The 121896-nt window shown below is 42.7% G+C and overlaps 13 protein-coding genes and 1 long non-coding RNA gene across 33 annotated transcripts in view; 7 read left to right on the top strand and 7 right to left on the bottom strand.

The window, feature by feature from the left end:
* The first annotated feature begins 2372 nt into the window (after positions 1-2372).
* Positions 2373-5505, top strand: pycard (PYD and CARD domain containing). The gene is made up of 4 exons (XM_035638433.2): positions 2373-2723; positions 3706-3729; positions 4103-4153; positions 4732-5505. Exons 1-4 carry the CDS (start codon positions 2471-2473, stop codon positions 4989-4991), a joined length of 588 nt encoding a protein of 195 aa, XP_035494326.2. The 5' UTR covers positions 2373-2470; the 3' UTR covers positions 4992-5505.
* Positions 5506-6831: 1326 nt separating this feature from the next.
* dnajc28 (DnaJ (Hsp40) homolog, subfamily C, member 28) lies at positions 6832-17054 on the top strand. Of its 3 annotated transcripts, none has more exons than XR_007031454.1 (3): positions 6832-6968; positions 9037-10993; positions 15518-17054. XR_007031454.1 is itself a non-coding variant. In XM_035623086.2 (2 exons), the coding sequence occupies exon 2, from the start codon at positions 9050-9052 to the stop codon at positions 10199-10201; it is 1152 nt and encodes a 383-aa protein (XP_035478979.1). In that variant the 5' UTR covers positions 6832-6968; positions 9037-9049; the 3' UTR covers positions 10202-11004. The 3 variants fall into 3 exon arrangements, 1 of the variants encoding a protein (XP_035478979.1); XR_004789851.2 differs by lacking the exon at positions 15518-17054 and adding an exon at positions 14028-14255; XM_035623086.2 differs by lacking the exon at positions 15518-17054 and having other exon boundaries at positions 9037-11004.
* Positions 8022-8963, bottom strand: LOC124850500. The gene is made up of 2 exons (XM_047334264.1): positions 8957-8963; positions 8022-8823 (listed from the first exon to the last, which is right to left on the bottom strand). The coding sequence occupies exons 1-2, from the start codon at positions 8961-8963 to the stop codon at positions 8168-8170; spliced, it is 663 nt and encodes a 220-aa protein (XP_047190220.1). The 3' UTR covers positions 8022-8167.
* On the bottom strand, positions 10177-10938 carry LOC118299408. The gene has a single exon (XM_047334463.1). It carries the CDS (start codon positions 10936-10938, stop codon positions 10492-10494), a length of 447 nt encoding a protein of 148 aa, XP_047190419.1. The 3' UTR covers positions 10177-10491.
* si:ch211-225p5.8 (uncharacterized protein LOC555567 homolog) lies at positions 12557-18137 on the bottom strand. The gene is made up of 6 exons (XM_047334456.1): positions 17769-18137; positions 16878-17044; positions 15479-15713; positions 13662-13821; positions 13374-13428; positions 12557-13287 (listed from the first exon to the last, which is right to left on the bottom strand). Exons 1-5 carry the CDS (start codon positions 17809-17811, stop codon positions 13383-13385), a joined length of 651 nt encoding a protein of 216 aa, XP_047190412.1. The 5' UTR covers positions 17812-18137; the 3' UTR covers positions 12557-13287; positions 13374-13382.
* Positions 18138-23046: 4909 nt separating this feature from the next.
* gramd1a (GRAM domain containing 1A) lies at positions 23047-56133 on the top strand. 6 transcript variants are annotated; one of them, XM_035623037.2, is made up of 22 exons: positions 23047-23184; positions 23974-24105; positions 26632-27696; positions 35433-35652; positions 36628-36648; positions 37031-37115; positions 37269-37372; positions 37591-37686; positions 38034-38114; positions 38692-38810; positions 39368-39677; positions 42342-42495; positions 43444-43590; positions 44584-44705; positions 45858-46000; positions 47317-47420; positions 48839-49069; positions 49563-49647; positions 50253-50264; positions 51990-52097; positions 52699-52819; positions 54017-56133. In XM_035623037.2, the coding sequence occupies exons 3-22, from the start codon at positions 27230-27232 to the stop codon at positions 54116-54118; spliced, it is 2832 nt and encodes a 943-aa protein (XP_035478930.2). In that variant the 5' UTR covers positions 23047-23184; positions 23974-24105; positions 26632-27229; the 3' UTR covers positions 54119-56133. The 6 variants fall into 6 exon arrangements, with proteins under 6 accessions (XP_035478930.2, XP_047188959.1, XP_035478959.2 ...); XM_047333003.1 differs by lacking the exon at positions 50253-50264; XM_035623027.2 differs by lacking the exons at positions 23047-23184; positions 23974-24105 and adding an exon at positions 25262-25396.
* Positions 56134-57986: 1853 nt separating this feature from the next.
* scn1ba (sodium channel, voltage-gated, type I, beta a) lies at positions 57987-70500 on the bottom strand. Its single transcript, XM_035643225.2, has 7 exons — positions 69941-70500; positions 69698-69784; positions 63060-63226; positions 61754-61991; positions 59558-59699; positions 59241-59312; positions 57987-58894 (listed from the first exon to the last, which is right to left on the bottom strand). The coding sequence occupies exons 2-7, from the start codon at positions 69750-69752 to the stop codon at positions 58864-58866; spliced, it is 705 nt and encodes a 234-aa protein (XP_035499118.1). The 5' UTR covers positions 69753-69784; positions 69941-70500; the 3' UTR covers positions 57987-58863.
* Positions 70501-73784: 3284 nt separating this feature from the next.
* On the bottom strand, positions 73785-77540 carry LOC118313266. Of its 3 annotated transcripts, none has more exons than XM_035638646.2 (5): positions 77361-77540; positions 76251-76610; positions 75267-75536; positions 74566-74625; positions 73785-74291 (listed from the first exon to the last, which is right to left on the bottom strand). In XM_035638646.2, exons 1-5 carry the CDS (start codon positions 77452-77454, stop codon positions 74182-74184), a joined length of 894 nt encoding a protein of 297 aa, XP_035494539.2. In that variant the 5' UTR covers positions 77455-77540; the 3' UTR covers positions 73785-74181. The 3 variants fall into 3 exon arrangements, with proteins under 3 accessions (XP_035494539.2, XP_035494530.2, XP_035494545.2); XM_035638637.2 differs by having other exon boundaries at positions 74566-74628; positions 77361-77539; XM_035638652.2 differs by lacking the exon at positions 74566-74625 and having other exon boundaries at positions 77361-77538.
* Positions 77541-79393: 1853 nt separating this feature from the next.
* Positions 79394-85790, top strand: psmc4 (proteasome 26S subunit, ATPase 4). Of its 2 annotated transcripts, none has more exons than XM_035643365.2 (11): positions 79394-79458; positions 80086-80184; positions 81094-81280; positions 82082-82228; positions 82538-82647; positions 82841-82934; positions 83112-83279; positions 83399-83475; positions 83935-84103; positions 85096-85151; positions 85330-85790. In XM_035643365.2, exons 1-11 carry the CDS (start codon positions 79426-79428, stop codon positions 85441-85443), a joined length of 1254 nt encoding a protein of 417 aa, XP_035499258.1. In that variant the 5' UTR covers positions 79394-79425; the 3' UTR covers positions 85444-85790. The 2 variants fall into 2 exon arrangements, with proteins under 2 accessions (XP_035499258.1, XP_035499269.1); XM_035643376.2 differs by having other exon boundaries at positions 79406-79540.
* A 1914-nt stretch (positions 85791-87704) lies between these two features.
* Positions 87705-106724, top strand: si:dkey-199f5.8 (beta-1,4-galactosyltransferase 3). Its single transcript, XM_035643388.2, has 7 exons — positions 87705-87856; positions 95616-96925; positions 100204-100439; positions 102692-102879; positions 103002-103124; positions 103365-103469; positions 103590-106724. The coding sequence occupies exons 2-7, from the start codon at positions 96655-96657 to the stop codon at positions 103843-103845; spliced, it is 1179 nt and encodes a 392-aa protein (XP_035499281.2). The 5' UTR covers positions 87705-87856; positions 95616-96654; the 3' UTR covers positions 103846-106724.
* A 1853-nt stretch (positions 106725-108577) lies between these two features.
* Positions 108578-114976, bottom strand: zmp:0000000881 (serine/threonine-protein kinase Nek8). 9 transcript variants are annotated; one of them, XM_047335419.1, is made up of 10 exons: positions 114725-114867; positions 114506-114630; positions 114020-114129; positions 113209-113324; positions 113041-113131; positions 112675-112755; positions 111791-111957; positions 110908-111046; positions 110600-110707; positions 108578-109816 (listed from the first exon to the last, which is right to left on the bottom strand). In XM_047335419.1, the coding sequence occupies exons 7-10, from the start codon at positions 111934-111936 to the stop codon at positions 108974-108976; spliced, it is 1236 nt and encodes a 411-aa protein (XP_047191375.1). In that variant the 5' UTR covers positions 111937-111957; positions 112675-112755; positions 113041-113131; positions 113209-113324; positions 114020-114129; positions 114506-114630; positions 114725-114867; the 3' UTR covers positions 108578-108973. The 9 variants fall into 9 exon arrangements, with proteins under 9 accessions (XP_047191375.1, XP_035499196.2, XP_035499186.2 ...); XM_035643303.2 differs by lacking the exon at positions 112675-112755; XM_035643293.2 differs by lacking the exons at positions 112675-112755; positions 113041-113131 and having other exon boundaries at positions 114725-114874.
* Positions 114974-119865, top strand: LOC118315806. Its single transcript, XM_035643397.2, has 10 exons — positions 114974-115115; positions 115730-115760; positions 115866-116368; positions 117011-117061; positions 117259-117285; positions 117398-117652; positions 118681-118731; positions 118852-118893; positions 119097-119110; positions 119363-119865. Exons 1-9 carry the CDS (start codon positions 115073-115075, stop codon positions 119102-119104), a joined length of 1011 nt encoding a protein of 336 aa, XP_035499290.1. The 5' UTR covers positions 114974-115072; the 3' UTR covers positions 119105-119110; positions 119363-119865.
* On the bottom strand, positions 116196-117696 carry LOC118315816. The gene is made up of 3 exons (XR_004794949.1): positions 117527-117696; positions 117328-117410; positions 116196-116333 (listed from the first exon to the last, which is right to left on the bottom strand). It is a non-coding gene; the product is annotated as an uncharacterized LOC118315816 (long non-coding RNA).
* Positions 119866-119999: 134 nt separating the features above from the next.
* The window catches only part of lsr (lipolysis stimulated lipoprotein receptor), a 15204-nt gene continuing 13307 nt past the window's right edge, over positions 120000-121896 (top strand). For both annotated transcript variants that reach the window (XM_035643280.2, XM_035643272.2), the window contains exon 1: positions 120000-120652. In XM_035643280.2, coding sequence (XP_035499173.1) covers positions 120613-120652 — 40 coding nt within the window. In that variant the 5' untranslated portion in view covers positions 120000-120612. The remainder of the gene's footprint in view (positions 120653-121896) is intronic.

Genomic DNA, 121896 nt, shown 5'->3' with positions numbered 1-121896 from the left:
AAACAATGCTGATATGTGACATGAACACTACATTACAAACACCTTAATGTACCTTGACAGTCGCATTTATGTCACGTTAACATTGCATTGCTCGTATTTAACGTGGTGGACCATATTTACCATCCACACGCAGGCGCCTGTTAGACGGCTCATGTCTGTGTCATGTCGTGTTGGTCCCGCTAGCCTCGTCAGCAGAGCCGGAGTCTGGCTCGAGGCTAACCCCAGGCTAACTGGCTGATGAGCACTTTAGCGAACTAAGCTAACGAGCACCTACCGGGCAAAGACACTGACACCCGCTTATTAGTGCAAACACAGAACAACACAATAATTTAACTTAACGAAACAACAGGAGCGCAAGCTTCCGGGACCTTTCTGTTGGGACGACTGACCGCAGAGCAGGCGGATTATTCATCCGGTAGTAGCTGGAAATGTTCTCCGCAAGCCTCCGACACGGCGGTCGAGAAGTCCCGTTCAATGACCGGGAATTAGCTCTAACGCTGCCAGAGGCTAGCTGCCACTGAGCGGCTAACAAACAGTGGCGTCACCTGTCAATCAAGTTTCCACGCCCCTAATTATGCAGAATTTCAAACCTTAATATAATATAAATGGGGGAGTTATAACCCCCCAGTGTTGTCACGAAGGGGGGGATTAGCCATTGGGACCAAAACCGTTTTTTGAACCAGGCTGCAAACATGTTTAATTCTGCTGTAAAGTTGGGCATTTTAACATGGGGCTCTATGGGGATTTGCTATTTTCTGCAGCCAGCCTCAAGCGGGCATCTAGTGAACTGCAGTTTATGGCACTTCGGCATAGGCTTCATTTCTCAGCCTCAGAGTTGGCCCCTTGTTCAAAAGGCACAAACACGTCACAGAAGACGCCGCTCACACATAAACCAATTGCCGCTTGCTTAGTGCAGGAACCGCAGTTGTATGAACATTATCAGCGTCATTCACGTGGGAAGATTGACAGAATAATTTAATTTATTGACGGTCCCTAAATTAGCTTCCAGCGATTTAGCGCGAGGCTCTGGCAGGTGACCTAACTTGAACATCCGTTGAATATCCAACTTCAAACTAACTTCACTGCGTTTTTTTTCTTTCTTTTTAACGTAACTCAAGCGGTAGAGTGGAACTAACCGAGCGTCTCTGCCTGCTGGTTGCAGTTTATCTGCCTCAGTGTATCCAGGGTCACTTCGAGAGCTCTGGCTTCGGTGAACCTCGACACCAGCACGTCGGTGATTTCACTTCTCACTTGATTTATACCGTCAGCAAACATTTACCTGTGGAGTTCACGGTCTCAATCGCTATAGCTTCAAATTTTCTCCAATACAGCAGCATGAAGTTCATTTAGTAGAGTAAATACAAAGCACAGTATGGATTGAGGCTAGCTGGTGACGTTCCCCAGGCCTTTCCTCACTGTCTGGCCTGCATATACAGAGCTCTGCCCCACTTCAGTAAACTATTCCCTCTGCCTGAGTTTACCATGAAAACAGAATTTCAGCCTCGACCAAGGGCGCCGATGCCGTGGGTGCTTCGGTGTCGGAGCACCCACGGAGATTGCTGAGCACCCACGTGTGTGTTTTACTGTGAGACGAATGTGCGCGTGTGTCAAAATAGCAACGAGTCATGCAAGCACTGTGAGCACCCACCAGGAGAAACATAAATCGGCGCCCCTGGCCTCGACCGCAGGCGTCTACACAGATTTTTAGGCTCTTCCTGGAGGTCAGTAGTGTGACTATACCCCCTTTTCCTTATAAATATAGCACCAAGGTGCACTGGCACATTGTTCCCAGCATCTTGGAGAAATTGCCACAAATCATATATTTTACTTTTCGTTTTATCCCCGTCACTTCATGTTTCAACTCGTGGAACATTGTCATTGCTTTTGATGCATTTAATTGTTTTTAAGTGTTGTATTATGTGTCAATGTCATCTGTCTTTGTTTGTTGATGGAACTGTTTCATTTAGTGCAATCTTAACCAGGACTCCCTGGAAGAAGAGATATTGCCTCTCAATGGGACCCTGCTGGTGAAATAAAGGATAAATAAAAATAAAAAAAAGAATCTCTGAAGGGGCGCAGGACACCATCTGTCGACTGGCGGGATGTTTGGGTTCAATGTCATGCTGTAGAATGAGCACAAAGACGACATTTGAACAAACAAAAGTATGAAATATGGAATAACTTATTGAATATGTGTTATATATTGTGCAGTCGAATTTTTAAAACAAATTTAATACAAACATTTCATATTGCTCAGAAAAGGTACATGGGCGATAAAGGGAAACACAAGCTGTGGCTACCTGCACTGATCATTACTTTTCCGACAGCGTGTGAACGCACCATGGCCTTCTTCCTCATTTCTTGTTCACTTTCTTTCACTTTCGTTTTTCCTCGCGGTTGACCGGATCACTCCTGGACCGGCAGACTGACTGACTGACAGCAGGGGGACTGTGGGGCGATTGGGCGAGCGATGGCAGCTAAAACCATGAAGAAGTCCATCGCGGACGCGCTGGAGGATCTGTCCGAACAGGATTTCAAAAAGTTCTGCTCCGCGCTCCGGGACCGCAGGGAGGAGCCGCGGATCCGACGGAACCGGCTGGAGGGAAAGGGCTTCTTGGAGGTCACGGACGTCCTGGTCACCACTTTCACCGAGCCCGAGGCTCTTCGTGTGGCCGTGGAGCTGCTGAGAGAGATCGATTGCAACGACGTGGCAAAGAGACTAGGTAAAGGTGTGAGGCTGCAGGTCGGCCTCAAAGCAGACCTGCATAAATCATGCTTTTTTTAATAAAATGTAACATTATGTGACACGTTTAAAAAAGAAACTTTAGTCATCATGACTGTGTCAGGTCTGATATGTCCCTGGTACAAAATGTGCATGTGGTGTAAAGAAAAAAACATTAGTTAATCATTATATCATTGAGAGGAAAACGCAAAATAAATGAGATAAACTATAACGAATTAAAAGAGAGATGAAGGCAATCAACTATAGAGCAATTGATAATCAATTGATCGATTAATCGATTACTAAATGACTCGCCAACTATTTTTATAATCAATTAAATAGGTTCAAGTAGTTTTTATGAAGAAAGAAAAGGTCAAAATTCTCTGATTTCAGCTTCTTAAATGTGATTTTTTTTTCTGATTTCTTTGCTCCTCTGTGACAGTAAACTTCAATATCTTTAGTTTGTTGACAAAACAAAACATCATCTTGGGGTTTTTGGGAAACACAATCGACATTTTTCACCATTTTGTGACATTTGATGGACCAAACTACTAATAGATTAATCGAGAAAATAATCGGCAGGTTAATCGATAATTAAAATAATCGTTAGTTGCAGCCCTACAATCAGCTACACTATTCCAAAGAATTGTTTTATCATATTAGTCATGTGAATGCCTCTCTTGTCGTTCCTTAATTTGAATAGACTCTTAAATGTAACCCTATATACATGATTTAAATGGCGAATACAGGTTTGGCCTGTTTTTTTTCTAGAATCCTGATGTGTACTGACATTCATTTAACAAGTATTTAGTTGTTTCTTCTTCAGTCGTGCAAAATTCGCAATGTCCACAAATCTTGATATAATTGTTTTTGGCGGTATGGACATTATGCCTGGTTTGTATTGTACTTGTTTCATAACAAATGTAGATGGGAGAAGCCATTCATTAATTGTCTTTTTATTTCATTTTATTTTTTTATTGCAGATGAAGAAACAGCTGTGAGTGCCGGTGAGTTGCTTTCCGTTTCTTTAAACATGAGACATTACAGATCAGCTGTTGTAGAAAATTGCAAGTGGAAAAATTTCAATTTTTTTGATCCTTGTTGTCTTGGAGCTGTCGTACATCATTTCTGGCATTAGAATCTAAATGTTAAGCCGAAAAAACACCCCCCTTGCGATTTGACCATAGAAGTTAATTCAGACAAATTCATATTAGCAATAGAATAACACCTTATTTTGCACAGTGGCAGAGACAGTTGTCTTTAGTTCACCGAAATGTCAAACCTGCTATTCTTCAATATTTTGCGGAGACCATGAAATAAAGAAGTTTTGTTAGCTTTGTGTTTGGGAATAATTTGAATTCCCCCCAAAATTCTTTTCAGCTGCAAGACCGTCATCTGGAGCAACTGGTGCAGAGGCGGGTGGATGCGCAGGTAGTAAGAAATCTTTTTCTGTAAATGGCTTCTTCTCTGCTTGTCCTCACTGTGCGTTACTTCGTCTACAAAACCCAGAATCTGATCATAAACCAACAAAAGTAATAAATGAAACTGAGTAGTTTGACACTTGGGGGAATTGTGCTTGTTTACCTGCAGTAAGGTTGTGAACTGTTCTCATGTTTGTGTGATGAGAATAGAGCAAGAGCCAGGGGATGGTTAGCTTTGCATGGATACTGGAAACAGAGGTAAACAGCTCGCCTGTGTCTGTCCAAAATCTGCCTAGTAACCCCAAATGAAGCTCACGAATGAACTTGAGACAGAATATTTCATCGCGGAAAGTCAATAAAAAAAAATCCCCACCCCGACTTCCGGGCTCAGAGCTCCGAGTCCCGATGTATAATGGAATGCAGCCTCAATCTCTTGTCATTCTTATACTGTAATAATACCTATATTTCCCAAAATGTCTTCATGAAAACTAGGATGTGAGAACTTTACAATATTTAATTTTTGTAATGAAACCTCTCCTCAAAACAAATGTGTTGAGTCGGCTTTAACATTTTCTCCTCTTTCCTCAGACAAGCACTTTGTGGACACACATAAAGTTCAGCTGATCAGCCGAGTGAGCAACATTGCGCCGATTCTGGACGAGCTCTTAGTCAAAGAGGTCATCCATGAGGAAAGTTATGCTAAAATCCGAGCTCTGGCTACGTCTCAGGAGAAGATAAGGGAGCTCTACGCCACTTCCCTGAAAGGCGGTAAAACCTGCAAAGACCACTTCTACGAAAGCCTGAAGAAAAACGAGCCATATCTCGTCAAGGACCTGCAGGGAAAATAGCAAATGTTATGGTGAAATGTGGTTTAAGACCAAACATACATTGTCTACCTGAAGAAAAAAATATTTTTTAAATACATTATCAACGGTGAACTATTAATGTTAATGAATTGTCTTTGTCGTTTTTTTTCTACTTTTTTAATTTTAAAATGATTTTTTAAAAATGTTTATCAGAACTGGTGCTTATTTTTTTTAACAGATCATATATCTTGAGATGTCAGGTTTAAAAAAAACAAAAACATGCGGAAATTTTTATCAGACAATAATGTAAGAAACGCATTAAGATCTCACCATCGAACAAAGGAAGTGAAACGAGTCTTTAAGAGAAGTGTGTTTGCGTGTTCATTGTGTTACATGTTTACATGCAAAGCAGGTTTCAAACTTCTGTTCATCCCAAGTCTTTTTTATTTAATCACTTTCTTTATCTCCAAAAAATTATTTGCTGTTGGGGCTTAATTCAAAATGTTTTCTATTTTTTTTTAATTTTATAATAAAATGTTTGTTTTTTCAATGTGCACATTGATCTTAAAATGTATTTGTGTCTGTAGTTATTCAGAGGGGTACACATCTTTACTGATATGATGATGCTGAGGTGGATGTTGCAGTAAGAAAACATTTTTGTTGAAATTGAACCACATTGTAGGAAGATTATCCTCTCAACCTTTTCGTTGAAACCTTTTTTCACACATGCCTAGAGGAAGGAAGTGGTTTTGGATGTTTGCTGCATACCCTGTTTCAGCAGTCAACAAACTCATTCTTTACAATTTTATCGAAAGCCCAAGTGTTTTAAAATATTATTCTCAGATGGTTTCACCAAACATGTCCTCAAGAGGAACATTTGGAGGAAGAACTACTTCTCTCCGACTGGCTATGAATGTGAGGATTTTTTGTGAGAAGAAGAGTGAAAGTACTTGATGACTGACTGTTTTCCGTCTCCAGCTTTTCACTCACAAAGGATCTGCAAGTGGCCAGATGAAAGGAAACTGAAGTCAGTCTTATTCTAGAGGGGAACTGTGGCAATTTTACACATCAAGTTTATTTACATGTGCTGGAGAGCTCTCAAAGTTGTGTAAAACCTTGTGCGGCTCAAGAGAGGACCTTGTAAATTGCCTCAAGTGACACAGCGTGACTCAACAATGAGGAAAATCTGGAGGTGTGAGTTAGAAAGAAGTGAGCTTAAATAGTGGGTCACACAACATGGAAGTTATTGGGGGGGAAAGTTCTAACATTCATGAAAAATGAATAAGGTTATTCAGGTAAAAGTAGAAACGTCTCTGTGTCACGTGACCCACTGGAACGCAATCTTTTCTAAAACGTGTAATGATGTGGCCTATATGAGTACTTTGCTTCCTAATAACATTATGTCCATCAATACTAATCTGATTAGGTCGTCCACTGCAACATGAACATGGCAAACCATGCGTCCTTGACGGAAAAAATTTGAGACTTTAATTTCAGAAAATGTCCTCTTTTTTTCCCCCCGCCCAAATGTATGGCTTGATGATATTTATATTTTTCTTGTAAGTGTATCTCTTACAATCCCCACGAACTGAAAACAAATGAATTATCTCAGGTTTAGTCCTATATCCCTGAGTTCAAGTTTGAGAATAGATTCCAAAGTAAAGACCCAGCTCTCCCTTTGGCTCCCCGCCCCCCTTCTATCGATGTTTTTCTTTTTAAACCTATTTTTCTTTTATTTTTATCTTGTTTTTACTCTGTAGCACTTTGAGATTGCTTTAGCAATGAAAAGTGCTCCAGAAACAACTTTTATTATTAGTATTATTAATTCTCTCCAGACGGGGGCGGTAAATGCAACAATAATCGCAGATAAAACACGGAAGAAGAGGAAGAAGACGCCGCAGCAGGAAGTCACCATAGGACGTCACCACAGCAACAACAGGACCAGGTGACCTGATGTCTCCACCGTGCAGTCGGTCATGTACGTAACGTCCAGGCCGTAAGTTCATATGCCACGAACAGGTTAGTTTATCTAAAGTTCTCACTCCGTTTTTCCCTGTGAACCAGTGAAACATGTCTTGTTCTGGAAATGACACGTTTGACTTATTTGCTTTTGTCGCCTCCTCCATTGAGTGAAGCAGCTGTAGACTAGTAGCATTAGCTTTGTTGCGGACATCGCTCTGAGAGAGTCGGTGTATGGTTTTTCTGGCAGTTTCAGCGGTTCTTTCTCCAGTTTGCTACAAGTAGAAGGAAAGTGAACATAAATTAAAAAAAAGATATATCAACTATTCTTTAAACTAAGGCATTTCTACAAATCCGTCTGTTAACTTCTGATGTCTGTTCTCTTTAACAACTCATAAAATACACAGAAAGACATCACCTCGTTATATTCAATTAGGCTCCACGTGCTCTCTCAAGGCTGCGATTTTGAATTGGTTTATATTAAGTCTTTTGAATTAATCCTCTGATTAAATTATTAATCGTTTTGTCTGTTGGATGTCTGTTTAATGTTGGAACATGGTGACAAGTGCCCCGTTGCAAACCCAAAGATATTCACATCACACATTAGAAAGTAAAGCAATCATTTGCCTTACTGAGAAAACTACCAAAGAGATGATTTGAGTATCAAAACATCTGCTGATTAATCGTACCCGAAATGAATGTCACCATGTAGAATAACAGTAAAGGGGTCATTGTCATTTGTGTCTCGTAATAAACACCAATTGCGCGTTTAGACATTAAAACGATGAAACGCAGCACAACTTGGACACAATTCATACACAAAAAAAATCAGCCCACAATCAAACCCAAATTATACATACACAGGCTAAAAGGTTTGAGTGAAGGACTACTGCATGAGAAACAAGGGATTGTTTAAGTGTATGCTGCTGGATCCTAAAGTGACAAACCATACAGGAGTAACTCAAACTCCCTGAACAACACGTGCACAGGGCTGGACCTGCCCTACACCTTGACTAAACCTTATAGTCTTTACATTACATTAATTCATTTAGCAGACGCTTTTGTCCAAAGCGACTTAAAATAAGTGCATTCAAACATGGGGATATTACTCAAAGTGCAAAAGTTAACAAAGTGCATAAACATTCATGAAATAGGCAAAGAAAGCTTCAAGTGCTATTAGTCATAAAGTGCTTTTTTTATTTTTATTTTTTTATGTATGTGTGTGTGCAGTATATGTAGTTAGATTTAGAATAGTGTATTCAGGGAGTATGGTGCAGTCTGAACAGGTGAGTTTTCAGTCTGCTAGGAAAGCATTGGAGGGATTCCGCTGTCCTGACATCAATAGGGAGCCCGTTCCACCATTGAGGAGCCAGGACAGAAAACAGGTTGGATTTAGAAGAGTGGTGGCTGCCTGCCTTTCGCAGTGAGGGAGTGGCAAGGCGTTTGGCAGTGGTAGAACGGAGTGGGTGGGCTGGGGTGTAGAGTTTGACCATGTTCTGGATGTAGGAAGGGCCTGAACCATTCGGAGCACGGTAGGCGAGTACCAGTGCCTTGAATCGGATTCGAGCTGCCACCGGCAGCCAGTGCAGGGTGCGGAGGAATGGTGTGGTGTGGGAGAATTTGGGTAGGTTGAAGACCAACCGAGCCGCTGCGTTCTGGATGAGCTGCAGAGTTCGGATGGCACATGCCGGCAGACCAGCTAGGAGTGAGTTGCAGTAGTCCAGGCGTGAGATGAAAAGAGCCTGCACCAGTACCTGCGTTGCCTTCTCTGTGAGAAACGGACGTATCCTCCTGTTGTTGTGGAGGATGAATCTGCAGGAGCGGTTCGTCACTGTGATGTTGGCAGTGAAGGACAGCTGGTCATCCAGTGTCACACCCAAGTTCCTTGCGGTTTGAGTAGGGGTCACCCCGAGTTCTCAATGGTAAAGGAAAGGTCGTTTGTGGGGGAGGCCTTCCCTGGGAGGAAGAGCATCTCGGTCTTTCTAAGATAATTTGTACTATTGGCCTGTTCTGATACATCATTCTCATATCTTGTCAGACTCAAATACCTTTCATTAAAGATATATGGTGTGTGACTGGTTGTCTTTTATTTTTTTCTTTCTAACAATTTTGCTTTTCAAATCCACAGGAAGTTGCCAGAAATGAGTTGCACTTTCCACCTGCTGGTTTCCCGCAGCGACATCTATCGTGGCCATTTCCTGCTCGTCCTGTCTCGACAATGCTTGTTGCTCAGAGCACTCAGCTCTGCCCCCCGGATCAGCCGCAGCCTGCAAGAGAGCTACAGGCTTCTGCAACTGCCCGATGGGGGCCGCAGCAGTCCGGCGCAGGTGAAAGAGGCCTACCTTCGCCTGGCGAAGCTCTACCACCCCGACTCCGGGACTCCGACTTCAGATGCAGCGCTGTTTGCGCGTGTTGAGGAGGCCTATCGTGCTGTGCTGGCACATCAGAGCAAGACTAAGCGGGCTGACTGGGGGAAGGATGAGGAAGATGAGGATCAGTTCAAAGGTGCAGTGCTTCAACACAGACAGTACCTCAGCTACGATGGTGTGGGCTCAGGCACGCCCAGCGAGCGTGAGCGGCAGTACCGGCAGATTCGTGTCGACCGGGCATCCGAGCAGGTTTTGAACTACCGGCAGAGGGAGCACGAGAGGGCGGCTGCTGCAGAGGGAGCGTTGGTGGAACGGGATACGCGTCAGCGCAGCAAGAAGATCAAGATCACCCAGGCCATTGAGCGGCTCGTGGAGGACCTGATCCAGGAATCCATGGCCCGTGGGGACTTCAGGAACCTGAGTGGAGCCGGAAAGCCCCTCAACAAGTTCCAGCATAATCCGTTTGCCGATCCGATGACCCACAACCTCAACCGCATCCTCATAGACAATGGTTACCAGCCGGCCTGGGTGGTGATGCAACGCGACATCCGAGAGGCCACAGCTCAGATCCGAAAGAGGCTACTGGAGGGGAGGGCCAGGCTTGGCGACCCCATGGCCCCCGGGGAGCACGGCCAATGGGATCAGCTGTGTGCAGCTGCAGGGGAGGAGTTGGCAAAACTTAACAAGACGGTGGACAATTACAACCTCATCGTACCGATGCTCAACATGCAAATGGTTCACTTCAGTTTGTCCAGAGAAATTGAGCGTGCCGCGAAAGGAGCACAGCAACGCAGGCTGGAGCAGAGGGAGAGGGAGAGGGAACGAGAGTGGAGGAAGGAGGAGAGAAAAAGAGACAACGCAGTTACTGAGCCCAAAAACACCAAACGAGGACTCGTGTCTTGGATGCAGGATTTATTCAGATGAAAACACTACAGCTCTAAATCTATGTGAACATCAAAAAACTTAAACCAATAATTTTTGGCAATATTTCAGACAGACCTGTTCGCCTGCTGTATAGTGTAACCATCGTCTGAGTCGATGGTTGCACTCTTTTACTCTTTTACATCTGAACACAACAGTGGGTTATTTTTAGGATACAAGCTGTTTCTGTGAAATTACTGATCTTGAAATGGGACCCTAACACTGTAGCTTTTGACATTGTGACATTTGAAGTTAAGGTGATAAAAAAATCTAACGTTTATGTGTTGAGACCGTTACATTATTTGTGATGCGGCAAACGTGTCTGTCCGCTGATCCAGTGCTGCAGGGTTGCAGATGACGACCGGTTCCCCGCTGCCAGCCCACACGCCCGCAGCCTCCCTGTGCAGGGCCCGGGCGACGGCCCTGGTCGGAGTCATCACCTTGGTCCAGTCACGGGCAATGTACTGGTGGTATGGATCATGGGAGCTTGCCAGCTTCTTGGAGCGAATGAAGCTGAGCATGATGCCGAATGTGAAGAAGCTGAACATGCCGACCACCAGGACGATGTACACGATTCCCTGAGACTGAGCGCGGGCCCAGGCCCTGGTCGTGTGGTGCACAGCCTGATGGGCGGTGTCGTTCCGAGTTGCAGGCGGAGACAGAATACTTGTGCCGTTGAGGCAGTGCTGGAGTAAGGACAGCAGGAGCGACTGCAGCTCGGTGGCGTTGATGTTGGACATGGCGAATCCTCTGTTGGATGCTCGGCAACCTGCAACTGAGGAGGAAGAAGAGACTGTAAGGAAGAGTTCTCCTCTTCCTTTATTTCACTATTTTATTATGTAATACAAGTTTACAAGTTTACAAGTTTATTTGTATAGCACATTTCATACACAAAAAAGAGCTTATTTTACAGGGTGTAATAGGCAGTATGAATTGGAAAAGTTTTTAGCTTTGACTTAAACGGTCAGAGTTTGAGCTTGTCTGATATCATCTGAAAGGATATTCCAGGTCTGAGTTGCATGATAACAGAATGCTGTGTTTAGTTTTAATATTGGAACAACTAGTAGGCCAGCACCAGATGACCTCAGGGTTCTACAAGTGAAAAATGAGAGACACGGAAGACAAGTGCGTTTCAGGAGACTCAATTTCTCTCAGAATTTGTGATGATGCTTTAGTTCGTTTTCACATGTTGAAATCAAAATAGAATTGGAAACATTCTCAGATTTTCCCCCAACTACCTATATCTGCGTTCACGTATTTTTAATCGTGGGTGACCTTTCAGAGTTAGTCTTTCAAATAGATTCATGCAAATACCTACATTATTTACGCTTCATTTCAGAAGAGAGAGAAAAAAACCCACCTTACAAGGATCCAGAATCAGTTCCTGCTGTTTCTGGCATTAGAGAAACATCAAGTCACGTCGAGTCAGCTGCCTCCAGCAGGACAAAGAAGCAGCCGGTACCCCGAGTTTCAATATCCGACTCCTTGTTCTCCCAGTCACACAGTCGGCTCTCCTTCCGCGCTCTCAATGTGAAAGAGATATGCAGCACGTTCTGTTCATGTCAACACGTTTAATGAAACACGAAGGTCACAGGGCAAAGTCAAGAGCTCTGTGTCGTGAGGCGGTGGTACAGCGTGACTTTCACCACTGTGTTGTGATCGGCTGCAATGAGCAAAGACAGTGTCTTCACATCAGACGCTCATTGGAGCAGTGTCACGGAAAATCAAAAGAAAAACATTTAGCTTGAATATAAAACATCACTTTGGCTTGAATTTTAAAAAACAGCCTGTGGCGCACAGTCTGCCCCTGTTGTGTGCCGTGTAATCCGGACAAAATAAATGGCGAGGATTATTTGAAGGTTTGTTTTTTAAATATTGTTGCAAGTATTTATAAATCTCTAATGTACACACAATTTAGCAGTAGGAGCAGGAGTTTGTGGTTATGTCAGGGGCGGGTGCTGCGCTGACGTGGGAGAACAAAGCTCACTGTCAGACTGGAGCTCATTTGGACAGCAGCGCCGCTCAGACTAGATTGAGTTTCAACACCATCACCTCCAAATGTCCTTTACCTGACTGTTACAATGTGCGCATGCTTCTTAAAATAAAGTGGTAATAGATACAGATTTATATTCACATAGGGATGCAACTAACGATTCTTTTCATAACAACTACTTGAACAGATTGATCGATTATCAAAATAGTTGCCGATTAATTTAGTAGTCGATAACTGTTGCAGCTTTATATGCATATTTTTTTTGTTCTGGTATTTGAACAGTAAATGACAGTTTGGTAAGTGTTGTGTATAAATATTTTGTTATCTTCCAGCACATGCAGGCGGTGGATTAAAAAAAAAAACGATTTAAAAAAACAATTACTTTATTCTTATTCTGCTTCATTTACAAACTTGGACAGACACAGGCCAGGACAAACGGATAAGATCAAGATCGACTAGAAGAGTGTTTTATACCACACATGAGAGATGTCAGTGTCAAAAATCAAGAATTCTCAGATAACCTACAAGGTCAAATTAATTAAATTACCTCATTAGGCATGATTAAGACGTTTTTATTTTTATAAACACTTAAAGAACCCAAATTTCAAAGTATGGAAGAATTATTACAAAGATGTTTTTGGGGCATTTTTTTGGTCAAATGAGAGGAAACAAATAGCGAAATTAGTCAGCACCAAGGTCCTGGGCTGCACTCACATGTCCGCCATGTCAACATGCCGGGGATAGAAGCCATTTATTTTAAAACTGCTGCATTATCAACGCACATTTCTATTAACACTGCTGATCCTAGGAGCAGTCCAGAGAACCGAGGGATATTAATAAAGAAAATGCATTGATACCCATTTGGAAAACTGATTTTGAATTTATGTCCTTCATTTGCAGCATCACATCTCTTTTTTTATAATTCCCATTTGCTCTTTTTTTTAAATTAATGAACTTTCAAGTATTTAGTTTGTCCCCTTATGAGTGAGTCTGACCAAGGTATTTAAAACCATCGTCATCTACAGAAGTTGTGTTGTTGTTCGTGGAATCATGGAGGAGAAACGAAAGCTTAACTCCTGCAGAGATGATTTCCCACCTGGTGGATACAAAATGAAAAAGAAAAACATACTTTCATGTACATATTAATTTTTTTTTGCTTAAAAAGATGTTAATCCATCTCACCGTTCAATGTCACTCTAGCTGCACACCGTCACAGCTGTCTTTAGATTCTAACAGTCTGGAAATATAAAAAGAAAACATGAATTATTCAAATATGAGAAGAGTAAAAAAAAAGCAAGCTCAAATTCATCATAATTACCATATCATCTTTAGAAATAAAAATCAATGGTGCACTGTATAATATATGGAATTATTCAAGGACCTGACTCCAGTTTATTGGTGAAAAGCTTCGATCCGAAATGAATCCCTTTGATTCATAATTCACACACACAAAAAAGACAAATGACTCACGCTGCCTGGGCCTTGAGAGCTTTACGCGCCTCCCGAGCCTCGTGCTCAGCTGAAATCTTCTTGTAACAGTAGACCAGAACCACGATGAGCCACAGCTGCAGTACCACGATCAGCACGTACATCATTATCTCTGAGATCACTGCCGTCAGCGGGCGGTTGGCTGGGAAAGAAGAAACGACAACATCTCTATTGAAATGCGATGTTCTTTTTAAAATCTCTGTCTGACCGAGTCTGTGTATGTATGACATATTTCATTGCTCCCTGTATATTCCCCCCCAGAGAGATCAAATTTCACAATCACATTTACTTGATGACTAGGTTATGCAGTACCATCGTCACTGCTCCTTGTTTCTCCCTAAATTTCAGACCCAGTATCCAAGCTTCAAGTTTCCCTCTGGCACTCACGGTCTTCCCCTCACCTTTCATCCAGTGACATTATCAGGTCAAAAGGAGCATATGAGCCTCGAAGATCTGCAAGCATGGCCGTAGAATCTTAAGTCTTAATCTTAATGTAAAATTCTGTGGATCAAAAATAAACGGTCCAGGTGTGACTCTGATGAAGATTGGAGGAAAACTATTCTTGACCAGACACTCTCCGCTGCGTCTTTCCTTGTGTAATAATGCACTGCTCCTGGGCGATAGCTTGTAATGAAAGCACTGCATGGCACATTCCACCTTGGGACTTTTTCCACAGTGGTTATCGTCTAATCTTAAAGGTGACATATTATGCAAAAATCACCTTTTCGGTGTTTGTGCACATAAATGTGTGTTGTGCCTGCCACATTTTTTTGGTGAGCTGGTTAAACACTACAGCCTGGCTCTGAACAACTGGTTCAGATTTCTCTCCCACTGTGATGTCACAGTTGGACTCTTTTGGGGTAACCCCGCTTCCAATCAGAGACATCTCCACTTCTCTGGTGAAGGGGCGTGACATTTCCTGCACATTTTAAAATTGGTTGATCAATCGCTACAGACTGTGCCAGCTGGCCAATGGAGGTGGGGCTAAACGAAATCCAGGTGTTTTGGACAGAGGGTGAAAAGACACTGATGCAACACAAGATTTTTGCTCCTGAGAAACGCTTGTGTAAATTCATACTTTAAACTGAAATTTCATTAGAAATGAGCGGCGTCATGGTTGGGAATAGCCGGTGGTGGCATGTAATGTAACGTATGTGTTTTTAGTATAGATTGAATATAAAAATGGACGTAGTGTCCGGAAAGTAAAGCCAACAAACCTGAGTTGCCTAAAAACCTGTATTCTCTTAAATGACCAGCAGAGGGCGACTCCACTGGTCGCAAAAGGAAGTAGGTTTCTATAGTAAACATTTTCCTGAGGAGTTTGTGGTTCAATCTCTATAGTTTTAAGTCTTCTTCATACAGCATGATGTTCATTTTGTAAATTGTGGTCTTGTTTAGAGAAAAATACAAAAAAGTGATTGACAGCTAGTACTTTCCAATAGGTGCAGGTGCAGGTAGACAAGACAAGTTCTCAGTCAGATCCCACTCGTCCCTCAAAAATGGCTACTTCTGGTTTAAAAAAGAACAAGATGGCGCTGGCCAAAACGATAAACTCGATGCTCCACAACTGCAGCTCACAACCCAATGTGTGACGGCACGGTGGGTTGCCACTTGGGTTTTATCCAAATAATCAAATAATGTAATGTAATCAAACATCAGTAACAGGGGCCCGATACATAAAGCATTTTTTGCTGAGTCCTGTGTTGGAAGTAGGGTGTTCAGGGATTTTTTTTTACCCGTAACAGAGTATTTTTACATTGTTGTATTAGTACTTATTGTGCCACTACACCCCACCTTACCCACAGCCACCACACTGAGCTCCACCTCCTTCTCCACAGTGACGTGCTCGTCAGCCATAGCCAGGAAGAGGGTGCGGTGGAAGGTGCAGCGGTACGTCCCTGTGTCATTGACGCTGACGTTGTGGACGTAAACGGCTCCTGTCTGAATGTCACCGCTTCGCGTCCCATGCCACTCAAGGCGCTTGCTGAAGTCTTCATGCAGGATCTCGGCACTGGGGTGGTCGTAGTGGAAAATCTGAGAAAAATCAATTTAATGAATAGTCTTATTACTCAGAGGAGGGATCTATACCCTCTTTTAGATGTCCTGCTCTTCCCAGTATCAATTTAGTGCTGCAATTTCTCTTCATATACACGTTTATGCCCCACGTTCATGTCCTCTCACACAGCAAGAACTTTTGGAGCCACTTTCTATTGATGCACCAGTTATAAAGGCTTCTATGATCAGTGAGCCATTACTAATGCTTTAAAAATCATTTTTGGGTTGCTAGATTATGTCATTGATTCATTGTGGACGCCTCCAATGGACTGCTTGACATATTCAATTTGAGTATTTTCCTTTTTAGACAACATAATTCTTCAAATCAACCCTTCTACTCAATACTTTATACCCTACATTTACCTGAGGTACTTGTTATTTTATAGATGACAAAACATTCTCCTGCAGGTTGCAGAACATCTGGACCTTAACATTCATAACTGACTGGACGGATCATTGTAAAACCCTTTATTAATGATCCATTAACATTCATAGTTGACTGAGTAACTCTAGCTTATGATCTATTATACATCTAAAAAGCCATTGCTTCAATAACAGTTTAACTATCATTTATAGCTGCAAATAAGAGGATTTATTGGAAAGCAAGAAACATTGTTGTTAATCATTTACAAACATTCATAACTTCATAGTTTCGAGGGGCCTCCCTCGTGAATTTAAGGGCTAGCACAGAGTCAGGCTGGCGGTGGATATTCCACAACCTGGCAACCTAAAAGTGGCTGTTATTAACAACAATTTATCCATTTACAGCATTTTTAAACGGTGCCTTTTCAGAAAGGGGCACCAATATGTTATTTGTGTGAAAGCAATTTGTGTGTAAACATGAAATGGTAAGATCTCACTTAATCTATACATTTTGGATGTGATCATGTCACCGCTTGTAAATGTAAAGTCATGTAACATCTTTTTGGGATGAAAAGGTTTTATGGAGAGATGGAAAATTAAGATGAAAATGTATAGATGGAAAAAAGTTCTTCCTTCTTGATACTCAGCTTCGACGGCACAGAATCAGAGTTGCTTAAGGGCATCGTGACAGTAGGATAAATCATTTTTCATTCACAAACCAATAACTGATTTAACAAACAACCCAATACCAAATGAATCAAAAGACTTTGTTGGACTCACATGCCTGAACTCCTCCTCTCCCAGTGGTTTGAAGTGCCAGTCGACGGTGGCTCTGGCAGAGACCTCCTCTCTTCTTTTACACGAGATGCAGCCCAGAAGAAATCCTTTTCCTGCCACGGCCTCAGTCAGGGAGTCCACCTCCGCACAGCCGCCATGGCACTGGCACACTGCAGGAGGGGGGAACAGAAGACGAAAAGGATGTGAAGAGGAGGATAAAGGAGAGGAAAACAGGACACAGTCGCAGCAACGATACAGACAAATATAAGAGCGAGAAGGAAAAAGAGGCAATGCTGAAACATTATTGTTATAATTATCTAAAAGATAATTATAACAAGGATGAAAATGGCATTTCATATATAGAGAACAAAAGTTACAGAGCAATGAGAGATATGAATGAATAGTCCCAAATTGAATTCAAAATGAATAAATGCTATTTTTCTAGATGGGTTTTTTTCCACCACATACTTTAAGGTAAATTGTCTAAGAATTAAACTAAAAAAATTACATTTAATATCAACAGTCTCAGATAATGAAACCCTTATTCAGTGCTTTAGGAAAGAAAAGAAAAATCAATCTAGTACGAGTGTATATGATTTTTGTCTTAAATTGTTGTCTTAAAAAGACTTAAACATTGAAATGAAACATCACGTTTGGGAAAGCAGGTTTTCCCAAAGCAACAATAAAGGGTTTTAATAAAAATCTATTGACTCCTTCTGTAGCTGTGATCACAATTAAGCCACCATTTTTTTCTCTCTTTTTTTTATATTTTGAAATTTTATAAGAGAGCTCTTCGAGCCCCGAAAAGAAAAAAATTGAGCTCGGCCTTAAAAACATTCACACCCCAGTGTGCAACTTGAACCACCGACGTAAAAAAAATGTCTTTCCACTTACCGAAGAGGCTGACAACAACGACAAGAGACAAGTAGCGTGTCATTTCTGTTGGAGCAACTTATGGTCAGCCAGTGAGCAAAAATGTTGACCTTTCTTCAGCTAGACCCGTGGAGAGATATCTGTGACGACTGAGACTACTTCACTGACACAGTGACTTTTGATTGGGGATTAATCCCACGACCCTCAAAGTGAACCAGTCCATGTTTTAATCCAGACCGTCCGTCCAAAATAATTCAACAGAGAGAGAGCCTCTAAAAGCCTGAGGACACAGGAATTGTATAATAATAGAGTCCCTGTGTTTCTCCGCAGTAGTTTTAAGTCTCCCCTGCAGAGTCCCGGCCGACTTTAAGGCGGCTATAATTAGAGCGTGTGAATCCAGGAGCGTTGGACGTTTTGAGTGTTGAAAGCCAGCAGGAAACCTGAGAGGATGAGACCTGATCCACAACTACACGACTGTCGAAAACAAGACAGGAGCCATGCTTCCTCTGGTTCAGAGATTGTCAAAGAAATATTCTCTCGCACAGGAAAAGTCTAGTCATTCTATAAAGACTTGATTTGTTTTCCTTTTTTTATGTGTGTGTGTGTGGTGTATTTTAGAACATTGCATGCAATTTCTAGTATTCATACTGGTGCGTGTAGTGGCAACAGGTCAGACATGCAAAATCACTCCTGACATATTTGGTTAAGCAAATCTTTTCAAACAAACACCCGTTGAGAGTGGAGCCATGCAGTGCTTAACGGCACAGCTTACACATACAAGAAATTTCATGCAAATTGAGTGCCGTATATTTGTCTATAGGGCAACACGGTGGCACAGCGGTTGCCACTGTCATCGCCTCACAGCAAGAAGGTTTGAACCCTGATGGCAAACCAGGAGCATTTTCTGTGTAGATACTCCTGCTTCGTCCCACAGTCCACAGACGTGCAGCTCCGGTTAACGGGAGACTCCCGTTGTGAACGTCTACATGTGTCAGTCCTGTGATGGACTGGTGAACTGTGTGGGTGTACCCCGCCTCTCGCCCAATGTCAGGGTACCCACCCCCCCCTTCTCTCGGTGACCCTCAAGTGATAAGCAGTGTAGGTAATGGATGAATGGATATTTGTCTGTAAATAAATGCTCTGTTCTGCGGCTCATCGCCACAGGTCAGAGGTCACTTCCAGCTCACTGCTGCCAGATTAGACTCGGCGTCTTGCTCAGGGACCCTTTAGCAGAGATGAAGCGTTTGCTAAGGAAAATAATTTTTCCGGAGGGTTTGCCTGGTACTTTAATTTCATTCCATGTGATGAACTGACTGACTGACTTATATTTTAATATATTTTATTGTTGCAGTATATTGTCCATTTTAATGCCACAAACTGGACAGTTTACATTCTTTGTCATTCACTCGTTATCAGTCTTGTTTTGTGAAACATACATGGTATTCACATCTCTTCGCTATTTCTCATTTGCCCTCAGAGGTGCTGTAGCAAACTTAACTACTTAATTTGTTAATTATATCAATAAATAATTCATTGACTCATATCACCGAGATATGACTGAATGTTTTACTGAAATCCGATGTGGTCACATTCTGTAACGGCAGTGTACAGCACCATTTCCCCTCTTATTGGTTTTGATATCTCCCGTCCAAGGGTGGGACAGTTAGTCAATGCCAGTTAGAAAAACAAGGCCGCTGAAGCCAAGGCTGACAAAACAGACGTTGACTGAAGGCCTCATCTTGTGTGCTGACGACAAAGAGACTCACGTGGTAGATAAAGCCAGTGTTTGACGTGATTAATGTAATGACTTGTGTGTTTTAAGGAGGACTGCCTGGGGACTGTATTATCAAGCAGTGGCGCCCCCAGGAACTTTTCACAGGGGGGGCCAGATGGGGCGACTGAAAATCTCTGGGTGGCACACTGAAACCAAAAGCAATAACTGAATTTCAGGAATTCTATTATACCATTGTAGTTTATTTTGTGTTTTTTTTCCTTCAAAGACTGTAAATCTGTTTTTTGTTGCCTTAGTTATGAAATACTCCTTTTTCCCTTTACCTTCTTCTGGGTCCTGCTCCTTCAAACCCATAGCGCTTAGACCTAACTATACTATTTAATTTTTATAAAAAATGTGACTTTATTGATTTAAATGAATAGTACCTAATGTAAAATATATTTTACGCATTAAACTTGTGATGTCAGACTGTCTGCTGCTGAAACAGAGCAGAGAAGACGTGATGAAGACAGTGAATGTGTGATGAAGTAAATCAGACCAAGCTGTTCATTCATGATCATGAGGAATATTGATCAGTGTGTGGATCATTGTTCTAATAAAAGAGATAGTACTTAGTTGAAGATACTATTTATTGCCCCCGTCTGCGCCACCGTCTGTTCCGAGCTGCAGTGATAGAAAAAGAACACTAAAATGAATCTGTCGAAATCAAATAATCTTTATTGAACTCAAATGAAGCACTGATATTGATGCATCTATATGTATTTATTTAGTGTGATAATCTCTTTCTCTGTTTATTAGAAGTTCTGTTTTAAAACCAGAGTGGACACATGAAAAGTCTGCAACAGCAACATGATTCCACTCATTCATAAATATCTGCTGCGCTGTTATTTGTTACATTACTCTAAATTCCTCTGTCCTTGACGGGATTCTGTTGAATGATGACTGGTTTCCAGTGATCTGATTGGTCAGCAGTGCGGCTGTTGACAAGCTTTGACGCTTACCTGGAACATAACCTGCTCCGGAGCAGGTTAACTGTTCGGGATAAGTTACCATGGTGATTTATCCCGCTAAGAAGAGAGCCAGCTTGGTAGGACAGAAAACCCAGAGTTAAAGCTTAGGTAACCTCGATAACCACAGATCCTGCTTCGTGGTATACAGGCCCAATGACACGTCAGGTCAAATCAAGCATGTCCCACTCTTGAGGCCACTCAAACTTTTAAAAAGGATTTAAAGGATGTAAGTCGTGTTTCTGCCAGCAAGGGTATGTATGTCCATGTGTATGTTAATGTGTACAGGTGTATGTGCATGTGCATGTGCATGTGTATGTGCATGTGTTTCGCCCCTGTAAAGGGGAAGATAGAAAATGACACAATGTAGCTTCGGTCAATCGAAAACAGATCATCAAATCACAACTGGTGCTTAAAAGAGGAAACAAATGGAAACTTAGGGAAATAGAGAATTGCTTTTGCTTTTTTGCTCTAATAATAATAATAATATATTGGATTTATAAAGCGCTTTTCATGTACCCAAAGTGCTGGTACGAAAAGAAATAAATAAAATAAAAGTGGAAGGGGGGGAGCTAGGGATATGCAGAGGAAAAGAGGTGGGTTTTTAGGCATGACTGAAAGGTGGTGAGGGAGTCTGAATCACGGATCTCTTGGGGGAGGGAGTTCCACAGCCTGGGAGCAGCCCTGGAGAAAGCTCTGTCTCCCAAGCTGCGGACTGTGGTTTTGGGGGTGGAGAGGAGACCGGCAGAGGTGGATCTGAGGGACCGTGTGGGTTAGTAGGGGGAGAGGAGATCAGTGAGGTATTGGGGGAGCAAGATGGTGGAGGGCTTTGAAGGTGAGGACCAGGACCTTGAAGGTAATTCGGTGGGAGACAGGGAGCCAGTGTAGTTGTTTTAAGACTGGGGTGATGTGGTGCCAGGATTTGGTGTGGGTGATGAGACGGGCGGCTGCGTTCTGGTCCAGTTGTAGTTTTTTGATGGAGCTGGGGCTGATGCCAAGGAGAAGAGAGTTACAATAATCTAAACGTGAGGAGATGATGGCGTGAATGAGTCGTTCTGCGGCGGGGGGTGTGAGTGAGGGTCTGATCTTGGCGATGTTACGGAGGTGAAAGAAGGAGCCTCTTTTAACTAAAGGTCAGAGCAATGGATTACCAATCTACCGATTAACTTAAAGCTACAGTGTGTAATATTAAGAAGAACTTATTCATAGAAATTGAAAATATTGTCCATAACTATGTGTTAATATATGTATAATCACCTGCAACACTGATGTTATTTCACTCAACTTTGAGTGAGTTAAATATAGTTACATTAGGTGGACCCGACCTCTGTGTAAGTCGCCATGTTTGCTATGTCAGGATGAACACGGTTGCACAAAACGGTCCAGAATACGTCACATTCGTGTTGAATTTTTTAGCGCTGCAGGAAACCAGAAATGGAATCAGCAGTGCGCCACCATAAAGTGTCCCCTGTCGTGTGCTCAGTTGGCTGCGGTTTGCAGCTTCACCCCCTGTTGCCTCCAGAAAAAAGTACAAGAATTACACACTGGGGCCTTATGTAATAAAGAAATGAATTACCATCTTTTTAACCAAGCAGTGCAAAGAATTACAGCATTTTAACTTATCCTTTTTATGCACATTTTAAGTATCTTTTAACTTATATATTCCCATTCAATTGTATTCAGAATTACATCATTTTTATCACCATTACTCATGAGTGTGTTTATGTGCTTGGATATGTGCACGTGTATGTGCATGTATATGTCAAGTCAAGTTTATTTATATAACACATTTCATACGGCAGGCATAGACTCAATTTGCTTCACAATTAAAAGCAAAATATATGTGTTATGTGCATTAATGTTTATGTGTACATGTATTTGCGTGGGTTTATGTGTACATGTACATGTTTGTGTATTGTTCATATGTATGTGTACGTGTAAGTGCATGTGTATGTTTGTCGATGTGTATGCGCCTGTGCATGTGTGTTTATGTGCATGTGTGTGTATATGTGTATGTGTGTGGGCTTGTGTGTTTTGGCTGCATTGGAGGTCAGGGATATTGTCCTATGATGTAACCAGATGACACGGTGAGGCACTGAGCTCTTGAAAAATGTCCTTGCCTCTTTTCACCTTGTGGTCGCTTACGAATGATAACCACACTGAAGATCGGCCAGAGCCATCGTGGAAATTACACACGTGAAAAAAAGAAGAAGGTGAAAAAAAGACCTTGGCTTGAGGGGGGAAACTTCCCTGTGTCTAGTGTGTATGTGTGTGTATGTGCGCACGCCTGTGTTGTGTACATTGGGGTGGGCTACACTTCTGTGACCCTACACACTTATACACACAGTGAGCGACACACCTCCTTTCTCGCAATGCTGGTGATGTTTTTTATTTATTTTTAGCACAGATTGAGTTTCCAGTCACCGTTCCTGCAGCCAGAAGTGCTCAGCAGCTCCGCTCCCTGTAACCCGGAGCGGTTTTCTTGCCTGGGCTGCGATGGTAACACAGACCTCGGACCTCTGTTTTGAAGTGGAGCCGGTGAAGCGTTGATTTCAAGGAGTCAGAAGGAGTGTGAAGACAGAAGATGCCTGGCAAGTCTACTGAGAGTGTGAAACTGCCAAGTCACTGTGATGCTCTGCTATCGATTCGAAAGGACACAGACGCAACTGCTGGCTGATAGATTAAAACAGACAAGAAGGTAAAGACAAATTTACTGTATATCCCTTATAAAATAAAATTAATGAAATAAGTCAGACTTTGCCTCCATCGGTGATACACATTTGTGTTTCTTTTGCTGATACTTTCTAAAATGTAGTTGCTGAAGAGTGAGGTTAGTTTCCCTAATGTGTATTGCTTTAAAGAGCATGGTACCAAGAGTGCACAACTTTATGGAAATAAGACTGACAGATGCAGTGTGTGTGTGTATTTGTTGCTGTGTGGGCATTTGAAATGTGATAAGGTAGAAATTCCTGTAAAGTACACTGCAACCATTTGTTCTGTTCAATCCACAAGAGCTAAATAATTGATCAATTAATAAAGATTTAATCAACAGAAATATATATTTTTATAAGTTTACACAGAAAAATAATTGCTCGTTGCACCTTTTGGACCTTTATTATTATGAAGATTTGTTTCTACGTCTAATCTATTGAATCACTGGTCAGGCAAAACAAGCGACCTGGAAGCCCAAAACAATGAATGTGACGGACATTTTTCATCATTAATAACACTATTTTTTTCCCTTAAAATAATGAGAAATCTTCCAGTTGTTTTCTTGATTAATTGGAAAAATAATTCAATAATTAACCAGAAAATGAAAATAATTGTTAATTGCAGCCCTAAAATTTGAATAAATTCCATTTATTTGAATAATCTGTACATTTTTTAAAACTAACATGCATCTATCTGTTGCAAAAATATTCATCTTTTGTGTGTGCATCATCCTCATCGAAAGTATCATGTCAACGGTTTGCCATTTTGTTTTCAGCTTTGGACAAGGTGACCTGCCCTGCTCACTGCACGTTTCCCGGAGGAGATATCCAATATCTCACAGGCTGCATCCTACTTGCAATAGTTCCCCCGAGACCTTTTGAAACAATGCTGCTGTGGGAGGAAGGAGGTGAGATGAATGTGCCAGCCATGCCATGACACTCTCTTTTTTGTTGCCACGAAATAAGAATTCCTGTTTAATCAGAGCTCGCATGCAGTTTCATAGCAACTTAGGAAAGCACAAATCCTGAGGTTGCACACAATGCCCTTCCACACACACTTGTTAGACACAAGGGGTCGCACTGCCTCTCTACATCCAATGTGGCCACACAACAAGCTCCCTTCGAAGTAACTCTGAAAAAATAACAAGTGAAATACTGTGGATTCACCTGCACTGAGGAAACCTGTGGAGTTGATCTGCATCTCTGTGCTAAAATCAAAGCCCTATCAATTACTTCCATATATGAGACCGCGTCATTTGTTTCTCTTCAAAATAAGACAACCTTACCCATAAAAAAAACACAGATCACGCAGATCCAGACAATGTGTCGTTTCGAGCCTCAATAAATCATTGTTGATGAAAAGGCGAGTCGGTCATTTTCAATAACTCTTGTTTTCCTTTTTTTTTTAAAGTCAACACTCGTCTTCCTCTCGCCACATCCACTGGACAGTTATTTTCCCCGGACTGTACCACAAAGTTTACCGGGAGGGGTGTTCTTCTCGTTTCGCCGGGGGTTGTTTTTTTGTGAAATGTGAATTTTTTTTATATAAGTACAAAAAAAAGTGGGTATCCGTAACTTTAGTAGGACTGTGTGTTATTTCTGATTGGTAACAGCAATGGTAGTTTTTTCTCTCGAGGAGACTTCTCGTGCCCCCCCCCCCCTGTTTGCGAAGTAAATGGCACGAACCTCGCTGACTTCGTTTCTTTACACATTTCTATAAAAAAAACCCTCTGTGTCTGTTGACTTTAAAACAACTTAGCACGCTAACGGCGCTAAGCTAGCTGCGGCGTTTAGCTTCACAATTGGGTTGATAACAGTGTTCTATACGGGGAGGGGGCAGGGGAGGGGAGGGGGTGTTTTTAAAAGGGAAACATGGAAGGCGTCGGCGTCGCAACTTCTCCGCTGGAAATTCAAGCCTACTAGGCAGATAGGCATCTTTTTTTTTCTTGGTGAGCCGTCGGCCCTTCCGAGGTCGGGGGGGGTGGGGGTAACCTTAGCTGAACTCGGTCGTCTCTCGTGCTAGCTGCAGCCCCGAGCTAACGGCTAGCCGCGGCCGGCAGATGCCCCCTTCACGGGCGCAACAATGCTGATGTGTTCCTGCGAGAAAGTGGATTTTAACATCGCGTCCCGCGCCGTCGCTCGGCTCGTTTATGAGGCCGAGCAAGATAACAGGAACGGAGGGATCTCGTCCAATGGGAGGTAGGAGCTCCGACCTTCCGTCCAAGCAGGCTGTGAAAAGTTTTTTTTTTCTTTCTCCCAGCGCCTTCTGTCTTTGCAAAAAACTTTAACCCGTGTCTTTCGGCAGACCCTCTTTATGGTGTCTGGGTTTTCAGCTGCACTGTGAGTCGTGACGGCAAGTATCCCTGGTTGGTGGCTCTTATTGAAGCTCATTCACGTCTACAAGTTGATCACCGGTAATGGAGCGCGATGGAACTCGCCATCTCAGGATCAGCTGTTGCTGGACACTTAACTTCCCCCCCCCCTTGTTTAGTTTGCCCCCGAAGTAGACAGCATCCGAGTCGATGTGTAATGTTGTGCGATTGCGGCTTGATGTGGTGTTTTTATGGCTAAAAAAAGAAGATCAGGGGTTGTGTGTGTGTGTGTGTGTGGACCGAAGTGCAGCCTGTGCGGGGATTATGGTGGATTACTGTGGACAAACATGTGTGTCAAGATTGCTCTTGTTCAAACAGATCAGCGCAAATACAGTCAGACGTGCTTGCGCCCTCTCCTTAGAAGTGTCCTCTTTGAAGGCACACAATGGAGTGATGCGCGCACACACACTACTGGAGGACTATGACCTTGGTAGCGTATAGCGCCAATTGGAGCTCTTTCGTGAACAATGTATTTTCCAAAGGATCGTGTGTTGTATTGTGTCTACTACAGTGCCTGGTTGTTGGCTCAACGGTGGATGTGCTGGCATTGAGTAGGAACGTCTGCCCATTTTTTTCCCCCAGAAACTGACAGGATTTCCTTGCAACACACCGCTGATGAAATTCCTCTGTGTGTCTGTTACAATCCACGGACAAACAAAACGGTGACTGGTGTGAGTCAGGACGCACAGTTTTTGCTATTTCTGAGTTACTCACAGGGAGAAATTTGTCTCTAAAATAATAAACAATCCTTCAAACCTGGGCAAAAGAACACTAATTACACAAACTACCACACCATGAACGAATTCTATTGATTTCCCTTCTAACTGGAGTAGTATTTCAGTGCAATCCTCTTTTGCAACACGATAACCCATATTCCCAGAAAGGGCAGATCAGGTGGGATCAAAAACCAGACGTAAATAGACCTAGTTCTGCAATCATTAGAGGTAATGTTGACAGATTCATATTTTGTGAAAAAACAACAACAACATACAAAAACAAATTTGGTAGTAAGATGCAGGTCAACTGTTTAAATGCAAAGTTTCTGCTCTCTTCACTCCTCAGGTAGCAACTTCCAGATTCAGGGTGTGTCTGTCTGACGCTTCAACTCTCGCAAAGATGAGCTTAATTGTGCAAATTCAAGATGGAGAGAAATGATGAAGAAAGAGTATCACAGGACAGTGCAAGTGGTGCAGAGGAGGAAGGGGTGAGCCACATACACTGAAAACACAGAAGAGGGACGACACAGCAGTTAAGTCACTCTTAGCTGGAAATGGATTACCTAAAGCGAAAGGCCTGCTACGTTTCCTGACATGCCCTCTCCTAGCTTCCTGCTGCATTATTGACTGTGAAGGAACAACCCCCCAAACCACCGTCTTCTTCTCAAATGCTCTGTGGTTTTATCAATCATGTGGAATTTTATTTGCCCGACATGAGGGATGCTGAATCATCTTTTAAATATGGTTAGTGTTACTTAATAAGTCCGAGCTGATTTGCCCGAAGGCAGTACCTGATCTTTTTACCCGTCCTGTTACAAAACTATATCAAATGCAAGCATGACTGGAACATTACGGACAGTCATGGGTCAATCTCGGCTCTAACGACGCAACGCTGCCCTCGGTGTGACTGAAAGATAAAATTAACCCGCGGGAAAACTCCAAAGATGACTATGTCTTCTCCAGTGGGACCGGAAAGTATCACTCTGGCTCAGCCCATCCCTGTCCCAAAGCTGACTGTCTTGCCACCCTCCTCGGATACAGAGTCCTGGTCTCGCTCACCCAGCCCCAGACCGTCAGGCTTCAGCCGCCACAGCCGATCCCACCGCAGCAGGACCAGAAATAAGAAACGAAATGAGGAAGAGCAAGGTGGAAGTCCCAGGCGGGGGAAAACGCCACAAATTGTAATAGAGGACGCTGTGGAGATGGGCGCCATTCCACACAGGGGCCCCTCGCCCTCCCCCTCTGTGGCCACTCAGATGGAGGGGGAGGAGCAAGGTGAGGGCAGCCCTTCACAAGACCTTCTCCTGCCGCCGTCATACTCTCGGAGGTCTCGTAGTCCCTCTCCCAGCCGCCGCTCTCGCTGGTCTCTCAGGAGCCTGCTCAGCAGAGACTCTGACTGGGACAACTGCAGGTTAGTGTGTTGGATTCTTCCCATCCAACCAGCCAAAGATAAAAAACATTAGGAGTAAAGATATAATGAAATGAAGTTGTCGTGTGCAGAATTTCTTTACTCCCATGTGAGCAAACTTTATTAGGGCCTGAGCCCCGACCAGCTGAAGGCTGGCAAAGGCCCTCTTGTTTTTATATTTTTCTGTCATTCATTCAGTTGAAAACTCTCTCTTTAAAGATCACGGGCTCACTTATCTTACAGCAGCAGCACCACGTAGAGTTCAACAGCTCAGAACAGAGTGTCCACACTGTCAGCATTATGTTTGACTGCCTCATGGGTATTCAGTGCTTACAGCTCAGTAAAACCTCAGCCAATTTGCATTCAGGCCTCCTGAGGCCAGATTTGCCTGCACTGACTGTCTGGAATGAGCGGCCTTTCATTTGTGCATGCTGGTGGGAATAAAAAAAGGGCCTTACATTTGACGAATTTAGTCCCAGTCCACTTTCTCAACCGCCGCACAGGGTCAACTATTTTGGAACAGGATGGAGTTAATTAGCTATTGGCTAAAACTGGTGAGGACAGATTACAGTGTTAAAATCCTGATTAAGCTGAGTTGCTTCATGGGGCGTTTTGACGTCGGAAAAAGGATATAAAATGAAGGCCAACATTCAGTTGGCTGAATGTTAGTGATGGAGCAACAAATGCATTTACTACCCTGCAATAAAAAACAAGTAAATATACATAATACATTTGACCTTGTCTTTTGAAGAATAGTGTGCGCTTATAGCGTAGGCGACCTCTTCGAACAAGCAAAACAACAAGATTATGTAAACTGTAAACAAAGAAAGTGAGACCACTGTTGTAGCAGCATGGAACAACAGAGATGGGTCAGTCACAAGGAGCTGGAGGCGGGGTTAGTGCGCCATTTATCCTCGCTGTGAGTCATGACATCACCCTCAGCCAATCGGAGTGGGCCCTCAGTCTGATGATGTCATGTGAGTCCAATCAGAGGAGGTTCAGGGCACCACTGCAGTGGGCTCACAGAGGGTGATTCCCCCCCTCTCTGCTCCATATGAACAGCTGTGCCCTTGTCCTCTTCATTTACACATTGTTTTGTCGATAAATTGCTCTTCAGGATGTTAATAAAAAGATATGCAAATTAAAATAACTTTTTTTTATAGTGGCCCTCGTCTGCCATGATAAAATATTAAATATATGTAGCTCCTCTTTCCATGTCTTTAAATAGAAATTTGGGGAAGCATTATCTTCTAAAACTCACCCCCATCTTTGTTGATCATTTGTTGACCAACACAGCTGATCTTTGACATTTTTAAAGGATTCTTTACCACTGAGAGATAAGTCGCTCAGACTTTGCGGAGGCCTGAGCTCTCTTTGTGCTCTTGGTAAAATAGTTTTTGGACTCCCTATGAAGACGGTCCACAACCATGCTCAAATTTGCCCTGATCATAAGCCAGGCTCATCAGTGGACACTACTCGAGAGTAATCGATCATCGATGTTAAGGAGTTAGAGTCGGCTCTAATAGTTTTCTTGCCATAGGTCTTGTGTGATCTGCCAGTTTCCATTTTTTGTAATTGAGGCATTATGTTTTCAGACATTGCAAGAAGAAGTGACTCCTCTTATGACTACTTCTGGTACAAGGCACAGAAAGGCCAGTGGGTCAATAGCTTTATATAGGGCAAAATCTGTTCAGGGATCTACTAAGTTGTAATCTAAATGTTTTTTTTCATATCAAAAACTGGTCAATACATGCATAATTAACTGAACGTTTCAAGATATTCATCTGCTGACTGCACTGTGTTCCGGACCTGTGAATGTTGGGTTTATCAGGAGCAGATGTAATACTTTTTGTTTGTCCATTGGAATTCTGTCACAAGCTGCTTTCAGACATGCACGGGGTCCATACATGGAGTCAGGACATTATCCTGGAACATTCCCAGAGGGCCTTTTACGTGAGAATGTTGCTCTGAACTTTTCCTGCCCCCCCCCAGGGGTTAGGGTTGTTTCTTTTTGTTGTAGTTGTGATTTCACTGCTCTGGCCGGGCCGCGAACCCGCGACCTCGGGTATGGGAGGCCGACGTACGAATCACTAGGCCAAAAGCTCTGGCAGGTGTTTTAAAGGGATAGTTCAGTGATTTTGAAGTGGGGTTGTATGAGTTACTTATGCATAGTTAATATGTCACCTTATGGAGATCGGTTATTTTTTTTTTAAGTAAGCCTTAATGTGTCGACACGTGATGTTTACAAACTACATTTTGATGTGGGGGACGACCCGAGCAATTTTTTTGTTTTTCATGTACAGAGCCTGGGCTGCGCACGAAACCCCAGATTTCTCCCGGTGCGCACACAGAACCGACAGCTAGCGAACCAGGAGGAAATATTCGCTGATTTTTACAAAACGTGTATTGCTTTAGAATCGCTTGCTGCCCCTTTAACGTCTGTAAACAGCTACAGATTTGCTAAGGCAAAGCTGCCTTCGCTTGCTTTGCATAAACGGCACAGGTGTATTTTCCACAACTGAAAGGGCAAATCCGCTTTTACACAGAAACCTCATTCTCACTAAATTGTCACAACAACTCTTCACATGTTTACTTAAACAAATATGTAGACTGATCCTAAATATTACTAATCTATAAACTCTTATCTCATGTTATGACTTTTCTGTCTGGGTTTGCAGTGGAAGGAAAGTATAATGTGAAGAATTTAACAAAATGCGCTGAAAGGGCATGCGATTTTCTATCATACCTTTAATACACTGTACAACCTTTTTATATTCAGTTTAATCAGTGTGACTCAGATCGGTAAGCTCTTAAAGAGTCAACGTTTTTATTTGATTTTTAAACTCCGCTGTAAAATGTATATACATGCACAATACCATACAAATGGAGTCGTGATGATCACAAACGTGAGTTAAAGATTGTAAGTTCTGAAGAAAAAAAATCATGGTTTACAGTGGCATAGCGCAAAGGGTGCTACAACAGCACAGTGCTTGTTTCCCTCTTTGTGCCATACAGTATCAGTGCAGCTTGTGACTTGGTCTGCTTAGTCTGCATCCTGCGCACATGCACTCCATCCAATTATTAATTAATTAGTTTCACAATAAACCAATAACGGGTATTCTTCGGAAGTGCATTCCACTGCTGCTGGCCAGCATCTCATGTCCAGCACCACTGTATCTGAACCGGCAGCAATTAGAGTTTGTGTTGTGTTATGGATAGTGCATATCCTTTGGATTTTGCACCAACCTGCAAACTCCTAATTAGCCCAGAGACATCGATCTGTGCCGTCGCAGAGGTTAAATCGCTGTGCTCCACTTATTCTACCTCCGAGATTGTCCGTCGGCAGGAAGGAAAAGGCGTAAGAGGAGAACATTTACATCTTGTAGCGTACGCGCCCCCCCCCCCCCCCCCCCCCCCCCCCCCCCAAGCTATTCTTTGAAGCTACATTCTGTCTCTGTCCTGAACGCCCCCTTTGACCCGCGAGACTCTGACATTATTGTGGGGCATTTGCGGACCTCAGAAAAGCAGATTACACCGAGGCAGACAGAATGGTGGAGATGTGGGCTCGGCTCAGCCCAGCGTGGATTATGATGTGGACTGTAATCCAGAGGGATGGACAGCAAGATTGAGGGTTAAGGGATTGGGTGGGCTCTGGGCTTTGGGCTTTGGCCAGGTGGACTCACTACAGGCAGCCATGGTCTCAGAATCCATGACGGCCATGATGTTTAATGCTGTTCTTTTTACAATTTATATAGTGTTATATCTCGCAGCTTTGTCGATTTTGCCTCGAGTCTGTGTTTTCATACGTCCAACACAACAACAAAAAAACAGGTGAATCTCCGTGGCATGACCCTCACTCTACTTTAAGTGATTGTTATTTAAACTAGTAGAAGAAACTCACTGACTCGATCTAATAGTGTGAAGATATTCATCCCCAAAAAAATTTGTCCCCAAACCCTTTTATGTTAAACGCTCCCGGTTTGTTCGGAAACACGTGGTTTGAGAGTCGGCTTTTGGATCTTTGTTTTGACTAATTGCTGAAATATTTGAAATGAACCATTTTCCCTCGATGCCACGGGTGGTGTTGTCCCCCAGAGTGCTTATTCTGTCCAATGCAATATAAAGAAGACAATAAGAGAAAACCAGTGATTTTTTTTTTGTGTGTGTGTGCTCCTTTTGAAAAAGGTCTATTGGAGAAATGCGGAAGCTTGTTTTTGAGCACGTGTCTGTTTACTGGACAGGAGCAGCGAATGCAGCCACGTGTGGATGGAAGACATCCATTGCGTAAAGATAACGGTGCTGATGGTGAATGTTTTCACCGTTGACACACTGGGCCTTCTGATGTCAGATATTTGACTCTTGGCTTCTTCTAACCCTTATGGAGGCGACCCCATTCAGCACCACCCCGCTGCAAAAGCAAGGCCTCGATCGACACATGGAGCCGCCTCCCTCCCTCCCTCCCTCCCTCCTCCTCCTCCTCCTCCTCCCACCACCGCTCCCCTGGTCGCGAGCAGGGATTACGGATGGACGCACAGACAGCAGCCCGTCACCGGGTCCTGCGTTCGGAGTAGGCAGCAGCAGCGGCGGCGGCGGCGTCGTGTCCCTGTCCCCGGGCCCTGCGAGGTGCTCGGGCGTCGACCGCGATGGGAAATTAACAATCGGAGCCGCGGGGCGGTGGACGATGGACGCGTTGCTAACCCGACGCTGAGCGAAGGAAACGAGGGGGCAGAAGAGCGGACATCCACCCCCCTCCCTCCTCCTCCCTGTTGCGGCGTCTGGCCGGCTTTAGCTGCACGAACTCGCCGGAGACACCGGTGCGACACCGATGCGGGATTTGTAGAAAAGTAAACCGCGACGCCTCATGACATGTTCGAGTAAGTGGCATCGGCGGCGGAGTGTTCCGGTGGTGCGATGGGTATGGCGTGTGTTGTCGCGCGGTTGGGGGGGCGGGGGTACCTGTCCCTGGTCCTGGCGCACCGTCCGTGGTGCGTCTTGTTGTGGTCAAATGGCCCAACGGCCACCGACGACATAAGGACGGTTCGGGCTTAGATTAATATGTGAAAACCTGCAGACGTGTGTGTGTGTGTGTGTGTGTGTGTGTGTGTGCAGCCTCTGCGGGTTGACTGTATGAGCTGGTGGTTGTTTATGTCCATCCCGTCGGCCCCCCCCCCCACCCCCCCGTCATTGGCTACAATTAGCCTACTAGTGATTTTAAAAAAAAAGAAAAAAGAATTGCATAATTGCCCCCTGGTGTCCTTCTGTTTTCGTCCCTGCTCTCAGGTGTTGGTCTGTCCACATACACAGCACAGTGTTGCCTGGATTCTGCATAGCGGTGTGCTAGCTGCCCATCAGCCAATGAGCGGACAACCTTGAGGTTATGTGCACCAGAGAGATCCGAAAAAACAATAAATCTGGCAATGCTGCAGCTCGGCCTTTCTTTCGCATTTGTGCCCGCTGACGGACTGTAAACACATGCTACTTGCTGACACAGGTTGACATCACTCACTTGTCCTGCTCACACTGTGTCGCCCATTTACAGCACCGGCTGCCCCCATGTGAAGAGGGCTTACTGCTACTGTACTTGTCATCACAAGCCGCCGCTCTGATCAGCACTTCTACCTCGAATCAAGTCATAGTTCTTTTGATTGTTTTTTGGTGGGATCCGGGGATGGTGATTTTTGTCTCATCCTCTTTCCTATAAATGATTTAAAAAAAAATCTCCTTTTCAAGAGAAAAAACCTTCCAAACTCTTTGAAAGGTGCTGTCAAAATCCAGGTTATTATTTTTGATTGTACCTGGCCACGAGGGCAGTGTAAAAACAGTGTTACAACAATTAGAAACAACATAGTCTAAGATAACTGCCATCATCCACTACAAAGGATATACCGATACTATTTAGTTAAAGTCATTGAATAAAAAGAGTTTCTAAAAATTCTAAACTTAACTAAAATAGGTCTGACAATTTCAAGTCCGTCTGTCCATTGTTTGAGGTGAAGGGGAAAAGTGGATGATTGGCTTTTCCAACTCAGGCCAGTATGGTTTGTCGGAGAGAGAAAAATTACTTCATCCAAAAGATGGAAGTAACTTAACTGTCCAAATGAAGAATTATTGGGATCGTCACCATCCTGGACATAAATTAAGGCCTGGGGCTGTTTTAAAATATCATCACATGTGGAATAAGAAACGTGACCGTGTATGTTGATGGAGAGAGGAGTTACAAATTGGAATACATGTGGAAAAAAGGTGGTCAGGTGAGTTGAGAACAATAAGGCACAAAGGGATTAAATGAAGTGTTGGCTTCATTCACATAATCTGTAGCTACACCTGATTCGTATTGTCGGCCTGAGACATTGGAGCGGTGATAAATAGCCGCGTGTGTACGTTTAAACAAACCCCTAACGTGACAGATGGTGATGGTGGCGGCCGCGTTGCTTTCAGAGAAATGAGGTGCAACCATGGAAACTCTGTTGTGGCATAAATACGACCCTATTCCCCGGGTCTTGAACGTTAGAAAAACTTGAACGTTGAAATGCTTTGGCAGCAGTAGGATGGAGGAGAGGCTGCTGGACCAAGTCAGAGACGGTTATTCGTCCATTTGTTTGCGGTATTTAAAATACCCAGAGCACAGATGGCGAAGCATTTGTACGGAGATGTGACCCTGCGCACCTTTTCTCTTCTCTGTGAACCTCGGACGTTGGTGAAGTTGTGCAAGAAATCTTGACTCTACTATTTCAAATATCATCAATTGCTTTCCCCCCCATGCTTTTCACTTTGCATTGATATAAATAAGTATAAATAAGTAGTTATTACACGAGTGAAACTTATAGGCAAAAGATAAGTTGATTTTAAAAGTCGTTATTGATTATATTCCTGTCAGTTGACTAATGGATCAACTAATTATTCATTCGACCTCAGCTTTAGCAATGTATAATCATTGTCAACCTTTTTCCGCCTGCAGTTTTTTTTCTTTTTCATATTTCAGCTGTATCTATATTGTTTATAGATAAATTACAAAAAAAGCTTCTCTTCGGTTTTAAGTTTTAATTGAAAGGGTTAGAATGAATCCAAGTTACAAGTTAGAAAAAATATGAAAAAGTAGTGTCACGAGTGTGTGTAAGTGCACAAAGAGGTAAGGTAAGATGCAAAGACAAAGATACAAGTTTATGATTTAGATTGATTGACTAGCAGGATTCATATCGCTTCACCGTAGAAGAATAAGCTTACACAAATGCAATTGACTCAGGGAATACGTTATTTGCTCCTTTTGGTTTAGTTTTGGATCCTTTGTGAAAATTGTTTCTCACACACACCTCTTCCCTAAACGTTCTTTATTTACGTTGTGACGATGGCATGACCAAAGTATGGTTGCCAATTTGTGTGCTGCAGTCTCCCCAAGTAATGTTTTATTCTCACGTAGACAGTGGGTCCTGTGTTTTGTAGGTTGATTTCTGGATCGAACTGTCTTAAGACACTAGACACAGCTTTCAATTCCCTCACTGTCAGGCTCCTGTACCCGTCAGCTATAAGTTCAGCTGATAGCCCCAGTGTCACCTAGCCTTTCTCTGGTCTCCACTCGGGAAGTTCGAGGTTGCATGCTGTTTTCAAGTAGGAAAGCGCCTGCGGCCTTTAATGACAATGAAGGCGCGTCGGAGTGAAATTTAGTGAGGACGTATGAAACCGTTTCTGCTTTTTTCCTTCCCCGCGAGGTAAATCTCTCACTGTGTCTTTTCTGTCTCCAGTACGGCCAGTAACTCTCCACGCAGCACCCCCGGCAGCTCTCCCTCCCTGCGGCGCAGGGTCCTCGGGGGCGGCAGGGCCAGCGAGGCCGAGGGCGGAGGCGAGAGGAGCACTGTTGGAGGAGGCGGAGGTTCGGATAGTCCCCTGCCCTCTGTACCCTCCGCCTCCTCCCTCTCATCCGCCTACCCGCTTGCCTCTCGCCACTTCAGCCGCAATGCCAAGGTAACTCAAGAGTGTCCACTGCTCCGAAGAGATCTGTGGCCGGCGAGAAATTTCTACCTTTTGTTCCAGTTGCAGCGCAGGACGGCTGCTGTGTGTAATCTTTTGTTGTGTCTGTGAAAGATGCAGATCTCTTTTATGTGATCCCAGTGACATTATCGCCGGTCGGGATCATCACTTAATCAAACATAACACTGAGGCCATTTATCCTGCAGTCCTATGGTGTGTCCTCATCAAAGAGTTAAATCTTTTTCATGATGACTTTGCAGGGTTCGATCGAGATAAGAAACAGTTGTGCATGAATGCACCGCTATGTCAGAATTTTCAACCAGTGTCTGCACTTTCAGCTACAGTAAAAATTGTAATAATCAGCTTTAATACCACAAAAATGTTTCTGGGTCAGTGGAAAAATTGAATTCATCTTCCATGCCAGTGAGTTCTACACATTTCCATTATCCTATGTGAATTGTAAATCTTTATTTTGTTGTTCCTTTACCTTACCATTAGTCAGCTATCACAGCACTGACTCTTTGAGTCAGCAGACTGTATTAGACAATATAAACGTTGGCGTCTCTGTAAATGTAGCTAGAGGGTGTATGTTATTTTGCACCTGAGGGTTTTTGTTTAAGCAGTCGCAAATATTTTATTTCAGGCTCATTGTTGTGGAAACAAAAGCCTCGTGTACCAATGGCTGTTCAAAACAGCTGGTCAGTGACAAGCTATTTTTTTTCAAATGGAGCAGCGCTGATGGTTTTGACAGTGCTTGAAAACTGCAATACCTCAAGGTTACATAAAACAGACTTGGCCTCAGGACCGGACAGGCTGGGTCACATGCATTAAATATCAAAGTGTGCTACTTTATCAGCGTACAGATCATGTATTGCTTTAGAAAGTCAGTGGTGCAACCTTCTTTTAAAACATTCTACAGAGAAATTTAAGCGCTGTCAGCTACTAAATATGCGTTCCTCTTTTTCGCAGAAAATGCAGAGCTGGTACAATGTAAGTACACATGAACAGCCCCTCATTACACATTTTCACTCCAGTAAAAGTTAAGCTTGTTGTAGGTGGACATAGGCACAGCAATGAGGATAATTCACATTTATCCAACATAATTATGAAAGGTATGAACTTAAAAAACATTATTAACATCTATCCAGGCGCTTGTTGTTATAATAGTAGTTCTGTCACTGTCAGTTAACCCTCCCCTCTCCTCAAAGTAAAATCAGCAGCAGCCACTGATGGGAAAACACTGAGCGATCGCAAAGTGCTAATTATTGTTGTTGAAGATTCACTTTTTTCACCCTTTGGATAAAATGGCGTCCGACTTTTGTGAGTTAAAATTATCATGTTCTCCTTTCTTCTTCCTGTCCTCACCCCTCAGGTTCTCAGTCCTACATACAAACAGCGGAACGAGGATTTTCGTAAACTCTTCAAGAAACTTCCTGACACAGAGCGACTTATAGTGGGTGAGTGAAAGTGTCAAATACCAAACCCCTCGCTCTGAAAGGACACAGGCGGAAACCCCTCGCTCTGAAGCCAAACCTCTTGAATTGTTAAAAATGATTGTGTTGTGTCTTGGTCTGCTGACCCCTCTTTCTTTCCCCGTTGTCCGTCCTCAGACTACTCCTGTGCTCTGCAGAAGGACATACTGCTCCAGGGCCGCCTCTATCTGTCGGAGAACTGGCTCTGTTTCTACAGTAACATCTTCCGCTGGGAAACCACTGTAAGTTGTGCACACGCTGTGTACACATTTTGCACGCGCGCAGTCAAACACGCCGCTGTTGTAACCCTGGTTAATGTGACACCTGCGATCTGATAAGAAGTAATTTTATCTCACTCAATACAGATCCGCTCAGGTCCTTGGTGAGATAACAGAGTTATGCCACGCAGAAAAGCAAGGCGACGCATACACACTGTGAATCTCTCTCCTGCTCATTACAGATCACTATCCTGCTGAAAGATGTGACCTCTATGACCAAGGAGAAGACGGCGAAGCTCATCCCAAACGCCATCCAGATCAGCACTGACAATGAGAAGGTCAGACTCCAGGACCAATCATATCGTGCCCTAGTTGAGGCGTTTTTTTTAAGGAGCTGACTTTTAAATCCACACGAACATCTTTACAGCTGAAGCTAACGGCTGCTGAAGAAGCATGAAAAGTGTTAGCTGTAGATGTTATTGCCCTTAAAATTATCCTTCTATTTTTTTTGCTGTTGAAGCAGTTTAAAATTGTCTGACTCAACTTATCCTCGACTGACTGACAAAGCAAACATCCCGACAGCGGGAAAACATTTGTCAAATCCACTCTCACAGTTTTTCTTCGTTCTCCTGTCTTTCTTCCTTCCCTCCCTCCTTCCTGTCCCACTGGTATTTTTCCCCCTCAGCATTTCTTCACATCTTTTGGAGCAAGGGATCGCAGCTTCATGATGATCTTCCGTCTGTGGCAGAACGCGCTGCTGGACAAGGTACAGCCTCCTCTCCTACCAACCCCCTGGTTGTTTGTGCTGCTGCCTTGTGTGACATGGCTAGTAGTTAACATCTTAGAATAGAACAAGAAGCAGGAAACGGCCACAAACGCAGGCCTGGGTAGAACAATTTAAGTCACTGTTATTTGCTGTCGTTGTAAGACTGAGAAGTATTAACTTAATTTGCTGATATGATGAATTGAGAATTTGAGGTCTATTGTGAAGCACAATCTGTCAACAAGTTAGAAGTAATGTGATCTGTGCCTGTGTGTGTTTACTATGCAGAGAATAAAGTGGCAGTATCCCGACTGGTTGGATGTCCTTTCCCCCAGTCATATCATATTGACGACTTATGCACCACCTCATTACTGTTTACAGTTACAATTCACCGTCATCCAATGGGCATCAAGGATCAATATTAACTCTCACACCATACTTCACAATGAGCAGAGGTGTCCCAGACGACTGTATATTATATAGTCAGAGTTGGCCACATTAGCCAAATAGTCTGCACCAACATGAATTGGAGATCAAATGTATAATTTATTGAATGAGAATGTCGTGTTTATTTTCACAGTCTTTATCCCCCAAAGAGCTGTGGCACATCGTGCACCAGTGTTACGGCACTGAGCTGGGCCTCACCAGTGAAGATGATGACTACGTCTCCCCCACGGCCGAACACATGAACGGCCTACTGTGAGTGTTCACGTGTAAAAACGCGATCGTATATAATGCAGTGCATGTTATTTGAGAGTCTTATATTTGTCAACACATAAACACACTTTTCACCATCATCTGAAGAAAAAAAAATCCACTATGCATCATTTCTTGTGCTGAGAGAACAACATATGCGGCCCAACATATTCTTATGTGTTCCACCACAGATTTATAATTTTTCTTACACGCTCATAATATCATATAATCTCTCTAACTTTGTGTTTGTAGCCGTTATTTCATTGTAAGACAGTGTGCAGCGCTCCTTGCCTAGTTCTCCTGCACAGGTGGGCCGTCACAAAAAAAAACATCCATAAAGTTTTAACTGTCCTCGCAAGGCAGCCAGACCTCTTCTGAGGGGAGGGGGGTGCAGATCTTAGTAGGCACTGAGACTGCACTCCTACCTACCCTTGCCCCTTAGTTCTCTAACAAACACTTTGCGCTTTCTGTGATTTTGTTTTTCTTTTCTCACAGTCTTAATTTTTCTCTGTATGTATCTCAGGTTTATCAGTCTCACTTCCTTTCACTTCATTCCCCAGGCCAGGAGACGAGTCGGTGTCGGTCACAGATCTGCTCGACCTGAGCTCAGTGTCGATTCCCTCTATGGGCAGCTCTCCCCCTCCCCTGGTGCCCTGCGGTCTGCTGAGCCCTTCGTCTGCTACAAACCTCGGGGGCTCCTCTCCACCTTCCTCTGCCTCCTGTCTGCCCATTGAGGTGCCATCCGCCTCTGGACTCAGACTCAGCTCCGACCCCCTCGACCCCAGCCCGCCCAGCTCCCACAGCACGCTGCCATCCACCACTTCCACCAACGGCTCTGCCTCGGCCCCGGCCTCTGCTGCTGCCTCCTTTGTGAGTGTTCTTCTTGACACACACACACACACACACACACACACACACACTCTTAGGCATCGACACTGCAATAGCCCAACCTCAGGGTGGTGTAATGCACAGTCTGATTGCATTAGAGGTTCTGCTTCAACCAAGTAGGAACCCACATTTTAATAATGAGCTGCAGCACAGACAGAGCAGAAAAGTCTTCTCTCATTTATCTGCTCCTGTCACTTGTGTTTTCAAAACATCTTCCTGATATTTACAGACAAATGGTTAGCTAGCATTAGCGTACATGGCAGGGATTCACCTAGCAGAATCCACACAATGCTATCGACCGTCGGATGCTGTGGCTTCACCTCTTCTTATTAGAGATAGTTCCTCATCAACAAACAAACAAATAAACCAAGACTCATTTTTTTCAATCTGTAGCTCTAGTAGACGTGACCACTAGATTCCCTACAAGAAAACCAGAGCAAGCTTCCCACCGACTGTCCCGTAAACTGCAGCAGGAGCGCCTGTAGTGAACCTGCTCTCATCAGAATTCACCGGACTGTATTGACTCAAGACCGCTAATGTCGCAGCTATCATTTTCACTTCGCTTTTACATTAAACTAAACCTTTCATGCTGTTAGACATTTAGACATTTTACACCTTGTGCAATGTGTTTGAATAATGTCTGTGTGATTGAAAGTTAACATTGGTGTCTAGGCCGCTATTATTCACGTTGTACTTGCTAAACAAGTTTGATTTGAATTCCCACTAACATATGCAAACAAATAGGTCTGATAGTACAGCACCTTTCAAACACAGCAGCAATGCTTAGATATTTTACTAATAAAGAATTAAAAATGCAAATAAGGAGCACTAGGTCAAAGGGTTGCAGTGCATGAGAGTTATGCCTCCCATACACAAGACGACTTTGAGAAGACTTTTAAAAGACTTAAGTCTGATGCCCTCTAGCATCTAAAGCCAATGTTTCATTAGAGTTTTTAGTCACAGTCTAGGATTTTGCAATGGCTGGGGATCTTGTAGGGTCACCATTTACAAGACTGCAAATAGATTCTGTTTTGGATTATTTCCCATCATGCGCCTGGTGGAAGTTTACAAGAAGAGAAATTGTTGAACAACGGAGAAGAAACAGCAGCTTTTAGCCACAGGTGCCATAATTTGTGCAATGGGTTGTATGGAAAAAAAAACCAACAAGAAAAAGAGGCAAGTGCAACAAGTGCTTTAAATAAAACATTAAAAGCATTCAGAAGAAACGCATGTAAAATCACATTGAAAAAATACAATAATTACAGAGTTACAGTGCTGTACAAGAAATGTATAGATAGTTTATTTACTGAAAGGCATCGGCAAACAGAAAAGTCTTCAGTCTTGATTTAAAAGAACTGAGAGTTGCAGCAGACCTGCAGTTATTTGGGAGTTAGTTCCCAGAAAAGAGAAGACACCACAGAGTGTGGAGACGACCCCTGGTTGTGTGAACGGGGACAGCGCAACCAGGTTGCCTCGAAATCGAGGCTTCACCGGAGTCTCCATGCGATGTCGCAGCAGGTGTTCCCCTACACGCTTTTCTGCTTCCCGTTTGGTTCTGGAAAGAGCTCACCTATTGGTTGTTGACAATGTTTGCTTCACCGTCTGCTCGAGCGAAGACTAATAACTTAAGATAATATCAAACACTTGATTTAATCGGAACGTCAAGACGAGAAAAAGACTTAAAACAGCTTGGATCAACACCTTACACCAAACGATCGAGATGACGGAAGCCCGACTCTAGCAAAAACATTCATGACTTTATACTGACATTGGAAATTTATCTTCGACAGAGAATTTTTTTTTGAAAGTTGTTTGGTGTAAGGCTGGCATTAAGGGGGCAGTAATCGATTTTAGAGAAAGCTTTTTTCTCTCTTTGTTGTTGTTGTGAACATACTGCTCTGGCCGGGCTGCCAACCCGTGTCCTCGGGTATGGGAGTCGACGAGTGATGATTAACAAACTGCACCCGCAGTGTGATGCGGTCGGCACCATATTTTTGTTTTTCGATTTACGGAGCATGCACAAATAGTTTTTTCACCGTACGCACAAAAGCTAAATTGCTTTAGAATCGTTTACTGCCCCTTTTAAGTGCAACATCAAACTCTGTCCATTCTGGGACTTCTGTCACACTCCCTTCTCTCTCCCCTTGTTTCCCACCTGCCTCTTCACTATCAGATGTCGAATCAAGGCAAAAAATGCCTAATAGTAACTTTAAAAACCAAGCAAAAAACCCGCCACCTGATAAATACAGTAAATTAAATCAAAACAGAATTATACAAAGTAAAATATAATAGAAATAAATGGTATGGGAAACATTGTGCAGAAATTACAGTAAGAAATAGTGGAATAGTGTGTAGTTGTTCCAATTCTGGCTCCATGTCCAATCGGTTCTGCTCCAAAACAGCTGCTGTGGTTGTCTCGCCTGTTTCCTATCGATCTGAATATGAGCGGATGGAGCACGAGCCGAGCCGCAGTGAATAAATGGAGTACTGTGTGTTGACTCTGCGTCGCTTTGCGGATTAACTGCGCGGCTGCAGCGATATGTCTGCCTTGGCCCCGTTCGTCGCAAGTCATATGACAATGGGGCAATTTTTTGCCTACAAACCTTTCGCTGACACTCCTCTGGTGTGCCGTCTCCCTCCCCACAGAATCTAGAAGAGGGTGGGGACAGCCTGTCTGAGTCGGCCAATCACATGCTGCCCCCGCCGAACGCCAGTCTGGGGAACCTGTCCTCACTGGACATCACCAACGATGAGGAACTGCCCACTGACCCCAGCAACTCCTCCGACACGCAAGAAGAGAGTGAGTGTTGTTTGGGTATTTCCACAGACCACTACATTAACTAAGAATGTGTGAATTATATGAACATGAGAATGGATTAGAACATTTTAATGGTAACCTTTTTTCCCCACCAATAATTGATTTTTAATGATATAAATGAAAATGGGGGGCGGAAATGTCAAAAAAAAAATATTTTTGATAAGTTCATGCTGGGATGCCGTTGTACTACTTTTAAACTCCTCTCCGTACCTACAGTATTTTCTTAATTCGCTATGTTGAAGGTTTCCAGCTCTAATCTGTGTGCGAACTAACTTATTATTGTGAGTTCTATTATTTCCCCTTCCTCCCGAGCTCCTCCTGAGGCAAGTTTCTTTTCGCCTCACTGCCTCTTCCCTTCCATGTCTACAGTAATTGCAGGGAGTTTTTTTTAGGTTTTTTTTTTTAACATTAACACAGTGTGATTTACTGCTCTGGGGTTGAATCTGTCCGGAGCTAAATCAAAGAGTTTACAACCGCCACAGATAGCGCACATGTCTTTGAACTACAGTTATACATAGGCTGTCTTTGGCAAAGTCAGATGATTAACCTCAAAATTACCTCCAAGCTGACAAGATAAAGACATGATTGCCTGGCAGCTGAATATTAAGCACAGGGAGCATATTTCAGACGATGTGTAAAACTGGAACTGCTCGGTGAGATGCCACCCATTCAGAGTGTCAAATTGACCTCTAAAACAAACACGTATAAGCTATTTAATGTTTACATATACTGGCAAAGGTTTACCATCACATTATGATGCATGTCTGAGGTGGGTACAGTTTGGGATTTATAATTAGATAGAAACGGGAATACATGTTTAACCACGATTTATTTTTATTTAAAAATACAAAATATTGAGTGTATGAAGATCAAGGCGTGAAAGGTATCTAAAAAAAAGTCAACCTTGACTGTGCTCGTCTTGACGTTTAGGTGAAGTGGAGTCATTCTGTGCCGACCTGAGCGGGCGGCTACACATCAACGCTGCGGTCCGCATGAGCGTAGACAAGCTGCACGACCTGCTGTTCTCCGCCGACACACACTTCATCCAGCACCTCTTCTCTCAGCGACACTTCACTGGTACGTTGAGCACGCACACACACACGCAGACACAAAAGGGTTACACCACTCCCATTTATTTTATTGATTGATTATTGAGATCCTTTTGTTTTGTATGTGGGTGGTGTCTGTGTTTAGCCTGGATGATGATGATGATGATATGATCTTCCTACATTTTTCCAGAATGCGACTTGCATTAACTTGTTTCATAACATTAAGAGCAAGAGAGCGAGTTTTTCCTGTTATGATGGGGACACGTACAGTGTTTGTTGTCGCTCTGCTGTTTCCTGGACCATAGAGGCTGCTGTCGGTGGAAAAATCACCCAGTCTTTCATTATCTGTCTCTCTTAACTAGAACTTGGTGTTTTCCCCTATTGTGTTTTTAGATACCGTGGTCCTTCTTCTTGGCATTAAAAGATGTTAGGGACCAAAAAAAGGTCACAGTTTTAACCGTGGAGACGTTTATTTTCCGTTCTGTTGAGAGTCGCGGTGCCACTTGGTCAAGCCGATAAATGCAAATGTGACGAGCTTGACCACCACCCCTCAGAGACGTACTGTAGCCCACTGTATTGTGCAGCTAGTGAGGTTGCCACACGATCTCTTTACGCTGTGTTAACCACCATTTATCTTTTGATTGTTCTTTTGATCAATGCAGTGTCTATGTTAGAGGTTTTTCTCTGCAGACAGAATGAGGCCGGAGATGAAGCCGTGGAGTTGATTTGGCCACTTGCTTCCCCAGTCGATGCCCCAGCCTGCACAGGAACATTGTGTAGCACTAATTAGGGATTTCTTTCTTCTTTTTTTTTTTTTTTTAAGGAGCGTGTATTGACCCTCTCCTTTTATCTCCCTCCCCCCCTTTAACCCATCTGGTCTCTCTCCTTTTCATTCATAAACTTTTCATCCTCTCGTGTCTTTTCTCCCTCCCGTTTTCACAAAATCTCTTGGGTCTTAATTTCTCCTCTTCTCTTTTGACTCGACCCCCCCCCCCCCTCTCTCTCTCTCTCTCTTTCTCAGACCTGTGGGTGGGTGAATGGCAGCAGGACAGCAGTAGTGGGATTACCAGCCGTGTGCTTAGCTACACCATAGCCCTCAACAACCCCCTCGGCCCCAAGACTGCCCCTGTGGTTGAGACGCAGGTCAGTCCTTGACAATCACTGGTCTTTTGTACTTTTCTTATTCGTCTCTCTGGAATTTGGGCTCCATTAAAGCACCAGAAACAGTCACACTGGAACTTTTCTGTAGAGTTTTTTTTTTTTGCTGTGTTTTGGTTTCAGTTTATGGCCCAGTTAGATTTCCAGCACAGGTTTTACTGGTAAAAGTAATTAAAAAAAAATTATAAATTGCACACAAACAAATTAATTTATTTAGGAAATTACATCTACAATATGGAAATAATGTTACTGTATTCAAACCAAATCATTGCTGCCATATACTTTGACAAGTATAGTCCTCAAGTCCTTCAGTTACAACATGGTAACATTTAATTACTCCAAAACAAAAAAGGTCTCTCTGGAATTGTCTGTTGGAATAGTCTTTGTTTTCTCGCACTTATGTTAACTTCCTTGCTTTGTGTTACACTGCTGCTTTATATTTATACTGAGCACAGAAAAAGGGCACTTGATACTTTTGTTAGAGATGTTCCAATACTATTTTTCCCTTCTCGACCCGTGCATTTAAATTCAAATAACAACTTACATAAGATATTTTAACAGCTGTATGCTACTAACCTGTATGGAAGTGATAAATAAATCTAGGAACAATAACTACTTTTAAATTGCAGCCACAGCTTTTAAAAGTAAAAGACCTTTACAGTTTCAAACTGTACTGTAACAGTATAAAATGGTGTAAGGGCAACTTCAAAACTAAATCAATCTAGGAATAGTTAATAATTCCTGTCAAAAAAACAAATAGTTGATGTGCAGCCACATCAACTATTTTCCCACCCCTTACCAACACTACACTATTGGAAATCCCTTCTTGTTCACCGCTCTGACAACAGTACTTGCCAGTGGCAGTATAGCGCAACTGGGTTTTTTTGGAGCAGCGAAGAAGAAGTGATTTCCGGGAAAAGAAAATTATTTTATCTGGGTGAAACTATTTTAAAGACTTGGTATCGGATCCGTACATAGATTTGCCAAACTAGCCGATGCCCAACCGGGCATTTTCAACCATATCGGAGACATTTGCGTCACTGGTACCGGAATCTCTGGCTTTTGTTATGGATCAGATGAAACAAACAATTTTGCATATCATTAACTATCCACCACCACTTTTCTTGCGGCTTCCAGACATTGCATAAGAGCAGTGCCCGAGGTGAGTGCTTTGTGGTGGACTCGGAGGTCATCACCTCAGGCATCCCGTACCAGGACTACTTCTACACAGTCCACAGATACTGCCTCACCTCTATCAACAAGCACAAGAGCCGACTCAGGTAGGTTTGTTGTGCTCTCACCCAGGTAATCCAGGTAGGATGGGACAGAATTAAAAAAACAAGATCTCCAGAGAGAAACTGCTGTTCACATGTGCTGTCAGGGTGCAGCTAAATAAATGATGCAAACTATATTTGAGTTGTTCAGTCCTTTTCCCTCGAGAACTAAAAGACTCTCACTGGTATATGAAATAATCCCTTTAGACCTCTTCTCTCCTTTGTTTCTCCACACTCACAAATACTGAAAATGTCAGTCCAAACACTAAACCTTTACTGCTCATTGGTTTATAGAGGGTTTATTCCCATTTCTGCAGACATAACTGGCCAAATATATTTTTATGTAAGTTGATGACACATTGGTTCAACACCAGCATTTGCAGCAATGGGTGTTTTAAATATTATGGCCAAACACAAATCTGGATGTCAGAGTTTCACGGCCCACGAGCGCAGGCGTCTTTCTTAGCATTTAGCAGCAAAGTTCAACAATCAAAGAGGGAGACGGTCATCTCTCCACTGCCAGTTGCCTCAGTAGAACATTATGCAATGTGGCCACAAAACATTGTGGAGCTGTCTCATTAGACGTTATTTAGTGTGGCGTTTCATTCCCAAGATGGTACCAGCTGTCAAACAGGCTGTTTTACCATTCCAATTGTCATTTGAATGAAAATGAGACCACAATTTACAAAATGAAACGGGTTTGAGACCAAAAACGCCTCAGGAAAATGTCTTTCAGACGTTATATGTCATGTAAAAAGTGTTTTCTAATAGACTTCTCTAGAAACTAGGCTTTATTGCAACCACTGGAGTCGTCCTCTGCTGGTGATTCCAGAGAATACAGGCTTTAGGCACTTCATCTTTTTGACCCGGTGACTACGTCCATTTTTATATACAGACTGTGTCTAGAAAGTGAATGGGTCATTTGGTGTCTATTTTATCGTTTAATGCAATATTATATGAATCCGACGGAACGAACAATAAAATAAATGAATTTCATTTTTTTTCTTTCACTAAATTGATACAAATCAACCTCATAAACATCTTCCTCCTCCTCCTTCTGATTACCTTTCATTCACGTCACACAGTATATAGTCTCTTTCTGATATTGCAAAGCCAACTCAAGTGTTTCTGGAAAGACAGTCCACTCACTCTACTGTAGTTTGTCATCTACAACCTCTTTCAAGCCCTATCTCTTTGTTATTTTATTTAGCGTGGTATCTTACCCAAGAACACAAATTTGAATTGGTCATGGTTTCATGTTATAGGCAGATTAAACAAAATCATAGGAAATGTGTGTGTGTGTTTGCTTTTCCTCTGCCCAGAGTTTCCTCGGACATCTGCTACCGGAAGCAGCCATGGAGTCTGGTGAAAACACTGATTGAAAAGAACACCTGGAGCGGCATTGAGGAGTACTACAGGCACATGGGTGAGTCGCGTGCGTCGCCTCTCCCAGCGTATATATATATATATATATATCTCTGTATACACACATCCCGGTGGAAAGGTGAACCATTCAGGCATATTGTTCTTTCGTGAGTAACTTAAGTAAAGTGAACCTGCAGAAGAACAGGGCATGTTTGATGTGGAAGCCAAATGCACAGTTTCATGTAGTTAAGTGTATTTTACATTTAAAAATCTTGCTGAGCAGCATTTACTGACTGTATTTTCAAATGTGGTGAAATAAAATATACTGTAAGCTGAATTCTGCTAATAATATATTTAGTCCAGTTTTTAAACCTTAAAGTCACTTTACGTGGTAAATGATTATCCCTTTGTCATATTGTTTCTCTTAAGATTGACACAGATTTCTTTGTTCATTTGCAGTGACAAATGTACAGTTAATGTTGAGGTGCAGGGAGCCAGAATGAAAACCTGACAGTTTTCTTCATGTGCAGAGTCTCAGTGTTGTAAAAACAAGATATAGATTTTACGGCCAGAGCAGAAAATCACAACAATAACAAAGAGAGAAACAAGCTTTCTCCAAAATCGCTTACTGCCCCTTTAAAGAGAGTCCAATCAGGATTCCTCCAAAGTAAACGTCTGCATATTAATGTGCTCTGATATGCACTTTGATAACGACTGTATGAATGAGGAAACAAAGAATGAGGTTGTCGGACAGCTTCTGGGTTTGTTGAAGTCTGGACATTTTCATGAACTTCTCCAGAGGGGCTGCATGTGAGAACGCAAATATTGCTCCAGACCTTTTTCCGGAATTTTTCCCGCTTGCCCTCTAGTAAAGATTTCCGGAAAATGTCCTAGTCTGCCCATGTGGGAATTAAGCGGGAAAATTTCCAGCGAGAGAGTGATTGAACTACCTGGGCGCCGCCCCCTCCCTTGCATATTCCGCATATTTTCCTGTCATCATGAACACGTGTGACTTCTCTGACGTCGCCTGCCGCGTTCGTCATATGTGAACGGCAAAGTCCAGAAAATGTCCAGACCCAAATTTTCAGGAATTTGTGTCTGGAAAGGCTTTAGTTGCCATGGTAAACTGAACTCAGTTCCTGAAATGGTAAACTCAAGAGTTCCTCTGATCTCAGTGAGCTAGCTGTCCCCTTAGATTTGATGTGTAAAACTTGTCTTTTTACAAAGAGTCTGTTGTTTTCAGATGATAAAAGAAAAAACCTTCACCCACATACAATATTATTTAAATTAACAAACAAGCACAAGAGTTCAGTGTCAGCACGTTGTATTTGACACGTATTGATACCAAAGTTCTACCGACACATTTTGTACTTCCTTGTTTAATATGTTCTGATTGGCTGTCGAGTCTTATTAGGGACACAATGTGACTGTGTGATGGGACAGGTGTATTTCAATTTATATTTACTTTGCCCCATGCAGAGAGTGAGGTGTCCAAGCTGGAGACCCTGCTGCAGTCCGATGTTACCGTGGTGACCACGGGCGAAGCAGTAGGCGCCGACGCCGTCAAGACCCCGCCGTCGCTGCGCCGCCGAAAACGTACCTGCTCTCGACGGCAGGGCGAGAGGGAGAGAGAGAGGGACGGAGGCAGCGCGGGCGGTGGAGAGCGAGGGGAGAGAGGAGTCGGGGAGGAGAGGGAAAGGAGAGAAGCCGGTAAGTTTGTGAGGACTAGTCCTCGCCACCAACAATGTCGATCATGTAACCAAGCAAAAACCTCAAGCCATCTGCTCTGCAATACTGCCCTCTAGTGTTTTCTTTACTTGGAGTAACATTACAGAGAAAGAAACAAAATTTTGATCCTTAAATTACCGTGTTGTATGACCGACAGATAACCTGCTTTTGAAACAAAAGCAATTTAGGTCTTACAAGGAATTATAAATCTACAAAAAAAATTCGAGCCTAACTTAAAATTAACAATCCTAAATGTTTTTTGTTTGTGAATTTAAGAACATGTGACTGGTTATTTTATCATTTTTTAATCCATTAGTCTATTCATCCATTCATTCCATATTCTCTTACTTATCCAGGTCCGGGTCATGTTTAATGATTGATTATATGATGAGGAATATGTCAGGAGGTAATGAATACATTTATTTTTTTTTTTAAATGTAAATAAACAGTTACTTCTTTTCTTTTTTGTCTTTAGGTTCTCAGTATATGAAGCTGGGTGAGCGGTCACGTGGCGGAGGACAAAACAGTATATCCACCATCCTCCTCATCGTCAGCTTCATGTAAGTTCAAATGTGTGTGTGTTTTTGTGTTTGTGGTCCTGAGTCCATGAATATCATGAGACTTTTTGAATCACCGATCCAAGCTTCCCACCTGGCTGTCTTTGGATTCAAGATGTTTCAATCTTATTCTTTAGTCATTTCACTCACAATGAGTTACACAGAACGGAGATGAACATTTCTAAATAGAGATTTTGTTATATAAGAAATGGATCCTCTGAGATTTAAGTTATATAAAAGTTATGTAAAAGTATGTGTGTGTGTATGTATATATATATGTGTGTGTGTGTGTGTGTGTGTGTGTGTGTGTGTGTGTCCTTGCATGTGATCTTCCTCCTTAGTAGCACAGTACTGTATGTATTTTCCTATATTATGTAATACTGTGGAAATGAAGGAGTTCCTACCTGATCAAATCACTGGTTTGATTGTATAGTTTTGATGACATTAGCTTCCTGCTGTCTTGGTTTTATCCAGCCTGTCTGAATGCTCGCTCATCCAGACATGCTGGATATCGATCTTCTGCAAACTAACCGCCTCACAATGCCTCTCTCACCATGTCTCTTCCTTCTCTTTCATTTTCTTTCTGCAATACTTCTTCTTGTGCGTAGGATCTGTATCAGGTTCGTAGGCTTTGCCTTTACACCACTGGCTGAATGAGTACGAACTGTGAGAATAATTATTTGCTTACCGGAAAAATCCACCATTCAAATCTTAGGTTTGCGTTGAAGATGGAGTGTGAAGCAAATTTGGGCAGATTATTGTCGTATTTGTTGTCCTGCTGCTGCAGCAGCGTTTGTTTCATATGTGTCCACTTGTATTCGCCACAAACATCCAAAGACAGGATGGACATTTTGCAGCAGTTTTCCAACAACACACCAACTTTATGTGTGTGCCTGTGAGAGTGTCTTAGGGGTTTGCTTTGCATTTAGTCTGGAGGCACTTTTACACTGTTTTGTATGATCATTGAATATCAGCGGTGATCTGTGAAGTTGTGCTCAAATGTGCACCCACTAGATTCCAGATGTGCATTTTACGACGGATTTTGATGGCCACACTGAGGAAAACAAATAAAAGTTAGACTTAAGAAAGCCGTAATATTACGAGAATAAAGTCCTAATTTTAAGGGACTTAAATTTTGATTTTACTAGAAAAATAAATTTTTTATTTAATATTATATTATGGAAATAAACAGCAACCCAGGAAACAGGCATGAGCCATGGCAACAGCTTTCTCTGGTGTCGTGCCACACATGCAAATTCAATAAACTATAGTTCTTTTATATATAGTATAACTATATATAAATATTTATACTCTGTGTTATATTCATTTTAAGGGTCAAATGGGTTTTGTGGCTCCAGATTAATTTTATTTTGTGGGAGAAGGGCCAAAAATTTTAACGCCTGGCACTGTTTTCTGACATTTCTCCACTAAAATAACACGGACACCAAATTTGCGACTCTAATTTTGTAATATTACGACTTTATTCTCAAAGCCCCCAATTTTTTTTCTCTCATCGTGGCAAGTCAAGTCAGGTCGCATTTATTCAAATAGCAGATTTAAACAAAATAGTACAAGTTAGTATGGACTAAATAAATTCGTACAGTGAGGGCATAAAAAAACTATGTTTAGAAAAAAGTTTTCTATTCTGCTGTTTAAATGTAGCCGATGGGTCACGGGTACATTAACATTGGAGTAAAGAATGCATTTAGCATTTATAGTTAGCAGTAGTTGACATTAATATTATTATATATTGTGTTGGATCTAGAGCTGCAACAGTTAATCGATTAATCGATTAGTAATCAATTAGTAAATTAATCGCCAACTATTTTGATAATCGATTTATCGGTTCAAGTAGTTTTTATGAAAAAAAGTCTTAATTCTCTGATTTCAGCTTCTTAAATCTGAATATTTTCTGGTTTCTTTGCTCCTCTGTGACAATAAAGTAAATATCTTTGGTGTGTGGACAAAACAAAACATCAACTTGGAATTTTGGGAAACAAAATCAACATTTTCCACCATTTTATGACATTTTATGGACCAAACAACTAATCGATTAATCAAGGAAAATAATCGCAAGATTAATCGATTATGAAAATAATCGTTAGTTGCAGGCCTAGTTGGATGGATTTTTCCTGTAACAAAATGACAAGTGTGTTAAGATTGAGAGCTGGTTTTGTAAGTAACTGGACTTTTACAAACACAGAAACATTTACGTTGGCCTATGTTTTTGCATTAGTTTTAGCATTTTGCTTTTTTTGTATTTCTTACTGAAGATATATATATATTTTCTATTTTCCTACTTGTCACTAAATCAGAAACCTCTCTTCTTTCTCTGCCCCCGGCAGTCTGGTGGTGCTGGTGGCTCTCAACATGCTGCTGTTCTACAAGCTGTACGCTCTGGAGAGGGCGGCCCACACACTGGAGACGTGGCACTCCTACTCTGTCGCTGACAGGTAAACACACCGCACTGTTGTTCCATATAGAATTGTGCAGCGCTCTCTGTTCCTGTCGTTCTTCGGCTGCCGGGATTGTGGCACCGCGGTCACCTGTGATTGGTCTCAGTATTTTGCTGAGGCAACCAAATAACAGATTCCAAATAAAATGTAATGTATCATTAATAAAAATAGCTTACACTACGTTGCTGTTTGCTAAGTGAACTTTGTTAGAGCAGTTAAAATAATAAAATAAAGAAGGGAGTTCATATATATATCTGACTGCTTTGATTCATTGATGGAAACGTAGCCATGATGTGCAGTACTATCGAAAATGGAGGATGCATCGCATCGTGATATTGAATCGTATCCAATCGTTGACAGGATAATCGTAATCGAATCGTGAGACCAGTGAAGATTAACACCCCTAGTCATGAGCTGCTGAACGCTGGAGTAGTTAGAAGTTAAAAAGCCGTATACAATATATGTCAGTGTGGTGTTTATAGCTTGTTTCTGCTGCCCCCTACTGTAGGTTGACTACTGGCTACACAAATGATAACGACTCTGCCCCATGCATCTTCCTCTCCTCCCCGTCTTCCTCTTCCCCCCCTCCCCTCCTCAGTCCGTTGCCTCAGACAGCGGGGGAGTGGGCCCAGGTCCTGCAGCTCCAGAGGCAGTTTCACCAGGCTCAGCTCAGCAAGTGGCAGCAGATCCTGCAGTCGTCCGTCACACTTCTCGACCAGGTAATCGTGTCTGTATTAGGCCACATCCACACGACTACGTTTTTATGTTTGAACATTGTTTTTAAACATCTTTAAATCTTCGCCCAGGCGCGTTTTTTAGCCTTGTATCAGAAGTAATCTCCGTCCATACGAATCAGAAAACGTCTGTCACCTGGCCATTCAAGTACACTGCGTACGTGCCAGGTTGTCTAATCTGCAGTCAGTTGCTTAGTTTCAGAAATTGCTAACAACGAAGAATGAAAAGTAAGACGAGGGGGGTTTCTGTTCATGGACCAGTGACAAATTGAAACAGATACTGACAGTACGTTTTAGCAACTTTTTTCACCACTGGTAGTCGACTGATAAGAACCAATCAGGAAGCTAACGCTGGTGACTGCCTCGTCGATTCCAAATGTCTCGGTTTTCGGCCCGTCCGTACTTCAACACTCCCCCTGGAGTTTTCGAACTAAACTGGGGCGAGCTAGCCTTGGACCCAGACGAATTCTGGGAGCTCATTTCATTTGCTCTGCCAGACTACCGTCTGGATCCCCTCCACTGGGAAGTGATTTCCCTCCAGCAGAAAACTTGCCGGTCCAATCACAACCGATTATCTTATAATGGGAGAAGAGAAGCAACTTTTGTAAACAACCAAGGCTGCTGCTGATGAACGAGCATTTGACTAAAAGTACCCCGATATTTTAAAATTTATCCCACAAAAACGAAAACACTCTTTCACAGACATTGTGGAATAATCATCACAGATGTCTCCTCTCTGCTCTGGTCTGTTGACATTTTTGCGTCGCTCAACAGACATCGCTCGATTCGTTGCTCTCACTGGTTGCAGGTCCATACTTAATTAATTGTGTCTCGTGGCATTTTGGTCTGCGTCCGTTGGTAACGCCTCTTTGGAAATCAAAAATAAGCCGAGAGGTCCCAGACTAATACGCGTTTGAGTATTACGCCAGGCTAAATCCCCGTTTTAGGTGTTTTTTCTGCGGACGGCGGGGAGCGTAAACGTAGCAGCAATGAAAACGTAGTAGTGTGGATGAAACCTGAGTCTGTGAAGTGGAATGTGAAATGGCCGGCTAGTGGTCACACAAACTGCTTATGCTCACAATGTGCTAGATGTCGTCAGTGCATTATGTAATCCAGCATATCTGACGCGACCTCTCTCTCTCACACCCCCCACCCCTCCACCCTCATATGTTTACCTCCCAGATGAAACAGTCTTTGGAAAAACTCCACCGGGGTATCGTGGTCCCGGAGGTGCACCAGGAGCCCCCCTCCGACCCCCTTACAGAGACCCTGACTGAGGCCTGAGTCCTACCTCTTCTCTGACTACCCCACCCCCATCCGCCCACGGACCCTCTGTCCATCCTCTTTTCCCAAATTCCCATGTGGGCGGGACATGCGGGGTGGAACTACATCACCCACAACTCTCTTCGCCTGACTTGACTTGAAATGGCAGCGCTCGCCACCAGCCTCAACCCGTAGCGACGTTGACGTCGGCGAACTCTTCTCAGACTGGAAGCCCACAGCATCAGGACCACAGCAATAATTTAACTCACACAGCCGTCATCTTGTCATCTTGTACATAATGTCTGGAAAGGGGCCACTGGTGGGCCGGTCCAGACCGCCCACTCCTCAAGAACCATACAGACACTTTCAGAACAACCCAAACTCAGACCTCCTCCCCGATTTTACGACTATCACAGACTCCGGTTTCTCTTCTGGCCCGCAACATTTCATAGATTCAGAGGGAAAAAGGATCAGTGATTCTGGAAAGCGAGAGCCCCCCCCCACCCCGCCCCTCGTCCTGGGAACAGCTAGATACCTTTGCCTTTAGTGAATGCCTGCTGAAAAAAAAAAAAAAAAAAGGGGAACACCACCTGTGTGGATATGAGGAACAAACGGGTGGAAGGAAGGAAGGGGAAAGAGATTGCTGACAGGAGCAGGACGCCTCTCTCGCTATTTCTATCCCAAATGTTTTTTACCCCACTTCCTAGTCTGAGCTGCGTCCCGTCAGAGGCAGTCGGTCCTCCGTCAAAAAAACGGGATGAGGAACATTTCAACACCTGACACTTTAGATTTCACCCTGAATTTTTTTTTAGGTGTCAATCACACATCTGAGGATAAAATCCTAGACACACTCCTGCTCCTCATGCTCCCGTTGGGGTTTTATCTAGTTTTTTTCAAAATCAAGTGTCGGCTCGTTTGTCAGGACCGTTACAGTATTTATTATTATTATTATTACCAATGACTTTTGATCTGAAGTCCTATCCTGCTCCAAGGAGTCACGCGGTCGCTTTGGATTTTTGCCGTTACGGTGCGGACCAAGAGGAGCTCCACGAGAATGATTAGCGGTCACAGCAATAATGACAAGAGTGGTTCTAGTCCTTTTTGAATGTTTCAAACAAAGTAGTATATAATTATTATAATAATAATAATGACGAACTGTGTGAATGTGTGTAGAAGCGGCGAAAAAAAAGCCAGAGAAGAAGATTTTGACGTTGCAGATGTGTGCACGCAATCGCGCTCAATGTTACATTCTTAGAAGTCTTGTTTTCATATTAGTGTTTATGTGTAAATATATAGATGTATAATTTTCCCCTTCTCTTTTGTGATTCATCTTTCAGGCTTGGCCGTTCACTCTTTGTGTCACAGAGCCAGAGGTTAGCAGTTCACGATTTACTGTAAGAAATTACGTTGTTTGTCCAAGTGCGTTGCACATTTCAAAAGAAAAAGGACCAACCGGAACTATAGGCCCATGCAAAGAAAAAGGGAATCTGTTTTGCAGTATTGTTTTGATTCTTTCTTTTTTTGTGTATGTGTGTTTGTCAGATTAATTTGACTCACTCGTTTTCTCTTTTTATTGAATTCGTTTTCCGTTTTCTATCTTTTCATTCTGCCATCGTTATTCGTTGTTTATCTCCAGTCTTGTCTTTTCCAGCTTCTTGGCCTCCAATGAAGTGAAACCATCCTGCTCTTCTTCTTCTTCTTCTTCTTCTTCTTGTTCTCAGAACTCAGCCCCAATCTTCCTCTCTTTCCTGCGTGTGCTCACTCTTCTCCTCCACACGCTCGCTCGCTCTCTCTCTTTCCCTCTATTTCACCGAAGGTAGCGGCGACAGAAGCACGAGGGCCCTGCTGTGCATGGCCCTTCTGCGGAAAACAAAAATGATGTAATATTTATTTAGGGAGGGAGGGAGGAAAGGGGATGTCTGGGGTGGGGGGAGAGAGAGCGAGAGAGAGACAGCGGAAGAGCGGGGATGAGAATGTACTGTAATGATGTGACTGTACACCATGCCATGGAGAGGAATGAAAACTAAAACATGCAACAAGTCCTCGCTCGTCTTTGAGTCCATGTGTGTCTTTGCCGTGGAAAAAGCGTTTGGGTCAAATGAGGCTGCAGCTAATCGTTATTTTAAATCATTTGTTCGACAAAAGGTCATTTTTTAAAATTAAGTATGAGAAATGTTGTTGCTTGGTGAACAACTCAGTTGAAAAAAAACTCTTGGTAAACATTGTGCGGCTGAGATAAAGTAAAGAAAAGCCATAAAAAAGAGTCTGGGACAGATATGGCCTGAGTTCACACAGTGATAAGAGAGAGAGAGAGAGACAGTATCTGTAACGCACCAGTAATCTTGTCCAAAGAGAAACTCTCCCTCCAAGTGAATCCAGGCGTGAGACAAAGCCACCGACTCAACAGCGACTTCCGTAGAGTTGCGTCTTGACTTTGTCTCAGCCGTCGTTCAACGGTTGTACTTTAACACAAATGGTCTAGAGTGAAAGTCTCAAAAGATTGAGTTTTGCCACAAAGGTGGAAGTTGCAATTTTATTGTTAATAAATTTACATCACAGAAAAAAACAAAACTTGTTCCATCAACCACGTGGCATGGAAGTTCAGAATCACTAAAGGCAGATTATTGAACGGGCTCCTCTCTTGTCCTCCTGTTCAAATAAAAAAGTGCTGCCAAGGCCAAATATGTAATGTAATGTAAATATGGCTCAAACAGCAGGTACCTGCAGCTGCTCCACTACGACCTCTCCACTGTCAAACCAGGTCTACGACTTTAGACTTTAGGTGTTTTTGAGATCCTGAAAGGAGGCAACAAGTGTGGAAAAATAATCCCCATAGTGTTAAATCAGCAGTTCTTTTTTTTCAACTTTAAATAAAGTATTTTTCTCTCAACCTCTGACCATTGCAGGGTTATGGGACAATATTTTACCAACGCCCAGACCTATTTTTTTATGGTAGATTTCAGTTCTGTATAAATACACAGTAGTATTTTTCAAGAGAAATCAGGGGTTATGTGACCTGACAGTTAACAAACACCTAGTGTTTTTAATACTTTTTAGCTAAGAACAATGATTAGTAATGATATTCATCTCTGTTTCTTCAACCCCAATTTGAATGAAGATGCTTTGGGACAGCATTAAGAAACTGGGGGAGAAAAGAAGGTGTGCAGGCATTAGTGGAGGAGAAATACATTTTGCCGTCAAACCATGGATGACGGTGGATTTGAAGTGTGAGGGGAAAATGTATCGACACCTCACTCATCTCGTCGAATTGACTGCATGTATCGGTGAAATGAATTCAAGTCGGATGCAAAGTAAATCATGAGAATTTTATTTCCATTTTTTTTTAGTCATCGCTTCAAGGAAACACGTGGACCGACCAGCTTGTTTCAATTTGGACAAAAAAAGAAAAAAATCAGTTCTTTGCTAATTCCATCAGTTAACATGCAGATATTCTGTATCTATATTCTTATATTCTGTGTTCACCAATAGTTCATAATTGGTCATCTAGAGGGAGAAGCAAGGACAAAACACTTTTTTTTTTTTTTTTGTTGAAAAAAAAAAACACTTACAATTTTGGCTTTAGCTCTTTTTTCCCTTTTGGTTTCAACCAGCATCACTCTAGGATGCACACTGGACAGGTTTTGTGGTACTCTTGCCCACGGTAGTAAGATAATAGAAAAAATTTGCCCAAAGCCCTTAAAGGGCCCATATTATGCTCCAGGCACCTTTTCAGCCTCCACTTATATTTGGTTATCTGGGGTGTCTGCCAGCCCACGAAGAATGATAAGAAAACAATGAGTCGTTGATTCGTGGTTTGGGTTGATCGTGCAGACGGTCTGTAAACGAGCCGTTCACAGCCCGGGCGTCAAGTGACGTAATTTGACTCCTGCTACTGGGGGGACCACGCCCCCAACCTGAGCAGCACCTCCCCCCTTGAAGTGCGGAAAAACAGATCGCGTCTACGCCATAATTTTTCGGTTTCGGGGTAGTTCGCGGCCGGCCGGCGTAGCTAGGCTTGCGGCTGGCCAGGTCTCTACGTCCCTGGGTCTCTACGTCGTGTATGTGCCTTGTCACGTGCGACTGTTGTCATGGCAGCGCAACGCCGTAGTTGCGCAGCAGACCCGGGGAGGAGCGAGGCGTGGCTTTTCGGTTTAAATGCTTTTAATTAAGGCCGATTTTGATTAAGTTTGTGTAGGAGGAGGGGGGTACCCAAAAACTTGGGTCATTATTTGGCAATAAAACCTGTCATATTTGGATTTAGAAGTAAAATGAATTTGGTCCGAATGTTCATTCTCAGCCTCATGGGTAGACACTGACACATGGTTTCCGTGTTGATGGAGCCCCGACGCCGGCACACTGTGTGTAAGGAAACTGATTCTCAAAAACACGTGACACAACATCATGAGCATGTTGTCGGTCGTTTCAATCTTGTTATCATGCAGTTAGTAAATATATAATATAGGCCTACGATATACTGTACAAGATTATCTGTGTATACTTGTACACGTATATACAGTACAGATATCTCTCTCTCTCTCTCTGTGACGTTGAACCACAACCTGATGCATCCATCCTGTGCCTCATCGGGATACAGAGTCATTTCCATCCTCTTTTTTTGTTGTTGCAGGAAGTCACTTTAAATAACCTTTCTGTGGAGATCTTTCTCCGTTGTGGTTCCATTTTTTTCCCCCATCGTGTATGGAGGATGGCGGGAGGTGAGCGATGGTGAGAGGAGAGGAGGAGCACAAAAGTGAGTTTGAGATTCTTCATGGAAGCTGACTGGAATTCTTCCTTGACCTGAGGTAAAAACAGAAAAACAAAACATCAAACTTTCAGATCTAATGGATAGTGTAAAAGTAACGTGCAGTAACATATCAAGTTTCTCAAAACTAAAAATTAACCAAAACTCTTTTATTCCACTATGTTTGTAAGGTTAAAAAAATGGGGTCACAGGCAAGAATAGAATGATTAACAGTAATGTCATTGAGAAGATACTGTCAAAGAAAAAAAACACTGAATCTTGAAGTGAACAAAACAAGTGAATTTGACCCAGTTTTGAGCTTTAACATTTAACACATGATTGGTCAAACCAACAAATAAAGAATAAAGGAAAATAAAAGAAGAATCTCAGTTCCAGACCTACCAGTGCTCCTCATCCACTTGTACACTTGCACAGTTATCTTTACTTTCCGATGCTATAGCTAAATACTCCGCCCTGAAGGAAAGAGGGGGTAGAAAGGAGGAAAAACAAGAGGCGGTCAAGGTCAGTGAATTAGAATCAGAGCAAAAATCGGGAAAATATTTGTTATTTTTTGAAAAGAGCAGACTGAGAAAACCAGGGTGAAAGCAGGTGGTGAGGATATCGGGACATTTGGACGTCCCGGCAGGATCTGGATATGTCGGACTGGCGGTGGCGAGAGGCCGGCTGCGCGTGTTTCATGTGTGTTAGTTGTTACTCACGCGCTCTCTCTCAGAGCTTCCTCTCCCGCTGCTGAGATCTTCCTGTAGCAGTAAATCATCTCAACCAGCAGCCATAATTGCAGCCCGATGATGGACACGTACATCATCACCTCAGACAAGATGGACGCAATCCCCCTGGTGACTGCACAAACAGGGAGGAAGACAAGATAAGACATATTGTAGCCCTGTGCCATGTGGATTTAATTTGTGCCATGAAGGCCTGCCCAGGGCATACATTTTTTAATCGATATGTGTCATAATTCATGACCCCCTTTTCCTGAATTACTGTCACAATTCTGCCTTTCCTGAACGCTGCTGCACATACAGCTGGACTACAGTATCTGACGTCCACAGGGGTTCAGTGTTCTGCTATGAAAACCCCACAGGTTAAAGGTTGCTGCTCATTGTCGCTCTGCATGAAAAAAAACAACACTATTAGTACTTAAAATAAATGGAGCAGGCTTCAAATAATGGAAATTATAAGGGGTCCAAGTATTGAACCATGGGGGACACCTATGTCCTAATTTAATCATCATCTTTCACATCAGGACAAACTATATAGCACATATGGATGACGTGTCTCTAACACTTGTACATACATCACTGTCATAAGAACTACAATAAATTACAGACAACTGTATTTGAAGTATACTTTGGCTTTTTAGTTTGGTCAATGTCCCATCTGCTAACATGGAGGAGATGGGGTTTATGAACCACACTGCAGCCAACTGTTTTTGGCTTCGCTTTCAGGGAGGTGGCATGTTGTTATTCTTTGTACACAGTATGAACACGACATATTAGGTCTCTTGTTTGTGACACCTTATCTAACATAAATTATAATATTTTGTAAATCAACAGTGCTCCGACAATTCTGAGAAATATAAACAATGCATGAATATTTCTGAATGTTTCGTTCCTGGACGTCTGTGATCCGTGGAGGTAAAAACACATCCGCAGCCTTACATACAGGCTCCGGGTAAATTTAAGCTCTGTGTTTTTCTCTTCTGTTCAATCTGGGACTTTTTCACAAGACACATAGAAGACAGTGTTTGACCAAGACGTATCACTCGGTGTTTATACTGTGTACTGTGACAGCAGAGCTGCCCCCACCTGTCAGGAAACCTCTACTATGGTTAGATATTAGAGACGGAAGCATTTTCGCATTTTAAGCATCCGACTAGAAAGAGGTGGTTTGAACTAAGGGAATGCTTTTCGGGGTAAATGTATTTAGTCACTTTTTTCCCAAAATGGGGTCAAGGTTTGCGGTGTGAGAGTGAAGTAAGAACACTTGCGGAAGAACTAATGCCCACAACATCCTGCTTCTTTAGTTGGCATTTTCAGCTCAACTTGCACTGTTCATACGCAGTACAGAACGGTGCGAGTTCCTGTTTGCCTTCTGTGTTTGTTTTGGTATCCGACAACTCAACAACTGACATTCCTGCACACTTTTTTAGAACTCTAGGTGTTACTCACCTGTCGGGTGAGTGTGTTGTCTAGTGTACCCACTCAGTTGTGAGGTTTTGTGCTGCTTCCTGACTGTTGGTGGAAACAGTCTTTTATGTCCTTTGTAGGTTTTTGCCTTCAAAATGGGTCCCAAGCTTAATTTGGTTCTTAAGTGTAAGTATAAGTGTGGTGTCTTTTTGTCAGCATATGTAATGATAGTAGTTGATGAGGTCCACATCATTTGTACTGATTACGTTAGGGGCCTCTTGATAACCTTTTGACCTTTCCTTTGAAACCTGCATGACCAGATTTTGCATAATACCTTCTGAAGTCCTATATAAGTCTATGTTTTACGAAGTGTGGACAGAGCTGTCCCTTTGGCTGGATGCTCTCCAAGCTCTGCAGGGCTTGTATTGATACTGGTCTTTTTGTAATAAACCTTATATACAATCAAGCTGCATTCTGAACCTGGACGCACGCCACAGAATGTTCAGGAAATTATCCTGTTGGTGTGAACGCGTCTGACACGGACGATCCCCTGCTGCGTTCGTCATATGTGAAAAGCGAACGCTGGAAAATGTTGGGGTCCGGACACAGTTCATGTCTGAAAGCAGCTTGTGACATCATGCTGCCCCAAAACATGAAAATAGCCCTACAAGTGCGAGTCGATAAGGTTTTTGAAGTTTCACTCTTTCCTACTCAAACAGTGCATGCAGTACAACATCCCTCTCAACCCTCCCCCCGTGCCCTTACGTCGTGGCACCACTTTCATGTTGATCATCTTGCTGTGGTTGGTTTGAAAATAGTATTTGGGGTAGATGAGGGTGCGGTTGAATATGCACTGGTAGGTTCCCGTGTCGTTGTAGGTCACATTGAGGATGAAGATGGAGCCGTCCTGCAGGTCCATGGTGTGTTTGCTGCCATTCCAGCACAGACGTTCGTAAAAACGAGGGTCAAAGACTTTGCCCACTTGGTCATCAAAGCTGTATAACTGGAAGAGAAATACAGAAGTACGTTTCTCACCGAACAAGAGGCGGAGCAAAAAAAGACGGTGAGGGAGAGATGGTACTGGTGTCTCTGCATGTTAGAAAACGCCATGTAAGCTTTGCACGTCATCACATTTGACCTTCTTGACCCTTTCTGTCCATACTCTGCATTCATTTCATCCATATTTGTGCATGTTACGGACGAAAGCGCACAGTACCACCAGAAACCGAGGGGGCAGCGTAGCCAATAGATCAAGCGACATAACCATGAGACGGGAAATGTGTATTTGAACTTGAAAGATCTATTTGAGGGGAGGTTATGGGAGTTGGCAAGAAATTCTGAATTGACATCTACATAGCTTCCTCTGTTTGTTTAAATTTGAGCAAAACTACATTATTGAGACCTCCTCCACCGTCACCATGTCTGGTGTTGTCATAAACTTTGGACCTCTGCCCTCTAGTGGATGTCTTGGTTGACGTTGCACGCGGAAGTACGTGGGTTTGAAATGGAGATATTCTATTTTCCCATAAATGAGCCTTTTGAGAGAAGCTGTGGTCAAGGGGCTTCAATCCCGGCTGTTTTCTCCTGGATGCCGTAAGGTGTAAAATAAGATGATTTTTCTTGTGTTGGTATGATTTTTTTTTTTTGTAACTCCCACCCAGAGAGTCAAGTTTGCATTTCAGGCTTCCTCTCATACTCGAAGACGGCCAGTCTCCATATCGACCGAGCTGCAGCTAAAGCCTCACTCCTGCCCTTTACTGGTGAATTAGCTGCTTGTTGAAATGGCGGTTGAGGGTTAATGGGATCTCTCCTGCTGTAGGTACTATATACCCAGTCATGAAAAATGCAAGACTCTGCTCTCTGTCATGAAACGGCTGCCGTTTCCCAGAAGAAGAGACAAAAGATGCTGCTGAAGATGATGTTTGGGATTATTTTTTTTGCCCCGATTTCATCCATCGCTCTGTCTGTGTACGCCGAATAACTAGTCACACGGCCTTTTTCCAGTGTTTGTGCTAAGCGGAGCTAACCCCTTCCAAAGTCGGGCCTCGTCACATGTCCTGTTAGTACTTACCAGGGAGAACTCCGTCTCATCTGAAGCCTTGAAGTACCAGTTGACGAAGGCGGTGGCCTGCACCTCGCCCCTCATCTTGCAGGAGATGCAGCCCAGTTTGAAGCCTTTGCCGGCCACGGCCTCTGTGTCCGAGTCCACCTCCACGCAGGCGCCATGGCACAGAGAGGCTACAGGGCCAAGAGGATGAAGACCGCACAGTCAGTAATCACCAATCACTTTCTTTATTGCTCACGTCTTTTTTTTTCTTCTCCATGTCACATGGTTCAGAGGTTCAGGGCCGTGGGCGGCCATCATCCTCTTCTCAATTTTCCGGGGCTCGAGGGAAAGGTTGACACATGGGTGGAGCTCTGGTGTTTTCCAGTATCTCGGTACTCGCAGACAAAACACAGTACTTCACAAAAGTTAGCTACTGTACTTACTTTTTTTACTTGCATGCGTGCTTGCTCCCAACGCTCAATGCAGTTGAATATTGGGCATAGATTTTTAGAATCTTGAATTTTTTTGTTTTATTTCCACCCATCAGTTCATAGAATGTTGTAAATTTGACTGATTTGTTTGTGTTGATTTATATATTTTTTTTTAATGTTTTTTGTCTTTTTTTTCAAAACTGAGGGGAAATAAAGAGGTTACAGTGAGCGATACCATTTCAATGCATTCTGTCAATTGGTATCAGAGCTAAATTCATATAAAGACGCTATCATCATCATGAGACATACTTCTCATCGGCCAGGAGTTACACACCTGTAACTCCAAATGTTTCTCTCTCACACTGCACCTCGCGGTTTTCACTGAGGCCTCAGCATCGCTCTCAACCAATGATCTTGTGCTATTCTCAACTTTGACCTCTGGGGAAGCTTTTTGTTTTAAATTGCGAGATGGAGGGGGGGGGGGCAGGAAACGCATAGCACAATGCTGATCAGATGAACTCTGAGAAATCATTACGGAAAAAGACCGGCACGCTGCAGAGAGACATCGTAGGTAGGGATGAAGCAGGACGAAGGAAAGAGAACGTTAGCACAAGCCATTTCTACAAAAGCAAGGGGAGGTCGGGAAGCAGGAGAGAGGGAGCCGAATGCTGGCTGATGCACTGTAGAGAGAGAAGAGGGAGAGAGGAGAGAAAGTGGGAAGGAGGATAAGAGAAGGTTAAGAACATAATGTAAGACTTCACAGGCGCAAAACTACAAAAAAAACAATGGCAGCAAACATAGACGGCCCCAATGCACTGAAAACCAGAACACCGACCCAGACCACCCAGCCGGACCCGAGAACGGCAGAAACCGAGCCTTTGGTCAACTTTAACAGTTTGCAGTTCCGGTTTGCTCTGTTGCATAAAGGCGGAACAGGTCTCTTAAAAAACGGAGACGCAAGGCATGCAAGCGGTAAAGCGATCGCACGGGTTATGAGCAAACCGCTCGGTTGGCCATAACCGGTTAAACATCGGTGTACAGTGAAACCACTACTCACCCAGCGTCAGTGTTACCTCAAAAGATTTTTTTTACTTTAGATCATTGGATCCAAACCCGTTCTATCCGAAATCTACCCTCAAAGTCCTACAGATTGAAATCCCTTCACGAAATGATTTGGTCATGTTTGCAAATGTACAATCTTATTTGTGTCAAATCATAATTTTCAATTTCTTTAAAAATAAATTTGTTCAGCTACTCAACAATCTTGCCATGTTCTACTACTTGTACCTAACAACGGCAGAGGTGGCTAGTTAAGATCTCGCTCGAACTGTCGACAACCTGTGTACATGCCTGGGCACGTGTGTTTCGTGCCCCGTCACACTTTATCACAGCCGAGTACAATGTTATGCAAAACCATTACAATACAGTCGGAGCCGTAATAAACTGGAATTGCTCTTTCAAATAACGTACACACAGACCTGACAACCACCAAAAAGTCAAATATCTGCCTGAAGGACAGTTGGGTTAAGGACGGGGTCGTGGGTTTTCCGGTTTTCTGGGCGGTGGGTCTGACTAGGGGCCTTCGCATCATAACAAACAGACCTGAGGCAAAAAAAAGGACTGCTCAGAGAGCAATCGTTGCATTATTTCAATTTTTCCCCCGGTTATTGGCTCTCTTGTCTGTTACAAATGTGACCTGATCGTCTACATTAATCACACGATGTTGTGGAGCTGCACCAGCTGTCGGCGCTGCTGCTAATCCTCGGCTGCCAATGGCAGCCAATGAAAGTCAACGAGAGTCTGCGAAATGTCACAGGAAAATCAACCGAGAGCCATTTTCTGCAAATCGACACCAACAAATTTGACTCAAGTCTGTGAGAGATTCTTAGGATATTAGCTTCTATTGAGAAGACAAGACCGAGAGAGACACAGGAGCAAGACACCACATGCAGGGACATTTAAGGCGTTAGAGGATTGATCTGCTCAAAGGAAAAGGAGATGAGACCTGGAAGACAGACGGACAGTAAGGAGACACATTACAATGACAACAAAGCACATGTTTGACGGACAGGAAGAGAGACATTAGAGGGCGTCTGAAGACAGAATAGAGAAAAGGAGACGAACGAAGACGGAGATGTGAAACCGAGCGGGAGCCGGGAGGCACACACACACACACACACACTCACACACACACACACACACACAGACATTATGAGGCAGTAATCCCGAGGGAGGTTGGTGGTGACACAGAGAGAGATTGTGCGAGGTGAGCGTGGAGGCTGCTGACTGTCCGAAGCTGAGACGGCAAGTTAAGACGACAGCGAAGAAAGACAGAGAGAGAGAGAGAATGAGACGAACATGCAAGCAGACACAAACAGAACTGCACATCCAAAGTGCAGACTAAACCAAACTACCTCAGCAACAACTCTCACTCACAGCAGCGGGACACACACACACACACACACACACAGAGAGAGAGAGCGTCAAAAATGCAAATCCATCGCGTAATCTTTGGAACGAGGTCCAGGATTATGCAACGGATATTCCAGAAACTGCAGATTAGGAGTTTTTTTTTCTTTCTTTTTAACCCCCCCCCCCCCCCCCCCCCCCCCCCCCCCCCCCCCCCCCCCCCCCCAAACAAACTGACTTATGGTTTTAGCACCACAAAAATACCATCCGCTCACTGAGGTCAGCTATAGCTCAGCATGTCGCTGGGAGCTAAAAGGAAACACAAGAGGGTCAACGGAGTTTGATGCACTTGCCATGAGAGAGAGAGAAGGAAAAGAAAATTGGATGAGCGACAGCAAAAGAGATGAGGAAGGACGACATCTGTTTCCATGGCTGGGTTACTACGGACATACGCAAGCACACACACACACACACGCACACACTGTAGGCATACATAACCTGGGGAAAATGCCAAACATCCATGATGTTCCCATGACACCGAGAGACTTTCCACAGAAACAAGTTGACCACTGGGGCACACAGCTCTGTGAGCGGCTCTTTACCTCTTTTACTCCAGAAAGCTTCCGCTTTGTAGAGGGATGTCACAGTGGCTCATCAGCGTGAAAAACTAAAGTGAACAGGGCCGCATGCTATTCTAACCTAATTACTTCCAATAAAGAAACAAAAATATCCCACGCTCAATTTCCAGGAATACTTCAAATGTACGAGTGAAAACGTGCGTCACTGCTCGTAAAGCATCGTAGCAACCTTGGTGTCCCTCTTCCCAACAATTTGGGTCACTACCAAAAAACAGATCTGTGTTCATATTGACATAACATAACATAATATACTTATAAAAGGGATCTGCTGACAGCGTATATATTGAGCTATAAACAGCCAATACATTAATTCATTCTCACTAAATTATTATTTTTATGTGTGCTTGTTTTGCTAAAGCAATCTCACTGATCATAGGCGCGAGGGGGCGGAGCAGCACATTCGTTCAGGGCCGAGCGAAACTACTCTGCTGCAGTTCTGTCGCTGTTAATAATAATTACTGACCTTGTGTGTGCAAGGTCAGCTCTCCTGACACTCTCCACCCTGCAGCTGCTACAGGCCACCCTGGGATTACAGACCCTCTCACAGCTGGATGAACTGGAGCCCAGGTGTGTATGTGAGAGAAAGTGTGTGTGTGTGTGTGTGTGTGTGTGTGTGTGTGTGTGTGTGTGTGTGTGTGTGTGTGTCTGTTTGCATGTCGTGTGTCTGACAAAAATGTGCAGGAAGCAAACAATGTGCAAGTAGGTCGCGACACAATATCCCGCTCTAGATTTGCGGGTTGAAATTGAAAAAGCCTCGAATAGAATCCAAAATTTAACTCTCGTCACGATTTTCGAATTGTGCAGTTCTGAGACTGCAGGTGCGGAACAAGTTATCGTTTTATAAGTTTTAAAATCACTCTAATGATTTTCTTCAGGGCCAGTCGGATGGAGTGCACTAAACAGGAGCTCCTTGTTTACAATGCCTGCTGCTTGTACGGCCAATAAATGTAGATCCAAACGTCCTAGACGCTGCACGTCGCAGACACTGCAGTGTCTACAAGCACAGGATCCTACAACCACATTTCATTGGGAGATAGATGCACCACAGGTGACTTTAACACAATCAATGACACAGATTCTGTTAAATCCTTCTACTTTTAGGAGACATATTTTTCTGAGCCGTAAATTTTAAATAAAAAAAATAATCCTGAATAAAGCAAAGATAAACAAATACATTAGTAAAATTCTTTCACAGCGTATGCCCTGCGAATGAAATGAGCTCCCAGAATTCCTCTGGGTCCCAGACTATCACTTGAGTGGCCGTAATTGGTTTATGTGTACAACCGCCGCTGCAACTTAAAAATGCTCAGCCTTTCTCTCCCGTAATGCAATTTCCAATTCGAGCAGATGCAGCGGGGAGACGGAATGGACGGGAATTCAAATGGCTTTTTCGGCCGTCTCCTCTGACGGTAAGTTTCGTACTCGAGCCATTTGCAGACCGGACGGCACCAACTTGAACAAAACACTTTTTTGTGATCTTGGGTTAAAGGGGCGACGCGCTTGGTGTGACCATCACCAAATCATTCTCGTTAATATCTGACCTCTTGTAACATTTGTATACCCTTTCCTTGTAGACCCGCTGCCTTTTCAGAAACATCTTGAGCTCCATCTCATGCACATGCAAATTCTAAATTTAAAAAGCGCACTACTTTTCTTTTTTTTGACAGCCGCAATCTGTTCACTTTTCCTTCTCTCTCCATCCAATTTCCTTGTCCAGCCCCATATCCCTCATCCTTGCTGCGTCCAGCTCCAGATGTGCGCTCTCACTTCAGTCCTTAACTAACCCGCCCGGCCCTTCCACCAAACCGGCTATTTCTGTCAAGCGAGGTTATAACCTTCTTAGTTTTCTTGCCGGGCTTGGCTTGTCTGCCCGCCGCCGTTTTGGTTCCTGGCTCATCTTCCTGCAGCTCTGTCTGAGGTCTTCACAGTTGTCCTATGTTGAATGAGCTGCCACTTCATTTGGGGGAATAACAATGTTAACTTTGATTTTGATCCATTTCCAAGATTACGGGGATCTGTTGACTGTTGCATGTGTGTGCGCGGCTCGTTGGGTTGAGCCCAGAGTGTGACGCAAAGCAGCTGGCTACCAGAGATGAGTGCTCGGAAAATCCCTCCTTTAACGCGTCGCTTCCCTTTTGTGATCCATTTCAAATCTCAGTGCTTAGAAATGAGATTATCGTTGATGACAACATGCCATTTAAAAGAAAAACTTGTGACATTGCACATTGTTTTTTAATTTGGACTGGGTTTCTAACCCATTTACCAACATCTGCATCTTGTTTAAATCGGCTCCAGTCATAGTTTTTTGTAATGCACGAAAATGGAGCGATTAAACCAAGAGGGCACAAATGAAGGGATTCCGGCTGGGATCATACATTCCTTAGGACAGCTCTCCTTCCTCCTGGTTATCAGGGGACTGGCAATGACTTAAAGGTGATGGATTATGAAGCTCAGGCTATTTCGGAAGGTGTTTCAGAATATATGGGAGTAAACGGCTTCTCGTGAAAGTGGGAAAATGAGCCGTGATGTCTTGAACAACGCGGCTACCAGCAGCAGGGGAGGAGAGGTCGCGGGCACAAATTTGAAGGAATTTTTTTTTTTTGTCTTTTTCACGACACTATTCTTCAGGGTCAGAATTAACACATTATTACGTATGTTGTACGTAGAGAGGGGCATCCGCTGCAGCAGGTGTACAGATGAATGAATCGCTTCCTGTCATATGGGGGGGAAAGTTGCCTTGATGGGAACAAGAACAACTGTGTGTGTGTGTGTGTATGTGTGTGTGTGTGTGTGTTTGTGTGCGTGTGTTTGTGTGCGTGTTCGTGTACGAACCCACATGGCCTCATCTCATTACACTGGGGTGAAAAAAAAACTGAACAGCTGGGCTTTTAGCAGGCAATCCTGCACAACAATGGAACCACAAAGCACTCACTCACTCACTCATATGCATCTGAACACACTCACACGCACGCACTCACTCTCACACACACAACACACGCACGCAAACATTGCAAACAAACAGTGCAGGTGGCGTCAGAATAGGAAACAGCTCAGCAGAAACACACGGCTCAGACAGTGAATGGGAGATTGGAGGGCGGTTCACACAGTGTCGCGTGCCAAGGTTTTGCCATCACGGCGTCGCCATCACGGCGTCGCCATGGCGATGCAGCCAGTGCCCACTCACCTTGAAGCACCAGGATGGCCAAAGGGAGCAGCAACAGCTCATGGACCGCAGACATCCTGATAAGTGGAAATGAGACTGGTGGCAGCTCTCAACGGCGTCACAACACACACACACACACACACACACACACACACACACACACACACACACACAGACAGAGACACACTGTAAAATATGAGACACACAGGCAGATGAAGCAGAGCTACAGCAGCTTCTCCAGTTTGGTGATGAACACAAAGATACCAAAGCCGTCCTGACTCCGAGTAAAAGGTCTGGGAGTTGAGAGGAGGAGACTCCTTTCCTTGATGGACTCTGGGTGTGGTCCACTTGGGTGTCCTCTTCTGCTTCTTTGTCTTCTTCTTCTTCTCCTCTTGTCTTTTCAGCTGATACAATGGCAGGAGGAGGAAGGGGCGTGCGGGTGGGTCCTCTCGCTGACCCGATCTTCTTCAGCCACCTCTACAGCAGCAGAGTGGAAGGTGCACATCCCATGAGGACTCTGAATCACTCTCCTTGGCCGGAGAGCCCGTCCGTGCAGCCTCGGGAGGGTGTAAGCAGGTGTATAGGGTTACCAGAGGGAGGAATCTTCTCTCGGGTTTCAGGTTGCAGCCTCTTGTCGCATCCAAAGCGGCCTTTGTTAAACTCTTTATGCTCGGAGTTCCACAGCGAGACCGAATAATGCCAGTGTCCTGACTCGCAGACCGGCCAAATGAATCAGCACCAAAAGCTGCAGGGAAGACTGAGATCTTATAGGCAATGCTGGAAAATGGAAGATATGTGTGAGAGACTCGTGCAGTGGAGCTTGGGGGGGGGGGGGGGGGGGGGGGGGGGGGGGGGGGTTCGAAAGTCTGTTCGAAAGTCTGTCAAAATGTCCAAATGTGCCTGGGACAGGAAACACTGGCAGACTGTTCCATCCTCATTTTCACATCATCAGTGTCAGTGGAAGCGCGTGTGAGTTCTCTCCTCTGGCACGTTTCCACTCCTCTCTGACTTTGGAAGAAACGACAAATGATCCCCCTGTTATTGCCTCCAATTCGGTGTTGTTGCTTTTTCTTTACTGCTACACCACATGTCTCCTGAGGTAAAACCCGAAGCTCTTTGCAGGGATCATCTGTTGGCGCAGAGTCTGGCCGCTGCTTCTCGCTTCATTCTCCTGCTCTTTGTGCGCATCACACGCAGGCTTGACGCAGCAGGCGGCACAGGTGGCTCCGCTGCGCAGACGAGTCACCGGTCCGACAGGCTCGCACTGAACAGTCCGGGGTTTATTTACCCCGCTCCCCGCCTCCCGTGCGTCTTTGGAGGCAAAACAACGCAAAAAAGTGCGCTATAGTCTTGGAGTTAGAAATTAAGGTGCGACTGTGATGGAAAAATCGGGCGATGCAGAGTCTCTCACCTCTTTCACCACAACTCCTCCCTGTTCAAAACTCACACAAAAAAGAAATGATGGTCATTCTTTAACCCCTCACTTAAAACCCCTCACACGTCTCGTACAACTGACGGGTCACACATAGGTGGACATGCCTCCGTCCCGCGGTCCATCACGCAGTCAGCTCCTCGAGGACCACCGGAGAGCTTAGAAGAATAAATAAAAACTCCTCCTCCTCCTCCTTCTTCTTATCGCCTTTCAGCGGAGACGCGCGGAGCCATTTATCTTCTGGAGACCCCCCCCTGGGGTTAGGGTGCCGACCGAGGCGTCAAACATTTGGAAAACACACACGCCACCCATTGTGCGCACGAAAGAAAAAGAACATCATAGTATCCTCCTCCAGATATGTCATGGTGTGTGAGTGGAAGGATGCGCCGCGCCAAATCAGTCTTTGGGATGGGTGAAGGCTGGAGGAGGGAGGTGCATACGGTAGGAGGAGGAGGAGGAGGGTGATGCATTACAGCAGAGGGATGGAGACGATTAGAGGAGGAGCCGTTGCTATTGACTTCATGTGATGTGTTTATGTTTTCATCCCGTCCAGAGCAAAACCCCCCACTACACGTGCTCTCAAAGAGATGCGTCAGGTCTTCAGCTTGGAAAGTCTGGAAAAGAATTACACAAAAACATTGGCTATATATATGTCATAGGGATAAGATATGAGTTATGACTTCAAGCCAGATCATTTAAAAAGGTGATTTTTCAAAACAAATTGAATCCAGTCCTCCATAAAACGAAACATATAAAGTCAGACACTTAAAGTTCTATAACCAACTGTACAATATTTATATTTATTCTCCATGTGCAACTATTGCTACTGATCTGTAAATAGTATTTACAGATTTGTTTTATTTCTTTTTATATTTTATGTTATATTTTGTACATACATATTGCTTTTTTAAATGTATTTCTATAATCTTCTCTCCACTTTGCTGCTGTAATGCCCAAATTTCCCCCATTGTGGGACGAATAAAATGTATATTTTATCTTAGCTTATCTTAGAACACTTATTTTCCCGCAGTCGCAGGATGTAAAAAAGAAAGAAAATAAACAAGGCAGAGCCAAGATTTAAGACTCAAAGGTTTAATGTCACATATGTGAAGTGACATGAACCGTAGTTATTATTTTATGTCAGAGTGCAAATCCGCAATGTGAAGGGCAAATGCAAACCACAGACGAGTGTGAAAATTCAAAAAAGAATCTATTAAGCATTGCAAGCAATACGTCTACTATCAGACGGGGGGATGTGGGGCCCTTTACGTGTCTGCATCCAGGGGCCGGTTGTTTTATGATTGATTATATGGAGACAAATATCAGATATTTAAAAAAAATACAATGTTTGTCAATAATCTATTACACAGAATACTGTCAAATATCAGGGTTGGACAATTTAATCTTTGTACTACCACTACTTCTTTAGCATATGTGCCCTTCACATGAGACCTGTAGTTAAATGAGTAGTGGGTTTTAAAAGGGGTGGCTCACCTTGAAGAGCTGAATGTTTGCCATTCAAAAAAACTCGCTTTTCCAGCCTCTGTTGCTCTTTGTCATGAGCCCACATGCACAGACTCACACCCACTCTCATGTAACATGACCACAGGCACACTGACGAATCAGTCCATGGAGTGTGTGTGTGTGTGTGTGTGTGTGTGTGCGTGTGTGTTTGTGTGTGTTTGTTTGTGTGTGTGTGTGTGTGTGTGTGTGTGTGTGTGTGTGTATGTGTGTGTGTGTGTTTTGATCCCTCGTTTTTGGCCATCTCATTATGCCAGCAGGGAGGATTACTGTGGTGATTGCGTCCCTGTCCTCGCCCTGACGAATGCAACATGTGTGTGTGTGTGTGACCTTCTTGTCCCTAATTCCACCAACATCCCTTTTTATTTATTTATCTTCTTTAAAATGTGGATTAACTTCACATCACAGCAGCAGCACCACTGAGGGCAAGTATCACTCATCCAGTTAGACACATTTAGGGACAAACTTGTTCATATAAACACAAATTGTGATTCTAATACAAAAAAAAACCTATGATACATTCATGGATACTGTGTTCTCAGTTTCCCAGAACACAGAGGTCTTGCTTTGAAATCTGCTCACTCGTTTGAACACACGTTGTTTAGGATAATGCTTAAGCAACAAGTGCCACATGATTGTATTTTCAAGGTGCCTTTGGGGATGAGGTATAGAGGTAGAGGAGGAGGTCAATAAGGTACTCTGGGGGGTGGGGTGGGGGGGCAAGGGCATGGAGGAATGAGTAGGCGGGGAGGAGGATTTTGTCAAGGATGTGGGATTAGGGTGGAGGTGATCTGCTGTGAAAGAGGTGGAGAGGGTCACTCTGTGGAGTAGCTTTTGTGCAACTGCCCCTCACTCACCATTAGAGGGAAACAAAGTATCAAATATGCTTTTACTCATCTGAGCAAGTACAGTGACGATTGTGAAGCTCTAAATGGTTCTTGTGAAAAACCGACAGACAGAGTTTCCCATCATTGATTTTGAACTATAAACTGCGACTGCTGTCACCATGGGAATCCACGTTTTCTTCTTTTGAATTGAGACCCAACCCCTTTAGTTATGTCATTGATAACACATTAAAAGTCACTCTCCAGGTTTTAAGAAGTAGCAGAAAGGGTTGTGAAACCAGGACCAAAAGTAACGGGTATACACTTCAGATGAAGGAGGAACTGCAGCGGACAGGGATTTATTAAAATTTTCTGATGGATTTTTTAAGAAAAGGCCTTTCTGGGATTCAAAACAAGTAAAACACAAAGACCAACAGTGACACGAGACTGTACATGTTCAACCAAAGAGCAGTCAGAATGAATAAATAAAAATAAGGCCACTGTCCATTCATACATTTGTTTCATATGCATATGTAGGGCAACAGTGTGTTTGTGTGTGTGTGTCTGTGTGTGTGTGTGTGTGTGTGTGTGTGTGTGTGTGTGTGTGTGTTCATTACACACTTTAAATCAGCACTTATTTGTAATTATGTCCTCCTAAAACGGATCTTCCTGAGATGTCTTTTTGTGGTTTGCTTCATTCTGGGGGCGACACGTCTCCCTTTCTTTTCTCAGCGTCTGCACAGCAGGGAAGTTACCAGGCCCAGCAGGAAGGCGAAGGGCACCAGGAGGTGTAAAACATACAGGAGCCACGGCTCCGGAAACTCCACCACGCCTGACTCTGAGAGACACAGAAAAACCACAGATGTGAAGTGTAATCCAACGAGTCAATCGCGATTCTTACGCCCTTTCAATGGAGATTAAAATTGAGAAGAAAGGAAAGGAACATTAGACAGAAGAGAAATCCAAAAAATGACAGTGAAAACTAAAACAAAACTGTGGCTAGACGCAACTCGGTCTTGTTGATCCTTTATGAGGAAAATCTGAAAGAAAAAAAAGATTCTGAACAACTTAAGCTGCAGAAGGTGAGCAGTCGCTGGTAAAGGCAGACTCACCGGACACGACTGTTGGCCATGGAGTCAAAACAATTTCTCCAGCGCCTCCACCTTCTCCAGCTACTGAGACGAAAACATTTGAATCAAATGAGTCTCACCTTCATTTTAACGTTTACATATTGCTTGATTTCTGGGCAATTAAACATTTTTTTGAACTTAAAAATGCTCAGTGCCGCTTTCAAAATGATATTCACTGATATTTTCCATCTTTAAACATTTTAGTTAGAAGCAAATGAAATGCGGAGACACTTTTTATTTTTCCAGACTGGGGAAAAAAGACGATTAAAATTATGCTGGAGCTACAATAACAATCTCATATGGAAGATCGTGAGTGACTGCACATATGTGATTAAAATGAATCACTAATTGCTCTTTTCTGAACAAAGGTAAAGAAATGATGGTTTTAATTTGATTTTGATTTCATAGTCATAACATCATGTTTCTCTGTTTCTCAGTGTCTCTGATTGTCGATAGCTCTATGATGTTGACAGCTCAGTAATCACCCGCGTGTGACAGATTTGTGACGTCCTATTTGACTGTGGGTCAGAACGAGGAGCTCTGGTCCAATGTGCCACTGATTCAGTCAGTGACGGTGGTGAGACTCAGTTCAACTCAGGGGTTTGTGTTCAAGATCATGTGCTCAACACACGAGGCTGAACACCTCTTAGACTGGAATATGAAATACAATAGATTATCATTACCAGTCGAAAGGTAGTGGATGATGCTTTTCACTACCAGGTCTTCGTTCAGGTGCAGCTGACACTCGTACTCTCCGCCACCCCTCAGAAGAACAGTCTCGGATAGTGTGACGTGGGTCAGAAGTGTGACGGCGGTTCCCGGAGCAGAGTCAACAGTTTGCGGTTTGCGTCCATCGCGAAGAATGGACAAAACAAATCCAGGGCCCCGCGTCACGTTAACCTCGCACCGGAGCAGAGAGTCATTGTGCTCGGGGAGATTAAAGGTCATGGCGTCTGAAATGAAACGCAAACAGTTACGCGGGTTTGTGCCCGGCATGTCAAAGCGCACGCATGAAAATTCGCTGCAGGTTGAAATTCATTCCTAACCTCTAATCTAAGGGTTACTACCATACAGTCTATGGTTACACATCAGCTAATGTCACACACATACACCATGAATGTCAGACAGGTGACAGACCTGCCGAGTGAAAGTGAGGCTTATAAGGAACCAATCTCAAAGCTGCTAGCCATTATATTGTGCAATCAACATTTGCGATATTATTATAAATCAAAACCAAACAAAAACAACAAAAATTAATTTAGAAAGTAATGATGTCTTTTCTGTTCTGAAAACTTTGTCCTGCACATTTGCTCCTGCAAAAACCCTGTTAGATATCCAGTGAAGCATACAGATGGCCAAACCCTTATTTTTCCCATAACAAATTAAATAAGCTGACTTTAAACCATGAACATGTATACTAAACTTGGACTATGCTTAGCTTTTATCCCCAGGCGAGATATTTACATGAGATCAAAAGGAGGAGAGATCCATCCTATGATTTTTTTTCTGTGATTTTCGACCTGAACCATGATTCCTTCACCACAGCTTTTCCCAACCCTCTTGACGAACCCAAACTTTGAAGACTGGCAAAATATGCCCATGATTTCGACCTCCACACTCCCAACCACAGCCGCATTAAACTGGGGAGAACAACATAGAAAAGGTACCGTAAATCATGAGTAAAGTTTCATTTCCCCTCATCCTTAAACTTTTATCCTTCTCCGTGGTGATGGTGACTTTGCACAGGTACTTCCCCGTATCCTCCCACTGGACACTTTTGAGAAGTAGGGACTTGTTTGAAGAGTTTGGGTTTTCTTCCAGGAGGTGTACGCGTCCCTCATATTCCTCAGAGGGGATCCACAGTCTGGGATTGTTTGCGACCCGCGTTAAGTGTTCCCAGTACAGAACCGGCGAAGTCACCATCTTCTCATCGCTGGAAAGGTTGAGCTGGCACGGCATGATAACATCACTACCCAGAGCACTGGTGATCACAGGGGGCTGGTGAACTGTGACCAGGGAGCGGGTTCCTGAAAGGTTTTATAAAAATGGTAACAGTGATTATTTCCTTTCAGATGTAATATTCACTATCTCTCAAGGAAATGTTTAACCTCCTCGCCTGTGTTGTTCTTAGAATTGTGTAAAGGTGATTGTCAATATATAATCACCACAACCAATAGTTCAGGGAGCAGTTGATGTTTGGACGTTTGAGGTTATGGTTTTCACCAGATCAGTACGACCAAGTCATTGTTAATTACTCCTCCAGTGGAGTTACTCTACTGGACAAACGTATCCAAACCCTCTCCGTCTGTCTCCAAGAACATCAGAGTGCATCCTCGCAGAGATATTTTGTATTTTGGGATTTGAACAATCCCCAATGATTTTTCTCGATCGACATTTATACAGTAAGTTTGAAGATTCTCTCTTGTTGGATTCATCGTGAATTAAATGTAAGAGTAAGAGAAGTTTAGCAGCTTAGACTCTGACAACCGCTGCTAACTAAAGACAGTTCATCATGCGTGTGTACACACACACACACACACATACATACACCACCAACACAGAACCAAAAACACTACAGAGCAAGTCAAATGGTTTGAATAAAACCAGATCACTTGCAACCGGCGTCAACCGTTAGTTCCAAATATGATTAAGATTGCCTGCAAAAATGTACTTACAGCCTGTGGAACATTTATGATGAGTGAATAGCAGAAAAAAACATTTCCTTGTATTTCACAATAAAAACACGCACAAATCAAAACTCAAATTCTAAATTTTACCTGAGACCATAACGTGGAGAAACATCCATGCTGTCCAGCCGCATTTTGTCAAAACTGAGTTGTGATGTAACTCTGACAGAAAAATTTCAAACATGTCTCCCGACTGAAGACCCTCTGAAGACGTTACCTCTTTTGACTCAAAACAACGCTGGTTGGTCTCACCACTTCCTCAGGAACTGGAAAGTATTGCTCCACTGAATCGTTTCAAATGTAAATAGATCTAAAACACGTTGCGTGTTTCCCCTCCCATTATTTCGTACATCATAGTTTTAGTGGCACAAAGATAACTTTGCTTGACCCATGAAAAGAAATGAAGGTTATTTTAGAAAGTAAGAATATATTTATTCTTAGAAAATACATAAAATTGGCACTCCTGTACTGTATCTGATAGTTTTTATATTGTTCTAATTCATTCTATTTCATTTTCTATATTTCCTATTCATATTTTATCTGTACTCATTCTGTCTTTTGGCTGCTGTAATACCACAATTTTCACCGTTGAAATCAACGATCATCTCATTTCATCTGATCCAAATCAGCATTAAAAGTAAAGATTGCATTGTCCGTGTTTCAACTTCAAGAATTAATTATCAAGCTAAACTAGATTATTATTATTAATAATAATAATAATAATATTAATTAATAATACTATTTTCTGACTTTTATTGTTGACAATCTCACTTTACCTTGTTTTTCAACTGCCAACAAGAGATGACTGTGCACACTGATTCCCTCTAAACTAACCACACTCCCCCCAGATACAACCAGACTACGCATTTCTGTCACACAATAGTTTACTTTTTTCCTTGAGTTCTCCTACACGAGAGGAAATATATAGTTCTCGTGCAATAATCTATCATTATTATAGAACAACAGACAGGAAACTGCTGCGACGTGTGTGTTAATAAGCCCCTTCGGTTTCACATATGGTTTGCAGAAGTGTGAAGGAAAGCAGGATATACGCAACTTCATGCACCCCCACTTGTACCTGTGGTAAAATGGTGTAAATGGTGGTTCACTTTGTATTTCAACTTCATTACATTTCAGCGGAAAATATTGTGCTTTCTGCCCCAATACATCTTTGGGATAGTTTTAGAATTTTTTTTTTTAAGATTGAGATGTTATCATTAAGATTTGTCATGATTTTTTTGTGAAAAACATATAATAAGATCATAAAATACAATACATTAAATGTTGTATTAAATAAATATGAATTGTGTTTATTCGGGGCCCATTTTCACAGATGGCTGAGTTTTTATCATAGACTGTTTGATGGAAGGGACTTCCTCTCCAAACTTCTGAAATGCTTTCATTGAAGTAAATGAAATAACAGTAATTCTACAAAATATTACAACAGAATCTAAGTTTAGAGAGAAAATGTAAAATGTGTGCAGCAAAAGTTTTTTCCTCTTTTCTACCACAGTAATCATTACACGACTCCTCAGATTGAATTTGTGACCATTTAGATAGTTTGACCCTTGGTGGGAAACCAAAGATCCAAACTAATCATTTATGAATAAAATATTATAAAGTAGTTCCACCTCGACCAGCTACAACGAGTCAAATGCTGACCTTGTGTTCCTACGTCAGTACATCAACAAAGTAATAGTCATTGGTCACAGAGGACATTTCACTGCAGAAAGACTACTTTTATAATAATAATAATTTTATTTATATAGCACCTTTCAGACGTAGCTTCACAGAGTGCTTTCACAAAAACATTCAGGTCACAGACAATCAAAATCAGCATTCCAACAATAATACGGGTTTCAGGTCACATCTGTATAAAAAAAAGTGACATTTACTTTGATACTTACGCACACTTTGCTAATTATACTTTTGTTCTTTTACTCAAGTCGGAGTTTGATAAGGAATTATACTGGTAATGGTTTATTTATTTTTTAAATATGGTATAACTAAGCTTCTTTTATTTTTGCGAAAATGTGCCCTCCACCACTGTGACTGTAGAGACTATCGCCGTTAAAATGCCTATGAACTACATTACCCATACAACCTTTCGTCAACGCGTTACTGCAAAAACGTCAGCCGGTAAGCAAATTCCAACATGGAGGATCCCGTAGCTGTAGAAAAGAGCCCGGTATGACTTAGAGCGATTGTTTCCTGCTTTGTTCGTGTAGTTGGGCAGAGTTTACGTCGTAGCCTTTCGCAAATATAAGCTCGTGAGTGTTTTCTCTCCTTGCGTGTCCTGTCGCGGTGTCGTGTTGCTCTCGGTCCGCTCGTTAACGCTGACGAAACGTAAACCTGCCAATTCATTCTCTGTCCGGCGCAGTTGCTATGTCATGCGAGTTAGCGGTTAGCATTAGCATGGCGTTTGTACATCTCAATACAGTTGACTTAAGCGGGGGTTTCACCAAAGGGCGATGTTAATATTTTTGATGCTTGTTTTGATTTTTCCTCCGGTGCTCAAACTGCTGTATGTTTTTTTTTGTTGTTTTTTTGTAAACACTTAAAGTTAGCTAGCTGTTAACAAGCTAAGGGGAAGCTAAGCTAGTGTTCGTCTCTTTGGTGCAAGATAACAACCGATTATAACCGAGTCACATTTATTTCTGTCCCGTTGCTGAGCTGGAAAGAATTTGTACCATGAATTTAATATTCGTCTTTGTGTAGGTGGAGCACAGTGCGACATTTCCACTCGTATGTGGCGTTAACTGCTTTTTGTGTGTGTGTGCTCGTGTTGAATGTTTTTGTGTTGTCACCTTGACAGGAGGAAATGCCTGCAACACTGAACTCCAGACCCCAGACAGGCCTGTCTTTCCTTGCCCCAGAACCAGAAGATCTGGAGGACCTGTACAGCAGATACAAGGTCTGATACCTGCTCATGTACCTGAGTTAAAAGCTAGAACCTCCAACATACCTGTTTTTTTTTTTTAAAGTATGATCAAACTGTAGGCTTCCAATGTGATTGTTTTGGATCTTCGTGGATAACGGAGGCCTGTGGTCTGCTTGAATTTTAAAATCACTGCAGTTCATTCCACCAAAGACAAATATAAAACAGAGACACTCAAAAAAACGTGTTCTAATTCCCAGCATGCACCCTGATTGCTCAGTGATTCTATTGATGTTGGCAAATCTGCCTCTTGCCTCTTTCTAAATGTGGACTATATTCTAGACATTTGACTTTTTCAGCATCATGGTAGTACTGTAATTTGTAAGCCTTTCACATTGTCCTGTTTTACAGTCCCATTGTCGGTTTCCGGTAACTTTACATGAGAGATGTGCTACACATCATTATTACTAAGATGTCCTTGACTGTCTGAGAATAACCAATAAGAAATTATGTTTATGCATCATGAATGATATTGGATTGTTTTTTATTTTAATTTGAATTTCATAGGATAGTGGGATTTCTGCGGTAATGCATAAAAAAAAAAAGTAATGTGTGGATGTCAGGTAATGGCAATGGTTGAAACTGAAGCTTTCGGGGGCAGCCCTAAACTTAGGAGTAATCCAAAGTATTTAATTTATAGTTATAGGTATTAGGGATATTGATTGACTAAAATGTAGATCTTTAAAATAATCAGTATTCTATGTGTAAGGCATTTAAATTAATTCTAAATGTATCACTTTGTTTGTTTGTTTTTTTCCAAAATGTTTCTTAAACATTTGTTGCCACCTTATGGTCTATGAACTCCAGCAGGCAGACTTATGGTACCTTCCTCTCCAGCAGGCTCTCACACTCTCCCTTTCCTCTCTCGTTGTGGTTTGTTTGCAGAAGCTGCAGCAGGAGCTGGAGTTCCTGGAGGTCCAGGAGGAGTACATCAAAGATGAACAGAAGAACCTCAAGAAAGAGTTCCTCCATGCTCAGGAGGAGGTGAAGAGGATACAGAGCATCCCACTCGTCATTGGCCAGTTCCTGGAAGCGGTTGACCAGAACACGGCTATTGTTGGCTCTACTACAGGTACTATTAAAAGGAAAAACTGCCAAAATGTAAAAGACCTACCCCGACCGACACAGAAAAAGTATTATTTGCAACCCCAAATTAATTCTGAGTGATTAAAAAAGTGATTTAGCCATGTTTGACCAGTGCCAGTACCGGTAGCGCCTTGAAGAATGACAGTGTCATAAGTGACATAAGATCGGTATTTCAGGCACAGCAGCGATGCCAATCATTCTTAGCTTTCATGATGGCTGCAAGACACAAGAGCTTTTGCCAGCAAATTAAGCAGCCTGTTGACAAACACAAAGCAAAGAGCGGAAATTGCCGACAGCAAGGAAAAGCCCACCAACACCATAGAGCCTGTCTGCAAAAGTAGTTTGAAACCGATGCAAAGCAACAGAGCCGACACGTCGAACCTAGCAGAGCCATAATTTAACATCAAGTTGAATAATACGAGAGAACATTTTCATCTCCCAAGGAACAATTACAATTTTACTCGCATGACATTTCCAAAAGAGAAATGGAAGGCAAAATAGTATAATGTTTAAAACACAAAAATGACTGAAAATAAAAACGTAGATGGTCAAAGCAGAGAATTAAAAATTAATGTAATAGCAGATGCATGCAGGCTGTATATTTGAATGCTTTATCATGTTCTGGCTTTCGGAGTCTTTTGGGAAAACCAAGAAGAAATGTACTGTGTGCTGTCAAATTTTAATTATTGAACGTGCAGTACATGTTTTAAATCTGTAATGATAATGACTTCTGTTCCTGTCCATCCTTTTTTCTCCCATCTTTACTCACCCGTTGTTCCCCTCTCAGGGTCCAACTACTATGTGCGCATCCTGAGCACCATCGACAGAGAGCTGCTGAAGCCCAACGCCTCAGTGGCCTTGCACAAACACAGCAACGCCCTGGTAGATGTGCTCCCCCCTGAAGCTGACAGCAGCATCATGATGTTGACGTCAGGTAAAGCGCTCAGTGCCGCTCTCTCCCAGAGGATTTCAGGTTGCTTGATCTGTAGACCTGAGGCTCAACACAGTTAAACAGTGTCTGGCTGTGATCACATGGTTAGCTGTGTTGAGATTATTTTTTTTCTTCTACTATTCTGCAAGTACTTTTTTGCTTCCTCATCCACATGCCAAATAATTTTATCTCCCAAAATGCACAAGAGGCCATTTTCCGAACAGAAACTTATCAATTTATGAATCAACTTCACTTTTGTTGAAAAGCAGAGATGGTATAACTTTCCCCTTTTGCTGTTTTTCCTGCTCCCAGACCAAAAGCCAGATGTGATGTATGCTGACATTGGTGGTATGGACATCCAGAAGCAGGAAGTCAGAGAAGCAGTGGAGCTGCCGCTCACTCACTTTGAACTCTACAAACAGGTCAGACATTCAACAGAGAAACATTTACAGACTTAATTAACAAAGTGAAGGAAAATATCATAGATTTGCTTAATCAAAAGGTAAAAAAAACAGTGCTACGTCCTTTGCATGAAACAATTTGCATAACCAAGCGCCTGAATAGAAACACGACTGGTATATGAATAATTTGACACTTTTCTGCTTGTTGTCTCAGATTGGTATTGACCCACCCAGGGGTGTCCTTATGTACGGACCTCCAGGTTGTGGAAAGACCATGTTGGCCAAGGCTGTGGCGCACCACACTACAGGTAAGTCCTCCACAGCAGACAACTCCCACACACTATAATACATGCCTTATGTCATTACTCCAAACAACACGACACACAACACGAATACAGACCACAGGTGATTTCTACAATAGATTGTTGATGAGGTATGTGTGCCATAAAAAATGAGAAATCATCTTTGTCTCTCTCCATCTCCAGCTGCGTTCATCCGCGTGGTGGGCTCTGAGTTTGTTCAGAAGTATCTGGGTGAGGGCCCTCGTATGGTGCGCGATGTCTTCCGGCTGGCGAAGGAAAATGCGCCTGCCATCATTTTCATTGATGAGATTGATGCTATTGCCACCAAGCGTTTTGATGCACAGACCGGAGGTACGAACCTCTGTGACTCACACGTGCACATGTTGCTCACAGCTCATAAGGCTCTGTCAAGTCAAGAAGTAACCTCATGATTGAATTGTACCCTCTTACCCTGTTGTTTCCATCTGCAGCTGACAGGGAGGTGCAGAGGATCTTGCTTGAACTACTTAATCAAATGGACGGCTTCGACCAGAACGTCAATGTCAAGGTGAGCCACATCCATCTCTCTCAGCAAGCTCTTAACCCTTTTTCCCCCTGTGACTCCACCATCTGCATATTTGCTGAGTCTATGTGCTAGTGATGGAGCATCGTGTGATCAATCCTAGCCACCAAACCCCTGCCCCTCCCACCAGCCATCCATTCACTGTACCATTGTCACTGCCCCCCTGCGTCATTCAGCTTAGAAGACACACCTAAGACAAATATAGTCGTTTATCATTACCTAAAGTGGGTATTTTAAACATGGAGCACTGGTCAGAATGAGGGTGGCACTGTTATGCAGAAACTATACGTTTCATAGAGGAATTTTGCTCAGTTTACGGCTTCAGCTCGTTTCTCTTCCCTTCAGCTAAATCTCTTACACGGGATTGAATATATCTCACAGCATGTTTAAAACTCACCATTATGCTCACATGAGCTCCTTTGACATTTGAATCCCCGTCCATAGGTGATCATGGCCACCAACCGAGCAGACACACTAGACCCGGCCCTGCTACGCCCCGGACGCTTGGACAGAAAGATAGAGTTCCCACTGCCCGACCGTAGGCAGAAACGTCTCATCTTCTCCACCATTACCAGTAAAATGAACCTGTCCGAGGAGGTGGACCTGGAGGATTGTATCCTTTTTTCCCCAATAACAGCAGTGGAGTTGTGTGCGCGCATGAGTGTGTGAGAAAAAAACTTTTAGAGGGTATTTTGTACAATAGTTGATAATAAATAATTTTGTACATAGTACAAAATACAACATTTTCTTCACATGCAGTTAATACATGTTTTCAGCATTACCTCCTCCTGATGACCAGTCATCATCACCTTTTTGGTTTTTTTAATAGGGGATAATTTACAGTTTAGCCGTTTGTCTCATTGAGGTAATATTCCCTCACACTGCTGTGCCACTGTTCCTTGTTTGGAAACTTTCTTGTTAGTGATCAAGAATTGTTAGTTCTTTTTATCATGATCGCACTGAAAGTAGCCAAGTTAAAATGTTAAAATTAGGCCTGCAGTGAAATCATTCATATTTCTGAGTGAGTCACAGTCCGCTGTTAACTAAATAAAGGAATGTACGCTTTAATGTTTATCTTTCCCTAAGCATACAAGTGTAAATGCGCACTCTGGTGACTGAGCCTGGCAGCCTGAACACACCAATCTTATTCCTGTGTTCTCAATGAAAAATTAATCACTCTCTGACGTTGTCCGGCTTAGTTCTTTATACAGAGTTAATGACCTGCGAAGTTTGGCTTTTTGTCACTCTCTTGTTTGTGTCAGTTTGGGCTTTTGTTTATTTTTCTTGTAGACTCGTGAACAAATCATTATTTTATCATCAGCAGGGACGTTGACATCTCACTCGACTGCTAACAGCTGTCTGCTAATGCTACCAGACTGGTTTTTTTTTATTCCTGACTACAGTGCAGTATTTTTCTGTTTATGCTGCCCTCAAATTGACAAGTGTGCAAAAAACAGACCAGAATCACAAAGACAGCAAAAAAGTTCATTAGCAAATGTATAAATGTTAAAGGTGAGTGGGTACCATATGTAAACTTAAACTGCATCACTCTTGTATGTCTAAACATGGGAATACTGTGATGCATCATCCTTAACCGATGCACAGATGTGGCTAGACCAGACAAGATATCTGGGGCTGATATAAACTCCATCTGCCAGGAGGTAAGCTAGAGCTTTAAATATCTTTTTTTATCTATGCTTTTTTTTTGGAGTAGTGGGAAATGAAAACTAGTTGAAAAAGTAATAATCCTTTATTTGTGAATAGAATAGAAATAATTAAATATTCATTTGTTCCTTTTTCTTTTTTTCCCCCTGTCCATCCCCTCCACGCCTGTGTCAGGCTGGCATGTTGGCAGTGCGTGAGAACCGGTATATCGTCCTGGCCAAAGACTTCGAAAAAGCTTACAAGACCGTCATCAAGAAGGACGAGCAGGAGCACGAGTTCTACAAGTAGAGAAGAAAAAAAAAAGTGTCCAGACACAAGTCTGTTTATTGATTTACGTCTGTGTGTCTTTATCTACAGTATGTCTTTTGTGGATTTGCAATTCCTGACCTGCATGATTTTTGTTTGGGGGGAACGACTAAATTCACTGCAACACAAGCCCTAATGTCAGATTAGCCCTGTGTCAGCCTTGAGAAGACACACTATCATGCGATGGGAGTGTTTTTTGTACAGGCACTCCTCTGGTTGCTAAAAAATATCTACCCCCAACTGTAGCTAGGATAGGACATTTGTATCTGTATGTACTCAAATAACATTAATGAAGAAAAAAAACATTAAAGTTTTACATAAAAAAGGTACATGGTGGTCAGTTTTTATGCCTTGCAATATGTCGCTTTACTTGAAGATTGTTAATAATACAACTAGCAACACTGAGTGTTTGTCACCAGATTAATGTTGTGTTCAGAGCTGAAACAATTTATGGGTTAATTGTTAAATTTATCTTTTGATCTTTTTGGGGTCAGGGTTGTATTAAGCAACTTGTTTGATCAATTAATTTTATCATGTTTTTAATCCAGGCTTCAAACAAGCATACACTGTTTCCAATCGTCAGTGTTGAATATTGGTTGATTTTCACAATCTTCTATGATATTTAACTAAATATCTTTGTCTTTTGGACTTTTGGTCACACAAAAAAGATATTTGAAGATCACAATGGATTTTCTATTCTTTTTACTTTATGACTGTTGACATTTTATGAAGAAAAAAAGAGAATGCTCCATAATCATAAGTTTTGCCAGGAGTATGGAACAACTTCAGATATTTCAACTTGACCTGCTGTTAAATACTAATCAAAACACAAATACATGAGAGAAGAAGAGGGCTTCTGTGGAAGTTTGGGTGCTCCCTGGATATGACTTGATGTGGACGTTAATTCAGTGGAAGCCTATGTACGTTTGTTTCACCTGGTCTCTGGTTGGAGGTGACCTGGTAAAAAAGAAGAAAAAAAGAAGAAGGGACAAATCTGCATACAATTCAAAAGTAAAGTCCCCAGTGTCTCATACAGACAGGGGTGATTCAAGAGAATTTGGGAGCCCCAGGCAAAATGGACCTGGGGGGACCCCTCCCCAAGGAACATGTGATACCAAACCACATCATTCCAATCTTCAAACGTGTGAATGATAGTAATGTAGTCAAGCTTAATGCAACCCCCCACCACCAGCACAGGCACATCATACGCTGGCATTTAGAAGTTTTAGTCTTCAACCAAAACTCTTGTGGCAGAAACCTAGTGGCATGATGGGGCCTCATTATGGGGTTTCCGACCATGGTGTCATTGCAATGTCCTGTACGTAGCTGATCGAAGATCAAATTTAAGGCAGATCTCACAAAATTGTCTTTGCTGTGCACGAGTACAAGGGGCAGAGAATGGAAGAAACTCCCCATTATTTCGACAGCGACGCGCCCCCCCCCCCCCCCCCCCCCCCCCCCCCCCCCCCCCCCCATGCATATGGAGAGCAAAGTCGGAATGACGAGAATAAACTTGGAATTCGTACACTAAATTCCAAGAATATATCAAACTACTCACATTGGCGCCTCGTGTAGATGAATTGGTGACTTTGTTCTCCAGAATCTGTTTGAGTGTCAACGGAAATAGCTTTTAGCACATTTTGACACAGTGTAGGAATTACTGTAGGCCTTCCAAGAGATGGTGCTGAAAACTTTCAGCTCAGACTTCACGCGAGCTCACATATGCGGCCAGTTTCTACTCTATCTGGACTTGATGGACCAGAGGAGTCGACTTTGAATTCTATTTGTCATCATTTCAGCTTTATTCTCAAAATGCAAAAAGGGAAGAAAAAAACCCCCATCTTCCTCATGCATGACCCTTATACTTTACAATAATTATCTAATCACTTCATTTGAGTGTCAATTGCTACATTTTTTTGATCACACTGTTGGTTTTACAGTTTAAAATAAATATATATTAGCTTGATGTTATTACACATGAAGGAATCTTAACACTTCAACTATTGAGTTGATGCTTGTGCAAAACACTCACAACATAGCCCCTAATAACACTTTGAATTGATGATAACACGTGCTCTCCTGATTTTAAAACAAACAAACAAAATGGGAGCTTTTTTATACACTAATTATATGTGATTCCCCTGGCTTTACTGGGCGCGTACTGTAACTGGCGATTTGTGGTAATAAAGGGGAGGGGAAACTTGCTGTGCGACGCGATCAACCCCCCCTGCTCGCCGTCTCCTCGCCGTGCTCAGTCGCTCTTCGAGGCTACTGCACATCGCGTCCCCCCCTCGGCGTCAACTTCAAAACAACACGGAGCACACGGAGAGAGGAGCGGGGCTCTGCGGACCGCTAGTCACCCGTCCGAGGGCGCAGAACGGAGGCCTCTTCCCTGGTGAGGAATGAAAACTGTCCCATTTGTTGCTAACCCGCACTGGAAAACAGCGCCGCGCCCGCACGCGTGTATGTATGTATATATACATACATACATGATTTTGCAGCGTTCAGCTAGCCAATTAGCATGCTAACTAACGTCAGTTAACGCGCAGCCGTTAGCTCGGCTCGACTCGTGTGTCCCGTCACAGCTGGCGAGTGTCCGCAAGGCTTACTCGAGGAGAGCGGAGCTTCCTCGGCGCTGTGTCCAAGAGATGACGGGGTTTAAGAGTGTGGCTGAGGTTTTTTTTTTCTGGAGCTCGTTTTTTGGGGGCGGTGGGGGGTAAACAATGTCTACGCCGACTGGACGACAGCGGCTGCGATGATTAAAGGTTGCGTCCGCTCCCATTTCAAAGAGGAGCCCGCGACGACGGGTTGAGTTGGCTCAAACGTCGTTTTTGTCATGCTTAGACAACACAAGAGGTGAAGGTGAAGACATTAGTGTCCAACTACTGAGTTGACGTTTACCGCGGCCCTTCTGTCGAGAGAAAAAAGAAGTAGCTCAACACGTTACTCGTTTCAAAATGGTTGTGCAACTTCTGGCGAGTCCGCCGACGTCGGTCCACTTTCTCCGTGTCACCTCTCCGCCATTCGTCGACACGAGCGCAACTTTTCGTTTCGTTTCGTTTTGTTTTGTTTTGTTGCGGTGACTTATTTTAGTTTTAACGACGGCCGGAAGCTCTTGCTTTCTAGAGGTTGAGGGGCTTCGGTTGCTTCGGCCGGAGTCGGCGACGTCGCTGTCGAAATAACGGGGAGTGTCGAAAATAGTTATTTGTTTCGCAACCATTTCTTCGTGCTGCATTTTGGGGTTCCCCGCTTTCGGCTGAAACCGGTTACATAGGTCTCCATCCTCTGCCCCGTGTACTCGTGCACAGCGGAACAGAAGGAGCTTCGGGGCGACACCTGTCTGATTGATCTGGTCTCCCCCCCCTTGACAACTGTCTTTGTCCGATTGTCACAAGGGTGATGTACCAGACACACCCAGTCCTCTTCAAGGTTTTGAGTAAATTAACTTCTGTGTTGGGGGGAAACTTACACTACGTCCTCTCACGCTTACCTTTGAAACCGACAGGCTTTTTATTGAGTCTTTTTGAAGTAGGACTCCGACTAAGCAAGGATGACAACAGTCATTTTTTAAATCCTCAAAACATTAATTTTGAGTATTTTATTTGGGTTTTTCAAGTAGTGCACAAACCACATGGCGCACACATTGACGATACGAAACACCTAAACATTGCACATGCACATTACAGACATGACAAACGTGCATTTGCAGAGCAAATCCTTATCACTATCCTTGATTTTTTTAAATTTTTAGTTTAATCTATTATCATCCAACATATTCCTGCAATAGATGACTATGTCATTGGCAATCTGTTTTGTTCAGGAGAATAAGTCACTCTGACTTTTTGACGTGACTTTTGCTCTTTCATTCTTCAGCATTAGATATTTTCAACTTAGCCCTCGTCTCTGTTATTATGCCTCCATGTCGACGGCAGCCATGGCCAGGGGCACAATGTTCTCAGGTTGTCCATACAAATGTCCATACATCTGTCCCCTTCTTGTGAATGCTAAATATCAGTAATACTTTTTAAGGGTAATTTCTTCAAATTTGGCAAAACGTTCATTTGCACTCAAGTGGATGCAAAATGTTTTTGTTCAAAGGTTAACGTCACCGTGGCCCCTAAAAGGCTATATTCCTAGGTCTACGTATATTTTTTTTGAATAGCCTAAACTCAACTCAAATCTTTTTTTCTTCTAATTTGCTGCTCCAGTTTTGTTGTGGTTATATGGCCACATGTGAGACTTCTTGTCTCCGTGGTTGTCATTGCTAAGCTTGATTGGATAAGTGATTCAGACTCCCTCACCACCTTTCAGTCACGCCTAAAAACCCACCTCTTTTCCTCTGCATATCCCTAGCTCCCCCCGTTCCACTTTTATTTTGTTTCTTTCTTTTTGTACCAGCGCTTTGGGTACATGAAAAGCACTTTATAAATCCAATATATTATTATTATTATAAGTGCCTGTCCATGGTGGCTTAGTTAAAGCCAATGGTGAACACTACATTATGGAAACTGCATGACGATCAACCAAAGGCAGAAAGAGGAGAAGGAACAAGTGGGAGGAAGGCGGAGGATGATGTTGCCTTTTTTAATACTCCCCTTGTCCTCAACAGTCTGTCCCAGTGGATTTGGACTCGAGGGGAAAAGCCATAGAGACATGTACCAGCTGCACCTGCGATTAATGGCCAGCACTCTTGATGGGTTGCCATGACGAGGACACTGGCACGTGTTGTTATGCAGACACCTCTTTTCTCAGGACATGTTTGCACATTATTCCATTGCCTGGTCTTGCTTGGTTGGTGCCTGGGAGAAAAAGGCCTGCTTGCGTCTACAGAATCTGAATAACAGTTTTACCTTGTGTAAATATAGTTCCTTCAGTCTGTTTATCGTCCAGCACCTATAGTTGTGTGAGTTCTTTCGGTGTTCATGCCCCACACCCTTTTTGCCTAATGCCTTGGAAGATGAAAGAAAAAGCGATTATGTTGTGTAAGAATCTGTCCACATCAGTGTCACTCCTATGTGTGGTATTAAAACACCAGTTCCTAGTTCTGTTGAAACACCCCTGTTAATTAGCCTACACTCAAAGGTTCTGACTGTCAGGGGTTTGAGGAATGACGTAGACCGTTTGTCCTGTTGTCGAGTACAGCCAACGTCCTCGCCTTGCAAAGCTGCCTCTCTGCACATAATCCCTAAACATTCGGCCAGTCAGTGTTAATTAAAAATCCACCGTAAGGAGTTAAACCGAGCAGTCCAGAGGCAAGGTTCGTATTTCCTTAGCCTGACTCTGTTTTTTAAGAATAACAAAACACATCCTTTGATGAGCCATTTGCCTCTGTGAAGTGAACTATCATTTTATGGGCTCTTTCCTAATAGGGGAATCATTATTTCCTTTTTGTGTATGTTCAGTGCCTTTTTGCACAGTTTGCAGTATAGCATAAGTGTGACATAATACCGATTGAAGAGCTGAACAGTTGCCAGTGCAAAAGCGCGAAGCGGCCGAGGGTCAAATCTCCTGAGGGAATCTGTTAATGCTTCCATTCCAGACTTGGTACAATTCCAGCACTGAGACCAGTGAGATGCCGAGCATGATTCTGGACTCAGGCACCTGTTAGTATGTTATCTGAGGTTACGACGAACCCACAGCACCGACGCTCCCTGGCACAGAGATTTTATTGGTGGTGGAAATAGTCTAACATTACTATGGGGGGGTCTTGCTCTTTTGTGTTTTGTAAAATTGCTCATTTTTTATCTTATATCTCGCGTTTTTTTATTCTACAGTAACGAGGGGTTGAGCAGATTTAACAGGAAGGTCACACATTTAAGACCGAAGTGCACCGGCTCGTCCTCAATAGGCTGGCCTATATAGAACTGATGACACACTAAGGCAGATGTGACAGCGCAGTCTAGTGTAGGTGTTGTTGCAAGCTTCCTACTTATGGTAAAAATACGCAGACGTCCATATTTCGCGCAATGCAAGTTTATGACCCTCGCAGATGCAAAGAATTTTTTTTATCACACTGGCTGACTTAATGCCAAGTATGAACAATAAAGACATGTCGCCTCTGAGGAATTTAAATACTAATAGTAAATACTTGGTAGCTTTTGTTTCCCTTTCTTGTGGTTGTACAGTTGCAGCCAATGTTTGATGAGCAGGAATGAGACGCCGCTCTGCTGTTCCGAGTGCTCGTCTGATTTGAACCAGCTGCGTGTGCATGCAGCCGATCGGTTGTAGTCCAGGGAACAGGCCGCCTTCACAGTCGGGAGAGAACTAAAAGGCAGATAAGAATGATGAAAAGTGACTCCGGTGGCTGGGCCAGTAGAGACTCAGTGGGAATGTCTGGTCAGGTAAACCTCCTCAGTGGTTAAAATCCACTGTGATTAGGGCCTTGCTCTCATTTATCTCCCTCTGAGACTGCCACGGCTGCCAACGTGCTGTGCATGACTTCTGCGCAGTCCCTTTAGGATTTGAACAGTTGTATTCCCAAGATAATGGTCTAAATATATAACTCCCCCTACTCCTGTACTCCCATCCCCTTTTATTTCCTTGTTTGCTCTTTATTATAACCCCCCCCCCCCCTCCCCATGCTAGCCCTCTTGGTTTCTCTTGCATTCATTCATGTGTGTGAAAGCATGCATGTGGACATACCATATATCCATGTAATATTAATGCCCCACAGGCAGAAAAGAAAATGTCTCGTTTGCCGGCTGTTATGTGCCATCACTCTTTAAAGCACACGTTGCAAAAAAGTTTTGCTGTGGTGTGCTGGAGCATGTAATGTCATGCCGAACCTACCTCTTTTAAAAAGAATTATAAAAGTAGAGAGGAAGGATATTCATACAGGAGAGACGATGAAGTCAAAAACACAGTGTAACAAGACTGTTGGCTGCTCTCCATCTTCCCCTCCAGCTCTTCTCAGTTCACTTCTCGGCCCCTTCTGTCTCTTTGATTCACTCCTCAGCCTGTTAGCGAACGCAGGGAGATTCGTCTTCATCTCGTCACTGGGTCTCTTTTATATGCATGTTAAGTCAGTGACTGCGCTTTAGTGAAGGAGGTTCCTGCCCCCAAGTTCTTTCACTTTATATAGCAGCTCAAGCACAATATGGCCCTCAAGCATGAAAGCAAACCAGACGTATCTATTCTTCCCTTTGCAAAGACATTCATATGTCATTACAGATGAATGTGATACTGGAATATAGGAAGGGGGTTTCATAGTGGTTAGAATTCAGTCCCTGGGGACTTTCCTTATACTTGACGGTTTGTCATCTCACAGCTTAAACTTTCACCATGTCCTTAAGAATATGTGAGGTTTAATCATTTATATTAATCTGGCAAACCTGCAATGGCAAGGAACCCCTTGGTAAATTTTAGTAATTACTTGAGAAAAGATTTGCGTCCCTGCTTTTTTGCTCGGGATCACATCTCTCCTGAGTGTTGGAGCTGAATTCGCCTCCTGTAAGATTAATCTTTCTTTATCTGAGTCTTTATGGCATGATCTCTATAAACCATATCCATAATCTGCGGGGATATTATAGGGTCCAGGCCGAGTGAGAAGGGTCAATCCCCCATCTGCTCACAGTTCTGCACGCAGATAAAAAAAATCATCTGCAGTGGCAAGCAGAGGCTTTTTCTCTCCCTTTTCATCCACATATCTCCTTAGAGAAAAACCTTTATTATCCTTGAATTGAAAATCCTTGCAGTCAGCTGTCAGGCAGCCATTCCTCTCTCGCCATATCTTGTTAGAGCGATGTGTGTGTGTGTATATATATATATATATATATATATATATATACACACACACACACACACACACTCACTCACTCACCGGCCACTTTATTAGGTACACCTTGCTAGTAAAAGGTTGGACCCCCTTTTGCCTTCAGAACTGCCTTAATTCTTCGTGGCATACTTTCAACAAGGTGTTGGAAACATTCCTCCTCCATATTGACATGATAGCATCACGCAGGTGCCGAAGATTTGTCGGCTGCACATCTATGATGCGAATCTCCCATTCCACCACATCCCAAAGGTGCTCTATTGGATTGAGATCTGGTGACTGTGGAGGCTATTGGAGTACAGTGAACTCATTGTCATGTTCAAGAAACCAGTTTGAGATGATATGAGCTTTGTGACATTATCCTGCTGGAAGTAGCCGTCAGAAGATGGGTACACTATGGTCATAAAGGGATGGACATGGTCAGCAACAATACTCAGGTAGGCTGTGGCATTTAAACAATGCTCTTTTTGCACTAAGGGGCCCAAAGTGTCCCAAGAAAATATCCCCCACACCATTACACCACCAGCACCAGCCTGAACCGTTGTTACAAGGCAGGATGGATCCATGCTTTCATGTTGTTTACGCCACATTCTGACCCTGCCATCCGAATGTCGCAGCTGAAATCGAGACTCGTCAGACCAGGCAACGTTTTCCCAATCTTCTATTGTCCAATTTTGGTGAGCCTGTGCAGACTGTAGTCTCAGTTTCCTGTTCTTAGCTGACAGGAGTGGCACCCGGTGTGGTCTTCTGCTGCTGTAGCCCATCTTCTTCAAGGTACAACGTGTTGTGCGTTCAGAGATGGTATTCTGCATTCCTTGGTTGTAACGAGTGGTTATTTGAGTAACTGTCGGCTTTCTATCATCTCGAACCAGTCTGCCCATTCTCCTCTGACCTTTCACATCAACAAGGCCTTTTTGTCCACACAACTGCCGCTCACTGGATATTTTCTATTTTTCGGACCATTCTCTGAAAACCCTAGAGATGGTTGTGCGTGAAAATCCCAGTAGATTAACAGTTTCTGAAATACTCAGACCAGCCCGCCTGGCACCAACAACCATACCACGTTCAAAGTCACTTAAATCCCCTTTCTTCCCCATTCTGATGCTCGGTTTGAACTTCAGCAAGTTGTCTTGACCACCTCTACATGCCTAAATGCATTGAATGGCAGCCGTGTGATTGGCTGATTAGCTATTTGTGTTAACAAGCAATTGAACAGGTGTACCTAATAAAGTGGCCGGTGAGTGTATATACGCGCACACACACACGGCACACGCGCCCTGCACTGTGCAGGCAGCCATGAGGGCCTCACTTTCATTTCGCCATACTTGTAACCGTTTTATAAAAGAAATAGCTCACTTCAGACCGTGGTATACACTCATTATACCACAGTTAAGGAAGTTGCGGCCTGTCGTGAGCTATTGCTTAAATATGTGTGTGTGTGTGTATATATATATATATATATATATATATATATATTCACGTGTGTTACAGTTTAGTTACAGTTTAGTGCTCAAAACAAACCCCAGACTCAGGCGTTTGTTGTATCTAACGTTGCCAGTGACAGCACCATATGGCAAAGAATCCTGAAAATGGAAGCAGTCAACAGTTGCTGTTTTAAATTGCATCGGCAAAGACATGGCTCCGGTTTTACAGGGTCAAGAAAAGCTATGAGTAATGATATTTGTCATTGTCTGGATGTGAAATGGCCTCTATTGGATATGCGATTCAGCTCAAACCACACATTGATCGTAACTCCATATCGTTCAGTGCCAGAGACGTAAACAGACCTTGAGTTTAGGAAATAAAACCCGAAGAAATAAATCGAAAATGATATTATATGTAGGCTTGAGTTGTTTTAAACTGCTTTTCCTGTCTCGTGCAGTATCTCTATCAGTCTTGTAGCATTCAGTGGGATTAGGATTAGCGTTCTGAGTCCGGCTACTTTAATAAGCGCTAATTGATTTGCAGCTAAGGATGTTGGATGCTGCAGCAGACAGCACCAGAGTATTGGGAAAGGGGCTATGCACGGTTGGCAAACAGGAACAGAGCCACTGAGATTATTGTTATTAGAAAGTTTCATGGTGGTGGTGCGTGACCTTCTGTCTGCCATCCACTTTGGGCAGGAGGCCTCTCTTTGGGGAGGCATCTGTACTGGAGCCCACGCTGGGCCTGATTAGTCGAAGGCTATCCAACTGTGCTGCTGGGTCTTCATGTAAACAAATACAATCCATTCGTCAGGCCTGTATTGCACACAATCAGTCATTGTTTGTATTGGGGAAAAACAGTCTGCTGTAAGTACAGAATCGCTGATGTCAACAGTTTGAACCAAAGCGTGCCAGTCAAATTAACTGTCCCTCCTCCCATTCTGTTTTTTCTGTTTCAGAGCCGCGCTGGAGTGATTGGTCCAGTTCCTTTCGTCCTCTGCATCTCGTGGCTGTCGGCCCTGTGAGCTGCATGAGGGCTCTCAGAGCTGTGGATTGTATCATTATGGAACAATAGCAGTGGGACTCAAAGCTCTCCCTCCTCTTCCCCCATTTCTTCTTCCTCTCAGCCTGACTCTCAACTGAAGCCCTGCCCCCTAGCAAATACACAGTCACCCACCCACACACATGTGCAGCCGTCTGACTGCTCCTCCCACGCTGGTCATGGTCCACTCCCCCAGTCTCTCCGGTCAGTCAGTCAGGCAGTGAGTCAGTGGAAGCGCTGTAATCCTCTGTGAAGTATAGGGCCTATACGGTTGCATATGCTGGCCTTTGTCGGTTGTTGTTATTGCAGAGGCCTCCCTCAGAAGAGAACATGAGGGACAACATAAAGCAGCATAAAGCTCACTAGGGGAGGAAGCGAAAGCGAGAGAGTGAGTAAGAGACACTGACACTGCCATTTCTTTGACTGGAGGAGAATGAGCTTCACAGGGCGACAGCTGGGATTCAGTAGTGGTGAAACCACATGATGTGGGACTGGCATTACTATTGCACGTCAATCACAAATTGGACCAACAATCACCTCTGGAGTTATTTGTCAAATACATTTTTTTTTTTCAAATTAAGATTTTGGGATATTTTTGTATTTTCCCTCTCCTTGGTGGTCTCCTTCCATTACAGCCCACCAAAAGTGCCTTGTATGTTACTTGTGTCTATGTTTGTTATTTAACTCATCCTACTTAATACTTCATTTCAGATTCTATATTTCCACAGATTGTTTGTGGTAACTTTACATACAGTAAACGTGTTGCCATACTTAAGGGAAAGTACAGCTCTGGCAACGGCTTCCATCAAATGCACACTTGAGAATCATCACCGTGGCAAATTCTATTTCTGCTTGTGGGTGAGCGTGTTTAGGCTCAGTGTTACACTCAAGACTGGTGTGACTCTCTGCACCACTTCCTCTGGATCTCTGCTTTTCGACGACGCAGAGCTGTCGACATGATCACTCTCCAGTCCAAATGGCGCTACATTTTCATGTTCCTGGGTATCCAGCTGGTGGTCATGGCACTGCTGTCCCGAGAGGGATACCAGAAGAGGGTCACCTACTTCATCCGCATCTTCCGCAAGCCCGACACCCCTGGTTTGTCAAGCCGCAATCAAACGGCGGGCATCACTGGAGGGGATATATATGCCAACCTCTCCCACTTACCCAAAGCTCACAGCCATGCAGATGAGATGCCCTACTGCCCCAAGACATCTCCTTTAATAGGTGAGTGCTCTTCCTTACCTTATTGTGCAACTCTTAAACACATCTTTATTCACAGCATTGATCTATGAACAGTGGCAATTTGCCAAAATTATACTTTTTTAACTTAATCATTATATAAAGTTCCCTTTTTTGTCCTCAATAAAAATAATTGCAGTGATAAAATGATCAGCAAATTTGAATGGATTGTAACACAATTTCAGGTTTTAATTAAAAAAATTGGTGACTGGTTACTTCAACAGTAGATTCAACGTCTCCTGACTGTGAAGCCGTCAAAGTCACCACCTATTTTTGCTGCATGATAATGGACATGTGTAAACATTCTGAAATAAGTTGCTTCTTCATAATACCGTGCACTTTAAATTTTGAGAATTACATTTTCACACAGAGAACCTAAATTCATCTCAGTGATGCAGCTTTCAGACATTTCTATTTAGCAGCACGAGGTTGAGCCATCACTTGCTTGATAACATGTACATCATACTATTAGGGAATAGAAGATACAAAATGTGCTGCTGCCCGGTGGCGATGTTTTGTTGTAAGTTGTTGTCTCTCTCTAATACATCATAGCATTACCTTCACATTCATTTAGCTGATGCTTTTGTCCAAAGCGACTTACAATCAGTGCATTCTGCCTTGAAGATTTCATACAAACAGTGCAAGAATCATGCAAGTACATCAATAATGGTCAAACAGGCAAAACATCTTCAAGTCCTTTGTTTTAGAATTTTTAAAATTTATTTATTTTTGATCAGCCAGCAGAGCCAATCCCATCAACTTCTAATGCTAATGCTACCCACACATCTGACACAGTAAAACTATGACGCTAATGGATCACGTGGAGGCTTTTTGTTGCTAAACGATTTTCAGATAAATTGTGTTGGAACATCTGATCAGATTTCCTGATAGTTCCTCTAAGTAAATGATATCACCTGTCTCATTTCTATACCTGTTTCCTGAAAGTCTGATTTCGATCATTTTTATTTTTATTCAACATAAAATGGATTTTCAAAGTACTGTTCATCCGTCACATATCATATTCTCTCTAATTAACCGTAGAAGGTGGGTCACTTAAAAAAAAAAAAAGAAATAGGGAAGGGAAAACATGGTTTGGAGCCATGCATTATAAAACTCATACTGAGTAGTGTGCTGACAGTAACACCCTGTTTACACATGCAAATAGAATAGAATTGAATATTGAATAATATTAAAATCCACCACAAGAGATCCGATCACAAGGGAACAGGTCTAATTTCGTCAGTCAACAACTGGCATTAGAATGCGCCCTGAGCACTTGTGATCGCACTTCCTCGACATGCAAATACACACATACATCATTTCTGTTTGCAAATACCGAATTATGTTTTCCGCCCTCTTTTTTAGATGTGAGGGAGAGAGCGGAGCCAGGAGAGGCTGAGTGAATTAATGTGCTGCACATAGTTTTAAAAAGATACAAGATTTTACTCATTTAAGAAAAAGAAAATCAACATGTGTCAGTCTGGTAAAATTGTGACCGTGGCCACAAATAATTCAGTGAATGGGAAACACTTAAAAGTGTAAAAATACTTTCTGTTCATCATGAAAATGTAGAGGGTCAGGGGACGTCAGCTGTCTTTCAATGTGGCCCAGCACATGTTTGCATTCACACTATTAAAAGAATGTGGCCACACACGTCTCAGACCATCTCAGAATGTGGTCAAGTGATGGGATGCCAGATGAGTCACTTCTCGATGCATTTTAACCAAGTTTTTCTACTTAGTTGCCCAATTGTCAAATGAGCCATGTCGATGACATCTTGGCAGACTCATCTGCCGATGAAGGAAGTCAGTTACAGTGGAAAGTTTGGGATAGAAAATGTTTTTTGGACTTTGTAATGTGTCCTCTATTTGCCTGATCCTTTTCACAAACTGATCCGGCTAAATGTTTATTCAGTATAACTAGGTGGCCCCGTCAGAGCAGGCTTAATTTTCTGCTTTCCAGGCTCTACTCTCTGCCCCTTTGTTCCCAGATTACACCCGGTAACTTTAAACTACACGCTGTTACCAGAGCCTGCAGGCTTCTGTGACTTTTTCAGAAAAAAATAATGGAAAAGGGTAATTTGAGGTATTCGTGAATGATCAACAGGAAGTGAACAAAAACCACCTGGAGGTTTACTGGAACTGGTTAAGCAAAAGGCAGAAAGGCCGATGTTTTTTCACTGAAACAATCCAAATAGATCAGGTTGCAGTGTCAGACAAATTGCATGTCCTCGTGTCCAATTCCTGTAACAGGTTGACCTGTGTTGACACAACATCTAGGGTGGCACCTAACGATTAATACCAGTTAATCTCTGGAACATTTATTTTCCCAAGCAGTAATCTAGGATATAAAATGTCAATGAATTGTGAAAATGTCTAAAGTGACATTTTCAGAAACCTGATAGTTTTTGCTGTTCTTGTATGGTCTTAGAACACATTGAATCTAACTTCCTCAAAATAAAAAGACTTAGTAAGTTATTCTATTGTATTGTTGTCAAATATTTTTGTGCCTGATTGGCGGAAAATGTCACACGGCTATGAACTAAACGTGGGACTGTTTTGCCAGTAGATTGTGCTACAGGAGGCTCTTAGACCCTTTTCTGTGGACTTTGTCAGCATCATCAGACCTTTAGCAAACACTTACACTTAGTAGGAAGCATGTGTTCATATTTTATAAATATTCATTCTTCATCCATCCATTTCCTTTGCTTGTCTTTGTCCTGTTCCTGTTGATTTAATATTAGTTATTGTTTTTAGAGGCAGAGGATGGTAGAAATGTAATAAATGTTTTGACAGACCACCAATGCAGTGAGGGGGAGAGAGAGATCAGTTTTTATTATCATGAGATTCTGGGATCATAATTTAACTGTGGTGGAAAAAATGAGATAATTGTGGGCTGTCACAGATAAGTATAGAGGTATTGGTAATTCATTTTTGGTATTTATCGGCAGTTAAGATCACAAACTGCATTTGTTTGAATGCAATCAAGGTGGCACGAGTAGGAGACATAAAGGACGTTCTAATGTATACTGTACTGTAGTCCAAGTACCATGCATGTTGCTAGCATCAAGATGTTTATCTTTTTCCAGAATACGATTCTGGATATCAAGACTTAAAAAAAAAAAAAAAAAAAAAAAAGGGTTTAAACCATGATGTCTTTATTCAAATAACGGACTCTAATACTCCCCCCAGATTATTTTCCTTCACTCCACCAAACCAAATCACTTTAACCGGTGATGACGGCAGACTTCTTTCTGCTCACAGGCGGGCCCATCCACGTCAGCTTCCCGTCGGGGCTCAGTCTGGCAGAGGTTGAAAGGAAAAATCCAATGGTGGTTCGGGGAGGACGTTACAGGCCGCCGGACTGTGAGGCGAGGCACCGGACTGCCATCATCATTCCCCACAGACACAGAGAACACCACCTAAAGTTCCTGCTCTACTACCTACACCCTTTTCTGCAGAGACAACAGCTCAACTATGGAATTTACATCATTCATCAGGTGAAACTCGAACAACTGAGTGATTTCTTTAATCGGGCCAATACAGCAGTTAGGTAATGTTACATTTAGTGTTCTGATTTATTTAGGTTTTAATTTTGGCAGAAATATAAAATAGTTTTTTTGTTAAGATGCTTACAGCTGTCATCGTCTCCGTTTGCTTATCTCTGGGTTGGTGTTACAGTTGAGGCTGGACGTAGAGCGCCCTCTAGTGTGTGGCCACTGAACATGTATGGAGGAGGAGGAGGAGAATTGAGTGGTTTAGAGGGTTTAATCTCATTAGCTGCTTCTTTTCCTACAATTGATTGATGTTTACTCCTCAGCACTTAATCTCCTACACCTCTAGAGCTGGATTTGTCATTGCGCAGTCACACTGTTGTATCTGCTAAGCGGATACTTTAATAATAAATCCAGTTAAATTATAAACAGTGCATCCAATGCAGTGCCACTTCTTTTTTAGGATTAATCAGGGAATTCACATCTTGATAAGGCCTGAAAATATGATGCATTACACACTGTATATCTATATTTTCCTACCAACTCTAAGTTGGTGTAATTATGAGGATTTATTTTAATTATTGTGAAATGGTATGTATTTTAGTTGACAAAATTAAAAGTCTCTTAGAAAAGGATTTATGTTAAGTACCTGAAAATATTAGGCAAAAATTAATGTTTCAGCTTTTCTAAGCACATCTTCCATATATGCAATGTTTTTGTTGTCGGCGCTCAATTGGCACATTTCCACAATGAATTGGTTGTGTGATCTAAAGTTCTTCAGCCGTCAGGTCAAACGGACATACAACAACAGATATGAAGGCTGAAGTTCCTGACATAAGAAAATTAATAATGAATTATAAATCACTTGGGTTCAAATGTCACGGCAACAACAGCTTTTAAAAACACAACAAACGCATTTAAGAGCATCAGAGATTTACCTATAATTTGTTCTACTTTTCGACTCAACGTGTCACTGTTATTTTTTTCCTCGGGTCGCATTTGTGTCTGATCGAAAAGATCAAAAGTATGTAGGAGCACACGTGAGAATAACATAAAGCTTGTTATGAAATTTAGCCTTAAGGGCGCCTGACGGCCCAATCAGAAGACCTGACGGCCCAATCAGAAACACAGTTGGACCAGTGTTTAAATGGACTGAACACTTTAATGACATCTATCACTTCATTAGCACATTAGTGTATCAGCCGCATCTCCTCGTGTTAACCGGTTGAAATAACAAACATTGTGGGCGGTTTGTCAGCCGTCACCTATTAAATGTAGCTGTCGAAGCTTTGTGTGCTCTCTCCACACAGTTGTCAAGTACTATTCCAAACAGTTCGTGAGAGGAGAAGCGCCGCTCGCTCGGTCACAAGACTGTACAACCACAAGTGTTGTTTCAGCGTCGGCAAAATCCGACAGAGTGAGACATCATCTCTCTGAGTGGATTGGGCCACATTACTGAGTAACATTCTCCCGACTGAACTTTCATTCATATTTTACCAGTAATTTACATTTATAAACATCAGATTTTTCAACCAAAACCTTGGATGAAGAAGCTCAAAATAAAACTAAGGTTTAGACTATGAAGTCTACAGGAGTGTTGTTTCATATTTGTCAGATATGAAGGTTGTTTAATCAACATCTAAGAATAATAAGACTCAGATGATCTGGATCAAACTAAATTAACAAGACCACGCAGAGTGCGCAGACCTTGACTAAGGCTACCGATCTTGCAGTGGTAAAAAATCTTTCATAAAATGAATGCCAAAATGTAATACCCTGTTACCATGTCTGAGGCCTGTCTTTGATGAAATGTTCATGTAAATCTATCCATAACTTTTTGAGTATCCCTGTCAACAATCTAAACCAATCACATCACCTCATTGGCGGAGGTAATTAAAAACATTGTACTTTTTCTTTTAAAAATAATAATTTTTCTTTAAAAAATTCTCCTTGTATCCTTTCATTAAGGAAAAACACATAAGTTGAAATATTTTCATAGGCGCCAAAGTTATTAATGCGCTCCTAAACTTTTTCAACTTAGGAGCACATGAGGGGAAAAAAAATTATGCATCAAGATCTGAGACTTCTATCTATCAACCACCCTTATGAGTCAGAAGTTCTGACTTTGTCACAGGCTTAACTTATTTTGCCTACTTATAAGCAGTGTAATCACTTTTAGACCAGAAATTTTAGCAAATTGTGTTTTCAGATTTCCTCAGACCCATCGTGACACACTTGTCCATGTTTTCACTCCGCAGGCCGGGAACTACACGTTTAACCGAGCCAAGCTGATGAACGTGGGTTTCCGCGAGGCCATGAGGGAGGAAGACTGGGACTGCCTCTTCTTCCACGACGTGGACCTCATCCCAGAGGATGATCGCAACACGTATATCTGCGACTCCAACCCGAAGCACGCAGCCATCGCCATGGACAAGTTTGGCTACAAGTACGTCCGCGGAGAGGGATTCTCCCCTCACAGATGGACCCACATTGTGTTCTTTGCTCCGCTTCTATTTCAAATGCTTATCTGTGTTGTTTTTTTTTTTTGTGATGTCCAATTCCACGAAGGCTTCCGTACAAGATGTACTTTGGAGGAGTGTCGGCGCTGTCGCCACTGCACTACCTCAGAATGAATGGTTTTCCCAACAACTACTGGGGCTGGGGGGGAGAGGACGACGATATCGGAGTCAGGTGAGGTTCTACTGTCAAAGCTAATTTATGCATAGCTTGACAGAGGTTAATATTCAGTTCTGTTTGAACGATGACAAAACTAATGATGACTGAAGCAGTTAAATCTGTTTCTAGATGACTATAAAAAGTGGGGGGGTTGCGTCATGGCTCCAAAGTACCGACGATCAGATTGTTCAGTAAAATTGCCAATTCCAGCTAAAATAGCGGCGTCAGACTCACATTTGTTCCCCGTCTCCTCAGGGTGTCTCTGGGCGGGATGTACATAACTCGTCCGTCACTGAAGGTTGGCCGGTACAAGATGATTAAGCACAAGCTGGATAAAGGAAATGACGTAAACCCAAAGAGGTACAGTAAATAAACTCGTGTATTTTGACGATACGTGTGCAATCGATTGCAGACTTAAAATTGTAAAAAACCTTTTGAGGTTAAGAGGATGCGTCCGCTCTCCGTGCTCTCCATTCAAAGGTTCAACATGCTGGCCAAGACGCGTCAGACCTGGAAGTCGGACGGGATGAACACCGCTGAATATGAGGTCATCTCGAGGCAATACCTGCCCCTCTACACCAACATCACCGTCAACATTGGCACTGAGGCCGGTCTACATCTGCTCCCTCCCACGCCCTCCCCCGGTGCCAAGGCCGAAGGCAAACCTGCAGATGAGGCGCCAGCCGGAATGTCAGCCAAACAGGAAGAAACGCACTCCCCCCAGACAGACCACTAGTTGTGTTTAACTTTGCCAGTTCTTCAAAAGGATAATGCTCTCGGTACATGTAGGGATGGTGGCTTTTTCTTCGCCGTGGCCTGAAACCTCTCGCTCACTTTAAGCTTTTTTGTCTGTTTGTGGAGGATTTAGTTTTGTGGACCCACAGTCAGCCAGTCGTTAAGGCGGTCAACTCGCCCAGGGGCCGTATTCACAAATAAGAATATTCTCAGAAAGATCCTAAATAACCCTGAACATTTCTAAAATCCTGTTTTAGGAGAGTAAGTGGTAAGTTTTGTACAATATGAACAGGGGGAAAATGGCTTTGCTTTCATCAATTTCTGAGATTGCTGGCCAGTCTGTAAAGGAAGTGGTGTCGGTTGGCGTGTAACTTTAACTTAAACCGGCGAACAAGCAAACGGTTACGGAGGCAAGTAAAAGAAGCTGGAAAAAAAAAAAAAACACTGCACAGACGACCGATGTTTACTCTCAGCTCAACAAATCGACGAGCGTAAAATCTTTTTCAAGAGAAAAAAAACTGTCCTGGAACTGTTCTTAGAAAACGTCAATCTTCCAAGAATCTTCTCTGAATTTCACCACTAAGAAGCGTCTCTTTGCACTGGGCTGCTTCATGAATACGGCCCCCGATTGATAAAGAATAAAAACGGCCGGCATGAATTTCTCAACCCTCCACCTTCGGTTCCCTATGATCCGATCACATAGCTGATCGTTTCTTTCCGATGGGAGCCACAGCAAAGAGAAAAGCTGAAAGTTGGACTCTATGAGTTTTTTTTATATATATATATATATATATATATATATATATCTACAGTGCTGCAGTCGCTGGTTAAACCTTGTGATGCCTTAGAATCTTTTTTTTTCTTTTAACTGGTATTTTACGGAATTCAGAATACTGGGTTTTTATGGGGCAGTAGCTGCAATGTCCAGCAGTCACGCTGTGCCACGGCAGATTCTGACTTTTTTTTTTTTTTTTTGTCTCAAAGCCAATGAATTCACGAGTTGGAACGAGTGTGTGAAGCTGCTACAGTGGGAACTTAATCTGTTACAACTGTGCACATATCAATGAGTTCTCTCTGCATATATCTAGTCCTCTGTTTAGAAGCATTTCCCGCACAGAGATTCTGTTCTACTTCAGTTTGGCTCGTATATCGAAACGCTTTCTCCCGACTTATAGATACTGTCCACATCATTTGGCGTCTGGTCACATTAAGTGAAAGGCCGATGCGAAGTAGAAGGTACCAATGGTACCGTTCCTCTGTTCAGCGTTTATCCAGGCAGTAATGAGCACATTCGGTTCTGCCTTTTTAAATGAGTTCAGTATATTTCAGCATATCCACTATCTACAACATTTCACATCAAAATGGAGTCTCTTTGCTCACCATATAATGTATACACACACACACACGCACGCAAATATATAATTATGTAACTGTGACTCGTTCCCCTAACGATGCAGTGAATTTTAGTTATGTGCAAAATTGGTGAAACTTTATTTTATTTTAAACCATCGAAAACTTAACAGGAGTTTGCTGGAGAGACAGATCACTGTTGTTGAGCTATTCTCACAAAGTTTCATGACAATAATATCTAAATGCACCGTTGTCAAGTTGACTTGATGATGTGATAATATAATTGACATGAATATTTGGAGTGTGACTTACGTTCCAGGTGTTGAATTCAGCACGTTGTGACATGGAGACGTCTGCCATGTCCTCTCCCCCCGTGCCCTTGTACTGCATGCAGACTCTTCAGCATCCTCCTCCTCCTCTCTGACAGATTTGATTGTTTACAAGAAAACCCAGTACCTTTATCCAGCGAGTGTGGCTCTAGTGATGGACATGTTGAAACCAAAGACGAATGCATGGGAAGCTGCGATAATGGATAAAAAAAGAAAAGAAAATGTGTGCGTATAGCAAGCTCCATATGTTAATGATGATTTCCACAAAGCTGTATTTTTATTCCATTTTGAAGGACAAAGTCTCATATTTTCTTCCTTTCAACATTTGAAGCCTCTTTTAAATTCGGTGTCCATGAAGCTGTCAAGAGAAGAAACCAGCACGTATTTCCCTTAATGTACTAACTATAGAACACATTTTTATTTTTTAGCGAAGGTTTGAGGATAGTTGGTGATGATTTTTTTATTATTATTACTCTAATGAAAACTCATTTTTATTTTCATTGTGGTATTTGCTGAAGTGAATGAGACGAGGTCTGAGAGTGGTTTCCTGTGATTTTTCTGAAATAGACGGCTTAATACTGTATTAGTGTTTTGGTGAAGATTCATATTTAACTCCTATGGCCTTAGCAACACACTCACCCAGCACTGGTATTTCAATACTCGGGCACTAGTGTGTTTTTATATCAAGACTAAATATGCATGACAAAAGAACCGTAGTAAAATGCATATGGAAATGTACTGAGCACCCAAACGATTCACGTCAGTGCTCACCTGGAAAATGTGAAGCATGCTTAGAGTGTCTATTTTATGAACCATAAACTTTTGTCCTGACTTTCTATGTAGAGAATTCCATCTGCTGTGCGGAGTGCCCCTCGCTGCTGTGTACCATAAGAGGAAGAGAAAATGGCATTTTTCTTAACAAACCGTACAAAAGAGGTTTTCAATGTCACAATTTTCCATAATTTATGGTGTTGGTGTCTCTCTTTTCTGACTCCCTTTTTATTTCAAAGCGACTATTTTCAATTTTTATTTGACTCCATTCTGATGTGGTTAAGCTCGGCAGCATTAGAAAGCAGTCGCCACAGGGGAGCACCGGTATACAACCAAGGGCAGTGTGACTTTGTGAGTTATTGCTGCTCTCTATAAATTCTGCACAGTCCAGAGTGGCCTTAAAATCCATTAATAAACTGATTATCCAGAAGAAATGCTGTCACTGTATTCATTTTATTTTGGTAAGCAGTTGAGTTGTTTTTTAGATTTTTAAACCTGTGTCTTTGTGGAACATGGCTTAGTAATATTTCTCCTTTCGGTCATCTGTAGCAGTGGTTCGCAACTTTTTGGAACCGTGACCCGCCAGAATAACCAGGCTGGTGTGTGCCAGTTAAAAGGAACATGAGGCTTTCTGTGATTTATTCTCTCTTCTCTTAGTTTTTCGGCGGGTCCGGATTGTCCTTCCTTCCTATCGTCTTTTCCTATCTACTACTACTTGACCTCAGTTGAAAACGTCATGAGGTCGATTGAAGGTATAACGGAGGATTCATGGGACTTAGGAAAAGCTGACAGCGCTGCTCAGAGAATCCGGGTGAGGTCAAATTGGCTTAGGTAGTTTCCCCAAATCTTGAAGTGACCCAGAAGTACTTGACCAGCAGCCATGATAAGAGCTGTTCGGAATCTCTTAATGCTAAGGAAAGAAGCTTCAATGTTCCTTTCCCATCTCCTTTAGCAAAGGGTACACTGGACTGGAAATAGATGCCCCACAATTCATTGCGGCAGCGATAGTTATCGTGACGCGTCATGCATGAACATAAATGATTCAATCAGAGGTAGAAGTAGAAGAGTATGAAAATTACCCAGAAGGGACGCACGGCATCATGTAAGTTACTGTTGCATATGAATAATTTACATGTGATGTCACATGGTGGTAATACACACTGAAATGGAGCCTCTCGTTTCTTGTAGTTCATCTTTGGAATTTTGCAGTTTCACCACGTCAGACGCACGTCAATAACATCCGACGTCGCATTATGACGTAATATAGTAATAAGTCCCATCAGTCCTCCTTTACGCCTTTCCTTGACCTCATGATGTTTTCCACAGAGGTCAAGGAATAGCAATAGTAGATAAGGACAATTCGGCCTCATCCTCTGACTCCACTTTCACCAATCTATGTCATTATGCAACGGCAAATGTTATTGATGTGCGTCTACCGTCGGGCAACTACAAATTTTTGAAGATGGACTACAAAGCCCCCCGCAGTTTTTCATGTTTCAGAGTGTTTTACCACCGTGTCCCATCAGATGTAAATGCTTCATGTGTAACGGTAACTTGCATGATGACGTGTGTCCCTTCACTGTCATATTCATACTCTTCTTCTTCTTCTACGTCTGATTGAATGATTTACGTTCGCGCATGGCACGTCAGATTAAAATTTGCTGCTCGAGTCCAAAAACAGACACGTCTCCTACTCAATTCTGCAAAGTACACCATACCCCCCACATCCTCTCAGCGTTTGATAATAGACTGGAGTATAGACTTCATAGAGTCGACTGAGGAAAACCCACATGGGCCCGAAACAGTTGATCAAGTGTTCAACGTAGAAAGCTCCAGGCCTCAAATCGCTTCTGGCGCTCTTGACTCTTCCTTGTCTTTCGCTTTGGAGAATGAAGCGATATATGAAATTGTGTTTACTTGTCCCACATTGTAGAAAAATTCAACATCTTTGGGTTTTGGGAGCTGGGTCGGACAAAAGACCATTGAATTAATCTCCTTCATTTACACTGTTGCAGTTGGAACTTTTTCTGTTTTCTATTGTTTTGGAGACTAAATCAATTATTGGTTGATTAGAAAAAAGGTAATCACCAATTTATAGTAATTTCTAATCAATATTCAGTCCACTGGGCCTGAACCTCTGTATGAAGGGACTGTAACTCATTCTTTGATATTATATATTTCATACAGCGTGTGAAAAGACATAAAATGAACAAATGATGCTGCGAATAGCAGCTTATTTTTCATTATTAAAGTAGCTAAAATGATAACAACCTCTTTTGAAAAGCTGTAAAAAAAAATCCCTGCATTGCAAACAGAAATTTCAGATTTATTTATATAAATATACTGTTCACAGTTTTATGCATTCCAATCCTGAAAAAGAAAAATTAACAACAAATAGTTGTTCATGCCTGCGGATATTTCTTTCTTGGCAAGTAAATGAGTAGCTCAGTCAAATTCCAAACATGGCTGCATATCATGTTCAGGCACAACCAACAATCAAGATCGCTTCTTATTACATCTTCGAGCTGCTCTAATGTATTTGTTAGTTTGCAGCAGCATCTCAGCTTACGCTTTGGAAATGCATTTTTCACAAGCTCTCCTAAGAAGATTCCCCCCAAAAACGGGGTGACCCTGAAAAAACTTTTGGCGAGACTTTAACAAACCCTCAAACTCTTGAACCTAGCTGCTGTTAAACGACACATCTTCAAACTTAACTATCTTCCCATCACGTGTCACCACTTCCTTCTGCTCCCATTTTCCCATCTCCCCGTTTTTCTCCTCAAAGCGCCGCACCACCACCCTCCCTGTTGTGGGCAGGTTGCAGGGCAGACCCTTGGCAGCCTCTTGGTACAGCTGCATTTTCATGAAGTCCTCCCTGAGGTTGGCTCCCCCTGTCGGCACCAAAGCCTGGTTCTTGTCTTTGTCCTCGGTCCTCCGCAGGACAGGGGGAGAGTGGCGCTGTGGGGCTTGAGGATGCAATGCTTTAAAGTGTGGTCTGGGTGAGCGCTCCCACTTTAGCGGCGAAGGAGACCTGTTTATTGGCAACTGATCCCTGTTGAATGGTGATGGAGCTCTGTTCCCTGGTGACGGAGACCGGTTTCTGGCATTCACATGGGGTGCAGGTGGCCTAAGGTGGTCTCTTTCAACGGATGTGTCAGTGGCGATGCCCGCACCTCCGGCCCTTCGTATCTCACTAATGACCCCCCCAGTAGAGGCCCTCAGAGATGGGTTGGGCTCCACCATCCTACACACAGCTTTGCAGTATGGCTGACCCTCCAGGATCTCCATGATCTTGGCGGGGCAGACGCTGGGTGTGTACAGCCGAATGCGGGCACACAGCTCGGCGATGATCTTACCCATGGCCCACACGTCTGAGCTCTGGTGCCGCTGGTGGCCCTTCTGCAACACCTCGGGGGCCGAGTAGGCCTCGTTTCCCATGTCCAACGCGGAGCTGAGGCCACACCGGTAGAACTTGGCGAGTCCCAGGTCGATGATTACCGCTCTGTTTGTGTTATGTTCCACCTGGAGGACAGATGTTGTTTAGTTTGTATGAAATATTGTCTTTAACACGTGGGCTAGTGTTACAGCAACTTGAAAGTTCAGTCCACCAACTGTTAGCACTAAACAGGAAGTAGCCTACAACCGATGCTGATGGGAATGTCATAAATTTTTCAGGTACCTATTCATCAAAAAGTCGATGCAATGCAACGCTGCTTTTGCATTGGTGTTGTGGCTTTCGCGTTCAGTTTGAGACTGTTCTGTGGGAATGTGTCCAAGCCATTTTTTTTTTTTTACTGAAAGCCAGTAATGTCATCTCATGTTGGCTGAGGACAGGCACTGGATCGCCAGAAGTCATTAGGAGAGGCCTACATTGTCAGGGAGCGATGCATATCTGAAGCAGATGTAATGCTCCAATAGTTGTGTGGCGGACTGACAGACACTGTCAACGTGGCTATAACGTATAAAAAATGGACACGCAAACGGATGAAGATATATTATATGAAAAATGTCCCAATGGAAATCTTGTAAATGCATAACGGAAGCACATTGGAAAAGAAAACGTCAAATGATTGGACCACACATCTATAGGACAAATATGTTCCTTGCTACAAACTAAAGGAAGATTTTTTTTAATCTTAAATTTCAAGAATAAAGTTGAAATACGTTGGCCTTTAGCTCACTATTAACACGTCCCTTGGAAGCCTCTGTTGTGTTGTGTTCTTTTTTACACAGTCTCTGTATGTTAAGGGGAAAAAAAAGTTGACTCATAAACTGACAGTACAGTGCGGTCGCCTCTGCACTCACCATTATGTTTTCAGGCTTGAGGTCTTGATGGACAATATCTTTGGAGTGGAGGTGATGCAGCCCCTCACACATGCCAATGATGATGGTTCCTTTAATAGACGGAGTCAACTGTGGAGATCAAATTGAGCAGGATCAGCGTGAAGAATCAACTTTCTCATATTGATAAAACGCGCGGCTTTTCCTTACTTTAACTGCTTCCCTAAAGTTAACAAGGTGAAACAGGGAATCCATTTTGGCTTATTCTACTTCAGAATGTTTTTGTCGCCATACAAATAAACTTGCCGTGCCTTGCCTTCACCTTGTAATACCTGTATTTTAGACTTCGAAGCTTTGAAGATGGTGGTCTCTAGGTCCTCTCCGAAGATAAACTCCAGAGGAATTATCCATTTGCCGTCTTTGAGGGTTATGTCGCCCAGCAGCTTCACTATGTTGGGATGTTTTGCCTTGCTGCGGGTCAGTGGCAACACGCCGTGGATGAGTGAAAGGGAAGTTGACGAATAAAAATCACACATCAGAAAATTGAATTAGTCTATACAGCCATTTTTTCCGAGGGAAAGATTCGCAATCATCTGGATCCTCTACCTTCAGGTGAGCAGATCTGTGTGAATGTCTTGTAACTCAGATTTTGGTGAATCAAATATGATAACTTCCAGTTCCACTGTCATGTCACAAATGATGAAGGAATAATGAATGAAAAAAATATTGTTTTCTCTCTTCTTCAAGCGAAACACACAATATCCGTCTCTTGGAAAAACCCGTCTATCAGTCAATGTTTGAAAAATCTCTCCCAGTGTCCCGCTCTCTCTCAAGTTAACATTTCATGAGGAAATGAGGGAGATTCTTGGAGATGGAGAATGGAAGTTTGTTAGAACTGACTGAGCCTTTTATCGTGTGTGGTGTCTACGTGTATGAATCCTCGTTCATATACATTATACTGTATTTGCATATGTCCTGATATGTTCAAGACCTAAAAATGCCAATAAAAATATATTCAATTACTAATGTTTACTTATTTGCAAAAAATAATTGTTTCTTAAATAAATAAAACTTCACTTCATAAGAAAAAAAAGTGTGTTTATTCATCTGTGTTTTTCTCCTGACATGGGAAACTTGGGTGTTTCTACGTCACCGCATTTTAAGAATGAATCAGTTATTAATATTTTTATTTTAAATTTTTTTACTGGTACTTACTTGTACACTTTACACTCTCTCTCCAGGTCCTTCCTATTGATGAGCTGGTGAGGGACCTTCTTTATTGCGGCCCATGAGTCGTTGTACTTCTGTCTGTACACCTTCCCGAAGCAGCCCTGGGCCAGAGTGTCGGTGGAGTACGCCATCGAGCAGAGACGTCGTGAGGGCTGGAGGGCGAGAGGGAGACTCGGTTTATAATAACAAGGGAAGACAAAAAAAAAATAAAAATAAACAATTCCTGCAGAAAAGGTTGATTCAAATAATTGTGGTCAGTTTGGATGTTTTAGTTTGGTGGTGGTGTTGTTGAGTAATATCCCGTTCTCTCCGTCAGTGTTGATGAGGGTCTTCCACCAACAACAGTTCCCTGTTTTTAAGTGGGACTTTCCTCTTTGTCGCCTTGCATAATGACTGAGTTTTGACCTGTGATGCACTGGCAAATTCAGACAGGCGCTTCAATCCCTTGTAGAGGCAAATTAAACAAATTACTCATTAAGTTAAATTCCAACCAGCCTGAGGCATATGTATCCGTATTGAACCTGTTCAAGTCTCCAGTTCAGTGGGAATGAGCATTCTCAGATAGGGAGTGTCCCCTACGGTTGAGTAAGACTGTGAATTCGACGTGCCATCCCCCGATGATCCGACTGAACTCCTCTTTTTCGGAAAGGGAATCGGGAGATCGGAGATAAGACACGGGTGGCGATCAAAAGGTCTGGATATCCTGAATCCAGGAGTTATCATAACAACCAATATGAATTGATGAAAACACACAGAGCTGCGTCTCACCTCGGTGACAGCTACCTGAGCCTGTTGCGCAAATAACAGCTCCTGTGCATTGATCTTAACACGCGTGTTTATTGTTTGAAGGATTTCCACAGGTGACTGACCTCCAGTCAGCATTCTGCTGCTCTTCTCACACAGACTTGGAGCTGTGTGTTGTATGACAGGGCGATTAAAAAGCGGACAAACTGGAAGGTCCACAAGAGAGAGAGAGAGAGAGAGAGAGAGAGAGAGAGAGAGAAACAACAGTGTATTTGCACTGCCTGGAGTACGACGTTGAGAAACGTACCATTTAAGCTCTTAAAAGAATACTGTCATGTTCAAATATCATCGGCAAATAGCATGATGATGAAGAGTCTCAGTATTTGAAAGAGTGGAGACCGAGAAACAAGTCACCTTACAACAACTCATTTTTACAAAGGACAAACTGAAGTATGAAAGTAAAATGGCCAGTGGACATATGAGCGGCTCACCAGCAAATACGTCCTGTACCTCTGGTATGATTACGACCTCCTATGGGGCGCCGCAAATCGGAATGACCTTTAGTCCAAGACACTGAGCCGACTGCTTCAAAAAACAGGTTTGTAAGTGAAAGTGGATAAATCAACGCTGTACCGCAGAGAGTCTGCTCAGGCGCCTACCTTGCTGTGGAGGGAGAGCAGCGTCGTCAGGTCTGAACACGAGTTGACATAGTTGTCTCTCTTTATAGCCGCCCCACACCTTATCGCATCGCTTCCATGGAATCAGTCATGAATGGCTGGAGCTCAATGAGAAGCGAACCGTAAACAAGTGCACGGTAGAACGGATCATGTTTATACTGCATTTTTACTCATTCATTATTTTTTTTAATTTTTTTTACTGACCTTTCTATTTTTAATACCTCCACTGCTGCTGTCACACGACACATTTCCCCATAGTGAGACTGACAAAGGCTTATCTTATCTGATCTGATCTCATCATATGGGAGGACGTGTGACTGTGTGGTGGAGGCCACACTGACTCCGCCCAGATGAGGGGGGGAGATGTTTTCTCCACTGCATGACCATTTAAATACTGGTGGTCACAATAACATGAACACCCATAACATGATTTAATATAACACAGTGGGTTAGTTTGATTTTCACAGTATGTCGGAATCGTGGGTCACGATGATGGAGTGGACCCCTGGATGCCAACACAGGTAAAACGCCCCATCTCCCATGACCATTATGCAGCACAGTGGCTCCTGGAATGTCTCAACACCTGTCGGATGTATCCCTGTATTTTGTACTGTAAATGTATTCATCATTCAAGAAACCCCCCCCCCCCCCCCCCCACCGTCACGTGATGATGGTGACGGTGATGTGATGGTGTTGGAGGGGGGGGAAATGAAGCAAAGACATTTATAGTCAAAAGAAATTGAACAATTAACTGCATAAATGAAATATGAACTAAATTTACCGCATCATTCACCTTTTATTCCAGCACAAGTGTTTTGAACACCTTCGACGCCAGACCGGATTCTGGTCCCTTCTGAAATGAAGAACTCTGCGGATCCTCCCGCCCACGTGGTCAAAATCTGCCTGGAATACAAACAGGTTAAGATGATGCCCATTTGTAAAACGTTCCCTCCTGCATGCGCTCCTGTTATAAAACAAGCAGCTGTTGTTGCACTTGCAGTGACGTTGGGCTATCAAAATTAATACTGATTTCTCTTCCTTCCTTGGTTATATTTACACATTCTGCAAATAGATTCGGATGAAACAATCTCAGCCCAATTATTGGCGATGACAGACGTCAGACTGGCCGGTGTTCTCTGTTGCTCTCTTTGCACCCGAGGACAAAATACAATTCCACTCATAGCAGGATCCTCCCTTCCTTTGAGTCTTAGTCTGTGACAAAACGACAACCGCTTCTTGACAGTGGAAAATTACAGACAGTGGAAAATTACAAACGCACATAGGAGGAAAAACGGCCGAATGAAAACGAAGGAGGAGAGCCCGGGTGGGCCGGGAGGACAGCGCAGGACGTCCGGGGGTCGAGTGGCTTCTTCAGAGCACTCGGGGAAGCCGCTGAGTTAAAGGCTACAGATGGAAATGTGTAGAAATAAAAGTTCAGTGTGTGAACAGTGGGCTTTCCTTTCGCTTCTTCCTTCCTGTTTGCCGCAGATTGTCAAACCTTTTCTTTCGGTCTGGCTCCAGTGAGATGCCGCGCAGAATCCACCTAAGGCTGTTATCAAAGAAACCCAAAAAAGACTGTAAATCTGTCAAGGTGAAAGTGTAAGGACCTGAGCTCAGATCACACCATACATCGATGACCTCCGCCTGAGGGAAGTGGACGTCTGGCCGACCTCGCCAAAGTTCCTTCCACCAGGTGGAGACCTCTTATCGTTTGATCGAGGGGAACATGCGACCTCGCTGTTTGCCACTTCCTGGATTGGATTGGATTGGATTGGATTGGATTGCCGCTTCAAGACAACATCTTGACAAATTGCACTGACAAGTGCGTTTGCTCCCTTGAATAACAATGACCCGCCCGACGGATGATTGCCTCTATCCTCAGCCAAAAAGTAAGTTTTTGTTTGCTCTTTTAAACTTTTTTTTTTTGAAGGGCCCCTTCATTCATTCTCAGCCTTTGAAAACCGGCTCTGACAGGCTCGCGCAGCTTCGCGTTTCCGCAGTGACGGGGGGAATTTCAGTTTTTCCCCTGCGCAGTTTTATATCACTGCTGTGGTTTATTATTAATAAGGAGGGTTTTGACCAGATGAAGAAAGATACAGACTAGTTAAATAATGTACTGTAATAAAAGTGTGAGTGCCTAATATATATAACTTAGGACAGAGCACAAATTGCCTTTTTATAACATTGGCTATGTAACAGTGAATCTTCTTCCAATACTGATTAATCCTGGGGCATGACCAAAGCACATGTACCAGTGTACCTTCATCCATACCACGCTTCCAGCAAGTAGCTGCATCGTTTAAACCAAGTCTGAAAAGCCGACTCGGGGTCCAATAGAAACGGTTTAGGATTTAAATTGAATAAGTCTCACTCTCAGATCCCTTGACATTATTCGAGAATTAACACAAATTGAAGCTCATTCCTGTTCATCATATGAGTGCCCCTTTTGATAAAGAAAACCGTTATTAGTAACTTCACTGTATTGTTTGTTATTCCCTTGAAGGTGGCCAGGCTGTACACACCCAGGAGAGCGGGTATGTTTCACCCTCTGTTCTCATTTAAAACCTGCAGATCAGCAGCTAAATGACGACAATCTGTTTGGATTATTTAACATGTACAGTATCTCTCTTTATTCACAGGGATGCAGGCCTCTCCTCCAAAATGGAGCACAGGTTTAGCGATGATTACAATGAAAGTACTTTGCCGGCGTTGTGTAAGGGCAGCTTGGTGAGACCCATTCCCAAGGAGGACCTCGAAATGTCTGAGTGCCCCGGGACGACCGGCGAGGTCGTGCCTTGCCGACCGGCCTTTGAGCCTCCCGCTGCGTCAAAGTCAGAGTCCCACCAGCCCCTGGGTGTGACTCAGGAGGGGTTGTGCCCCAACAAACTTCGAGCACAGGCCACACCTTTGGCTCTACTAAAGAGGGACCAGGCCGGGGAGACTGTCGACATGTTCCCTGGAACTACAGTTGCGACAGAGGGAGAGCTGGATTTCAAGTTGCAGGCAGGAGATGGCTGTGTTGATGATTCTGGGATGGATGCCGGGGGAAACTCCGTGAAACCAGAGGGCCCCCTACTTGTTCCTAAAGACACGAGAGACGGCAAGCACTCCAGGAAAAGAATGGAAAGGAAGAATTGGAAGTGTAAGTGTATCATTAAAATTATGAATCTCTACTTTAAATGCATGTTTACAATTTTTTTAAATTCCAAATGACATGGACTTCATTCACTCATTTAATCACGTATACCTGTACAATCGATTGCAACTCAATACAGTGGCTCTGCCATTCATTTCTCCTTTATGGAGATTTTTCCCTTTATCATCGTGATAAATGTGTAAATGCAATCACGTGTTTATTACAATAGTCATAGTCGAAGGGGGTGTTGTACTGGACCACATTATGCTGAGATGTGTATCTCTGCATCTGCGGGACATACACGAGGGGAGCACAATGTCAAAACCTCATTTCAACACAACCATCACGTCAATCCTCAATCGCAAAAACATGTCATTTATGAAAATTCGAAAATTTTTGTTATTCTAAAAGATAACAAAAAAAACATAACAGGCATCATCTGAGTAGACCGTATGGCAGAACAGTTGTACTTTATTGCATTAGATTGTACAGGTGTACCTAATAAAGAGGCCACTTCTATCATGTATCTCGGCTATGACATGCAGCTAGTTACCCTAACACTGATGCTTATCTCAGAGTAAAATGATAACAATACTACTTCGTGGGTGAAATTGATTTTTCTTAATTTGTCTTTGCCTGTATTTACAGTGTTCCTTCTGGCATTTGCACTCATTGTTCCCGCCTCTGCGGCCTTTACTGGTATGTGATGAAAAGATAATATACTATAATATAGTGTACACTGTCACACACTTTTATACAGTGCATCCCTATATTTATGTGTACTGTACTTTTCTCAAGGTATATTGTCTTGAATAAGTGGCTGAACTTTGTAAAAAGTGTATGCTGAATTCTGTTTTCAATAGTCATTCATAACGTTTTTCTTCCATGTATTGTAGGAACTCAAGCTGAAGGAGACAAAAAGTGTAAGAAAATACATTTTTGACAAGATTTGTTTTTGGCCTTACCATAGATTTCTTGAGCTTTTTACAACAACTACTGATCAATGTCCTTCTTCTTTTTTTTGTTTGACCACAGTTCAGTGCTTTACCTGCGTGGACAAGGAGCAATGCTCAAAGTTGGTGGCCATATACGATGCTTATGACAAACTGCTATTCTACAGAGACTTCAGACAACCATTTCCACAGTGCTCTGCGGTCTCCTCACCCTTTCCTAAGAGTTGCTCCGTGTGCAGCTTCCAGGCCAACATCATCATCAGTTGCCCGCAGGATGCGGGAACATTGGATATGGAAGCCAGTGATGGATCGCATATATTAAACATCTCTACTGTATGTAAGTATAAAATCAATCAATCAATCAATCAACATTTATTTATATAGCCCTTCACAGCAACCACCAGGTATCCAAAGTGACTAACATGAATAGAATATAACAAACAATAAAATCAGACAAAGGTACATAAAAGTATCAAAAGCCATTCTAAATAAATCCGTTCTAAGGTCGGATTTAAAAAGTGCTAAGTCAGAGATAAAGCGTAAGAAATGAAATGAATTAGAGCTGCAACAGTTTTCTGAAAAAAAAAAGGTCAAAATTCTATGATTTCAGCTTCTTGAATGTTTTCCAGATTCTTTCCTGCTCTATGACAGGAAACTAAATATCTTTTGTGTGTGTGGACAAAACAAAACACCATCTTGGGGTTTTGGAAACACAATCGACATTTTTACCATTTTATGACATTTTATGGAACAAACAACTAATCGATCCATGGAGAAAATAAAGGACAGATTAATCAGCAATGAAAATGATCCTTAGCTGCAGCCCTTAAATGAATGCATCAAACACTAAACTCTGCTGTTTGCGGTCCCTAGCTGGTCAAAATGTGTCGAGACATCACTGAACAAAAAGTGGATGAAAATAGAAAATTACTCAAATATGCAAATATACTACATTGGGGGGGAATGTAGAGGATGGAAATGTGGTTATTGTACAACAACTTCTCAACACATTGGATAAGTCTTTGAACGGTTATTGGGGTTTCCCGGAGAAGCTGTCTGCTAACATCCGGACTCACATCTGACCTTGTTATTAGTCAGCGACTATATTCTTGATCTATGTGAAACAGCTGCCATTAAAGGAAGCCAGGCTTTGTGGTTCTTCACAGTGTCTCGACAGTATTTATTGCCCTGATCGCATCTTTTTGTGCGTAAAACACCACGGGTTACCTTTAAACTCCTCTGACAGCTTTTGTCACCATGAAGTCATGACAGTGTTTTTTATCACAAATCAATGGTTTTAATGTACTAGAAACAAGAAATGTTCCTCTTTTATTCCTGATGATATTTGAATTTGTTTTCTATCAGGTGAACACCAGCAGCCCAGTGGTCATGCACATGCTGGAATGATTCCTAGTGGTATGTATTCGTCTGAATTTCTATTTAACACTGACATTGATTGGCGATGATTCCAAAATCGAGTGAAATTGTGAAATATAGTTTCTTCCTTGACAGCAACTTGTTTACTTCTTTTTGCAGTTCTTTTTTTTTTTATTGTGCTCGGAGCTCTTGCGATACAGAGTAAGTGTTACTCACTACGATCACGGTTCACACATCTTTCATTGAGTTAAAAAAACAAACAAAAAAACAGGACTATTTCAAACCAGGTCTGAGATACTACTTTGAATCACTAAAGTGATTATTGTTCATTGATGTATTCAGTGCTATCAAAAAATTCTAAATAATTTTGGAATATAAATACATCTTTTTTTCTTTCCTTTTAGTACTTTAAAAAATGGTAAGTAGTACTTTCATTTTTGAATGAGCCTATACAACATTATCATTTCTCTTTCCATAGTCAAATAAATAGTTTTGGTAGAAATTATTCAATTATTCATACTCACCATGAACAGGATTTATACAAAGTCTTTCTCTTGAATTTTGGCTGCTTTGATATATTAGTTTTACATATTAATTTCCAAAATAAGGCAGTGGACTAATGGCCCCACAAGTGGACTATGAATTTGTTCTTTTATTTTTTTTTAAACAGGATTGAAAAAGTGTACAGTGAAGAACTGCATGATCATCAAAAAGAAGAAAGTAGAGGCCACTCTCTCGCCAAGTCATTCAGCAAGCTTTTTTTCATGTACTTTTTTCTCAGGTTTTTTTGGAGGGGGTGGGGATGTTTTGAAATTGCTTTAGCTGCCATACAACTAATAAACTAGCTGCACATGGTATTTTTGGGGGTCTTTAACTGGTTAATCAGTCGTATCTTTATATTGCTTGCTTTATCTGATCAATACTCAAAAACCTTTACAATTTTTAATTCAAAGTCAAGCTTCAAATCCTCTCAACCAAGAGGCTGGAGGATCTTGGTTAAATCACAGCTTATTGATTAACACACGGTTGTTTCTCTGTCAACTGCCAATTTGACCGTAGCGCGCTGCTTGATCTCTAAGGATGTTTAAAATCAGTAAGCTTTCTGCAAAAATGGCCAAATGGATATGGATGGATACCAGTTCAGTCTCGATGAAAAAATGACTGTAAACAGCATACTCTTCTGTCATTATTTATAACACAAGCACACTGTTGCAGGCAGTAGTGTTGTGGGAAGAAGTGATCGGATCTTCAACATGTTCGAAACACACCACTGCCATAAGGCAGAGTGATATATTGCATTGTTGCATTATAATTATTTGTGCATTAATGTGCAATCGTTATTGTGTTGCAGCTGCTAAAGTTTAGCCACTTAGTCACCGGATGTGGTCAAGTTAGGCTAATACTGCGAAACAGTCGGTGGCGCACACACACAGACGACAGGTCGAACATTAACAGACAGTGCTCTGATAGCGTTATCGCTGCCTGGACCGTACCAACAGGTGGGTGGAACGCTGTCGTTCCTCGGTCAAATTATTCCGCTGGCGAACGAAAATATGTCGACAAAGGAACTTTTTTGTATTGTTCATTCTTTACAAACGTTTCATCACCAGGGCTCATGTCGTCAATCATGAACCAGCCCCCCCGCCCCAGCCCCTGAACAATTCGCTCACCCCCGTGTTTCGCACAACCCGCCTGTGAACGCTCACCTGTTGGCTGTCTGGCTGCCGTGGGGCGTTCAGGTACTCCCCCCTCCGCCGGCCTTTCGGAGAGACACGAAATGGAGGCGACGCTGTCTGGCTGAGGGGAAAGTGCGTTTGCGCCCAGTGTTACGCCACAACCCTATAGTGTCCCTTCTTCGTGTGTTTTGACAAATTATTAATCGTTACCGTCGACGGAGACGCCGAGGAGAGAGGATCGAAAATGTTTTGGACGTTGGTAATCGCCGCTTTAATGGCAACAGGTAAGTTCGCCAGTTTTTTCTTTTTTCTTCGTCAAACAGGGTGGGCCCTCTTCCGTGAAAAGTCCGCGTCTCTTAGAGCTTCTCTCAATTTTGACCTTTTTAAACACACTTTTCATTTGTAGTCCCCGTTTCGGCTATGAACATTCACGTAGGCAATAAGTTGGTGTGAAAAAAGGATGTAACTACCTAATAAACACAAACTAACACCATCCTATCTAAAAAAACAACAACAACCTAAAAATTGATTTCTTCCGGTTGATAGTTGTACTCCTACACCTCTTATGCGGGAATGTCCTTTTACAGGAGAACTGGCTTGAGTTGTGTTTTTGTTGTATTAGATGAAAATAGCTACACAACTACATGAATGAAATGTGCTAATGCAAAGTGATAGGGAAAAAAAAGTTGAGAGTCATATTTAAAACATAAGTAAAAAAAATTTTTTTTAACACGCTATTAATCTCTTTATGATATTTCGGTGACATGTTTCCATTAGTAATACTATAATAATAATAATCAAGATAATAGGGGGACATCAACCCCCCCCCCAATAAAATTAAAATAAAAATAAGCATAGAGAATTACAGCTGCAAAAAGACAGTTGAAGCACGTAACAGCCTGTTGTAACAAAATCTAATGAACAGTTTCTCCTGTTTAGAATCTTTCATAATGCATCTGGCTGTGATCTTCGGTTTTGACATACTTTTGTAGCTGAACATGTGTACGTGCAATAAATGAACATGGAACCACTCAACAAATATCTGTAAACAAAATGAAGAAGATATTTTAGGAGTAGGGTAAATTGTTAAACCTTCACTCGTCCACGTATCGTTGTGGTGGATCATCTTCAGTGTGAAATTAAAACACCATATTGATATGCGCTCGGTTGCCAGTTTATTAGGAACACCTATCTTGAACTAATGCAGTCAACTACTAGAGTTGTGCAATAAATAAAAATAAATGTCCAGTTTTTGTGATGATGTTCGGCTTTTGCTGAAACTGTGTTTGAGCGTTCAAGAGGTTCAACTGTACAATCAATTTAGAGGGCGGCATTGTGTGGTGCTGTTGACTTGGATTGCTTTACATTGGCAGGTGTTCCAATTTGATTAATTCATTTTGTCCACCCCATTAATATCAATGTAGGCAGGCTAAACAATAGACACATAGTCATTGTATAACTGCACCACAAATTACTTTCTCACAATTTATCATAAAGTGGAAGAAACGCCTCTTTCACACAATTTCAA

This window comes from Scophthalmus maximus, chromosome 1, assembly GCF_022379125.1.
Source record: "Scophthalmus maximus strain ysfricsl-2021 chromosome 1, ASM2237912v1, whole genome shotgun sequence".
NCBI classification, from domain to species: domain Eukaryota; kingdom Metazoa; phylum Chordata; class Actinopteri; order Pleuronectiformes; family Scophthalmidae; genus Scophthalmus; species Scophthalmus maximus.
The sequence above is the reverse complement of the archived record's forward strand: the minus strand, read 5'-3'. Positions and strand labels throughout refer to the sequence as shown.

Bases quoted from the DNA above. Each gene is read 5' to 3' on its own strand.
- pycard (XM_035638433.2), top strand. From the start codon at position 2,471: ATGGCAGCTAAAACCATGAAGAAGTCCATCGCGGACGCGCTGGAGGAT. The intron at 2,724-3,705 runs GTAAAGGTGTGA...TTTTTATTGCAG, and splicing joins CGACGTGGCAAAGAGACTAG to ATGAAGAAACAGCTGTGAGT. The intron at 4,154-4,731 runs GTAGTAAGAAAT...CTCTTTCCTCAG, and splicing joins AGAGGCGGGTGGATGCGCAG to ACAAGCACTTTGTGGACACA.
- dnajc28 (XM_035623086.2), top strand. From the start codon at position 9,050: ATGAGTTGCACTTTCCACCTGCTGGTTTCCCGCAGCGACATCTATCGT.
- LOC118299408 (XM_047334463.1), bottom strand. From the start codon at position 10,938: ATGTCCAACATCAACGCCACCGAGCTGCAGTCGCTCCTGCTGTCCTTA.
- si:ch211-225p5.8 (XM_047334456.1), bottom strand. From the start codon at position 17,811: ATGACACGCTACTTGTCTCTTGTCGTTGTTGTCAGCCTCTTCG. The intron at 13,822-15,478 runs GTAAGGTGGGGT...CTTCTTTCCCAG, and splicing joins GCTCAGTGTGGTGGCTGTGG to CCAACCGCCCGCTGACGGCA. The intron at 13,429-13,661 runs GTGAGTCATTTG...TTATATTTCCAG, and splicing joins GCTCTCAAGGCCCAGGCAGC to ACTGTTAGAATCTAAAGACA.
- gramd1a (XM_035623037.2), top strand. From the start codon at position 27,230: ATGACTATGTCTTCTCCAGTGGGACCGGAAAGTATCACTCTGGCTCAG. The intron at 38,811-39,367 runs GTGAGTGTTCAC...TTCATTCCCCAG, and splicing joins GAACACATGAACGGCCTACT to GCCAGGAGACGAGTCGGTGT. The intron at 52,098-52,698 runs GTAAACACACCG...TCCCCTCCTCAG, and splicing joins TCCTACTCTGTCGCTGACAG to TCCGTTGCCTCAGACAGCGG.
- scn1ba (XM_035643225.2), bottom strand. From the start codon at position 69,752: ATGTCTGCGGTCCATGAGCTGTTGCTGCTCCCTTTGGCCATCCTGGTG. The intron at 63,227-69,697 runs GTGAGTGGGCAC...TTGGCCCTGTAG, and splicing joins GGCCATCCTGGTGCTTCAAG to CCTCTCTGTGCCATGGCGCC. The intron at 61,992-63,059 runs GTAAGTACTAAC...TTTCTCTTCCAG, and splicing joins ATGAGACGGAGTTCTCCCTG to TTATACAGCTTTGATGACCA.
- LOC118313266 (XM_035638637.2), bottom strand. From the start codon at position 77,454: ATGTTTGAAATTTTTCTGTCAGAGTTACATCACAACTCAGTTTTGACA. The intron at 76,611-77,360 runs GTAAAATTTAGA...AAAACCTTTCAG, and splicing joins TCTCCACGTTATGGTCTCAG to GAACCCGCTCCCTGGTCACA. The intron at 74,629-75,266 runs GTAATGATAATC...TTTTCGTCTCAG, and splicing joins CATCCACTACCTTTCGACTG to TAGCTGGAGAAGGTGGAGGC.
- psmc4 (XM_035643365.2), top strand. From the start codon at position 79,426: ATGGAGGATCCCGTAGCTGTAGAAAAGAGCCCG. The intron at 79,459-80,085 runs GTATGACTTAGA...TCACCTTGACAG, and splicing joins TAGCTGTAGAAAAGAGCCCG to GAGGAAATGCCTGCAACACT. The intron at 82,229-82,537 runs GTAAAGCGCTCA...TCCTGCTCCCAG, and splicing joins CATCATGATGTTGACGTCAG to ACCAAAAGCCAGATGTGATG.
- si:dkey-199f5.8 (XM_035643388.2), top strand. From the start codon at position 96,655: ATGATCACTCTCCAGTCCAAATGGCGCTACATTTTCATGTTCCTGGGT. The intron at 100,440-102,691 runs GTGAAACTCGAA...TTCACTCCGCAG, and splicing joins GAATTTACATCATTCATCAG to GCCGGGAACTACACGTTTAA. The intron at 103,125-103,364 runs GTGAGGTTCTAC...CCGTCTCCTCAG, and splicing joins GACGACGATATCGGAGTCAG to GGTGTCTCTGGGCGGGATGT.
- zmp:0000000881 (XM_047335423.1), bottom strand. From the start codon at position 111,936: ATGGCGTACTCCACCGACACTCTGGCCCAGGGCTGCTTCGGGAAGGTG. The intron at 111,047-111,790 runs GTAAGTACCAGT...ACTGACCCGCAG, and splicing joins AGAGAGTGTAAAGTGTACAA to CAAGGCAAAACATCCCAACA. The intron at 110,708-110,907 runs GTATTACAAGGT...TGATCTCCACAG, and splicing joins CTTCGAAGTCTAAAATACAG to TTGACTCCGTCTATTAAAGG.
- LOC118315806 (XM_035643397.2), top strand. From the start codon at position 115,073: ATGACCCGCCCGACGGATGATTGCCTCTATCCTCAGCCAAAAA. The intron at 115,116-115,729 runs GTAAGTTTTTGT...ATTCCCTTGAAG, and splicing joins CCTCTATCCTCAGCCAAAAA to GTGGCCAGGCTGTACACACC. The intron at 117,286-117,397 runs GTAAGAAAATAC...GTTTGACCACAG, and splicing joins AGCTGAAGGAGACAAAAAGT to TTCAGTGCTTTACCTGCGTG.